The 114,831-nt window shown below is 61.2% G+C and overlaps 4 protein-coding genes, 1 long non-coding RNA gene and 1 other non-coding gene across 26 annotated transcripts; 2 read left to right on the top strand and 4 right to left on the bottom strand.

Annotated features, from left to right (window-relative positions):
• Positions 1–12,093: 12,093 nt before the first annotated feature.
• On the top strand, positions 12,094–22,496 carry TLE6 (TLE family member 6, subcortical maternal complex member). 15 transcript variants are annotated; one of them, XM_032305687.1, is made up of 19 exons: positions 12,095–12,221; positions 12,511–12,629; positions 12,831–12,923; positions 13,433–13,491; positions 13,841–13,886; positions 14,923–14,964; positions 18,301–18,363; positions 18,450–18,705; positions 18,804–18,832; positions 19,302–19,362; positions 19,458–19,573; positions 19,670–19,707; positions 20,271–20,523; positions 20,618–20,868; positions 21,121–21,262; positions 21,490–21,558; positions 21,650–21,800; positions 22,028–22,104; positions 22,264–22,496. In XM_032305687.1, exons 2-19 carry the CDS (start codon positions 12,561–12,563, stop codon positions 22,366–22,368), a joined length of 1,920 nt encoding a protein of 639 aa, XP_032161578.1. In that variant the 5' UTR covers positions 12,095–12,221; positions 12,511–12,560; the 3' UTR covers positions 22,369–22,496. The 15 variants fall into 15 exon arrangements, 14 of the variants coding, with proteins under 14 accessions (XP_032161557.1, XP_032161659.1, XP_032161578.1 ...); XM_032305666.1 differs by having other exon boundaries at positions 12,094–12,221; positions 20,271–20,868; positions 21,464–21,558; XM_032305696.1 differs by lacking the exon at positions 21,490–21,558 and having other exon boundaries at positions 12,096–12,221.
• Positions 22,497–24,048: 1,552 nt separating this feature from the next.
• Positions 24,049–44,421, bottom strand: TLE2 (TLE family member 2, transcriptional corepressor). 4 transcript variants are annotated; one of them, XM_032305653.1, is made up of 20 exons: positions 44,219–44,421; positions 44,047–44,144; positions 43,546–43,609; positions 43,086–43,130; positions 40,950–41,012; positions 38,759–38,833; positions 38,352–38,535; positions 37,978–37,997; positions 35,271–35,378; positions 34,112–34,156; positions 33,431–33,580; positions 31,863–32,001; positions 30,418–30,578; positions 29,818–29,894; positions 28,864–29,113; positions 28,378–28,625; positions 28,113–28,260; positions 26,240–26,390; positions 25,641–25,717; positions 24,049–24,359 (listed from the first exon to the last, which is right to left on the bottom strand). In XM_032305653.1, the coding sequence occupies exons 1-20, from the start codon at positions 44,240–44,242 to the stop codon at positions 24,252–24,254; spliced, it is 2,235 nt and encodes a 744-aa protein (XP_032161544.1). In that variant the 5' UTR covers positions 44,243–44,421; the 3' UTR covers positions 24,049–24,251. The 4 variants fall into 4 exon arrangements, with proteins under 4 accessions (XP_032161544.1, XP_032161517.1, XP_032161528.1 ...); XM_032305626.1 differs by having other exon boundaries at positions 38,352–38,532; positions 44,219–44,326; XM_032305637.1 differs by having other exon boundaries at positions 30,454–30,578; positions 44,219–44,326.
• Positions 44,422–57,261: 12,840 nt separating this feature from the next.
• On the bottom strand, positions 57,262–65,678 carry TLE5 (TLE family member 5, transcriptional modulator). 2 transcript variants are annotated; one of them, XM_032305787.1, is made up of 7 exons: positions 65,499–65,678; positions 64,315–64,412; positions 61,721–61,784; positions 60,394–60,438; positions 59,821–59,883; positions 58,482–58,556; positions 57,262–58,394 (listed from the first exon to the last, which is right to left on the bottom strand). In XM_032305787.1, exons 1-7 carry the CDS (start codon positions 65,523–65,525, stop codon positions 58,176–58,178), a joined length of 591 nt encoding a protein of 196 aa, XP_032161678.1. In that variant the 5' UTR covers positions 65,526–65,678; the 3' UTR covers positions 57,262–58,175. The 2 variants fall into 2 exon arrangements, with proteins under 2 accessions (XP_032161678.1, XP_032161671.1); XM_032305780.1 differs by having other exon boundaries at positions 57,262–58,397; positions 65,499–65,676.
• Positions 65,679–72,232: 6,554 nt separating this feature from the next.
• LOC116581671 lies at positions 72,233–72,339 on the bottom strand. The gene has a single exon (XR_004282158.1). It is a non-coding gene; the product is annotated as a U6 spliceosomal RNA (small nuclear RNA).
• A 15,559-nt stretch (positions 72,340–87,898) lies between these two features.
• On the top strand, positions 87,899–109,249 carry GNA11 (G protein subunit alpha 11). Of its 3 annotated transcripts, none has more exons than XM_032305792.1 (7): positions 87,902–88,100; positions 99,239–99,423; positions 101,464–101,618; positions 102,055–102,183; positions 104,918–105,074; positions 105,117–105,327; positions 106,386–106,823. In XM_032305792.1, exons 1-7 carry the CDS (start codon positions 87,965–87,967, stop codon positions 106,574–106,576), a joined length of 1,164 nt encoding a protein of 387 aa, XP_032161683.1. In that variant the 5' UTR covers positions 87,902–87,964; the 3' UTR covers positions 106,577–106,823. The 3 variants fall into 3 exon arrangements, with proteins under 3 accessions (XP_032161688.1, XP_032161683.1, XP_032161684.1); XM_032305793.1 differs by having other exon boundaries at positions 87,908–88,100; positions 104,918–105,047; positions 105,174–105,327; XM_032305797.1 differs by lacking the exons at positions 105,117–105,327; positions 106,386–106,823 and adding an exon at positions 109,124–109,249 and having other exon boundaries at positions 87,899–88,100; positions 104,918–105,080.
• On the bottom strand, positions 107,096–111,824 carry LOC116569510. Its single transcript, XR_004277063.1, has 2 exons — positions 111,706–111,824; positions 107,096–109,538 (listed from the first exon to the last, which is right to left on the bottom strand). It is a non-coding gene; the product is annotated as an uncharacterized LOC116569510 (long non-coding RNA).
• Between the last annotated feature and the right edge of the window lie 3,007 nt (positions 111,825–114,831).

The following is a 114,831-nucleotide window of genomic DNA, read 5'->3' on the forward strand; positions in this document are numbered from 1 at the left end:
GTCCCGGGCGAAGGGCAACAGCCTCCCCTTCCCGCGGCCCGGTCGACGCTTCCGCTACCGCTTCCGGGGCTGCTGGGAGCGGAAAAGGAAGCAAGCGGGTATCGGGATTGGTGGAGCCTCAGTGATGGGCGGGGAGAGATGCGTCCTCCAATCGGCGAGCAGAGAGATGCTAGTTCCCCACGCCCTCTGGAACGCGACTGGGTCCAGTCCCTGGATCCGCCCCCTTCGGGCCGGTCTGAAGCCAGAATAACACTTGGGGCGTGGTTAAGACTGGGCCCGCCTCCCTCCCCGGGAACCCGGCCCAGGGGCGTGGTCGGGGCGTGGCCACTGAGCCCTCCCGCAGTATGGTGAACGCTCATTTCCCCGCACTTTCGGCTCCGGCGCGCGGCTGTGAGGGTGCGTCCGCGCCGCTGCGCCTTTTCTCCGGGAGCGCCTCCGGTTTCCCCCAGAGCTGCGTTTTGCTCTGTGCATTTCTCTGCGCGCCGATTTCTTCCCGGCGGGTGCGGCCTCGTCCCGCATGCGCCGCGGGTGTCGGGTCGTCGGGGCGGCCTCGGGGACCGCTCGCGGCTGCCCCAGCGGGTGCCCGGAGGCGTCCGTCCCTCCCCCGCGCCGGGGCAAGTGCAGAGCGGACACGACGATCCCTGCCCGCGCCCGTCTGAGGTCGCCGCTGGGGGACAGACACGGTGACCCCGTCTGAGGTCGCCGCGGGGGGAGCGGGGAGAGATACAGTGACCGCGTCTGAGGTCGCCACTGAGGGGAGAGACACGGTAACCCCATCTGAGGTCACTGCTGGGGGACAGACACGGTAACCGCATCTGAGGTCGCTGCTGGGGGACAGACACGGTGACCCCCGACTGAGGTCACCGCTGCGGGGACAGACACAGTAACCGCGTGCATGAAGGGCGCGGGTAATAAACACGAGAACACGTGGGAGGGAGTGCAGCGCCCACACCTTCTGCTGCGCCTGGGCCCTGCGCCACTCTCCGGCTCCCACTGGGGCGGGAAACAAAGGCAGAACAACAATGACCAGATTCCTTGCTCTCTAAGCCCCTTGCCAAGCCCTTGAAACAGTGACACCCCTCCAGGGACACGACTGCCTCAACCTTGACACTCCGCTAAGAGCAGGCGGTAGTCCTAGCCTGACCCCAGGATCCCGCAAGTCTGCTTCCTCAGGGGCACAGGAGGGGCTGCCTTCAGCTCAGGTGATGATCCCAGGACAACGGAACCCACACAGGGCTCCGTGCTGGGCAGAGAGCCTGCTTCTCCCTTTCCCTCTCCTGCTCCCCCTGCTTGTGCTCTCTCGCTCGCTCTCTCTCTCTCTGTCAAATAAATAAATGTTTTTAAAATTTTTCCTTTGGAAACTTCCTTTATCTTTAAATCCCCCATACGTTTTGGCAATCACCCCCCAAGCGTATGGCTCACCGATAGGCATCTGAAGGGTCTCATGACTAAGGTCTCACTAGACAGTAAATGACCCTTTCCCAACAACAGCCCCCTCAGGGTCCTGGAAACCTGGCTTCCAAAATTCCTTAGAGACTGATGCTCTCCTGAACCCCCTCTCATGGGCCCCTCCTCATGACCCCAGTGCTGTGCTTTTTGCCCTCGGGTCGTGTCCTGTGCTTTAATAAAACCACCTTTTTACACCCCAAAGTCTTAAGAATTCTTTCGAGGCCCTTGGCTTCGAACCCTAACGTTGTTCCTACATCACCATCTCTCCCAGGGAAGCCCCCATCCTCCCCACACCCTCCCCACATTCCCAGCTCCCCCTTTTGGGGACCAGCCCCCCTTTTCCAGATTCCAGGCTGGATACTTCTGCTGAGGATTGGGGGCTGGCCTAGGGTGCCTGAGGGGGGGCTGGGGCAGTCCTGGGGACTCTGTGGGCAGCTCCTGGCTGTGAGCCGCCATCTCAGGGACCAGAGAAGCTCCAATGGGCTACACATGGCAGCTGAGATGTGCGGGGTGGGGGGGGTGCAGCTGGTTACAACTGCGTTAAATTAACAGGCTCCATTTAAGGCGACTTGAAAATTCTTCCAGGGCTTCCTTTTAAGAACCGGCCTGTCTGGGGCACCTGGTGGCTCAGTGGGTTAAGCCTCTGCCTTCAGCTCAGGTCATGGTCTCAGGGTCCTGGGATCAAGCCCCACATCAGGCTCTCTGCTCAGTGGGGAGCCTGCTTCCCCCTCTCTGTCTGCCTCTCTGCCTACTTGTGACCTCTCTCTCTTTCTGTAAAATTAATTAATTAATTAATTAAAAAAAAAAGAACGGGCCTGTCTACTCACAATCGGTGAGTTCGCGGTAACACAGTGTGTGCAATCGCTTCTCAGCCAAGCGTAGACCTAAGAGCAGGAGTGGAAACTCAGAAACTCGAAACATCACCAAGAAAACCCAGGAGGGAAATCTTCGTGATCTGGGGCCAGGCCGATACCTCTTAGGTAGTCCCCAAAATGTGACAAACACACACAAAGAAAAGATCAAGGAGGTTGTTAGCATTTTAAGTATTTGCGCTTTGAACGCCGCTCCGAAGCAAACGAGGAGGCAAGCGGCAACAAGGAGAAAATACTGGCAAAACACAGACCGACAAAGAATCCAGAAGTCTTTCTTTCTGCGGAGAAAAAGTGTGACCACAAGAGGGCGCCCCTCACCCTCAAAACTTACCGCAGAAGCATTTCAGGATAAAGGGGCACAGGTTGCAATGTACCCGCAGAGTTAAGAGGGGGGCTGCCCGTAGTTTGTGTGTGTGTATACACACGCACGTGCACACACACATGCACACACGCACAAGCATGGAGCTAGCCAGCGAACGGTCAGAGGAAAAGGGAGGAGCGACTCTAATTGTTTGCAACCGTTTTCTTCCATTCCTTTGCCTGTCCTCGGCTTTGCTGCTGGTTTTCAAGAAAAGAAAAGGTTTTCAAGTAAGATCGTTCCTTCCAGGAATTTCAGAATGGCTTCTCTGCCGCTGAAAACCGCAGGTCCCGAAGAAAGCCATTTCCCTGAGTCACCTGGACCCACTCCTTTTTCTTTTTCATCCCGAATGCTAGCCTCGCCTTTTTTTCTGTAGGGCTGGTAGGATGAGAGCAGGGAAAGTCATTCATTTCACTGCACAAGGTCACTGCTCCGAAGCTGCAGCCCACAGGTCCAGCCTCTCCGGGGGTATGGGCACGCCCACGGCGGCACCATGGATCCCGGTAGCGTGTCTCTTTTTGACTGAAGGTTTTACGGGGAGGATGGCGATCCACCTGCAGTTGTACGAAAGCGTGTTCACTTTCTCTCTAGTGGTCACATTTTGCAAAAGTAGAGTTCAGCGTCCCAACCAGGGTATTGACATGGATGCGACCCTTCCAGTGTGCGTGTGAGTGTGCATGTGTGTGTGTAAGCTCCATACACTTTCCGAACCAGGTAGCTTCATGCAGCCACAGCCAAGATCCAGAACACTCGGGACACCACAAGCATCTCCCAGAACACCCTTTATATTCACTCACCCCCCCTCCGGGCTCTCAGGCCACCCTCTCCCAGCAGGAAGCTTTCCAAAAAGACCCTCACTCTCTGAAGAATCCCTAATTTCCCCTGCTCCCCCACCTGCTAGGCGGGGGCTCAGAAATCTGCATGTTTACAGAGAGGATCCCAGGGCTGGGGTGACAGAGGAACAGGAGCCTGGACCCTCCGGTCCTGCCTGCCAGCCGGCAGGTGCCGGAAGAATGCTGGGGTGTCGGAAAAGCAGAGAAACCCGCTTGAAATCCGGGCAACCCTTAGACCATGGGACCATCCACAAAATGAAGAAGGATGAATTAGAAGCCATTATAAAAATGGGGGACACCTGGGTGGCTCAGTGGGTTAAGCCTCTGCCTTTGGCTCAGGTCATGATCCCAGGGTCCTGGGATCGAGCCCCACATCGGGCTCTCTGCTCTGCAGGGGGCCTGCTTCCTCCTCTCTCTCTGCCTGCCTCTCTGCCTACTTGTGATCTCTGTCTGTCAAATAAATAAATAAAATAAAATAAAATAAGGGGGGGGACTCTGTGTGTCCACACCAATAATAACTAGATTCACGGCAGGGCGGGGAAGGCTCTCGCTTACAGCTGGTCACAGGGCCCACTGGCGAATGTGGGGAGCACTCGGGGTACAAAGCCTGCTTCAGGCAAGAAGCGGCCACTGTAATAGCTTCTGGAATGGTTTCCAATGACTCTTGCCTCCGAGTGTCCAAATTAATACACTGTTGCCCAACGTTGAAATTGGTGTGAGAGCAAGATGAGGGGACCGGAAGGAGACTCCTCGGGCAGAGGTAGGGTGCAGGTCTGTAGGGGGCGGTCAGGGAAGGCCACTCTGAGGAGGTGACAGAGCTAAAACAGGAAGTACCTGAGGGAGCGAGTCACAGTGCAGTCAAGGATAAGAGGGTTCCAGCTGAGCAGACAGCCTGTGCAAAGGTCCTGTGCCAGCCTGTGAGCAAGAGCAGGAAGGTCTGTGTGGCTGGAGGGAGCGGACTGTAACCCGGGATTAATCAGAAGGTGATAAAGACCCTGCAGGGCTTTCAAAAGCCCTCTGAGGACTTGGGCTCTGAGTCCGAGGGAGAGCTTTGGGAGGAGAATGGGGCAGGGGACGGACAGGGTTCCACTCAACGTTTAAATGGCTGTTTCTTGAGGCGCCTGGGTGGCTCAGTGGGTTAAAGCCTCTGCCTTTGACTCAGGTCATGATCCCAGGGTGCTGGGATCGAGCCCCACATCCGGCTCTCTGCTCAGCGGGGAGCCTGCTTCCTCCTCTCTCTCTGCCTGCCTCTCTGCCTGCTTGTGATCTCTGTCAAATAAAAAAGTAAAATCTTTAAAAAAATGGCTATTTCTTAAGAATATATTGTAAGGACGGGCGCCTGGGGGGCTCAGATGGCTAAGCCTCTGCCTTCAGCTCAGGTCAAGATCCAGGGATCCTGGGATCGAGCCCCGCATCGGGCTCTCTGCTCGGTGGATCTGCTTCTCCCCCTACCACTCCCCCTGCCTGTGTTCTCTCTCTCTCTCTCTCTCTCTCTCGCTGTCTCTCTCTGTCAAATAAATAAATAAAATATTTTTTAAAAAGGATTATATTGTAAGGAGAAGGAAAAAGGAAGAAAAAGGAGTCGATTGTGGTATGGTGTGTTGCATAACCCTGCGAATGTATTTAAAATATACTGAATTTTACGCTAACTAGGTCAACTGCACGGTGTGGGAATTACAGCTCAATGAGTTTCTTGTGAAACAGACCATGAGCAAAACAGAGGAAGAGGAGGCTGGAAATCCGGCCCCTGGAGCAGAGGCGCCCCAGGAAAGTGCGCTGTGAGCTTCACATGCAACGTAAAATCCCCTTGGGGCGCCTGGCTGGCTCTGGGTTCAGCATGTGGCTCTCGGCTTCAGCTCAGGTCAGGATCTCGGGGTCCCAGGATCGAGCCCATTATGGGGCTCTGTGCTCAGTGCAGAGACTGCCTGTCTCTCTCCCCGCTCGTCCCCTGCTCGTGCCCTCGCTCTCTCTCCGTCTACCTCTAATATGAATAAGGAAAATCTTTCAAAATTTTTTTCTAGACACACTTTTTAAAAAGAAAAAAGTAGAGGTGCCTGGGTGGCTCGGTGGGTTAAAGCCCCTGCCTTCGGCTCAGGTCACGATCCCAGAGTCCTGGGATCGAGCCCCGCATCAGGCTCTCTGCTAGGCAAGGAGCCTGCTTACCCCCCACACCCCGCCTGCCTCTCTGCCTGCTTGTGATCTCTGTCTGTCAAATAAATAAATAAATAAAAATCTTTAAAATAAAAAAAATTTTTTAACAAAAAAAAGAAAAAAGTAAAATTAACTTTAGCAGTATATTTCACCCAATTGGTCTGAAATAGTTTCCTTTCAAACATAATCAGTATGAAAAATATTCATGAGTATTTTACCCTTTTTTTTGTACAAAGTCTTCGAAATCCCCAGTGCATCACACACTCGATTCAGACACTTAATCGTCTCTGCAAATCCTTGATCTGCGTTCAGATGTCACGAAACCTACCGGCAGACAGTTAGATTTGCATACCCAAACTGTTCCAAACAGAAACATTTTCCTATATGTTTGGGGTGACCGCCTGGTCCTGGTTGGCCTCGTACACCCTGCCGGGCATGCCAGGACCCTGAGCCACCCTAATTCAGGGTCGTTTTTAAAATCTAAGCTTTTGGAGCACCAGGGTGGCTCAGTGGATTAAGCCTCTGCCTTCGGCTCAGGTCATGATCTCAGGGTCCTGGGATTGAGCCCCGCGGGTCCTGGGATTGAGCCCCGCATCGGGCTCTCTGCTCAGCGGGGAGCCTGCTTCCTCCTCTCTCTCTCTGCCTGCCCCTCTGCCTACTTGTGATCTCTCTCTGTCAAGTAAATAAATAAAACCTTTAAAAAAAGTAAAATCTAAACTTTTTAAATTAATTTGTTTATTTCTTTATTTTAGATTTTCTTTATTTGACAGACAGAGACAGTGAGAGAGGGAACACAAGCAGGGGGAGTGGGAGAGGGAGAAGCAGGTTTCCTGCTGAGCAGGGAGCCCCTTGCGGGGCTCCATCCCAGGATCCTGAGATCATGACCTGAGGTGAAGGCAGACGCTTAAGGACTGAGCCACCCAGGCGCCCCTAAACTTTAATTAATTTAACTCAAAGAAAATGAGACGCCTATGTCCCTGGTTCCGTCAGCACATCGCTACAGCCCCCTGGACCGTAGAGCCCAAAACACGGCGGTGTTTACGGGTCACGGTGTTTATGGTCACGGGAACATCAGTGCCCACGGTCCACGGCCCACGTAACTAAACTCGATGGTAAGGGAAGGAGGCGGTCGGGGAGACAGGCTTCGGCGTGACAGAGCAAAGCCATCACCACGTGGAGCTCCTCGGCCCCTCGTGGCCAAGCCGCGGAGAGCGGGGCTTTCCACAGGTCTCTGCACCTGCCGCTCGGCGTCTCCAAGGAGCGTCCTAAAAATGTGGATTCCTGGCCCTATGGCAGACCCCCTGTGTCAGGAGCTCTGGGGGCTGGAGCGCAGTGGTCTGTGCTTCAACAACCCCCCAGGCCATCGTGGTGCCCGCCAGCTGGAGGACCACGACTGCGGCATGAGCGGCGGAGGCCAGGGAGCCCCCCGAGGACGCAGCGGCCGGGAGGGTCATTTTCCGTTTGAAATCTTCGGGTCTGTTTTGTGCTTAGAAGCGATGCATCCATGCAGTTCTTTGGAGGGACGTTTTAAAAAAAGTATCAGTAGACAGTGACACCGGAAAGATGGATAGACAGAGGGAGCCCCGGGAAGGAGAGGTCCTCACCCACCGCAGGGACGCAGGCCGGGACATCCCCAACCCACCGGCGTCCAGTCTCAGCGGCCGGGCGGAAGCGAAGCTCCGGCTTGCAGCAGGGAGCCCGGGGCCCGGTGAGGACCAGCTGGCCACCGGGAGACCCTTCTGAGAAGGACGAGCGTCCTGCCACGGGGAATCCCCTCATTCAGAAGTTTCCCCACTGAGAGCCGTGGAGCAAGTCAGGTCTCATACACAGCCGGTGGGACGGCAACACGGTGCCGCCACTTTGGGGAAAAGCCTGGAAGCCCCAGAAGACGGTGGACAGACCCGCTGCCACACCACACCTCGCGGCTCCACGGCGAGGCCTCGACCCCAGGGACACACAGGCATCCACCCCTTCCCACACACAGACCTGCGTGGACGTCCGCCACGGCTGTGTCCGCTGCCGCCCAAACTGCAAACAGGCAAACCTCCACCCAGGGGAAGCCGGACACAAAAGACTCACACTTAGAAGCCCATGTGTGCGACGTTTCTAGAAAAGGAGATTCTCCAGGGAGAGGAAGCTGGGGGGTGATTCATAACGGACGGGAGGGACACCCCCGAGGTGATGGGGATGTTCCTAGATTCGGCTGTGGTGATGGTTGTGCCACCGGACAAATTTACTAAAGATCCTGCGACAGCGCCCTGCAGGGCGCGGGGTGAAACAGGTGACCCCGACGGTCAGGAAAGGACGCGGCGGCGGCGCTGTAATTCACGATGTTGCCAGCAGAGGGCGCCCGAGACCACAGGTTCGACCCCGAAGGGGCCTGGGCGCAGGTCGAGCGGGGGATCCGCCCTCCCCGCCGCCCACCTCCGGAGGCGATGCGCTGGACCCTCAGGATAGGCTGCGGCCTCTCCCTGCCTTGGGGGCTCCCTTGGGGTCAAGGCCACTGCCTGCCTTGGGATGACATCGCTGGGATGAACACGGGCCGCTGGGACGCCAGCCGCAGCCCGGGGCGCCGTGGTCACTCCTGGTCCCGACCGGACCCGAGCTGGCTGGATGGGCGAGGGTCGGAAGCCGCGACGCTGGCGCCTCATCCAGGGCACCTGTCTCGGCCCCGGGTCCCAGGGGAAGGCTTCCTTCGAGGCAAAGTGTAAATTGGGACAAACGCATAATTTGGGACGGATAGGACAAAGGGCTACGCACTCGCCGGTCAGAGGACACCCTGGTCACCACCCCCTGCCCAGCCCCGACGGGGAAGCGTGTCAGAAGTGTGCCGGTTCTGGGGAGTGGGGAGGCGAAAGCCGCGTTGGACCCCACAACTGACACACAGACATTTGGGGAAAATAAGCAGGAGAAAGGCCCCTGAACAGGTGCGTGTGTCACCCACCCAGCCACCCTCTCAGCGACACGCACACGCGTGCGCGCGCACACACACACACACGAGAAAGAAGAATCAAGTACAACAACAAAGCACCGGCTGGTGAGAAAAACAAGAACCCACTGGGTGGTGAGTACGGTCAGAGACGCCCCGGGAGACAGAGTGACGCTGGACGGGGTCTCACCGAGATTTTCAAATCCGCTTCTGGCTGGCAGAACGCATTCCCCGGGAAGGGGGACAGAGCAGCTGACATGCGGACAGCAGCTGGTCAGCGCCCCCAGAAGTGACCCCGGATTCCTGACCACCGGAACCCCTGGGAGACCATCAGGGCTTTTCCTTGAAGCCACTAACTTTGGGGACACTTTGTGATGCCGCGGTGGCTACCTAATACATCTGGGCGTCTCCAGAAGTGACAGCCAGTCCGGGGATCCAAAAGGCCGCTTGCGGGACGGATGCACCTTCCTCCGAGCTTGGGTCCCCCGGGGTGGCGGTCCCCCACCTCGTGCTGCGACGTGGGCCGTTCGATGGTAGGAACCTAACTTAGATCTGGGCATTATGGCGTCAGGGTTTCGAGGGTACATCCCACAGCCAGATGACCCAGGTTCAAATCCTAGCTTAGCCTCCTAGTCGCTCTGTGACCCGGGGAGGTGAGAGTTAAGCTGTCCAGATTCATGGCAGATGGGGGGGGGCATCTATTCCATTTTTCTTCTGAGCCTGTCGAGAGTAGAATGGTGCCCTTCAAAAAGGTGTGCTTGGGTCCTAATTTCCCAGTACGTGGGAATGTGACCTTACTTGGAAATAGGATGATTTCAGGTGAAATTGCTAGGGTTGAGGTCGTACTGGATGGAGCAAGGCGGCCCGAAGTCCGGGGACTGGTGTCCTACAAGCAGAGGGGACTTGGGACACCAGACACCCACCGGGGGAAGACCTGAGACTGGAGGGATGTGTCTAGAGGCCGAGGGACACCAGGGATTGGTGCCCCCACCCCTCAACCGGAGGAGTCCTCCCGGAAGCCTGCGGAGGGAGCAGAGCCCTTCGACGCCTGGGGCTTGGGCTTCTGGCCTCCGGATCACAGCAGAATAGATTTCCGCCGTTTGAAGCCACCGGCATGCGGTCATTTGTCAAAGCAGCCCCGGAAATGAACGCGAGCCTCTCTCCACCAGATGGCAGAAGGCAAACTTCGATCAATTCTGGGTAATTCAATAAATTCACTTTTCCTGGGGCCAAGTCTAAGTTCAAGGGCATTCCAGCGGCCGCTGAGGGCGGGGCAGCTGAGGGTCACCCCACCACCCAGTATCCATCACCCGGCGCGGCCATGGTCTTTCCTCTCGGTCATTCACTCACTGACTGGACACCAGGGTCCTTCTGCCTACAGGCTTTCTGCACCTGCTGCTTCCCCTCCGTCATTTGTCTACGGGGGGCCGGGGGCCACTGGCATGTCCTGGGGATGGGGGAGAGAACAGGGGTGTCAGGGGACGGAAAGTGGTCACCCCTTCCCTGCTGCCACCACCACCCTGTGGTCACAGCATGGCCCCTTCTGTACCCCGGGGCTTTCCCTTGAGCCTTCTGCCTGGCCTGCACCCAACCCAAGTAACCCTGGGCCTCCGGGGGCCTGGTCTGAGGTCGCCAGGGCCTGCCAGGGAATTCCACAGCTTTGGAAATGCAAACCCTTCTCTCCAGACCTGGGGCTTCCAAGGCCACAACTCAAAAGCCAAGAAGGAAATCTTTGCTGCCTGCCCTCCTTTGGGCTGTGCCCTCAGCCCTTCCAGAGGGCTCAGGAAAACGCTTCTGACTTGTGCGCACACCTAGACCTCAGACCTGTCCCGTCCGCTGGAACTTTCTGCCAGGGTGGGAATGTTCTAGATCTGCACTCTCCCGTGGGGATGGTCATCCCCAGCCCCGTGGGGCTGCTGAGCAAATGACATGCGGACACTGAGTCCAAGGACCTGAGTTTTTAATTCTGTTTCCTTTTCATTTGTTTTAATTTCAATAGCCACAGGTACCCGGCGGATACTGGGTGAGTCCGCTGTGGATAAGCTGGTGTACCCAGCAACCACGGAAGGAAGAGAACCAAGTGCACAGAGGGAGGCAATTAGCAGACCGTCTCATAAATAAAATACGCTTCAGTTAAGGGCCAGTGGAGGGATCGTGGGTGAAAACCTTTCTTTCTTTCTTTCTTTCTTTCTTTTTTTTTTGTGGCTCACACACGGCAGCCCTCACTTTGCCCTGGATAGACCGGCCGCAAAACCCCAGTTGTGTGTTTACATGATAACCTCCGGGGACTGCATCCCGAGACCTGAACCTGCCGTGTGCCCCTCCCCAGACAAAGCACAGAAGAGGGGCAAGCAGAGCATCCTCTTCCTCCTGTGGCTCTCACCCCAGTCTCCCTCCCCAGGTGAATTCTGAACACAGCAGGACTTACAGCTACTAAGATTACAACAAGATTAGGGCTACCTCAAACCATGTTTGGAGAAAAATTAAGTAAGGGAGAGGCGGGGTAGTGGAATTTCATTTTTAAAAGGGATGTGGGGAGGCCTTCAGAAGTGGTGACCTCTGAGCAGGGGGGAGCAAGCCAGTGGCTGTCAGGGGGAGACTATTCCTGGTAGAGGAGGGAATGGTTAGTGCAAAGGCCCTGCGGTGGGCAGGTAGGCATTGCAAGCGGGGGCAGAGCACAAGTCTAGAATGCCAGGACACCCTCCTACAACCCCAGCCCCTTCTCTTTCTATAGTCCCCAGGCCTGGAATACCCACCGCCCCTTCCTACCCTGGCCTTGAGCCTGGACGAACTGTGCCAGTTTCAAGGCCTCTGCAGTCCCTGCGTTTGGTTCTCAGAGCCTGGGCTTGGGGGACAGCTGGGAGAATTCATGGACAGAAATCCAGAGCCCCAGGCTTGTTGCCGATGAAAGGGAGACGCTAAGTTTTCCCCACTACAGGGGCTTGAAGCTTCCTTTGAGCTGCGTTACTAATATTGAGGAAAACGTTGTCAGCCCCTGTGGAAGCACCAGAATGAGGGCTAAGGTTTCTGCCCAGAGGCCCAGCCCCACCCCTAGCCCTAAGCTGCTCCCGCAACGTTAAAAAACGGTCCAGCTTTTCACTACACAATGCAACTACACGCCGCCCAGCCACTTCCCAGGTTGCACCCTCTGACCCCAAGCCCCAAGCCCTTCTCCGTATCCTCGCCTCAGTCTGGACCCCAAAGTGCCTTTGGCTCTGCACGCTGCTCTTCCCCACAGCGGTACCGCGAGGGTTAAGCGCGGGCGCCGGGCGCCCTGATTGACAGCCCGGCCGGCGGCTGGGGAGAGCCGACCAATCAGCGAAAGCGCCCGCGGCCCACGTGGGTAAGCGGCCTCGCGATTGGCCGGTGTCTGCAGCGGCCGCCCGCGGTGTCCGAGCCCACGTGCAGCTGCTGCTCTTTCATTGATCGTCCTCGTGGTGCAGGTGGCGGCGGGGCGGGGCGGGGCCGGGGCGGGCGGGGGCGGGGCCGGGGCTGGCCGGGGCGGGGCCCGACGGGTCAAAGGGTCCCCGGGAGGAGGGGAGGTGTGGAGGGGCGTTCGTTCTGGGCCTGAACTGCGTTGACCCTTCGCGGTTTCCTCCTCGCTGTCCTGGGCCTCCATCCTAAGGGAGGTGAGTAGGCAGGCGGGTCTCCTGGAGGACCCCAGCGTCCCCCCAGGCCGGGGACGAGGCTGGAAGGCCGTGGAGGGGAGAAGCGAAGCAAAGAAGGGGCTTAGCGCAGGAGTGACGGGTGGAGAGAGGTCTCTTTCCTCCTGTCTGGAAATTCCAACTAAGTCACCTGGCCAACTCTTACTCATCCTTCAAAACCCTCCCCAATGATCTTCATCCACGCTTTAAGAAGTTGTCTCAAAACCAAGGTTGAGTTTTGGGGTCCTAACCTGGGGTCCCCCAGCGGTGACAGTTCCTGGCAGGGAGTGTGAGTCTTGTCACCGTCTCCTTGCACATCACAGAATGACTTTCCTGGAGCCCACTGCTAGCTGGGGCAGCCAGAGGCACCAGAGTTTGACAAAGGAACAGAGGGTATATAGGGCACCCAGTGGGGTGCTAGAAGTCAGGGAGGGGGTGGGGATCCGGGACTGGGTCCTGGAGGGGGTGCTGGGGGAGATTGGGGGGTGGGGGGATTGGAGGGGTGGGGTGGGAGGCGTGGGGGGTGGGATTGATTCTGTCCCTGGCTGCCCAGACTTCTGCTCTCAGGACCTGCGTGTCTCCTTGTTATTTTAGAGTCCTTGGGCCCCCTGCCTGAAAATGACCTCTTGGGGCCATCCTAGCCCCCAGAAGCACCCTCCAGGGATGATGGGGCCCCCAGGAACTCTGGTGAGGCGGTCATTAACCCCTGTGGTGGGGGGTAGGGGCCTGGAAGCTGGGCTCAAACCTCGCTCTCCTGCTGATGGAGGGACGCAGGCAGGTGGCCAGGCCTTTTGGCTGCAGGGCTCTAACCCACCACACCTACTGACAGGTGCCAGGGCACTTTCTTTTTAAATTAAACCTGCCTCTCATCACCCAGGTGTTAAAACACATGACCACATTGTCCTTGCTAGTATTTTGCAAGCAGAAGCCCCTCTCCTGCCCAGATGACCCTTTTCAATAGTTGGGGCTGGGCGGGCCAGCTTCTTTCTCTCAAGGGCTCTCCAGAGAGTCCGGATTTGAGACTTGAGGCCAAGGGGCAAAACAGAGGCTACTCCTTGGGGACTTAAGTCCCTTCAGGTTTCAGGAGGTCCCAGCGCACCCCCTGGGGGGGCTGGTTGGAGGTGTGGCCGGAGGGTGGGAGGAGGGAGGTGGGGGGGGGGTTGCGGATCGGATGGACTCCCTCGTCACCTTCCCAGGCTCCTTCTGAACTGAGCTGTCCGGCCGTCCTGGATCAACTCCGGCACGAGTTCCCCAGGTGAGGGCGACTCTCGGGGACTGGAGGTCCCCCTGTGGCCCAGGGAGGGAGGGAGAGCCTCCCCTCTGGTCCCTCGGGGTGGGGTGGGGGGTGGCCAGAAGCCCCTGGCCCGGAAGACAGAACTAGGAATGGGGGAGCCCAAAGCGAAAGGAAAGCCACCAGTACCCATCCTGGCCTTCATTTAAATTTCCGAGTTGTCCTTGTTTAGCGTGAATTTACTTGCACTGATTATATGTTTAAAAACACTGCACTTGCCTAATTGTGAAGCGGGGGCTGTCCGGGCCGGGCGGGGGCGGGGCTGGCTCCCAGGAGGCCTCCTGAGAGCTCTGCTGGGTTCTCTTGCCCCCAGGTTCCCCCCTCACCTGGCGGCGCAGGTGGAGAGCGTGAACTTGACGGTGAGCAGCCCCCAGACAGCCTGGAGGGGCTGCTTCCTCAGGCCTTGGGAGCGGGGTTTGGGGACACCCTTTCCTCGACTCGGTTCTGCTTCCTCCGGGCACGCGAGGTCACCCACACAGTCCAGCTTCTTCAAGAGCCTTTTTCCTCTTGAGTGCTAACCTTGCTGCAAAAGTTAGAAATTCTGTATTTACAGGAAGCATTTCTGTGCCGGACGGGCTCATCACAGAACCATAGGTAGCGGGGGTCCCTGCTCGGGAGGAGCGTAGGTGCCCATATGGGGCTGTCTTCTAGAACTTTCTGCAGTGATGAGAATGTTCTAGATCAACTGTGCCCCAAAATATGGCACCGGCCGGCCCATGTGGCTACTGAGAACTTGCAGGGGACTAAATTTTTAACTCGATTAAATTTAAATAGCCACACTTGACTAGGGGCCAGCCTCATAGACAGGGCACCGCTAGGGGGAAGAGAGAGACAAGTAAGTGGACAAAGGGTTCACAAAGTGGAACCACTGGGACGAAGACAGAAGATGGGGAGACGGACAGGAGTCTAGGAAGGGCTTCCTGGAGGAGGTGATGTGGACGGGGAGATAGGGAAGGTGAGGAGGTTCTACCATCTCTGAGAGAGCTAGGAAGGGAGGGGCTTCCAGGCCGCGGGCACAGCCTGTGCAAAGGCCCTGGGGCAGGACTGGGCCTGGGTGTGTTGGAGAACTGAGCAAGGAGGCCCCTGTGGCCGGAGCAGAGGAAGGAGGGGAGGGCAGGGAGAGGACAGGGCAGGGGTGCAGGGCCCTGGTGGTTATGGGGAGCCTTTGGACTTCACATTGAGAATTGAATTGAAACCAAGGGTCTCTCTGATTAGCTTTCACTCTGTGTGGTAGGGGATATTCCAGCTGATGAGCGTAGTGACCAGAGAGGGCGAGTGGCTTGCCCACGGTCACACAGTTGGGGAGAAGCATGGCCGGCATGCGACTCCTTCCCCTTGTCCCCCTCCATCGCCCCCCCCCCAGCCCCCGGTGCCATCCCTGCTGTTCCCTTGCAGCCCCAGAAGATCCGGCAGGGTCTCCAGGAGCATCACAAGCAGGTAAGTGGGTCTTCAGGACCCAAGGAGGGATACGGCTCCCCTTCCTTGAAAGGCAGGGAAAAATCGGGCGAGAGGTCATGACCAGGCCTGGTTGTGGGGACCCTTGCGGGGACACTGGGGAGGCCTTTATAGCCCTAAGGAAGTGGGAGCCCTGGAGGGCTGCGGGCCGAGGGGGGCAGGACCTGACCTGGGATGCCCCAGGGATCCCGGGATCGCCCGTCCCCGTCCCCCCCAACCCCGGGAGTGTCTTCCTTCCTGGCCCGCTCCCAGCTCCCCCTGTGGCTCAGCTGAAGCCAGGGCCCTTTGCAGCACTTTTTCGCGTCCGTTGCTGCCGCCGGGAGGGCCTGTCATGTGCCAGGCGCACCCGGATGACGGCCTTCCGGGCAACCGAGTGTTCTCGAGGGCGTCTCCCACATGAGCGGGGGTTGGTGGGGAGGCAGGTCTGCACGGGCCCGGGGAGGGGGGAGGCCGTCTCCCGGCACGGGGCGCCTTGCCCACGCTGAAGCCCGTCTTGCAGTCCTGCCTGTCCTCCTGCCACCTGGCCCCTTTCTCCTGGGTGCTGGCAGGACTCTCTGTCTGTGCCAGATGTGACTGGCGGAAGGCCAGGGCCGTGTCTGCAGCTCAGCAGGGCCCGGGGTGGGCAGCGCGGGGAGCCGAGAGAGACGGATCCAGAGTGAGGGGGGCCAGGAAGCCACCAGAACACGGTTATCCATTCAGCAGTCTCCTAGCCCTTCCCTCCTTGCCAAGTGCCGTTGAAGGCGCCAGGGAAACCGCGGAGAAGGACACGGGCAAACCTCTGCCCTTGGGGTGACAGGAGCTTGGTAAACAAAAGTGTCAGATGGTGAGGGCCAGACAAGGTGTGGGGATGGATTCTGGCAGCCCCGGGGGACACGGGGGGAAGGGGTGGGAGTGCAAGCCCTGCCGAGAAGGTGACATCTGAGCAAACTCTTGAAGGATCACAGAGGACGTGCAGCTTCCTGGCATGGGAGGCGCAGAATGGACAGAGGGCACAGCCTGTGCAACAGTCCTGGGGCACGACAGCACCTGCTGTGCTGGAGGGACAGAGAGGAGGCCCCTGTGGTGGGAGCAGTGAGGAGGGGACAGGGCAGGTGCCCTGGCATCATGGGGGCCCTGGAGCGGACTTGGGCTTTTCCACCAGGGAGCTAGGAGTCCTGAGGGCTAGGGCTGGGGGGGAGGGGGAACCTGACTTGTGTTCCTGGGCGCCCTCTGGAGGAGAGAGTCTGGGCAGGGCAGGAGAACAGGACCATCTAGGTGAGGAGCTGGTGGTGAGAACAGAGGAGATTGGGGGCTCAGGGGTGTGCGGAGGGGTGGGTCTTGCCCCAGATAGCCGCTGTTCAACCCAGGGGCCTGGCTGGCCCCGCCGTCCTGCCGAGACTCCCCTCTGTCCTCTCCCCTCGGTCTCAGCTCCTTGTTTTCCCAGCCTCCCTGCCGTGCATTTAAAATCCCAGCAGCCTTCCGTGGCCCTGCCTGCTCTGCGCGCTCCCCGCTCCCCGGGGAGGGCCAGCCAGCCGGCAGGCAGGAGGGAGCAGCGCTTTTCATGCTGAGTGCGTTCAAGTGCTAGTAAATTGCGCATTAACGAGCCAGGGCGGGTCGGGGAAGGCTCCCCTGGGTCTGTGCTGCTGGGAGGCCCAGCTGGGGAACCCATCACCGGCTGCCCCAGGAGGCTGCCCCCCCAGCCGTGGGCTCAGAGTGGGGCGGGGTGGGGGGGGTGGTGTCCCGCAGCCCGGCCCCTCTTCCCTCGCCATTCTGCCTGCCTGCCCAGGCTGCAGGAAACACGGCCTGGCCCCTGGTCCTCCTGACTTGGGGAAATTGGCTTTGCTACCGTGGGCCTCTGTTTTCTCCTCTGCAAAATGGGAATGCCAGGAGTTCCCGGGAGCTGGGACGGACCGCAGCTGGCGCTCAGGCTGCATTGCTTCCTTCCTTCTTTCTTGTGAATTGTGAATCGGGATGTTCTCCCCAGGCCTGGGGAGATGGCCTTGGGTGGGACCACTCTGGGGAGCTTCCGGGGGTCCACCACCGAGGGGCGTGCTTCCTTGAGGCCCAAGGGCGATGCTTGGGGCGCGTAGATCTCCGGTGGCCATGGGACACGTGTGTTATTTAAACTGAAGTTGACCTTCAAACCAGCACGTTTGGCGTGCTCCCCAGCCACACGAAACCAAGCAGCTACCGCGTTAGGCCTAGAACGTTCCGTGCTCACTAAGTAGAGCTGCGCACGCGCGTCCCCACACGGCTGCTCATCAGACCCAGAAGAAGCTTGGTCTCTCTGTTCTGGATTTCTGGGGACACTGGCCAGGAGGCTCCCACATCACCGACACTACCCTCCGCCCGGCCGCCAGGCACGCTCTGGGCACCTGTGCTCTTGGCGCCTGTGTCGTCCATGTGGGCGGCCACTGGGCCGACGTGGCCGTTGAGCACTTGAGTGGGGCTGGAGATGCTGCATTTTTAACCGGACTTCGCTGTATATCCAATAACCATCTGTGGCTGGTTGCTGCGTCTCGAGGGAGGAGCGTGTCTTCTAAAGGCACAGGTCAATGCCTGCGGGTCAGGTTGGGGGGGAACTTAGAGCCCTCAAGCCCTTCGAGGCCCATGGAAACTCTTCACTTAGATTTGGAATTGCCGCTAGTCACGTGGCCTGATTTTTAAGTATAAAATAAAGGGCTGTGACCCTCCCACGGGGTCCCCTATTGGCCTGCTACTGGCCCTCCTCCCCGAGAAGTGATCGCTGGTTTCTGAGTGTGCTCCCCACACTTAAGCAAGTTCAGACGTCCGCACACAGAGCAACACAGGTACCGACGACTTTGCTTCTCGAAGCCATTTTAAGCAGAGGGGTGTTGAAGCTTTTGCTTGATTCCTTTCTTTTTAACAATTTTGTTTATTTATCTGAGAGACAGAACATGAGTGGGGGGAGGGGCAGAGGGAGCAGCAGGCCCCCCGTTGAGCAGGGAGCCAGACATGAGGCTCATCCCAGGACCCCAGGATCGTGACCTGAGCCCAAGGCAGAGGCTCCATCGACTGAGCCACCAGGCGCTCCAAGGCTTTAGCCTTCAAACCCCCTAAGAAAAGCAACTGGAAGGGAACCCAGATGGGACCCCGCTTTCTACCCCTTGAGGGTGATGGCCGGCCTTCAGGGTTCGGCTGGGGAGTTCTGAGTATGAAGAGCTAACTGGCTGTAGGCTCCGCATCATCGTGAACCCACCCCCAGAACCTTCAAGGCAGGCTGTGTGGCACTGGGAGGCCTACTTGCTGGTCGAGGAGCGCTCAGGCCTCGTAACAAAGGCTTAGATGGGATGTGTCCCCCTCCCCTTCCCCATCCAGATGGAGAGCTTCCTGCGGACAGTGGAGACCGGGAGCCAGGCCCTGGGCTTCCAGTCTGCGGAGGTGGGTGCCTGGGCCCTGGAGGAGGGAGGGACCGGCTCCGAGGCCCAGCATCCCGTCCCCTGGCAACCCTGCACTTTGTGGGACAGGCCAGCCCCGAGGCTTCCCTGCATCCAGAGGCCGAGACCCCACAGCCCTCCGGGCTCCAGGGGCCACCCTTCGAAGACGTCCTGGCCGCGAGGTCCTCAGACTGGCTGCGGCAGCCCTCCAGAGCAGGCACCGGGCCCCCCATGCCGGACATGCAGTCCCCCTGGGACCCCGAGCCCCGGTTTTGGCAGGACGTTCTGACTGAGCAGCTCTGGCAGATCTTTACGGGGACCCACAAGAGGGACCAGCGCCGCAGAAGTGAGTCTCCTTGGGGATGGGGGATGGGGGCGGCCTGGGGACAGCCTGGGGACAGCACCACTCAATCATGTTGTCCTACTCTCCCCCCCGCCCCCCAGTCCCAGCGACAGAGAGGTTGCCAGGCCTGGTGAGTAACTGGTACCCCGAGGCGGGGATCCTCAGGTTGGGGTGTCCGGGTTCCTGCGAGGTCGTCCACGGCTTGGTCCTCCGTCCCGGGTGCCCTGAGAGGACTCAGGCCAGTGCCCAAGGTGGGACTTGGGGCTGTTGGCAAGTCTTAAGAGTCTTATCTACACTGCCTGGGCCTCCCCAAGGTTTTCCAGGTCTAAGACAACTGAACTGGGGTGTCTGGGTGGCTCCGTGGGTTAAGCCTCTGCCTTTGGCTCAGGTCACAATCCCAGAGTCAGGTCATGGTCTCAGGGTCCTGGGATCAAGCCCCGCATCAGGCTCTCTGCTCAGTGGGGAGCCCACTTCCCCCCTCTCCCTCTGCATGCCTCTGCCTGCTTGTGATCTCTGTCAAATAAATAAATAAAATCTTTAAAAAAAAAAAGACTGAACTGAACTTGGTCTGAACCGATCGCCCCAATTCCCGTGGGCAGGGGAGCCAGGACGCAGGACCACAGGACTCAGGACTGGAACCACGGAGCGAAGATGCTTTGGGTAACCCCAGAGCCATGAGGGGGCACGGGGGCGGGGGAGCGGAGCCTGCCCCCAGAAGCCCGCACCTGCCACTCATCTGCCTTGTCTCCACCCAGTGCCCAGCCCATCCGAGCCCTCCCCCAGCTCCCCTGAGGGCTCCGGAGAAGAAAGCGCAGAGCCAGGCCTGCCAGGCCTGGACACTGAGGGGACGCTCTCCCGCCGCGTGGCCCAGGTGAGGTCCCTTCCCCAGCTGCCGCCTCCATGAAGGCTGAGAGGGCTGGGGTGGTGGGAGCTGACACGGCTCCGCGTGATCCTGGTCCCACTGCAGGCGCCTGCTGGGAGAGCCTACCGGTTCCTGAAGCCCGTGTGAGTCTGTGTTGTCCCTCCTATCATGTACCTCGGTCCCTGGCAGAGGGGACGGGAAGAGTGTGTCTCCTCTCTACCCCACCACCCTGCTACTGTCCTCGGTACCCAGAGCTGAGGGGGCTAGTTACAGCCAGGCCAGCGTCACTGTCTCTCCCCACATGACTAGCTCTGGGTTCCAGGGATTGAGGAGAGAACCCCCACAGAAAGAGGGTGTTGAGGGAGATCCAGACCATCCCAAGCATGTGGTTGGAGGCTGGCGGAGCCCCAGGGGATGAGAAGGCTTTCCTGGAGGGAAGGGGCATAATGGTTAGGGTCTTGACAGATGAGTAGGAGTTTGCTAGGACGGGGCATAGCATTCTTGGTGGAAGGCAATGATGTTTGGTTCTAGGAGAGGGAGAATCTTCGAAGGGGCTTCCCCTGGGGGACGTTGGTGTAGTTGGGAAGCCGAGCCTGAGTGAAAACCCCACTTCTGAAGAATGAAGCTCCTCAGGCTTGGTGGAGGGGCCCCTGCGGGCAAAGAGACTCACAGGCAGGCCGGTGACCCTGAGGCCTCCCCTCCCAAGATGCTGGGACCCTGAGGATTTCGAGGACACGTGGAAGAGACCAGATGCCTTGCCCTGGCAATCCCAGAAGGCAGCCATCCCGCGCAGAGCGGAGAAGTTGCGGACGCTAAAGCACGGGGAGCCGGTGCTCGCCACGGCCGTCAGCAGCTGCACACGACACGCGTTCACCTGCGGCCGCGGCGGCGTCAAAGTGTGGAGCCTGGTGGGCGGGGGGCTGGAGGACCGGCACCCTGAGACCCACCTGCGTGTACAGGTAGGGGAGGGGCTGGCTCTGGGGCAGAGCTCGTGGGAGCCGGGAGAGCCCCGGCCACCGCAGAGGACGGTCACGTGCCCCCGTGCCGCCCCAGACCCCCCAGGCCTACCTGCGCACCTGCCTGCTGTCACCGACCAGCACGACCCTGCTGACGGGCGGCCACAACCTGGCCGGCGTGAGTGTGTGGGACCTGACCGCGCCCTCCCTGCGTGTGAGCGGCGAGCTGCCCTGCGCAGGCCTCACCTGCCAGGCCCTGGCCTCCGGCCCCGAGGCCACCCTGGCCTTCGCGGGCTTCACCGACGGCACAGTCAGGGTCTGGGACTTGCGAGACCAGAGCATTGTCAGGTGAGGCCCAGGGGTGCGTGGGCTCATCCCAAAAACCCCCTTCCGACCCCCGGCCCCAAGCAGGGATGCAGCGGTCCGAAGGCTAAAAGTCCCTGACTGCTTCGGTTTGCGTTGAGAGAGTGGGAGGCCTGAGTTCCGATTGTGGCCGCCGCTTCCCCATCGGTCACCTGGGTGTGACTGGCTGGGTGGTGCTCCCGGGGCCCAGGCTCAGAGTCTCGGCCCTGGCCCCTTGCCCGTACCCCTTCTGGCCAGGGACCTGCCGGGGCCCCCAAACGGAACCAAGAGCATTGCTGTCAAAGACCAGAACGTCTGGACAGGGGGGCTGGACACCTGCCTGCGGTGCTGGGACCTGAGGACCCCCGGGGAGCCCCTGGAATACCAATTCGAGTCTCAGGTGTGTGGGCTGGGCTGGGCCTTGGGCTAGAGACGAGGTGGGTGTTGGGAGGAGAGAGGTAGTGGGACCCCACGTCTGCTCGGTGCTGGCAGGAATGGGGCAGGAGGAACGTCCTCCCCCCGGGCCCCGATAACGTTAGATGTGTCTATGCTCTGTACTGGGTGCCCGTAGCCCCATTTAGTCTCTGCGATACCCCTTAAGGCAGAGAGGACCAACCCACTTTACAGATGAGCAGACTGAGGCCCAGAGGTGTGAAGTTGCTCATCAGGGCCAGGAAGCCAGGAAGCTGGCCGGAGGTCAGCCCCCAGGGCGGGTCCCTGTGCCCCTACCACCTCCCAGGCCCGGCCGGGACCTGACCGGCCTCTTCCCGGCTTCCCGCCCCCCCAGATAATGAGCCTGTCCCCCAGTCCCCAGGAAGACTGGGTGCTGGTGGGCACAGCCAGTGGCCAGCAGTGGCTACAGCCCACCCGAGGGGGCCAGAAGCACATGGTGGGCTGTAAGGACGGCACCATCCTGGGTCTCAAGTTTTCCCCACTCGGTGAGTGGCTGGGAGGGGCGGGGGAGTCCCCTGTGGCCCCCAGCCTCCCCGGGGTTCTGCCCCACCCTCCATAAGCCCCCCATGCCCTTCATCAGCAGAAACCGATCAGTGATGCTCTTTACGGGGGCGTGAGAGAGGTGGGGTCTCCCTCTGGGCCCCAGGTCCCCAGAGGCCCTGCCTACAGCTGCCAGGTTCCCCACGACCCTGTCCCCTCCTCCCCCTCCCAGGCCAGTGGTGGGTGAGCGTTGGGACGGATGACCTGGTCAGCATCTACGGCATGCCCGGGGGGACCGTGGTGTTCCAGGTACCACCGCGGGCCAGACGCGGGGCAGGGGGGCAGTGCTCAGCTCCGGGTGCTGGGTGCAGGGCTCCTGCGACGGACCAGGCTTGAGCTGCGGGGCCGAGGGTAGGGGCAGGGGTGGGTGAGCTCCCCTCAGCTCATCCTGGCCCTCCACCTTCCCAGGTGCCCGAGACCTCCTCCATCCTGTGCTGTGATGTGTCCCCCAACAACCGCCTGGTCGTCACGGGGTCGGAGGACCACGCCTTGGTGTACCAGATCACCTACTGAGGGGCCTGGCCCTGTCGTCCTGACTCAGGACCCTTTTTTTTTTTTTTGTCCTTTTCCCCCAACAAGGTGGAGGGGTGGGGGGGGCGGGTCTCTTCCCCACTGCACGGGTAGTAAAGCAATTGGAAGAAGCAGAGTGGGTCTGGGTGCGTCCTTTCCTGCCTCCCGCCCGTCCTGTAGCGGTTTGCAGCCCAGCCCGGAGCCCACAGGCGCGGAGACTCTCCTCAAGCCGCGGACCCCTGTTGGGAGTGGGGGTGCACGCGCACCGATTTCCCTGTCCCACTTCCCAGAGAGGGGGTTTCCGATCCAGGGATGGGGTCCCCCCTTCCCAAGATATCCCAGTGCATCTCACCTGGGGGTGAACCCATCCCTCAGGGGGGACATGTGGCAACATCTGTGGACACTGGTCGTCATGACTTTAGGGGGTGCTGCTTGGCCCCCCAGTGCCTGGGACGGCCCCCCCCAGTGAGTGATGGGTCCTTGTTGGCAGTGCCCTGCGGGAGAGGGTCACCGACAGCTTCTCATCCAGCCTCTCCGCGCCGGCGGCTCTCACACCTTTGCTTACCTGTCCCTCCAGGAGAGGCGTCCCAGAAAGGTGCCCACCACTCTGCTTTCCTTACCCAGAGAACTACCCTCTCCCCAGAGTGTCTCCAAACCTCCACCCGGGTGCGACTTGTTTCCCCTGGGGTCCCCACCATCTCCCATCTCCGTCCGGGAGGTTCCCAGCAGCATCCTGGCTTCACACCCAGCCCCTCCACGGCGGCCCAGGCTCACGGGAGCTTCCAGAATACAGAGTATATGGCTCTGCCCTGCACCCCGACCCCGCCCCCTGCCCCACCCCCACTGCCCCCCCCCACCCCTGTCTGCCGCTGCTGGCTCCTGGCCTCCCGCTGATGCTGACCGTGCCCCCAGGCTGGCCACGTCCTGTAGGCTGCTTCAGCCTGGGCTGGAGGCCTCTTTCCAGGAGGAGGAGTACTCGGCCCGCCTGGTTTCCACCCGGCCGCACTCCTCTCCAAGCCTTTGCACATGCCGCTCCCTGTTCCTACACAGACCTGCATGACCCCCACAAATGGCCGTTCTCCGGGTCAGCTCTCACTTACCATCCCCTCCTCTGGGACCGTGGGCTTCACTCAGACCCTCAGGGTGGGCCTGGAATCATCCGGGGGTCTCCAAGGCAAGCACCCCAAGAGCCATGTGGTTCCCTATGTTCTGCAGCCCCTTGTACGTGTGCAGCATCTTGGGAGGACTCTGTCCAGAGAGCGGCCGGTAAGAGACGCAGGCAGCTCTCTCTGGGGCCAGAGCCCCGAGTGCCCGTGTGACTTCCTCTCCCTGTGACACTGGACCCCCAAGCTGTATGTCATGACGGCAGGAAGTCCACCATCCCGGAGCCCCAGGTGTCTACTGGGAGCCGAGCCCCACCAGCCCGGGGACAAGAGTGAGTGATCAGGGTCCGTGGTGTTCAGCCACGGAGGTCCGCGGGTATCCCTTAAGCCGTGCCGCCCTGCGCCACGCCGGCTGCTCACGGCGCAGCCCGCGCTGTCTGAGGCAGGACCGGCTCCATCATCCAGGGATGGACCGGGAGGCGGAGAGGAGGGAGCCACTCGCCCGCAGCCACTCACCCCTCCCCAGTAACAGTGCGCGAGAAAAGCCACAGTCGCTGGCTCAGCCCAAGACAGAAAGGCAGTTGTGATAAATACATTTATTTCCCCAAAGTCCACCTGCCCGTCCAGCCCCACGTCCAGCCAGGGAAGGTGGGAAGGAGTCGGCCAGAAGGCAGACGGGACTTAGCACTCACAGGTATGAATGGAGAGGGGGTGTCGGGGTCTCTGTCCGGGATGCCCCTTCCCCAGGAGCCGGGCCAGGGGTGCCGGGAGATGGCGGGGGTCTCAGTAGACCACCTCATACACGGTGGCCTTCTTGTCCCCTGAGCCTGTCACAATGTACTTGTTATTTCCGGAGATGTCACAGCTCAGCACGGAGGATGATTCCTTGGACTGTGGGCAGGGACGGGGAGAGGGCGAGAAGGGGGAGGTGAGACGGGGCCCTGCACGATGTGCAGAGGGAAGAGGCAGGGCGACTGGGTAAGGGCCTGCCCGCAAGGATGAGCCGGGGCCAAGACGGGACACGGGACACGGGTGCCCACGGTGGGGCGCCAGGACTCTCCCAGTTAGGGGAAGGGAGGGTGACACATGTTTCCAGAAGAAGGTCCACTAGAATTGAGCCTCTGGACAGGTGACCGTGCTCCTGGGAAGGGCAGGACCTCTGTGTTCTTGACCCCGAGAGGGAGGGAACTGCAGCCCTGCCCCTTTGGAGGAAGCTCAGAGAGCGTGTGCCCCGGGCTTGAGGCCACACAGCACTGCAGAGGGCCAGCTAAAGCTCACGGCACAATGACCAGCAGCACCAAACCTTCCCTGTAAAGGGCCCAGCATGAAGTTCTCAGGCTGGTCCAGATCCATCTCTAGCCAGCAAGTCCAGAGGCCAAATCTGTGTCACATGATTCCCCTTTTGTTTTCCTGCCCTTAAAAAATGTAGAAGTCCCCCCCGTACCCACTAGGATGGCTGGGACCAAAAAAGACTCACTAACAAGTGTCGGTGAGGATGTGGACAGGTTTGAGCCCGCAAGTGCTACGTTTCCATCGACAGGTAGACAGATAAACACCGCTAGGTCCGTCCCCACGCGGGAACACGGTCCAGCCTCAGGAAGGGAAGGACCCTGACCCCTGCCATCACGCGGAGGGACCCCAAGGACACGGGGCTCAGTGAGAGGAGCCAGACCCAGAAGGACCCGTCCCACAGGACCCCACTCCCAGGAGGGCCCCAGAGGAGTCCCGTCCACACAGACCAGAGAGGAAAGGGTGGGAGCCGGGGCTGGGGCGGGGTGGGGAGTCGGAGCTTAGTCGGGACAGAGGCTCCGTGTGGTGGGATGGAAAGTTCTGGAAACGGGCAGTGGGGGAGGCTGCAGGACGGTGCTTATGCACTTAGTGCCACTCAACAGTACACTTGAAATGGCTAAGATGACAAATTCTACGTCTTAAAAAATTAAGTACACAAATAATTAAAAAAAAAAAAAAGAACCCGGGCTGCAGGCAGATACGGCCCGCGGGCCAGTGTGCAGACCCTGCTTAGTGCCTGCTGGCCGGGGTTTGGGGGGGGGGGGGGGATGGGAGGACCCGGGGAAGTTCTCGGTTTGCTCCCGCCAGCGAGGCCACCCTGGGGCCCCAGGCCCGTGGCGACCTGCCCGGCGCTGCCCGCCCACCTGCCCGGCGCTGCGCTACCTGGAAAATGCTGGCCCCGTACGGCGTCCTCCAGGCGTTCAGCAGGTTGTCCTTCCCCGTGCTCACAAACCAGCGCCCTGGGGAGGGGAGGCGGGCATGTTGAAGACAACCGCGGGCTGGCCGCTGGGCTCGTTTCTGGCAGGGGAACGCTGGGCCCGCCCCCGGGGCTCCACCTGGCCTTTGAGAAGGGGGAGCCCCCAGGAGAGGGTGGCCGGATAAAATCTGGGATGTCCGGTTACGCTTAAATCTCCGAAAAAAAAATCATAAATCGCTTTCGGTACAGATGCACCGTATCTTACGATTTATTATTTATTTTTAGCGTATGTGTGTGTCCAGGGCAATCCTCGGGACATACTTACACTAAAAATCGTTTGGCTTTTTTTTTTTTCCAAGTGTAAGTATATCTCACGCACCGTTTAGGATCTATTTGTGCGAACAAACAAGTGCAATACTTGGGAAAAACTTACACTAACAAATGATCTGCTAAGACTCAAATCCCACCGGCATCCTGCGTTTGGCCGTGTGGGCTGTCTGTGGTGTGCTGGCGTTGGCAAGCCCGCCCCAGCGCCCTGGAGCCCTGCCCAAGCCCGAAGACCCACCGCAGGAGGCAAATTTGAGGGCGAGCACGCAGCTCTCGTGGAGGTGCAGCTGGTACTTCTCGGGCTTGCGGACGTGCAAAACCTCCACGTTGCTGCTCTCCATGCCCACGGCCAGCCAGTCCTGGTTGGGGCAGTGGCCCAGGGAGAAGATCTGGGGGGTGCAGAGGGAAGAGGGGAGATCAGAACCCCCTTCAGATGGTGGAGGACGCCCAGGAGAGGAGGGGAGAGGTCCAGCGCTCTCCCGCCGCAGCCCCGCACGGAGAGGCAGCTGGCCCAGGGCCTGGAACGCAGCAGGCAACTGCATGTCGAATCATTAATATTAATCAGAATTACACGGAACCCTGGGGCCTCACATCCATTATCCGCTCCGAACGCACAACAGCTCCGGGAGGGAGGGAAGCGGGGAGAGCACGAAGCCGGGCGAGGACAGTCGTCGTGTCCCCCCCCCGCCCCCCGCGCCCCCGTGAGCAGATGGTGGAAGCAAGCTGAGACCCCGGCAAGCTCAAGGTCATGGATCCGTGAAGGATCCGGGCCTTCGGACTCCCAGCTTCGAGCTCTCCCCGCCTGCCAACGCTTCCTCTGACTTTGATCTGAAAGGGCTCAGTGGCCTCACCCTGCCGTGCCCGAGGCCGAGTGAGGCACAGGGAGGTATAAGGCCCTGTTCCCCCCAGAAACTTCTCAAAGTCTTACTGAGAGGACCCTTGTGGGAAGAACCCTAAACTGAGAGCGGAGAGAAGACGGGCGCGCTTACAAGTTCTCTCCTGGCCACACAGACGTGTTCCTGCATAAAGACAGGGGGCGGGGCGCCTGGGGGGCTCAGTGGGTTAAGCCTCTGCCTTCAGCTCAGGTCATCTCAGGGTCTTGGGATCAAGTCCCACATCAGGCTCTCTGCTCAGCAGGGAGCCTGCTTCCCCCCACCAACCCCACCGCCTCTCTGCCTACTAGTGATCTCTCTCTCTCTGTCAAAAAAAAAAAAAAAAGACAGGGGACCCCACGGGATGGGAGACACTCACCATGGGATCACCAGAGAACCACCCATCTAACTCTCAGGGACAAGGGACAGACATGTCCCCCTGCACCCCAACTTCCTTATCAAAGCAACTTTCAAGCTGAAGAGAAGAGAAGGTAGAACCAAAGGAGTTTGGGAGTTAGCTACCCCCAGTCTTCAAGGAAGGGGGCAAAATGGAGATGGGTTTTGAAGGATGAGTAGGAGCTCACCCATTTGGCAAAAGGAACAGGAACGCATATCAGCTAGAAGGAACCAGCTGTCAGAGGAGAGGTCGAGGTGTGGCAGGGCATGCTGTGGCTGAGACCAGAGCGTGGAGGCCTTAAATGTCAAGCCAACAAGCTCACGCCCTGCCCCCAAGGCAGGGGGAGAGAGGATCTGGGTGACTCTGCTCAGCCCTGAGGAGCCCCCTGGTTCTGTTTGGCCCCTTCACCACATCGTTCAGCCTGGACTCCCACGATGCCCTCAACAGAGACCTCTCTGCCCAACTACCATGTCAACCTCTACCTGTCCCCCCAATCAGTGGCTTCCCTATGGTGAGCCCCAGGAGTGGTCAGACACTCTTGGTAGGGCCAAGAGATTGAAGGCCAGGAGGAGAAAGGAAGGAATGGGGGAGTAGCTTGGCACAAGCATCTGGGAAAGCGATCTGAGGGTCTTAGTAGGCCCACAGCTTAAAAATCAATCAGTTCTTTTGTGCTTCCCTCTGTCCCTGGATAATTTAGGAGGAAGGCCTGTGGATCTGTCCGAAGGACAGACAGCAGGCCTTTGGTCCCACTCGGCCTGTGGAAGTGAGTGCCTTGGGTGGGGAGGAGGGGTCTCCCGATTCCTGAAACTTCTATGGCCCTCCCAGTCAACCCACTGCAGCACCTGGGAGCTGAAGTCGTGCTGCTGCAGCTGGCGGCCCTCCCGCAGGTCCCAGCAGCGCACCGTGTTGTCCAGACCCCCGGTCCAGAGCCGAGTGCCATAGTCGGAAATATCGATGCAGCTGGCGCCGTCGGTGTGGCCCTGGAACTGCCTGCAGGGAGAAGGGCCAGGGTCTTTCGAGGTCTTTCCCAGGCCACTCGTCTGCCCCCCACAGCGTACAAGCCAAGGCCGGTATGTGTGTGTGTGGGGGGGGGGTCACGACGCCCACCTGACCATGGTCTGGTTCTGCAGGTCCCAGACCACGATGTTGCCGTCGCTGCAGCAGGAAAAGCAGACCTTGGCGTCGGGGCTGACCGCCAGGGCGTAGCAGGCCGGAGCCGAGGAAGTCAGCTCTGCCTTGATGCGCGGAGTGGGCGCTGCCAGGTCCCAGATGGACAAGGTGCTGGCCTCGCCGCCCACGATCAGACTCCGGCCGTCGGGCAGCAGCTTGCAGGAGCGAATGTAGTTGTCCCGGTTCTGGGACGGAAGACAGCCGAGGGTGTAGGCCTGGCCCTCCCGCGCGGCCTCCTGGCGGCCCGCGCCAGGTAGGTTCTCAGAGGCTGCGAGTCCCGCCCCCCGTCTGGCCCGCGAGCCCCGCCTCCGCCGGATGAGCCACGCCCCCGTCCCAGCAGACTCCCGGGCTCCGCCCCCATCGGACAAGCCCCGCCCCACCGGCGGACAAGCCCCGCCCCCAGGCGGCGGGCCCGGCCCTCACCAGGCAGTCGAGCTGCGCCACCGGGGTCTTGGCGCCCGGCTGCCCCACGTCCCACACTTTGACGCAGCCCTTGCCGCCCGTGTACACGTGCTGCGTGGAGCCGCTGATGGTGACGGCGCAGACCACCTCGCCGTGCGCCAGCGTGTGCAGCTGCCGCGCGTGCCGCGGGATGCCCGCGCCCACCAGCGCGTCCGAGGGGAAGGGCACCGGCTGCATCTGCCCGTCGGCGGACACATGGAAGGAGTAGGCCCTGCGCCCCAGGAGCAGGAGGACGGCCGTGACGCGGGGGAGCGGCCCGCCCGCCGCGCCCTCGCCCCCCCTCCCCCTGCCCGGTGCCTCGGTGCGTTTGGGGAAGGAGCCCGGTGATCACCGGTGACCCGACAGTGCCCTACAAGGGAGGGGGCGGTCCTAGCCCTCGCCCTGCGTCCCACCCAGTGCAGAGTAAGCGCTGCGTAGAGGGGACCCAGGGAGATGCCCGGAGAGCTCCAGGGAATGGGACCCAGGGGTAGCCACCAGCCACAGGGGCCAATCAGATGTCAGTACATTTACAACTTCAGTTCCTCCATGGCAAGAGCCACAGGTGGCCAGCAGCGATGGCGATCACTGGACAGCTGTACGTCCAGAGCATTCCCACCGCGGCAGAAAGTTCTGGGCACCCAGGGCTGGGTCCATCCCTAGGTCCACGCACTGCAGGGTGGGCAGCCGGACCCTCGGCCTCCACCCACTAGGGGTCAGTCGTGGGTGTGGCAACCACAAATATCACCAGAAGTGCCAAATGTCCTGGGCTGGGGCGGGGGCGCAAAATCCTTTCCCTCCAGTTAAGAAAGAGTGGTCTCCATTTTGCTTGTTACACACCTCTCTCTCTCCAGGGAGCTGCTCAAAGAGACCTTCCGGAAAGGCCACCGGGGAACCCCAGCCCCCACCCCGCAATGGGGGCCCAGAGCCAATACTCACGGCTTTCCACCAGGGATAGTGGGCAGGGAGGAGGAGACAGAGGACCCTCGGAGATGCGGGTGACACTCAAATGCCATCTGCCAAAATGCCAGAGGGGGTGTCACGGGTCAGGGGACTCCAGCCCACCTGTGCCTTTCCCCAAGCTCACCTGCCATACTTCTCCATTTATCAGAGGATCCCCAATCTGTTCACCGGCCCCTCCCCAAGAGGCCAGAGATGCCCTGTCCTCCACCCACACTGCAGCTAGGAGAGCGGAGGCTTTCACTTGCGGGAACCCCAAAGTCTCTGCCCAGGGAATCCTAGAACCGCAGAGTCATAAGGACCCAGAATGGGACCCTCAGCCCTGTGGCTGGGGCTCTCTGCTCCTTACAAGGCAGCATACTCACTGTTGCCTCTGCCGGTTATAGGTGCGTCTCTGTATTAAGCTTGTGGGCTACTGAGACCCTCAGATCACCTCCCCACATGCACATGGACTTGCTAAGCCAGACTCCCATCCCTTCCCTATCCCCTTGTCTCTCCTTACGTAAGTGGTTTCTCGTCCTGGCCCCCAGCCCCTGCACCCTGCTGGTACCTCCTGGTGCCCCCACGCCAAGGACTCACCATGGGAGACCGTCCATACACTACAGAGCCGCTGACCTGGGGGGACAGGTGGAGGCTGACGTAGGAGCTGGGCACAGAGAGGTCCCCGTTAAGGGCGCTGTGGGAGCTCAGGATGAAGGACGTGCTGAAGGGACTGGACAGCGTGAGGGGGCTCCGCAGGGCTGAGTGAGAGACAGAAAGGTCTTCAGACACCTCCGGCCCAGATCCCGCCTTCCACAGCCTTGGCTGGTCATTTGGGGCTGCCGTGCTCTGGTCTGGCATCCACCACAGCCTCTCCTGTTGCCAGATGTTTGGGAATATATTGTTCCCTCTGGCTGACATGCTGTCCCCTTTCCTTCCTCAGCGGCTAAACTCCTACTCACCCTTCAAAACCGAGACCCAGGGGTGCCTGGGTGGCTCAGTTGTTAGGCGTCTGCCTTTGGCTTAGGTCACGATCTCAGGATCGAGCCCGGCGTCGGGCTCCCTGCTCAGCAGGAAGCTTGCTTCTCCCTCTCCCACTCCCCCTGCTTGTGTGCCCTCTCTCACTGTCTCTCTCTCTCTCTGTCAAATAAATAAATAGAATCTTTAAAAAAAATTTAAAAAAACGCAACAACCTAGACCCAATGTCCAACCATATCTCAAGAACATCACTGAGCCTCCTCCCCTCACCCCTCCCCTCTAACCTTGCCCATGCTGGTTCCCTCCCTCTACACTAGCCACCATCACACAGGACGGCCAGTTTTGGGGTCTGGGTCTCCTTCCCCACCATCTGGGAGCATCTCGAGGGCAGGCTCCAGGGCTGATTTTTTGGGGGACCCCTGGACCAGCACAGGGCCTAGCCATAAGACAGAAAAGGGGAACACTGTCGTCCCAACATTAACAACGGGGAACCTGAAGCTCAGAAAGGTTGAGCCAGGGGCACCTGGGTGGCTCAGTGGGTTAAGCCTCTGCCTTCGGCTCGGGTCATGATCCCAGGGTCCTGGGATCGAGCCCCACATCGGACTCTCTGCTCGGCGGGGAGCCTGCTTCCTCCTCTCTCTCTGCCTGCCTCTCTGCCTACTTGTGATCTCTCTCTGTCAAATAGATAAATAAAATCTTTAAAAAAAAAAAAAAAAAAGAAAGGTTGAGCCACTTGCCCACGGTCACACAGCTGCTGAGTAGCCAAGGCTGGCCTCAACCCCAAGGCTGCCCGACTCCAAAGCCCGTCTTGCCAGGGCTCACTAGGCTAAAGCTCTTGAGTAAATCCCTTCCCCTCTAGGCCTCAGTTTCCCCCCGTTAACCCAAGACCGTAAGGAGAAAGAGGTCCAGAGGGAGTCAGTGTTGGGCTCAGAGGCATGGAACGGGCCGAGGCCAGGCCCGAGCTGGATTCAAACCTCCTGCTTCCCTCACTCCCTACCATTTTCGAGAACCACCCCTCCACCCCCGCCAGAAGAGACCCGTTCTGACAGGCCCCAGCAGAGGCTCACCAACACTGTCCGTGCAAGGCGCTGGCTTGGCAGCGAGCTGGCGGAGGTGCCCGGCTGAGCTGGGCCCGGGGGTGGATGCATCCTGGGGCGGGGAGGAGTCGCAGGACTTGGGGGCAGGAGTGCTGGCAGGAAGGTCGTTCTGGGGAGAAAGGTCAGGACCGATCACCCCCTGGCACCCGGCACCCGGCAGCCCACGAGGGGGTGGGAAACTAGGCGAGAGGAGAGAGCGGGGGTATCCGCACTAGGCCAGGGCGCCAAGCAGCGCCCCTCTGCGGTTCCAGGGGCGCGGGCCCCTCGGCTGGTCCCCTGAACACGGGGACATGTGAGGGTCTGCACACAGGAGCACCAGGAGCACGTGTGAGCGGAAGCGGCGGGCATCTGCCCACAGGGCTGCGCACAGGCGGGGGAGGGGAGGCGGCACCTGCGGCCAGGCTGTGCTCCTGTATAATAAGATACCCGGTTAGGAGTGCGGGTGTAGACTGGCCTTGAGCAGGGGCACGCCTGCAGGGAGAGGGGGACAGGAAGTCAGGAGGCTGTCCCGTCCTCTGGGGACAGGGAATGGGAAACTCCCGGGGGCAGATGAGCTCCCGGATGAAGGACCAGCACCCAGTACAGGTGCCCGGCCCCTCACCTGCTCCCAAGGGTCCGAGGGTCGGGGTGTGCCTCCTCCCACCCCTTCCCACCCCCCGCAGCTGTGGCTCTGGAGGGGAAGCCGGCCTTCAGGGACCAGCACCCCCCCTTTCTGCTGCACCTCCTTGGCCTTTCAAGAACTTCCCATTCTTGTCCCCTCTTTCCACTAGACAATCCCACATTTTGTACCCACCACAGGCGCACGCCCACGATGGGGTGTGGGTGGCGACCACGTGGGACAGGGAGGCCTTGGGGGGGGCGCTTCTCCGGGAGAAGAGAGCTGCCCCTCCCCCTCTGGTCTCCTGGAGTGGAGGAGGTCACCGAAGATGCCTCGGGAGCCCCAGCCTCTGCGGTTGCCATAGCAACCTGCTGGGAGGGGAGGCCTAGAAACCGACACACTGTCTGGGTAAGTGCAGGGCAGGGGTCTGGGGAAGATTTGGGGGAGGGAGGGGGTGGGACAAACGGACCCCGACTGTGAACGTGGCGGGGGGAGCTCTTTGTGGGGGGGGGCGCGCGTCCTACAGCTGGCACGGACAAGATTGTTCCCATAGTGATCCTCTTGCCTCTGGGGACAGGGACGACAGCTCAGGTGGGGCTGGTGTGTCTCCAGCACCTGGCAAAGACTTTAACACTTGGGGGGCTGGAGTGGCCCTCGCGAGAGCCTCCCTCCTCCAGGTCGCTGTGTTCATCTCCAGGGGGCGTCCTAGTTCTTGCGAGAGATGCCTGGCTTCTCTACAAGGCGGTGAGTGGTCTCTTCCTACCCACAGAGCCAGTCCACTTGGGAAATACACTCAGATAGAGGAGAAGCGGTGTTTCAGAAGGTGGCAAAGAACCTGAGCCGGGCTGCCTTCTGTCCACTCCGTATCCTGCGTGGTGGCATCTGTTTCTAGGTCCCCAGGATGAACAAAGTGAGTTTCAAGGCCTCCCCTGCTCCTTACCAGGACAAGCTCCTTGGCTCTGGGGAGTGGGGAGCCGAGGCTGGAGGCCAAGGACGCCGGACTGTCCACAAGGTCCCGACGGGCAGGGACACAGAGGGGTGCCTTTCCACATGGGGTGGTAGCTGGGCTGGGGGGCTCCGAGGGCTGGTCCTGGGTTCGACGAGGTGACGTTAAGTGGAGATGAAGTGGGTGGAGGAGGAAAGCCCCTCTCTAGACCCCTCCCAAACCCCATCCCACGCTCCAGACTGGGCACCTACGGTCCACCTTGAGAGGATTATGATTCCCCTGGCTCCGTGCCTTACTTTACTCATCTGTAAAATGGGACTGATCGTTCCCAGCCCATAAGCACACAGTCACGGCTACGTCAAGACTCGAACAGATGGGGAAAAGTGAGACCATAGCAGGGGGCACACTCCCCCAGCCACACAGTGAGCCAGGGCTTAAAGTCACTTCTGCTGCCCATCCCCAGGGTCCTCTGGGCCTCAGTTTCCCCACCTGCACTATGGCGAGGAGGTCGGCCTGAGGTGTCCCCCATCTCCTACTCCCCTTCTCCCGTGCCACCCTCATCCCAGCCATGCACGGCGGGAGGGGGGCAGGACCCCTCCTTCCCCCAGGCCCCCCAGCCCTCAGGAAAACCGGCCGCTCACTGTCCCGGAAGTCAGAGGTCGGACCCCGACTCACCTCGTCCACCACCAGGTTGTAGTCACTCTTGTCTTCGTCGCTCTCCTGGAGGGGTACGGGGAGGAGGGAGCTTACCCTGGCCGTGCCCCTGCCTGCCCTGCCTCCCGGCCTCTGACTCATTCTCAGGGGCGGGGGTGTACACAGGGCCAGCCCCCGTCTGACCAGGCGTCCGGGGCTTCAGAGGCCCATGGGCTTGGTTCAGGAAGAAGGCTGCCATTAGCTCAGGTGCGGCGGGGAGGTGGGGGGGGGGGTGAGGGGATGGAGCTGCGCACCCAAGACTTGCTGCGGGGCCCTGAGCGCCCCCAGCCCTCCCTGGATCTCAGTTTCCTGCTCGTGCAGGGAGGGGAAAGCCAGAGGCCAGGACTCATCCAGACCTGTCAGGGTGGTCTGTCTCGTCTACCCATCTGCCAGAGACCTCACCCCTCCTTTCTCCCGGCCTTCAGCCTTGCCCTCTCCAGGAAGCCCTCCAAGCTTGCCCTGGAGGGATTTTCTTAACACCTGTCCCCACATCTATTCTACCTCCTTCTGCCGCTGCTCCCTACCGCCCCTGGGAGAAACAGTGCTGTCTGGGGCCGCCCATCTTCCCAGCAGGGGGGTGTTTAACGGCCCCCCAACCATCCCCAGTTCTCTTCTCTAAGACAGAATGAGTTGCTGACACGTAGAACAAGCTGTTATGATGGTTGAAGACCAAAGGCAGCTCTGGCCGAGACGGCCTGACAGGCGGCGGGGACCAGGGTGAGGCTGTCCCTACCGATGGGATAAGTGTCTCCTCGCCAGCCGCAGTCCCGGCCCCCACATTTCCGCGGGGGCCCTGGGTGCTAGAGGCAGAAACTACAGGTGCAGTGCTCCTCCAGTGAGGGAGGGGGTCCGGCCCGGGACAGCCGCCTGCAGCAGAGAGCACTGTGGGCCTCACAGAGAGGCAGGGGGAGGGGAATTGTAGACAGGCTGAGCCAAAGCCCGGAGGGGGGAAGACGGACGCCCGGTCCCGATGCCCGGTCCTGGGGCTCCAGAGACACAGCACCCAGAGCTGGGCCCGGCCCCACAGGGCTTCCCCGGGCAATGGGGCGCTATGGAAGGCTGCAGAGTGAGCTGGGCTCTGGGAGGCTCTGAGGAGCCAGACTGGGGGCCCACCCCAGTCTTCTGCTTGCCCCCCACTTACGTAAGGTCCCGAGAGATCCTTGTCCTCAGGTCGCTGCTTCCCACTGCCCCCTGGGCCGCCCGGTCTTTCCTCTTCCTCCACACTCCCAGGGGGTGAGGGGGATGCGCTCTGCAGAGACACGAGAGCTGGGTGGGGCGAAGGGTCAGGCTCCCGGGGCCCCAGACTCCATCCTGGCTCAGCCAAGACTGGGGGTCCCCAACACTGTTACGAGGATCTGTGCCTCAAGCTTCCCCATCTGGGAAATGGGACCTTCCGAGGCTGGACTCCGTGCTAAGCCCTTGACTTAGAGAAAGGCCAAGGCCGCGGCCACGCGCCGTGCTTGCTTTAGTTCAGTGATACACGTGGCCAGCTTTCCACGTTGCCACGTCTCAACTTTCTTTCTTCTTTTTAAGATTTTATTTATTTATTTGACAGAGACAGAGAGATAGTGAGAGAGGGAACACAAGCAGGGGGAGTGGGAGAGGGAGAAGCAGGCTTCCCCACAGCAAGCTTGTGGGCAAGTGATGGTTAATGGCATAGTACAGACAGGGAAACTCAGCCTAAGGGAAGACAGGGCTGTACAGTGACTTAGGGGCCGAGACAGGACTCAAAGCCAGCCCACACACGCCAGCAATACGATCTCTGATAATAAAGAAATAAATCTCAAATAAATAAAATGTTGAAAAGAAAGAAAGAAAGAAAGAAAGAAAGGCAGGCGCCTGGGTGGCTCAGGCATTGAGGGTCCGCCTGGGGCTCAAGTCATGATCCCAGGGTCCTGGGATCCAGCCCCGCATCAGGCTCCCTGCTCGGCGGGAAGCCTGCTTCTCCCTCTCCCACTCCCCCTGCTTGTGTTCCCTCTCTCCTCTCTCTCTCTGTCAAATGAATAAATAAAATCTTTTTAAAAAGAAAGAAAGTTGAGATGTGGCAACGTGGCAACGTGGAAAGCTGGCCACACGTATCACTGAAATAAAGCAAGCACGGCGCGTGGCCGCGGCCTTGGCCTTTCTCTGAGACCCGCGCGAGCGCCCGCACCGGTCTGCATCTGTGTCTTCAGCTGTGAAATGCGGATGGGAGCCGCGCCTGCTTCAGGGCTGCTGGGAAGAGCCAGCGAGCCGCGGACCTAAGCCAGCGCCGGGCCACCGCGAGTGCCCCCCGGGCTCTCTGGAGGACCAGCCCGTGTGTGTGCGGACACAGCAACCCACATCGCACACCAGGGTCTCTCGCCTCGGCCTTGTGGGGCCACCACCGGCACGCTGGGGGGCTGAGCAGCATCTCGCCCCCCGCCATCCCCTCGATGTCCGGTGCTCCCCGAGTTGCAAGAGCCACAGATGTCCTCATACAGGGCCTGGTGTCCCTGGGGGCATAATGTCTCATTTGACATCCCCTCTTTCCTGTGGGGCACACCTGACAGCGGGGAGAAGCAGCCCTTCACATTGAGGACAGGAGTGGTTTTAGGAAAGGGGACTTGGATGGGGGTGGGGGGCGCCACGGTCCCTTTCCTGCGCTGGGCAGCATCCCCCACAGTTACGTGTCCAGCCAGAAGCTCTAGATGGGGCCTTATCTGAAAACAGGGTCTTTGCAGAAGTGATTGGTTCCTGCCTGGGATGTCCACCGCCCGCTATCGCCGTGAGAGGGGGAGGCCTGGTCTCTGGCACAGTCTGACAAACGAGCAGGACCCCCGGGGCACCTGCTACCTCCTATCTTGGACTTGAACATGTGCGAACACGCGTTTTACATGTAACAGAGAGAGGGACAGACGCCCATCCCCGGGCGCAGCCCAGACGGAGCGTCCCCACCGCGGTTCTCCAGATCTGGGCCTCCAGCTCCGCATCTGCGAAATGGGACCGTCGGAGGGCGGACTCACGGCCGTCCCGGGCACCACGGATGGCGGCGCAGGCCGGGCGCGGGCTCAGGCTGGGACGAGCTCTGCGCGCAAAATGCGTTCAGATCTTGGAGCTTCGGCACCACGAAAAGAGCGTGACCCGCGCGGGCAAGAACCGGTGCGCGCCGACGGCGACGGCGGGGACAGCCTGGACACGTGCTGTGTTAACAGACCCAGAACAGACTCCGAGTCCACAGCCTCTGCCTTTTTTAAACCGGGTTCCTGGAAAACCCGCAGGCGCAAACTCGGTTGTCACGCAACTGCGTAGACCCGCCCGGCGCACGCGCACCAGAACAGCTGCGGCCGCAGGACGCGGGAAGCGCAGTCGGTTGCGGGGCCTGCACCGCGTGCGGTTTCCTGCACCGGATGCTGCGTTTTATAGGAGACTGCACCGCGGGGGCGCTGGGCCAAGGGACTTTTCTTTGCAACCTCCTGTGCATTTATAATTGTTCCAAAATTAAACAGTTCTTTAAAAAATGACACACGGGGCTCACTGGCTCTACCGGGCAGCAGTCCGGCAGATACTCCCGGAGGGAGGACGGACACACTCCCGGACGGACGGCTGCGCGGATGCCACCACCGCCCGCATTCGATTCTTCATTGCAAGAAAAGACTCGAGCTGGAAAACTCGTGGTTGTGGGAGGGGCCCCTCGGGCCAGAGTGTTACGGATCCGTAACACTCTGGCCCGAGGGGCCCCTCCCACAACCACGAGGCTCCGGCGGCCCAGCTGAGAGACCCGGCGCGGGTCTGCTGCCCAGCCCCCGCATCAGCTCAGAACCACCGGCTTCAGCCACGTGCCCGTACAAGGCGAAGATCCCCCAAGTTCCCTGCCGCCCTCAACTTACCCTGCTCGGGGCTCTCTCCACTGGCAGGTCGCAAGGGAGGCAGAGAGAGAGAAGACAAGACGAGGGTTTCATAGCCCGTGGTGCCACAGGGTGCACCCCTCCAGAGCTTCTAGAGCCTTCTCCCCCGCTCAGAACCTCCCTTCTCTTTCCAACACCCTGGCAAAGCAGTGGGTTGTTCCTCGCCCCCAACCATCCAGATAGATGCCCAGAGACGGGCAGTAACTGGCCCGAGAACACACAGCCGCTGGGGGTCGCAGGCCCTATCATTCACTCCCTCACGCTTCGGTGCGTCTGGTGCTCTGGACGGGGTGGCCTGCCAGTCCCCCTCGCCACCCTTGTCCCCCAGCCCCTGCCACTCTGTGCTGCCCGCTTACCTCTGGGTCCCTCGGCCTCCCCACCTGCCCGGTCCTCCTTGGCAGCCGCAGCCAGCTGAGCCTGGGCGGCTAGTGCTCCGGACAGGGCCAGCAGCCCCGTGGCGCTGCTGCCCACCAGGCCAGCAGGGCGAGGGGTGAGGGGCACCGGGGGAGCATGGTGGGACAGCGGCTGGAGCTGCTGCTGCTGGAGAGGGGAGGGGTGGGCCAGGGCCAGGCCGCAGCCCAGCAGCGCCCCTGGCCTCGGGGGCAGCCCAGAGCCCGCACAGAGTCTGCGCCCCAGAGTCTCCGGGGAGGCCAGAGCCCAGGCCGGCTGCCCACCCGGCACCCCCAGCTTGAGCACCCACTGGGTGCCAGGGCCCTGGGGGTGGGGTGTCCCGAGGGCAGGGGAAGGGCAGGGGGGGACTCACCCCGATGAGGCTGTTCAGCTCCCCCACAGTCACCTGCTTGGCCCGCTCCACGGCCTGTAGCACCTGCTGCTGATGCTGGGGGGGGTACCGGGAAGGGGGTGCTCGGGCTCCCCGTCTGCTGACCGGCCTCCCAGGCAGAGCCCCTGACCCCCAGCTCGCCCGCCTGCCCCCATCCTTGTCCCCAGCGCTCGGTGTCTCTCTCCCTCTCTCCCCTTTTCCATTTTCAGTCGTGAGTCAAACACAGAGACAAAGAAAGCATGTACGGGGCAGCGAAAACCAGTCAGTGTTAAGTCAGGGCCGAAGGATCAGGCCGTCCCTGGGCACGGTGGACGCGGGGTCATTCTCTGGGGGGGGGGGGAGTCCCGGGAGCTGCGGGGGGCCGAGCAGCATCCCCAGCCCCCACCCACTCCATACCCTCGTCTCGGACACTGCCCAGCGCGCCCGGGGGCAGCCGCGTCCCCGGCAAAGAACCGCGGTCTAAATCAGCACCAGCTAAAGGACTGGGTCGAAGAGAAGAAACAGGCAGCCCGAGAGCCCCGGTGCCTCTGCCATCCTGCCGCCCTTCCTCCTGCCTCTCCCTACCTGGAGCAGTGACAGGCGGTGCCCGACCTGCGTTGCTGGGTAAGGGAGCCGCCGGCCACACGTGGCCACTGAGCACTGGAAATGTGGCCAGTGCAAGTGAAGAACGAAACGTTTCACTTAATTTAATACAAATGTCCGCAGAAACTTAATATATGGAAATCGAAATACAGACGAACGTATAGCGAGGGCCCACACGTGGCTCGCAGCTCCCGTGGGAACACACGACCTACGGCTGTTCACGCACACTCCCGAGGCCGGGGATTTGGGTTGTCCCCACCGAGGACCTGTCAGAGGCTACCAGGAAGCTGCTGTGTGTGGCACACCCGTGTGTGCGTGTGTCTAGGCTGAGGGTTGGTCAACTTTCTCTGAAGGGCCCCAGACTAGGTACTTTCAGCATTGCAAGCCTGTCGCAGATTTTCTATCTGCCATTTGATGGGGAACGCTGCTCCAGAGATCACGCACATGAGTGGGCATGATGGTGTACCAATAAAACTTTATTTACAAAACAGAGGGTGGGACTTGGCCCTCAGACTACGGTTTGCTGACTCCTGGTCTAGAATGGAGTCGCCAGAGCACACGTGTGTGTCTTCATTCACTTCCGAGTCTTTTCAACCTCCCATGTTGCTGTTCTCACACAGCCACCCTGTCCCTACCCTTGGCCTCAGACATCGTCTCTACAGTCTCAGTCTAGCCGGGATATCCCTCCATCCCAAGCTTCCGGAAAAATCTCAGATTCAGTGGGGTCCAAAGCGAGATAAGCATCTGTTTCCCATCACAACGAAGCCACCCCCCCAGTTATCCCTCCTGCAGTAGAACCTGCCCTCACACCTCTTACGGAGAGAATGCTCCAGACAGAAGCAGGGACAGCTGGTGCAAAGGTCCTGAGGCTGGCAGGTACTTGAATTCTTACAAGGACGAACATTTTTTTTAAGATTCAGGGAGGTGTTCATACTGCCACCTGCCATGGCTCTATCTTTTTAAAATTATTATTGTGGTTATGGCTATTTAAGAGTCGTCACTGTCACTGTCACCGTCTCTAAGGCCACAGCTCAGCAGCATGAAGCAGACTCACTGTCCTGTGACCACCCCAACCCTCCATCTCCAGAACTTTCCACCTCCCCAAATGGAGACTCTGTCCCCCCAAAACACTGACTCCCCGTCTCCTCCCTCAGTTCCGGCTCCCACCATCTCCTCTCTGTCTCTATGGACCATGGGTCTCCTCCAGGGACTTCCTGGGGGAGGAAGTGGACAGTACTTGTCCTCTGGTGACGAGCTGCTTTCACTGAGCACACAGAAGGGCTAACTTTTTACCGGGTGCTTACTTAGCTATCACCCTGCGTGTTCATTTGTCTAAACATCTCCACAAAGGCACAGACAAGGCAAGCAGCCAAGGGCACACAGCCAGGACTGGGACCCAGGAGGCCTGGCGGCAGGGCTGGACCCCCACTCCTCACCCTCAGCCACCAGCCCCCTCGGTCCCTGAAGCCCCCTGCTCCAGCCCAGTGCCCCCCTCCCCCAGGCCACCCAGCGGAACCAGTGCCCACCACTCTGAGCCGGCCGCCCTCCTCCAAGCCTCCAGCTCCCCTCTGCCCCAGCAGGGCCCACTCACCTCCTGGGTCAGGAAGGGGATAATCTGAGCACAGATACCACTGAGGCGTTTCACGATCTCGGCCTGGCAGGAAACAGTGGGGAGCAAGCTTGGAGGGGGGACCCGCGGTCCAGACCCTCCACTCCAGACATAAGAAGTCTTGGTAAAGCCAGGAGGTAGGGGGCCGTCACCAGCAGGTGCAAACGGGGGACGCGGCAGCTGAAGAGGCAGAGACTCGGGCAGACCAAGGGGCTGCCGAGGAAGCAAGCGGTCTACTGAGCAGATGCCCAAGGCAGCCGTGAGCCGGAAGGCGGGGACAGATCCACCAGCCGCCAGACTCAATCAACAGATTCCCGGGAAGCAGCCACACAGCCGCCCCACTCAGAGGGGCCTGGGGGTCATCATGAACAAAGGAGTGGCCCTCCCAGGCCGTCTCTCCTGGGCACAGGCTCTCTCTGGGTCTCTTCTGCAACCTGGGGCCACAACCAGGCAGAGACCCCCCCAGCACACCACCCTCAGGGAGGGGCTTTGTGGTGGTGGGTTCATAAGAAGAAATCCGTCTTTCGCTCTTTGTCCCCAGTTCCCGGCGAAGAGCCCCTAAAACTCTTGGGATTTCTGAGATGGGTAAGGGACCTGGTGGGGGGAGGGCGTCATTTGCTGCTCTCAGTAACCCCCTTTCAGCCATACCTGCTTACTAGAGGGATGGAGTTAATCACCAGTGGCCGAGGATTTCAGGCCTATGCAGTGAGACCACCATAAAAACCCCTAACAGAGTTGGTGGAGAGCTTTGGGCCGATCCAAGTATGGAGGTGCTGGGAGGGGGACACCCCCAGGGAGGCCACAGACGCTGTGCGACCCATGCCTGGCCTCTGCCCTCTTCCGTCTGGCTGAGCTCCGTCCTGTCTAATAAGCGGGTAACCTAGTAAGTCAACTGCTTTCCTGAGTTCTGGGGACTGTTTGGGCAAATGACTGAGCCCAAGATGGGGATTATGGGAACCCTCAATTTACACAGAGTTGGGTGGTCAGAAGTTTGGGCCGGAGACCCAGACTTTTGCTTGGTATCTGAAACAGGCCAGGCCAGTGGGACTGAGCCCTGAAGCTGGGGTCTGTGCTGACCAGGCACACAGGGTCCCAATCAGGCTGGACATCTGCTGGTGTGGGAGCTGGAGAACTGGTCGGTGTGCAGAAACCCACGTGTGTGATGTCAGAGTAGGGAGCGGAGTGGAGACAATGCGGTTTTACTTGTAGGTTTCACCGGGGCCTGGGTCTGGGCCAGGGGTACCGAACAGAGAGAAGTGGGGTGGGGAAGGGGACAGGTATGGCCTATTGAGCTGTGTGCGGGGTCAGCTTTGCTTGTGCTTGGGTTGGAGGGGTGCTGGACGGGGTTTGAGTTCCCACTGGGAGGGTGGAGACTGGGCCCTAGCACCTGACCACCACTCGGGGCCCTATAAGGAGGTCTATTTCATGGACCCATGAGACCACACCCTACTCCTGCCAGATCACCCCTCTCCGGCCCATACTAGGGCCAACAGAGCCCACATGTACCCAGAAAGGCACCCCCCAGGCAGCCCACACTCTCAGCCCACCCACTACCCCTTCCCACCCACCTGGAAGCCACCTTGTTTAAGGCTCTACCCACCATTCTGATATCCTAAGGGACAGAATCTAAGAGTCCATCAACCTCCCAATCTTTCAGGGCTCCTCTATCAGAGAAACTTGAGGTCAATGTCAGGTTCTTGGGGTTAATCTTTTTTTTTTTTTTTAAGGAGGCTCTGTGCTGGGTGTGGAGCGCAATGTGGGTCTTGAGTTCAAGGCCCAAGACCAAGGTTAAGGTCTGAGCTGAGAATCAAAGAGTCGGATGCTTAACCGGCTGAACCATCCAGGCGCCCCATCTCAGGGTTGATCTTGAACAGCTGGAGTCCACTTCAGGACCTCCTGGTCTAACTTAGAACCTTGAATCCCACACAGAAACTGACAAGAATCTCAGAACCTCAGAGCGTTTGGGCCCATGTCACATCCTTCAAAGCACCAACAGAAGCTTGAATTCCACCTCAGACCATCAGGATCTATCTCCAAACATCAGACTCCCTGAGCTGAAAGGGACCTCCAAGACCCTCGCCCTTCCTACTGGACACTCTGACCCCCTAACACAGTTACCTGTTTGTGCATTTCAATGTTGAGCCCGTAGGACATCTCATAGTACTGCAAAGGAAAAGCCAATTGGGAATGTCTACAGGGCCAGTCCAACGCTGGGTCTTCCGGGAGTCCCCAGGCTCGGGGGAATCACAGAAGGGCACAGAACCTCCCAGCCCCATGGGAGCCCAGAGCGGAAGACCAGGGGAGGAAGCAGGGAGGGGACAGGAGGAGGTGCCCAGAGACCCTGGGCCCTCAAAGATGCCCACGGAGAGAGAGGACATCCTTGTGTCATCGTTTGTACGAGTTGGGAAGGCCGGCATAAAGGCAGCCTGGAATCCCAACCAGCCCCATTCACAGACACGCAAAATGAGGCCGGGAGTGGCAGTGTGAGCCGGATTCACACCCCTCCCGCTTTTACTCACAGCTGAGCCCCCCCCCCCCCCGCCCCCCTGCCCAGTCCTGGCAATGATGAACCCCTCACCATGACATAATGTCGCTGCATTTCTGTCTTCTCACTGGCCAGCTTCTCGCATTCCAGCTTGAGGCTGGAAAGGAGATGGGGCATGGGGTCCCGCTCGGCCCTGCCTCTATGGCCACCCTGCCCCCACCACACCCCACCCTGTGAAGGACACGGGGACACCCCCTCCGGGCCACTTTCCAAAGTGACGGGTTTGGCTCTTTCCCCTCTCCCCACTTCCCTAGCGTCGCCCCACCTCCTGCTCCCAGGCCCTTCCCGCCCCTTCTCAGGCTCAAAGTGTCCCAGTACTGAGTGTCCCCATGCACCTCACCTGCCTTCCACCTGGAAGCCGTCCCTCCCTCCTGGGGGGGGGGGTCCCTCCTCCCCGCTCCCTGGAGGCCCCGCCCCCGCCTGGCTGCGCCCCCGGGGGCCCCCAGAGGCCGGCCCCTCTCCCCCGGGCTCCCAGGTGAGCTCCCAGGTGAGCTCCCGGGCCCCCCGGGGCGGGGCGCCCCCGCCCCCCCTCACCTGTGGTACTGAGCCTGAAGAAACTGAAATTCCTCTTTGATGCGGTCGCAGATCTCCAAGATCGAGAACTTGAAGGGCTGGCCGGACTGAAGCGGGGTCTGGGGGGCACGTTGGGGTCTGAGTTCCCGGGCGCCCGCGCCCCCGCCCGGCGCAGCCCGGGCCCCCCACTCACCGGGTGCCTCCCCTGGGGGTACATCCTGCCGATCCGGAGGCCCCCCGCGCCGCCGGGGCCCGACGATCCCGAGGGGGGGTGGTGGGGGGTGACGAGGAGGTGGCGGGGCTGCGGGGGGAGAGCCGGGGGGCCGTTCGGAGAAAGGAGGGGGCGCGGCGGCGCGGGGCCGGGACCCCGGAGCGCCCGCGCCCCCCCGAGCGCGCGCGGGGGGCGGGGACGCGAGGGGCGCGAGCCGGGCGGGGGGCGCACGGGGCCGCCGCGGAAGGTCGCGCGAGCCGCGGCCGGGTGTCGGCGGAGGCGCGGGCGGCGGGCCCCGCGCGGAGCCGCCTCCCTCCGGCGGGGCTCGGCCGGGAGCCGCGGGCAGAGCCGCCTTAAGGTGGCGCCGCCGCCCCCGGCCCGCCCACCCGGCCCGCCCGCTGCGCCCCCGCCGCCTCCGGCTGGCGCCCCCGGGAACCCGTCCCGCCCCTCCACCCCGGCCGGCGCCCGGTGGGGAAACTGAGGCTCGCGCCCGGCTCTCCACCCCCACCCCCGTCGCCGCCCCCTCCCTCCCGAAAAGGGCCCCAAAGAGAGAACCGAGAAAGCGTAGAAATACCTGGGGCCCGCTGTGGGGAGCAGCGTGATGGGGTGGGGGCAGCTGGGGTCAGAATGGCCTTTCTGAGGGAGCGGGCTAAGCCCTGAAGATCCGGAGGAGGCCCGGAAACCCGCCTCCCAGGTGCGGACACCTGAGGAGGCTCCGGAGCCCTAGCCTCCTGGGGGTCTCAGTATTCCCATCTGTACAATGGCAGAGACGGGGCCATTTCTAAATGCGGGGGTACCTGAGCAGCGCTCGGCCTGGCCCCGCACAGAGCAAACTCCCAGAGACTGGACTTGGGGCTCCCCTTGCCACCGCCAGCGGACTGGGCTGTCTCCCCTCTTGGACTGTGAGCGCCTAGAAAGCAGAATTCCCGTTGACAACGGCCAACTGAACGCCTGCCATCAGACTGCGGTCTCCGTGCGAGGCCGCGGCTCTGCTCCCACCGGAGACCACTGAGGTCCAGGGAGCGTTGTTTACACTCAGCTTGCCGGTGGGGCGTTCTCCTTCCCATCTTGCTCATGAAAAACCGCAGGTCCATTGTTAAGTCAATCAACAAGCATGTATTGAGCACCTCTTAGGGACCAGCTAGAGCTCTAGACAGCCCTGGCGCAGCAGAGAACACAGCAGAGAGAACCCCTGCCTTGAGCATTAATGCCCGCATCTGGGTCCATAGGGTGAGGGTGCAAAAGTGTACGAAACCCTACCGGGCTGAACAGCATCGCCTTCCAGCCACTGGATGTTTATGGAACATCTATTATACGCCAGGCATCCTTCCAGGTACCAGGAATATTAAGGTGCGCGAAGAACCCATTCCTGCCTCCTCCGCGCTCTGGGGACCAGACAAGATCAGGACCTGCTCATCAGGCAACTCTGAGCCTGTACGAAAGAAGAGTTTGGGGGTAGGACAGGAGCTGCTTATCTGGGGTGTCTGGGAGCCGCCCCCTGGGAGAGACCTGAAGGATGCCAGGGCAGGGAGAGAGAAGAGGCATCCTGAGGACAAGGATGTGATAGTGTGTGTGTGCATGCGTGTGTGTGTGTGAGTGTGTGTGTGTGTGTACTGGAGTATTCAGAGGCTCCCTATGGCCATCAAACTAAAATCCAGATTCTTCCCTTTTCCCTGGGCAAACCCCCTCCCTGTCCTTCCCTCCCCGGTTGCAACAGCCTTCACCTTTGCCCGCCTCCCTTCTGCTTCAAATACTCTGGCCTCTTCACCGTTTTCCCAACCGCCGGATAGGAGTCTGCCTCAGGATCTTTGCATTGACTGTTCTCTCTGCCTCACATCCTTCAAGTCTCAGCTCAAATGTCACCTCCTAAGAAAGCCCCCTCTTGGACGCCCGTTTAAGGGGGGCTCCCTCATCCCACCTACTGCTTCTCAAAACACTGCATCCTGTTTTCTCTCCTTCTAGGTCCCACCAGAGTTTTCCTTTCCTTTTGGCATGATCCCGTTTCTCTGTGGGTTGACCTATTTGATATTTGTCTCCCTTGCTAGGCTGTGTGCAGGCAGAACCGGTCTCTTGCAGAGCCTTGCATACAGTAAGTGCTCAATAAACGAACAAGCCATGCGTGCCAGGGGAGAAGCAGCAGCTGATCCAGATAAAGCCGGGAATCACTGGCCACACTCCTGCTGGGAACGTCTAAAAAATGAGAGTGTCGAGGCTCTATAATGCCAGGAAGTCCAGGTTCCGGTGGTGGGGGGGGTCTGTGAAGTCCTAATTCCAAAACTTTTCCACGAAGTGCCATACCTCCCCAGGATGTCCCCCAGGTCGCTGCATGGAGCACCTCCTCTCAGACCTGTTCCTCACCCCATCCATCCTGCTACCCCAAGACCTCCATCAACCTAGCCTCTTCTGGCCTCCTCACCCGCCCTGCACCCCTGCTCCCTATCCGCACAGTGCCCCCCTCTGGGCCGTGCCAGCTCTCCTGGGTCTCCCCTCTGAGCTCAAGCTACCCAGCATCCGCATCCACACAGCTTTGACTTTTGCCATCTTTTGTGAGTCTGGCCCTCCCCCACCTAAAACCTTCCCATGGCTCCCTATGGCCCCTTGGGACAAACCCTCAGACCCCCGGGCTAGCATCAGTTGCCCTGCACCGCCTGGCCTGGCCTGGCCTGGCCTCCTGCACCTGCTCCCATACTGTCCCTGCTCCCGCTGCACGAGTCCCACCACCTGCTCCGTGTTCTTTCCCGCTTCTGGGCTTCTGCTTGCACGTTACCTCTTCCTGGGGTTCCCTCCTGCTCCTCTCTGCCTGGAGAAAAGCCATTTCTTCAAGGCCCAGCCCCGAAGCCTCTCCCGCAGGCATCTCCTCCAGGAGTCTCTCCCTCTCCATGCAAGGAGCAAGGCTGTTCCAGCAGGAAGTTACTCTCCAACCCACCTCCTGCTGATAGACTCTGGGCTCCTAGACAGGGCCCACCCCGAGGCTGGGGGCCTGGGGGCAGGGTTTCGGACTCAGGCCCAGGCCCAGGCCCAGGGCGCTGGGCAGTCAGCTCCAGGACAGAGCGAGCACCTGGAGGTGGACAGGGACTCTGCCTGGTGAGTCCAGAGAAGGCTTCCTGGAGGAGGCGACCTTTACCCAACAGGCTTTAGATGTTTCCACCAGGCATATACCCCCCCCCCCCCGCCTCCGGGAGGCATGGGGGGGCAGTAAATACAGATTTGTGGATTGCCTGAGAAGCCACAAGACACACACACACACACACACACACACACACACACAGAGGATCGTTTCTGTGTGTGTGTGTGTGTGTGTGTGTGTGTGTGAGAGAGAGAGAGAGAGAGAGATGACGGGAAGGAGCACACGCTTTGCTCTGAGCACCGGCTTTGGGAGCAGCTTTGAGAATTTGGGGAGACTCAGCGGAGGGAGGCCCTGAGAAGAGAGACGCCGCCGAAATGCCCCACACAGCCAGACGGAGGCGATGAACCACCCGCCGGGGCGAGTCACAGCCCAGGCAGGCGAGCACAACCTTCTCATGACCCCCGAGAAGGCCTCGCCCAGCTAACTTGGCTGCCCGCCAGGACTTCGCGCCCCACATCTCTCGGCCTCAGTTTCCCCACCTGCCCCATCCAGGAGGAAGCCGCAACGTGGGGGAAGGGGCTTAGCTTCTGATCTCTCTCCTCCCACTGTACAGAAAGGCTCAGCCCTGGTTCCTGGCTGGGTTTTTATGATGTGGGTTTTTTTTTTTTTTTTTTGGTTTTTGGGTTTTTTTTTAAAGGAAAAATCTGAGAAGCAGCGCTGGGACCCCGGATTGCTCAGACCACCTTAAATCAGCCTCGCCGCCTCGGCTACTGTGGAAATTCCTTTCTCCGCGGTGGTTGGCTGGGTGCGCCAGCCAATCCTCCCGCGGCGCACCCACATGGGTCTGTGACGTCACGGAGGCCGATGACCAATGGGAAGCAAGAAACCCGCAACCAATGGCAGGAGGCGCTAGGATGGGCTAGGCCAATCAGAAGGCGGCCAGCGCGGTCTGGAGAGTGTGCCCCCCCCCCCAGCTCCGAGACGCGGAGAGCCTCGTGGACGCCAGAACTCTGTCTTGTTGGCTGGGGGTGGGAGGGGGTCCAGTCCGATTAGAATCCGAAAACCCCGAGAAACGAGCCACCCCCTGAGCCGGGCGGGTCTCTCTTTAAATGCAAGAGCCCCTGGTCCGCCGCGCCACTTTGCGAAAGCTCGGCCAGCCGGCGGGGCCGACCGGGCGCCCTTCGCCCCATTTCACAGATAGGTAAACCGAGGCAGCCTTAAATCACGCTGGACAATCCCACCCCCCGGGAGGGGCGGAGACTCGCACCCGGGACTGGCGGCCCCCAGCACGCGTCAGTTTTCGTCCCCGGGTCGGAGCGGGGAGGGACGAGCCGACGTGTAGGCGGAAGGGAGGGAGGCGCGGGTTCCTGTGCCTCAGTTTCCCCGAGCGCAGACGGGAGAAGAGGCGGGAGCGGGGTTCTCGGAAAGACTACGAGCCCCAGAAGCTCCCGCGCTGCGTCCGCCGGGGCTGTCAATCAAAGTAACGTGGGTCCCTCTCCCGGCCCGCGCTCCCCCGCCCGCCGCCTCTCGCCTGCCAGCTCCCGCTCCCTCCCCGCCGGCTCCGGGCCCGGCGCGGTATAATTACAGCCCATTGATCCGACCCGGGCCGGGAAAGCGGCTCCCTCGGGGAGGCCAAGCCTTTGGCTTCCGACTTCGCCAACCTCTGCCTACCGCTCCCCCCGCCCCGGCCCCCCGGCCCCAGCCGAGCTGCTGGGCCACCAGCCAGGCCTGTCCCCTCCTGCTGGCCAGGGCTCTCAGGTGACCTCTGAGCCTCTGTTCCTGCCAAGGTTGGCGGCGAGCCCCCGTCAGAAGAGTCACACACGTTTCCTTCCACCTGGGAACATGGGGAGCCCTCCCCGGGCTTCTAGCGCCCCCCACCGTGACCTTAAGACCCTTGCGGGCTTCTCTCTGGGCCTCAGTTTACTCATCAGTGTGGGGAGATGGTTGGACAAGCCTTGTTCGCGAAACCCATGCTCTCGGCTGTCCCCTGCTTGCGCAGTCTGGCTAGGCCATGCTGGGGATTCAAGGAGGGGTTCCCCAAGTTTGGAAAAGCAGGGGAGACCAGGCAGCACCCTCTCTGCCCCCTGTAGTCAGGGCTGAGGTCGAGGGAGGGCCAGGACTGCTGGCAGGGGCAGACAGAGCAGAAGTGAGGTCCCTGCTCGGGAGGTTGGGAAGGCTTCCTGGATGGCCAATGGAGGTGTGGAGGCTGGGGTTCTGCAGAGCACATAGGAGTTGCCTCCTTTGAGCGGTTCATTTACACCTTCCTAACCCAAAGGAGACTCAACGTAAATTCCTCCCCTGGGATGGAGGAGTCCTGGAGGCTCCCCCTTGCCTTTCAGGGGGGACCTCTGACCAGGCCAGGCTGTGAAGTTGGGGGAGGTGGACACGTCCATGACCGGAGAGGCCCTTTCTCCTACTTGGCAAGGGTGGCTCTCAGGAGAGAAAAGAAGGGGTCACAGGAATCCACCGGGGCCCCTACTGGGCAGAACAATAGTTGACGACAGAATCTTGAAGAAGTGAAGACTGAGCAAGTATTTAAAGACTCCTAATAAACGCTCCACGGGGGGTAGCCACTGTCCCACTGTCAGGCCATTATGGCCCAAAGGCCCTCTCTCCCAGCCCAGCTTCACACCTCACAGGAGGACTCTGCTCCCCACACTCCTGTCCTCCCACAACTCTGACCACTCACTAAAATGGCTCAGTAGAGTCGAGTATGTGACTCTTCTTAATCTCAGGGTCCTGAGTTCAAGCCCCATGTTGGGCATACAGATTTACTTTAAAAAAAGTAAATACACACAGACATTTATATTTCTTTATTTCAAAATAAATATATACGATCAGACCCCATCCTTCCTCTGCTCAAGAATCTTCCAGAGCTCCCAGTCACCCAAACTCCCCACTCCGTCCGCATGATCGGGCCCCAGTCCGCTGCCTCACGCCCCCTCAGCCGATCCGGCCTCTCACTCGTTCCTCTAACACACCAGGCAGGGGCTTGCCCCAGGACCTTAGTATGGACTGTTTCCTCTGCCTGGACCATGGCTGACTCTTCCCCCCCTCTTCCAGCCCTGGCTCGAACGTCACGTCCTAGTGAGGCCTGGTCTGGCTGGCCGTACAGCAGCCCTCAACCTTCCTACTTGGTCAGCCTCTTTCATTTGATTTCCTTCGGCAAAGCCTCGTCCCCCTCCGGACATTTACTGCTGATTTCATGGTCGGCCCAGGCCCAGCACAGGGCCTGCCCCCCTCTGTATTTGTGGGGAGGACGAAGAGGCAAGCTTAGGGAGGGGCTCCACTGCTAACCTAGCTTGCAGGGACCCTTGGCCACCTGTATGCCGGTGAGCCCTGCCTCCTTCCCTACTCTGGCGCTGTGGGGGGGGCCTCCTGGCTGGACCCCAGATCCGCCCAGTCCTCAGTAGGCCTTGCACAGTTGTGCGCGTGTGGAACAGACTGTGTGGGCATTTTGGATCTTGCTTTTCCAGTCGCTGGTTTGCTGTGAGACCTTTCATGGGCCTCAGTGTTCTCATCTTGCAAAGGGGCTAACTGCAGGGCCTCCTGAGGCCATGATCGCTGGGCCGCCAGGGTTATTCCCTTGACTTAGTGTCTGACGCTCACAACAGGACTGCAAAGTAGGGGATGCGAACCTGCCAGCTGCCTCGGGGCTCTTGCCCTCACCCTCCTCCGTGCCGGAAGTACCCCCCCCCCGCCCCCTACCAGTCTTCCCGGGCGGGTTCCTGTCATCTGGGTCTCAGCTCCGCGGAGAGGCCCCTGCCATTCTCTTGTCTCCTGCCCCCGCTGGATTTTTCTTTGTAGCGTTTGACTCTGCTTTGAAATTTTCTTATTTGCCGGTTTGTTATCTGCCTTCCCTAGACGCTGTGGGTTCCATGAGGGTCAAGAGGACCTCTGTTCTGGGTCCCTGCGCAGCCACCGCAGGGCCTGGTACACAGCAGGCCTCCAATAAAGGCCGGTGGCCAGTCGGTCTGGCTTGAGAGCCAGTAGAGTAGAGGCAGCCGAGCCCAGAGACGCTTAAGGGCCTGCCCAAGGTCACACAGCACCGGTGCTTGGGGTGCGCTCCCCGCGGCTGCTGTTCGGGAGCCCCGAGGCCATCCCCTTCCCCGCCGCCGGGGTTGGCCAGACCTAGCGCCTGGCGGCCCGCCCCCGAGGCCGGGAAACCCAGCGGGAACCGGGCGGGCCGCGTCCTCTCCTAACCCGACAGGCCCAGTCCGGCCCGGCAGGGCAGAGGGAGCGCGGGCCCCGCCCCTCCCCGGGGCCCGGATCGGGAGGCGGGGAGGGGAGGGGAGGAGGGGAGAGAGGGGTGCGGGGAGGAGGCAGCGCTGGGGACAAGGGGAGGAGGGGGAGGAAGGAGAGGAGGCGGAGGGTGGGTAGGAGGGAGGGGAAGGGTGAAGGGGGCGGAGAAGGAAGGGGCGGGCGGGCGGACTGGTGGAGGGGCGGACGGGCGGGGGAGAAGGGGTGGGAGGGGGGCGGAGGGTCAAGGGCGGGGGAGGGGCGGGCTTCCAGGTCTGGCTGGCGCCCAGCTCCTTGGCCCAGGGGCAGGGGTGGGTGGGAGAGGCCCGGCGGAGAGGCGGGGGGTGTGGGGGGGGAGTCAAGGGCAGGGGGCGGCTTCCAGGCGGGGATGGCGGGGAGGGGGCACAGAGCGGGGGGCACACGGGGAGAGTAGGAGGGAGAGATAGGGAGGAGAGAGAGATCTGGAAAGACCTCGAGGACGGTGGGGGAGGCGGGGCGGGTGAGAGAGAGAGAGAGACGGGGAGACAGAGACTCTGGGACACCGAGAGCCAAGGGCGGAGACACACCGAAGGGCGAAGATACTGGGAGGGACCCTGGCGGGGACCGGGGGCGGGGGGGGGCAGCGGGAGGGCGTCCCTGGCGGGCAGGGCTGGGTGCGTGGGCTCTCCGGCAGCTCCTGCTGTCAGAAAGCGGCTAAATGCACAAGGCGTCCTCCTCAGCCACTGCCTCGGTCTCCCCTCCACGCCCCTCCGTGTCCCTGGGTGTGCCCCTCTTCCCTTCAACACCTGCCATGGCTCCCAGGGGCCTTTTCCTCTGCCATCTTGTCTCTTGCTCCCTAAATCCTCACTGAACACCTACTGCGTGCGGGTGGGGTGCTAAACCTGGAGATTTCCCTAATGACCAAATCAGACCAAATCCCTTTTGTCATGGAACTCAGATGGGGGGCGTGGAGAGAACAAGGGACTCTGTGTTGACTTAAGTCGTGTGCAGTGGTTGATGCTGGGAATACAGAGCGGACAGCAGGGTGTGCTGGTGATGGTCATGGCAACGAGTGTCCGGCGCTGGGAACAGTGTGTTCCAGGCAGAGGGAAAGGCCCTGAGGTCCTATCAGGCTTGGTCACCTCCAGGCACAGGAAAGAAGCCAAGAATGGTTAGGATGAAGGCCTCCATAAAGGGGGGGGCAGTTCCTCAAGGAGCACCCCGTCTACCTCCCACACCCTCCTCAGCCCTGCCCCCGCCTGCTGTACCCTCACCGGCCTGCCACCTCTAGCCTTGAAGCCCTCTCCTCCAGCACTGGCTCCAGAAGCTTCCTCTTTCTCTTGACCCGCCAAGATCCTGGACCCTGTCGTTCGGGCCTCCCTACATCGGGACCCAGGCTCCTGGTTGTGTGCTCTTGGCAAGTCATTACCTGCCTCAAGCCTCAGTTTCTTCGTCTGTAAAACGGTCCTTCCTTCACAGCTATTTTCAAGAAGTAATTGAGGGATGGGGCACCTGGCTGGCACGTGACTCTTGCTCTCTGGGGTGGTGGGTTCATGCCCGACATTGGGCGTAGGTTTGAATAACAATAAATACATAAATGTCCAAAAAATAATAATAAAGGAATTAACAGAGACTACTCCAAGCCCTTAGCCAAGGCCAGTGCGGAACAGAGGTTCAAAGCATAGCTGTTGATGATTTCTGTTACCCTTAGGACCCGCCTGGCCTTCCTGACTATTTCTGGTTGCTCCTCAGTAGGGCCAGGAGCGCCTTCAGTGGTGGCCAGGGGACCTGCCGTGGCTCTGCCCTGTTTTGTGGCCTTGGCAATTTGCCGCAGTTTTGTTGTCTGCAAAATGGGCAGAGTGACGTCATCTCCAGGTCCCAGACTCCACCATCGGTGGCCGCCGGGTTCCTTTCTGCTTCTCCCTCGACTGTGTCCAAGCTGCCCAGAGAACTCAGGAAGGAGGAAGGCAGCAGGTGTCCCCGGCCAGCCTGGACTGTGGCCATTCCGTGCGTCATGCGGGGAGTTCCAGCTCAAACCAGAAGGAGGAGGAGGAGGAGGAAGAGGGCTGGCTCTCTGGGGCTGGGGTGCTCAGATCTCGGGGTCTGTGGACATGCCCAGGGGTGTACGGGGCCAGGGGCTGGGTCCAGCTCAGACCACTGGGGACTGTGGGACACTGAGGATGTTAGGACCATTGTATGGACAGGAAATGGGGGGACTCACACCCCTGAGGCGCCCAGATCCCCCTGCTAGAAAGACTCTCCAAAGGGGAGTGGGAGGAGAAGGGGAGGAGCTTTTGAGAAGCCGGGACCCCCCGAAGGGGTGGTGCCAGAGTGGGGCTGAGATAGTCAGAATGGGGGTTCGTCCATCCCCACGGCGCCCCTCTCCGCAGGTCCTAGGCCCAAAGACCTGGGGGCTTCGCCCCGCCCCCCTCTCCTCCCTGGGCCCCTCCTCCAGCGTCTCGGCCCCTCCCCCCTCCCCCCCCCCCACCGTCTCTCCCGCGCACCACCTTCCCTCCTCCGGTCCTCACCCTCCTCCCGGGCCCTCTTATCTCCTTTCCCCTCCTCTGGCTTCTTCCCCGAACCCCCTCCCGCGCCTTCCCTCCCTTCTCTCCCCCTCCTATTCTCCCCTCCCCCCGCCCAACCTCCACCGCCCTCCGTTCTCTCCTCCCCCCACCCTCTCACCCCTCCCTCTCCTCCTCCTCCCGCTCCCCCTCCTCCCCGCCTCGCCCCCCACCCCTCCCTCCTCGCCCCACTCCCCCTGCATTCTTTCCCGCCGCCCCCTCCTCCTCTCGGCACTGCTCCCCCGAACCCCCTCCCCTGCGCTCTCCCCATCGCCCCCTCCGCCCCCTCCGCCCCCTCCGCCCCCTCCGCCCCCTCCGCCCCCTCCGCCCCCTCCGCCCCCTCCTCCCGCCTCATTAGGCGCGGCCGCGGCGCGGGGCCCATTAGCGGATCAATTAGCCGAGGTCGCCGGCGGCGCGGTCGTTAAGCGCGGGAGGCCGCGGCGGGGAGGGGGCTCCGGAGGCAGCGCCTCCGCCCGCCCCGGCTCCGCCGCCGCGATCGCGCGCCCCCAGGACCTTCTGGTCCCCATGTCCCACCGGGGGCTCCTGGACCCTCGGGGGAGCCAGCCCGACCCTGCAGGCGGGATTAGGGGAGGGGCTCCGAGGCCCACAGGAAGACCCCTCAGGTCACACACCCTTCGCGGCTGGGCAGGGCGCCCTTTCACCTTGGTTTAGGGGTGTCGGTTTTGTGACCCCCACCCACCCACCCACGGCGCCCTTCCTCTCCCAGCAACATCAGTAATAACATCAGCTGACAGCTTGTGAGCCCTCGCACGCTTCCTGCTAATTCCCGGGAACAATTTCCCAGAAACAGATCAGACAAGTGACTTCACTTGCCTCAAATCACTAGTTAGGGTCTGAGACGGGTACAAACTCAGGTCTGCCCTCAATAAATTTGCTAACATTTATTGAGTTGCTTCTATGAGGAAATTAAAAAAAAAAAATGCAGCCAACACTCCCCATCCCTTCTCTGCCTTGCTGTCTATCAACACGAGTGCTGACACATTCTGGATTTTCCTAGTTATCTGTCTATTCCAGCCAGAGGGCAGGAATTTCTGTCTTCTGAGTCACTGGGGCTCAGAGGTGGTCCCAGTCAATGAATGAAGGAGCATTTCCCTGGTCTTCATAACAATGGTTTGGTCTTCATAACAATGGTTTGTTCTGAGATCATACCCATTTTACAGATCGGGAATCCAAGATCCGGAGAGGTCAAGAGCCAGAATTTAAATCGAGGCTGGAGAGGCGGCTGGGTGGCTCAGTCGTTGGGCACCATCCTTGGGTTCAGGTCATGATCCCAGGGTCCTGGGTTGGAGCGCTGCATCTGTCCCGCGTGGGCCCCGCATGGGCCCACATCAGGCTCTCTGCTTTGCCCGGGAGCCTGCTTCCCGCCTGCCCCCTGCCTGCCTCTCTGCCTGCTTGTGATCTGTCAAATAAATAAATAGAGTCTCTTAAAAAAATAAATCGAGTTTGGAGGCCCGGTGCCCGCAGCCATCATGTGACATACGGGACCCGGGTGGAGGGATCAGGGACCCCTGCTTTGGGGTAGGGTCTGGGGAGGAGTTGAGGGAAGTGACATCTGGAAGTCTTGGAAGCTTACTACCCTGGGGAGGGGGAAAGAGAGAGAGAGAGAGAGAGAACACTGTTCCAGATAGAGGGAACAGCATACGCAACACTCTCCAAGCAAGGAACGGCAAGAGGTTCCGGCCTGGAGTCACTGGAGGAGTGAGAAGCAGGACCACGGCCGCGGACACCCCCAAACCCACTTTGTAGGATTTTTAAAATTGTGAAATGTAACACACCAAAGAGGGCGCACATTGCAAGTGAACCACCAGATGATTAAAGACTGAACAACACACTCACCGGCCCCGAGTTAGGGAACAGCCGGGTGTGAAGCCCCCTCTGCCCCTCCCCCTCCCTCTCCAAGGGTGACCCCATGACACCTGACACTATAGGGCTCTTGGGCTTGATCTTGTTCCTTATATAAATGGAATCACTCAGCAGGTGCACTTTCGTCCCTGGCTTCTCTGGGTCAGCGAGCCGTGGGCAGGATGGCGAGCCCTGGGTGTTGAGCAGAGCGGTGCCTCCCTCTTTTTCGTGGCTGCGTAGTGTTTTCCAGGCCTGCCATTCTGCTGTTGATGGGTGGGGGGTGGTTTCCGGTGGGCGGAAGTCAGGAGGGACAGCAGCTCTGAGGACCCTTGTCCCATGCCTTTGTGGAGGACCGGCACGGTGGCTCTGGGGGGTAGACCCAGAGGGGAAGCGCTGGGTGCCAAACAGCCTTCCAAGAGGGTGTGACAGTTGGCGGTGTGAGTTTTTACTCCGTGTGTCCTGGGTGAGTTCTGGTTTTTGGCCCAAGGATAAGGGCTAGGCAGGGAGGGACCCCATCACACGGGCCTTTTTAGAGCTCGGGTTGCCGTGGAGCTGCGGTGGGACTGGGACGCGGTGGGAGGCTGGTGGGACCCGCCCAGTCGTGCTCCCCCTCCTCTTCCCCTGTGAGCCATTTCCCCAGAGGGAAGCACTCCATCCCCACACCCCTGTGCCCTGGGTCCACCTTGAGAAGCCACTAGATGGGGGGGGGGGGCAGGTGAGAATTTCTTGACTTTAGCAGAAGTCCGCAGGTGCCCAGGTCCTTGGCGTAAGGAATCCCAGACTGTTGGGCCTTATTCTCAGCCTGGCCCCCTGTCCTGGTGGGCAGCCTGAGGCATCTTGGCCCAGTGCCAAGCTCACTGGGGGACTCTCCTTTCCTTCTGGCTCCCCCAGGTGGCCCAGCTGGGCTGTGGCAGGGAGACCACCAAGAGGTCCTCCGAGGGTCAGGTTCAGCTGGGGGTGGGGGTGGGGGTGTCTGTGTTCTCAGATTTGGATGGATTCTGCAGTGTTGAAACCTTCTAAGGAAAGAGAAGACCACTTGGGAGCCCTCTGGCCTGGCGATCAGAGATCAGCTCTGCTCAGCTGCACGCACCTGGCCCTGGCTGGCTGTGTGACCTGGAGCCTCCAGGAGACCCTCTCTGGTCTGCGCATCAAGTTGGGGAGAGAGACCACGCTGGCAAGGCGGACTCCGGGGGCGGGGAGGGTCTCACTATCCAGTCCTGTGAGGAGGAGCTCAGACATGAGGGAAGCCCCCTCCTCCCCTGGGAAGGGGGCACCGCGGCGGCAGCCCGCAACACAGAGGCAGGAACAAGGCAAACCAACCTTCTCACATCTTTATTTGAAAGGCACAGCTAAGCCCACCCTCCATACAGCATTCTCCCTTCTCTCCGCAGCGATCAAACGACTGAACACAACAAAAGCTGACAGTCTAAGAGGCTATATACAGACACAGGTGTGGGTGTTGCTTGTTTTTTTTTTTAAACATTTTTCTGTCTTTTTTTCTTTTTTTTTAATATCCCTTTTCTTAAAAGACAAGCTAGTATACTGGAAAAAGGGAAAAAAAAAATAAAAACCAAGACAACTTGAGTACCCTCATCTTTATTCGGGGAGGGGAGAAAGGGAATTCTGGGACGCCCGCCTGCCCGCCACCCCCACCCCTGCTCCTGGCTAGGCTCACTGTCTCCGCCCCCTCTCCGGGAGAGGACAGGTGGGCGTGGGCTCTGGAACTAGCGGAGGAGGTGAGTGGGGAGGGGCGTGGGGTGCGGGGCGGGAGGGGGCAGCTAGCAGTGGTGTTTGCATGCAGTGCCAGGGTGGGAGGCTGGGGGGCGTGTGCCCTGAGGGGCCTGGCGGCCCTGCGGTCAGGTGCACGTTTGCGGAACAGGGCTGTGCAGAGGTGCTGGGCTTCTTGAGGCTTTGCTGTCTTCTGACCTGGCCTCCCATTTGTGCCTCCAGGCCTCAGCTGGCCTCCTGCGTGGAATGAGCGGGCATTGGCCCACTCAGGCTGCAGGGGAGGAGGATGAGAGGGGCGGAGACGAGAAAGGAGTCGGGGAGGCCGGGAGCTGTGGGTGTGAGCGAAGCTAGGGGTGGCGCGGGCAGGGCGAGGACCCCAGCAGGCGGCTACCATAAATACTACCACGTTCGGCCGAACCCGGGCTACACTGTGTCTTGCACTAAACATTCCTCTCTCTCCGTGTCTGTCTCCCCTCTGTCCCCCCCACCCTCCCTGTCCCCGCTAATCCGACTTCTCGCCGTCATCCTCCTGGTGGGTGTCCCCATCATGCCCATTCTTGTCTTCCTTGGAGAGGTGGGCCTGGGAGCCCAGCGCGGACAGCGAGAGGAGGCCGGTGCCAGCGCTGACCGCGGGCAGCGAGGGCGGCTGCAGCCCCACGGGCAGTGGGGTCAGGGGCAAGGCCAGAGCCTGAAGCTGGGACAGCTGATGGGCTTGGAGCTGCTGCTGCAGGGCAGACGGGAGGGAAGCATGAGCTGCCTGGACCTCCCACCCAAGACCCAAGACCCAAGACCCAAGACGCAGACATACCCGGATGATGGAGTTCAGCTCAGGAGCGGTGACCTGCTTAGCCCTCTCGATGGCTCCCAAGACCTGCTGCTGGTGCTGGAGGGGAGATGGGGTAAAGAGAGGAGCCAGGAGCTATATGCCCTGATCTCTGTGAGGGTTTGAAGCACAGAGCCCAGGGGAAGGCACCCCCCCCACTGTGGCTTTCCATCCCACCAGAAAACCCCTCCCTCCAGCCACTTCTGTTCACCAAGCCAGATTCACAGAAGACTCAGAGGGACTGGTGCCAGATACTTAAGAAAACGCCATTGTGCGAGTCTGAGAGAAACCCTGGACCATGACCTATCCAATGCCAAGTACAAAGAAGTAAATGTACAGTGCACAACCTGGCCAACTGTACAGGGAAGTCTTGATCCTAAGAACTTACACATTGTGCTGAGATTTGCTAATCTAAGCTCTTCTCCTACTACAACTGGGGAAGGCCCAGTGGATTCTGGCAGTACAGGGTAAGAGTCTAGGTTCAGGACAGTCCCTCCTGGAGCAATCTGCCGCCCACACCCCAGCCCTCCCTATGAGTCCATCTCTCCTGCCCTCAGATGCCGGACTCTGCCAATCTCCCCTTTCGCCTTGCCTTCCAGGAAGCCCCTGTCATGAAAGGAAAGCACAAGTCTAGGTCTTCAGGGCCTCAAGAACCTCCTCCTCTAGGGTTTTCATAGTGTCTTCTGGGCATGCAGGTCACCCGCAAGGACCCCAAGATAAAGTCAGGGATTAAAGAGGAAACAATGAATAACAGACAGGAAACCTGGCGGAGGGCAGGAATGGCAGAGCGGGGAATGCAGAGTGGACCTCACACCAAGACTCAAAATCCCAAAAAAACAAAAGTAAAGCTCGGCACGTGGTTCCCCAGGGCACACATGTCCCCGCGGTCTATGTTGCACCTGCACGTGTCTGTCTGTCTGTCTGCAGACACGAGCTGAGCGCCCTCTCAACACACCTGGCCTCTGGGTTTCTGGCCTAAGGCGGCTCACAGAGCCTGGCAGGCAAACCTCGGGAGGGTAAAAGGCAGAATCCAGAAGGGGAAAAAAAAAATCTCAGTACTGTCTTGGGCATATCCGACATTTTTACCCATGGAATGACTCACTCAGGCCGGGAACTCTACAGCAGAGTGAGGCCCCTCCCTCCAGCGCCCTGAACCCTGGGGTTTCTCCAGCCTGGGGATTCTTCTGTGTCTGGAAGGTCCACAGAGTGGAGGTGTGTGCCCCACAAGCTGCTGGGGGGGGGCGGAGGAGGGGGAAGACAGGCCCTGGGGCAAGTTCATGGTCCAACTACCTCCTCTTCCCGGCAGCCCCAGGGCACCACTCACCTCTTGGGAAAGGTAGGGTAGGACCTGGGCACAAATCCCATTCAGCCTCTTGACGATTTCAGCCTGTAACACACACACACACACACACACACACACACACACACACACACACACGGGCCTCAGCGGGGGGCAGGTGCAGACCCGTCCAGAGAGGCCTGTGAGGTGCTCCCTCTGAGGAGGCCAACTCAGCCCAGGGTCAGACCAACACCCGGAGCCCACGGGCACTGGGTCAGCAGCCAAGGTGGGGTCCGAGGCCAGCTCTCAGCCCCACAGCTAAGAGGGCAGCTTGCGGGCGGGGCGGGGGGGTGGCAGGCAAAGGAAGGCCAGAGGGAGCGAAGCAATCCGGGAGCTGGCATGCCCCCCCCCCCACTGCCAGCAAGGGGAGTAAGTGGGTAGGAAAGGTCTGGGCCCCCCACCTCAGGGAGGGAGAAACCTCCCAGGGAGGCCTGAGAAGGAACAGGGGGAGGGGCTGGGAAGGTCACAGGATCAGGTGTGGAGGCCTGACTGGACTTGGGGCACAGCCAAGGGGCCGGGCCCACCTGTCTGGGGTTGCAGGGGGTGGGGGGAGCGTACCTGCTTGTGCATCTCAATGTTCAAGCCGTAGGACATCTCATAGTACTGCGTGGTGGAGAGACAGAGAAAGAGAAATGGGGGTGGGGCGAAGACTGGGCTGTGTGACAGAGGGACAGAGACACACATGCCCGGGGGGCGGGAGCAGGAGGGCAAGCGGGAGTCCCCCACACCTGGAGCAGGAGCCCGGGCACCTGGCGGGGCTGCATGTGGGGGGCTTCGGGGCCCCAGCCAGGCCTGGTTCCCTGGTTTCTGGAATAACTATCCAGCCCCCTCTCCAACACACATACATTCCAGGACTCCTAATCTTTTATCTTTATGTGTCTTGTCTGCGGGTGGCCCCAGACTCCGGGGAAGTTTGCCTTCCTGGATATAAATAACCAGGATAAACGAAGCCTGCGGGGCCTGGCTCTGGGGTCAGCAGCCCCCCCCTCACGCCCTAGATCTGACCCTGCCTCCTCCCCTCCTCGAAAGCCCCTCGTGGCTCCCCATCAACCCTGGGGGTGGGGCTGGGGAAGCCAAGTTCATTCCCAGGACTTTCTATGGTTTCTTCTCCTCTGCCCAGCAAGCTCCTACTCATTCTTCAAGACCCTAGCCTCAATGCCCCATCCTCCATGCAGCCTCCTGGGCAGGGTGCCCCCCTCCCCCCGCCCCGCCGAACACTCCCATCCTGGGTTGCTCTCTGTCCTAGCCCCAGCCCTCCAGAGCTAGGAGGGTCAGCGTCTGGCTCTGCCTCCCCCGCAGCCTGGGAGAGCTGGGCTCTGGGCTGGACTGAGGCAGGGGCTTTTTGCTGTAGAACTGCCACTGGTGGGTAGAAATCCCAGCAGGGGATTCTGGTATGGCTCACAGGCAGGGTCTCAGATGTCAAGCAAAGAATGCGGGTGTCACCCCTTCCCTCCCTCCAACCTCAAAGGATGTCAGCTTTCTGCCCGATGCCCCCCCAACCCCCAGAAGTCCTCGTTCTGAAGCTCGGGCAAGGAGGGGTTAAGGGATGGGATGCCCGAACTGTGGGGGCAGGGAAGGATCCGGCTGCTCCCCCAGTCAGTTCCTGGCTTTGGCTTACACAGCGGCTGCCTCCTCTGCTGCCAAGGACAGCCGGGGGACCTGGCAGGCCCGGGCTGCAACCCGGTGGTTTGGCACCTGGGCCACTGCCTGGGCCGGCGGCCAGGCCAGCAAGGCGGCCTCGGCCAAGCCCCAGGGGCCCAGCTGAATGGAGAGCAGACCCCGCAGCCTTGTCCATCCCACAGGAGGTGGCCAGGGTTCAGGCAGCTGCCAGGGCTGCAGGAGTGTCAGGGGTCTCCCCTCCCCTCCCCACGGGAGCCCAGCTTACCATCACATAATGACGCTGCATCTCTGACTTCTCGCTGGCCAGCTTGTCACATTCCAGCTTGAGGCTGAAAAAGAACAAGGGGAGAGGGACCAGGGGCCCGTTGTGCGGAGCGGGGGCACAGAGCTTTGGCGATGCGAGGGGGCTGGGGGGCGCGGCTCAGGCTTCCTAGAACAGGCAGACTCCGGTTCAGCCAGGGACTCAAAGAAAACTCTTCCCTGTCCAGAGACTCGATGAGATCAGTCCTATTGGTGTCACCCTCATTTCCCGATGATGCAATGGATGCCCAGAGAGGCTGAGTAATTAGCTCAAGGTCACACAGCCAGAAAGCTGGCTTCCGAGGCCACAGTCCCAATCCCTGGGGAAAACTACCCAGCCAGGGAGGAAGGAACGGAAACCACAGAAGTGGGGAGAGGGTGGAGGGTGGAAGGCTGGGCTCTGGGTCGGATTCACCAAGGAATCTCCAAGGGGGTCTGGTCCGTCTCGTAAGCCTTGATTGCACTAGGGGATAAAAGTTCCCACTGTTGGGAGCCGCAGGCCTCTCTCAGGCAGGGATGAGCTTAGGCCATTTCTCAAAGCCTACCCACCCCTGTCCCCAAGGAGAAGGGCAGAGAAAGACCTAGAAAGCTGACAGCACGGACTCAAGCCAGGCGCACTGGATTCAAAGGTCAGCCCAGACCCCTTGATGCTGTGTGGCTCTAAGAAAACCCCTCTACCTCTCTGTGCCCTGGTCTCTGCATCGCCAAGTACCAACCTCCCAGGGTGGGGTGGTGAGAAGGAAATGGATTAAGACAAGAAAATCTGGGGATGCCTGGGCAGATCAGTTGTTAAGCCTCTGCCTCTGGCTCAGGTCATGATTCCAGGGTACTGGGATCCAGCCCCGCGTTGGGCTCCCTGCTCAGCAGGAAGCCTTCTTCTCTCTCTCTCACTCCCCCTGCTTGTGTTCCCTCTCTGTCAAATAATAAAATCTTAAAAAAAAAAAAAAAAGATGAAAAAATCTTCTGGAACGATGCCTGGTATACAGTAAGCACCCAATAAATGCTTGGTCTTAAAGTCCTCCTAGGGGCCTGGCGCTTCACTCCACCAAGCTGACTTGTACGCCCAGAGTCAGAGATGAGCCATAGCTTCTGTTGCTGTGGATCCCCCCACCGTGAGTTTATTTTCTTTAAAAAACGCTATTTGTTGACACCATTAGCAAAAAACAAAAACAAAAACAAAAACAACAAAACCCCAATCAGGCAATTTCAGCCCAAACTCTGAATTTCTGGCGCTTCTTGAGGGTCTGGCAAATCTTGGGTGTGCCCCCAACGCGGCAGGACCCCTCACTGTCCCAGAGAAACCCAGGCCCAGTGGATGGAGACCCCAAAGTTCAGAGAGGGTGTCTGGCTTCCCCAAAGTCACCCAGCACAGGACAGCACTCTGACCCGGAGCTACGGGACTGGGCCAGCGCCAGTGCTCACTGAGATGGGCCTGGGCCAGGCTGGGAGCGAAGCATCCCCTGAAGGGGCTCAGAAGAGCCAAGTTCGCCAAGCCAAGTCCCTAACCAACCAGGGGCCCAGAACAAAGTTCATGGGGCCTTTCAACTGCCTGTGCCTCAGTTTCCCTGTCTGAAGAACGGGCACATTAACAGGACAACGAGGAAGACTGAACAAGAGGATGTCGGTTCAGTATTTAGGGCGTGGGGAGCACAGCCAGTACCGCCCAAAAGGTGGGGTTTTTGAAAATTTATCTATAAATCTGTATCTTGTTATTTCTCTTTCTTCTCAGGAGAAAACCCAGGATCCTTCTTGGAACACTCTGGTGTTGGCAAACTGAGGTCCCGAGAGGGCCCAAGGCCCGGTGGGGAATGGTGACCGTGACCAAGGACTCCCTTCTGATTCCCAGGCACAGCCCCCCGACTCTGTAACAGAGCCTTGAGAATCTGCATCCTTCAACCCAGAGATTGGCTGCAAACCTGAGCCTGCCCCTGCTCTGCTGTGCAGCCCCCAGAAAATCTCTAACCTCTCTGGGCTTAAATTTCTTTAACGGTGAGATGAAAATAATGCCAGGCCCTTCCCCTCAGCTCTGGCACGTGGCAAGCCCTTTACAACGCGAGAACCTTAAATTATGGAGGAAGAGCCGCCTCTGAGAATCTGTTAGGACTTTGAGAATCTGTTAGGACTTTGAGGATCTGTTAGGACGCCAGGAACTCCTTCTCCAAAACTAAGCAGATAGATTTTAACAGGCTACAAAGGGTTTTCTTTTGGGGGTGGGACGTGGCAAGGTCCATCCATTCCCCAACTTCTTGGGAGGTCTTTTAACCAAGGGGGACTGGGGGGGGGGTGGGCTGGGGAGATGAACTCTGAAGCCACACAGACAGCGGAGTCTCTGGGCAAATAATTGTAACTTTTTGCGCCTCAGTGTTCTTACCTGTCAAATGGGCTGCCTTGAGGTCTGTGCGAGTTTAATATTAGAACGTGCTCACGGCAGGGCCTACCACATAATAGGATGCTCTCTACCTACATTTTTTTCAGATGTGAGTATGTAGCTGTGGCCACAACCTCCCCTCCAGGCTGGGGGTGGGCGGCCCACCATGCCCGCTGGGGGCTCCTGCTCACCTGTGGTACTGAGCCTGCAGCAGCTGAAACTCGTCTTTGATGCGGTCGCAGGAGTCCGAGGTGGTGAATTTGAGTTGCTGGGGTAGGTGAGACGAGCCCTGCGGGGCGGGGGAGCGGCCCCGGTCAGGGCCAGGCGGGGCGGGGCGACCCCCAAGGCAGCGGCCAGTCGGCGCAGCTGCAGCGCGGCCCCCCCTCTCGCCCCACTTCCCGGGCCCGTGTTTACAGCCCCTGGCGCGGCCCCCGCCCTCGCTTCCTGCCCCCGCCTCTCCCGGGGGAAGGCGAGGGGGTGGGTGCGCCCGGAGCCGCCTCGTTCCCCGCCACCCCCAGGCTGTGGGGGTGCGTTTTAAGGTCCGCCCTTGGTGGGGGGCAGCGTGCGCCCTCTACCGCCCCTCCAGAGCGCGGGGGGGGGGGGGTGCACATCCGAGAAGCCCAAGTGCTTCTGCGAGGGGGGAGAAGGCGTCCTAGAGTCCCCCTCCCCAAGTTGGTGGGGTCGCAAGGCCTCCCCGCAAAGTCGCCTTGGGGAAGGATCCTCTCCCAGCGCCCCAAATTACCCGGGGGGGCCTCCACCCCAGATTCCCAGCACCCTTCTTCCCGGCCGCGCTCTTCCGGGAGGGGTGCGCCTCGGATCTCCCCCCACTCCCAGGCCCCAAAACCAGCTGCGGTGCTCGAGGTGCCCGGTGGGGCTCCCCGGGTGCCCCAGGCCCGAGGCCAAGGCCGCCCGAGGCCCGGCCTGGCTGGGGTGGGGGGGGTAAGCATGCCCCAGGGGCTGGGGGAGGGGGAATCCGGGCCCGGAGCTGGAGGGGACCAGGCCTGGGAACTAGGGGGCGAATCCGGGTCGCGAGCTGGGAGAGGGACCGGGACCTACCGGGCGTCGGTGGGGGAGAGCCCGGGTGGTGGGGGCGGGGGAGTAGCGCTGGGCCGGGAGCTGGAGGGGACCCGGCCCAGGAGTTGGGGGAGGCGCCGAGTAGGGAGCCGGCGGGTGTGGGGGGGGGCGGATGGCCCGGCTGGGAACTGGGGTGCCAGGCGCCGACCTGGGGGAGGTGCGCGGGGCCCGGACCCGGGCGGGGGGCGGGGAGGAATGGCCCGCACGAGAACTGGGGGTGCCAGGCGCGGACCTAAGGGGGATGCCGGGCCCGGACCTGGGGGTGGGGGGTGGGGGCGCCGGGCCGGCGGGCCCCGCTTACCGAATGCCTGCTTTGTGGAAACATCATGTCAGTCGCGGCGGGGGGCGCGGGCTGCGCCCCGGCTGTGCGCCCCGGCTCGGGAGGCTCGGGGCGCCGGGCGGCCGCGCCTTTGTCCCGGCGCCGATCGGCAGCTCCCGGGGCCGCCGCCGCCGCCTCCCGCGCCCGGCCTCGCCCGCTTCCTGCGCCCCCTCCCCGCGCGCCCGGCCCCGGCGCGCCCCGGGCCCCGCTTCCTGCGCGCCCGGCGCCCCTCCCCGCCCCTCCCCGCCGCCCGCCTCCCCGCACGCCCGGCCGCCGCTCCTATTGTCTAATGGCGGCGACGCCGGCAGTGGCCGCGGCCTCGGCTGCGCGGAGGCTCCGGCTCCACCTGCTGCCGCCGCCGCCGCCGCCGCCGCCGCTGCTGCTTCCCGGGCCCCGTGCGCGCCGCCGAGGGGGGCGCGCGCCCGGGGAGGCCTGCGGATCCCCACCCAGCCCGCCTCCCCCGCCGGCCGGCGCGGTGACCTTGGGCACGGCGCGCCCCGCCCCGGGGCCGCGGCCCCTCCCGGCGGGGTGGGCCCGGGCCGCCGCCGGGCCTCGGTTTCCCCATCGGGCAGAGAAAGGGCCCGGCCGCCCCCATCGAAACCGCCGACTCAGTCATGGCGCGACCTGGACGCGTGCCAGGGACATGCTCTGTAACCTTGGCTCGCCGGCTGTTTTCTCTCCGAGCCTCGGTTTCCTCTCCTGCAGAAAGGCCGCGGTAACCCCGCCGACCTCGTGGGCGCCGGCCCTTCGACACGCATGGATTGAGCGCCTACTGTGTGCCAGGCCCTGCCCCGAGACCTGGGGGTGGCAGGGGGTGGGGGGTATAAAGTCCCAGCGCCCCCGGGGGCCGAGATGACAGGAGACACACAAATGCACAGGCCAAAATCCCTGGCAGGTCAGCGGGTGGTAACGGCTCTGGGGCAAATGAGGCAGCGCCGAGGTCAAGAGGCCAAGAGGCCTCCTGGACCTGAAGGTGAGAGAGAGCCCCGCCAGGGGTGGGGGCAGGGGAGGCTTAGTCAAGGAGGCAGGCATAGCAAGTGCAAGGGCCCTGAGGCAGCTAGGGGAGCCAGGGCCAGCAGCTTCATGCCTTGGCCCAGGGGGCCTGCACTCAGAAGGGTCTGTGCTTGGGTTCATGACCTGCCCTTGTGGGCTGGAAATTCCTTAGTTTTTGAACAAGGGGTCTGGCGGTTTTGTCCTCCATTGGGCCCAGCGAATTCTGTGGCTGGTGCCAGGGGCATGAGCAATGATGTAGGGCTTTGGGGAGTGGGGGGAGACTTGGGCTTTTACTCCAAGAGAGGCAGGGAAGCGGAAGCCCTGGACAGGCCCGGCCCAGCCGGGATTTTGATAGACTCTGTCTTGCTGCCATGTGGAGCGCAGGCCCCAAAGAAGCTGGTGAAGGAATGTGCAGTTAACCCAGCAAAGGCTAAAGGCAATCTCTTAATTACCACCACCATCGCCATCATTATCAGTTCCAGCCCATGCCTCCCCCTCCTCGCCGTGCGTATGACTTCTCTGGGCCTTGGGTTTTCCGGAACTGTGAAACAGAGAGTTAGGACCCCAGACACCCTTCCTGGGCAGATGAAAGGCTGCACAGGAATGAGATGAATATGCAAAATTTTAAGGTTCCTCCTATCCCCCCGCCCCCCCCCAAAACAAAACCCTTCCAGATAAATGCTACTTGGATGTTTTTTAAAATAAAAATTCCTACAAAAAGATAAAAAATCACTATGAGCAGAGTATCAGTGTGTTAATTGAAGATGGCACCTGATGGGGGCAAAGATAAGAAGAAAAATGTGGGTCCCCCTCGTCCCGATGCCATAAGAAAAGAAAGGAAAACCTTTTTGGAAAGTTCTTCAGTATTCCTATTGGGTTCTGGAACACGCAGGCCCTGCAAATTGTACCAGAGTCCCTGAAGCAGATGGGCTATTAAATTTTGGGGCAAGGCAAAATGAAAATTCAGGGTCTCCTGTTGGAAAGTTATTAGGAATTTAGGAATTTTGAGATGTTGACAAGAGCATTAAACAGAGTTCAGGTCCTGTGGGACAGCATGAGTCCCCATGCCACATACCCTTTCTCCTGGGACACCCTCTTTCAGCCCGTGTCTGAGCCTGATGTAGTATTTAGCCATTTGGGGACCAAACTCTCCCATTTTTGCAGACCCCAGGCGAGGCTGGCAGAGGCTGGCAGTGGTGGAGCCTGACACAAGAGACTGCCCCCGCCCCCTGCCCCGCCTAATGTGGGGTCCGGGCTGGGCCTCTCTGCAGGCAGACAAGGCCCAGAATTGTGTCCCGGACCATGAGTAGGATTCAACCAATCAACCTCACATGACTTGACTACGTCCCAGGCTCTGCTTTAAGGATTTTAACCGTAGGTATTCGGACCGTTTGAAAGATGGGGAAAGGCAGGCGCCACAAGGTAGAGACCTGGCCAAAATCACACAGCTGGAAGGTGGCAGGGCCAGGGTGTAAAAGTCAGGTTCGGGTGACTGGGGGGCTCAGTCAGTTGGGCGGCTGCCTTCGGCTCAGGTCACGATCCCAGGGTCCTGGGACTGAGTCCCACATCGGGCTCCCTGCTCAGCTGGGGGGGAGTCTGCTTCTCCCTGTCTCCGCTGCTCCTCCTGCTTGTACTCTCTTTATGTCAAATAAATAAAATCTTAAAAAAAAAAAAAAAAAAGTCGGGTCCTTGGGTCTTTAGCCCTGGGTGACGCAGCTCCTCCAGGTAGGGCATGAAGCCGGGGCATAGTGGGGTATGTCGGTATGAGGGCCAGGCGGCTGGAGGAAGCAGGACCCTGCATTCTGGACTGAGACGTTGGCTTTTTGCGTGGAAGGCACTAGGGAGCCATGGAAGGTTTTAGAGCAGAGTGTCTCAGCCTCTGCACATCTGGCATTCTGGCCCAGCTCTTTCTCTGTGAGGGCCCATCCTGGGCACTTGGGGTGTTGAGCTGCATCCCCAGCACCCCCCCCCGCACCCCGCTCCTGGCACGGAGCCCAGTCTTGACAAGCAGAAGCGTGTGCAGACGTCGCTGAGTGTCCCTGGGGGCCAACTCACCCCCATCTGAGAAGCCCTGGCTTAGAGCAGCACCGAGGGTCTGCCAGGCAAAAGGCGCTGCTGGTTGCCAGAATGGAGGAAGGCAAGGCAGGAGGCGGGGCGATGGGGTAGGACACCCCGCACTAGGGCTCAGGAGAGGGGCCAGGCCCGGCTGGGCCACTGCGGGGAGGCACGGTGGGTGAGGGCAAGGCAGGGAGAGTGCCGCGGCCCAGGACGGAACGGTCTTGACTAGATAATTAATATGGGGGGTTTGGGGCTTCCGAGGACCTTACTGTGTCCGGCAGCATGCCCCTCGGCTCCCGCCGCCCCCGACTCCGGGCCTGCATCCTGCTTCCAGGGCCCTATCTGGGAGCAAGGCGGGGCAGGGATCTGTCTCATGGATCCAACCGTCTGAGACCAGGCTTGCAGCCTGCTTACAAATGAGCGCTGGGCCCCACAGGCTCCGGGGCAGAGCCAGGCACTGGCTGGTGCGTGATGGATGGACTGCGGCGTCATTAATCACAGGCTGGGGAGGAAACAGGTGGCCACCGGCGGCTCGGCTGGGGACCTCCCTCTGGTGGGCCTGCTGGGGCAGGGGCCTCAGCTGTCCGGGCTCTGGGTTTGAGCCTCTGGCCTGCCGCAGCCGGGCGTGGTGGCTGGGGGCGGTGTGAGTCGCCCACCCCGTGCTTCCCCCTCCCCCCCACGTCCACGTGGGGCTCTTCCTCCTTCCCTCCTCTGTAAGGATCTGCTGCACCTTCCGGGTACCAAGTAGGGTTCTAAGTGGAGGTTTAGGGCGCTGACTAGGGAGGAAGAAAATCCCTCCCCCTGCAGAGCTAACAGGCCTTAAAAACTTGACTCAAGTCCGGTCTGTCCTCGGCCTGCAGCCCTCCAGGACTCCGACCTCCCTGGGATAAAAGCCCCCAGGACCCTGCTTCAGCTGGTTCATCCTCTCCCTACGTTCCTCTCCTCTTGGTCTCCCTCACTCACTCTGCTCTAGCCGGGCCTCCTTGCTGTGCCTCCAACTCGCCAGGCCTCGTCCTGCCCCAGGGCCTTTGCGTGGGCTCCTTCCTTTGTTCCAATAGGCATCTCCAAATGTGTTTTGGCCAGTTCCTTCCGTGAGGCCTCCGTGTGACTTCCCGACTTAATTCTGGCAGGGCTGGGACTAGGGTAAGTGCCCTTCCTGGTCAGGAGCTTCCTTCAGGCATAAAGTTGAAGGGGCCACCAAAAATCTCTATCCATGAGACACGCTATTTTAGGGCAATCTATTTTTCTGGATTGTGGTAAAATATCCATAAAATTCACCATTAGAGACATTTAATCCATTCACCATGTTGTGCAGTGATCATCTCTACCTAGTTCCAGAACATTCCGTCACCCCAAAAAGAAGCTCCATCCCCATCAGCCATCCCCTCCCCAGCCCCCAGCCCCCACGAGCCCCCTTCCTGTCCGTAGAGGAGCCTGGACGTGTCACACGCGTGGACTCACACCCCGTGTGGCCTCCTGTGTCTGCTTCCCACGTCTCCCACCCACCCTGCTCCCGGCGGAGAGACCTCCTCGGCGGGGGTGCGCAGGCCGTGCTTGTCCGTCCATCCGCATCCGCCAGCTGACGGACACTGGGGCCGTTCCCACTTTGGGGTCCTGTGAATCCTGTGGCTGTTTGTTTCTGTCTTTACGGGGATGAATCATTTCATTTCTCTTGGCTATACATGCAGAAGTGGGATTGCTGGGTCGCCATGGTAATTCTGCTTTCAGTAGTGAGGACCGGCTCACCTGTTTCCCCGCGGGGTGGCCCGTCTCCAGCCCTACTCCGCCCCCCAGGCTGGCAGGCAGGTTAGATTTCTCCACATCTTTGCCAACACTTGCTGTTTCCTCTTTGTTTTTATTTATTTTTTTATTTTTAATTATTTATTTGACAGAGAGAGAGAGTAAGAGAGCCCAAGCAGGGGGAGCCGCAGAGAGAGGGAGAAGCAGGCTCCCCTCGGAGCAGGGAGCCCGATGCCGGGCTCGATCCCAGGACCCTGAAATCACGACCTGAGCAGAAGGCAGTCGCTTAACCAAGTGAGCCACCCAGGTGCCCCGTGTTTTATTTTTATTTTTTAAAAAATAAATATAAATACTTTAAAAATATATATTTAACATATATTAGGGTATATATAAAAATATATAAATAATATGTATAAAATAAAATAAATATTTTATTTACTTATTTGTGAGAGAGAGAGAGAAAAACCAAAAGCAGGGGGAGTGGGAGAGGGAGAAGCAGGCTCCCCACTAAGCAGGAAACCGGATGCGGGGCTCAATCCCAGGACCCCGGGATCATGATCTCCGCCAAAGGCAGATGCTTGACCAACTGAGCCACCCAGATGCCCTGTTGTCCTCTTTTATTTTAATTTTTTTATTTTTCTAAAGGCTTTTATTTATTTATTTGACAGACAGAGATCACAAGTAGGCAGAGAGGCAGGCAGAGAGAGAGGGGCAAGCAGGCTCCCTGCTAAGCAGAGAGCCCGATGCGGGGCTCGATCCCAGGACCCTGAGATCCTGACCTGAGCAGATGGCAGAGGCTTAACCCGCTGAGGTGCCCCTGTTGTCCTCTTAAAAAAATATATACAATAACCATTTTAGTGGGTGTAGAGTGGTATCTCATTGCGGTTTGACTTGCCTCCGGCAGTAACTGAACAATTCAAAGTTAATGAAGAAATGTCCATGATGAACAAAATTTCAAAATTTTATTTATTTTTTAAAAGATTTTATTTAGTTAGTTATTTGGCAGAGGGAGAGGGGGAAGCAGGCTCCCCGCTGAAGAGGCTTCACTGACTAAGCCACCCAGGTGCCCCTTTAACGTTCACTAAGTACCGAAAGCAGGTAAACTGTTCAGATCCATGAGCGACCCCCTGGACCCCAGTGGGTCCAGCTTCGCAAATACACCGAGAATCAAGTTGTCCCCGACTCTGTCCCCACTGGGTCATGGGATCTGGGATCCACTCTCTGGGCCCTGCTTGTGGCTCCCGCTCTGCTCCTGGCCTGGGCCCCCTCTCCAAGAGCCTGCTTCCCTTCATTGGAGAACGGTATTTGGAAACCGAGAACCAAGAACGGGGAGCTGGGTGAGCTCGGTCTTCGGGGATCGGCTGTTCCCGGACGTCTCCGGGGAGCAGAGGGGAGCTCACGGGTCCACACGCTCCTGTTCTCCCTCGACGACCTGCCTGCCAATCTGTCAGTCATCTTTTGATTTTATCTGTTGTCCATCACGTGGTTAAGGACCATCTCTGCGGCCACCGGCCACTGACCGTATTATCTGTTGCCCGCTGGCCGTCCCTCTGTCCCTCGGCTGTCTGTCTTGGGAACAGCGAGTTCCCACTGCTCACTGCAGTCCTACTGCCCGGCCCCAGGATGACTCCTACCCTCCCTTCCGTAGGCTCAGCCCTTCTCCGGCAGGGGGACGAGGCTCCGAGGGAGCATCTGGAGCACAGAGACGAGGTGGCGTCCCTCCTTGGATCCCTCCTAGGTTTCATGACTTTCTTTGCTTTTGACCAAATACCTGATTTTGCTGTGAGATTCTCACGGAGGGAAAACGAAATGAATATTTATCGCATCCATTTCATTATACCATGTACCGTAATGGGCCGTTTAGTGAAAAATAAAGAAACCTATAATTTTTGGCTTAATTTTTTTTTTTTTTTACTTAAATTTTTAAAAATGTGGAACATTTCATGCGTCTGCGTGACGTTCCTGGGTAGGAGCCCTGCTGATCTTCCCTGGATCAGTCCGGTGTTAGTGTGTGTGTTGCCGAAGAGAGCGCCCTGATGTACCTACAGCGAGACCCAGAGTTCTCCCCGCGGTCCCCAAGGCCCCTCAGCACATGGCCCGTCCCCTCTCTGCCTCGCTCACTCTGTTGCAGCCACTCGGATCCCTTCGCTGTTCCTCCAACCCACCAGGTACAGTCCTGCCCCAGGGCCTTTGCACCAGCTGTTCCTGCTACCTGGGAGCCTCTTCCTCTTGAGATCACCTAGGGCACCCACACCTCCTCACGCAGGCCGCCATGATCCTCCCTAAAATAGCCTGACTTGCATTCAGTCCCCTGTCTCTATATTTCTTGATAGGAACAGCTAGCTCTGTCTTGACATTTTCCTGTATATGTTTACTGTCTCCTCCACGAGGTCAGCTCCCCAAGCGGGGGGTTGAAGCTTTTTCATTCCCTACACAGAGCCTGTCACACAGTAGGTGCTCAGTGAGTCTTGATCGATAGAAGATCGTCTTCCTCAGGATGAGGGCTCGCAGCAAAGCGGGCTGAGTCTCGGTCAGCCTAGGCTGCCCGCCCCCTCCACCCGCCCCCCGGCTGTAACCGAGTGCCGCAGCCGGCCTGCTCGTCAACCGTAAACTGATTTCTCACCATTTGGAGCCTGGAGAGTCCATGATCAAGGGGCCTGTGGCCGGTGAGGTCGGTGGAAAACTCAGTCCCCATGGGGTTCTGCCTGCAGGACACGTTTGGCAACATCTGGGGACCTCTGTGGTTGTTCCCCTGGTCAGGGCTCCTGGCACGACAGGGGTGGGGCCCGAGACGCTGTTCGGCCCTCCCGCAGCCTGGTGTGCGCCCCAGAGAGGGATCCTGCCGGTGTCGGCGGCACTGGAGTGGGGTCCTTGTGGTTCTAGGGAGAGCCAAATGGCAACTGAGCAAAGGAGGCCGTGGGGCGGGGGGGCTTCTTTCCAGGAGAGTTTATGACAATGGAACTGACCTTGGCTGTGGGCCGGAGGTTGGTGGGGAGTGCTTCCCCCAAAATGAAGGGCGTGGGGGTTACGTAGGTGACAAGTGATGGGTTGGAAGAGACAGCTCGTGCCAAGGCCCAGGGGCAGCAGGAGGGCCTGGAGAGGAGTGGGCAGGGGGGCCAGAGAGAGGAGGAGACGGGGTTGACAGGAGAGGAGGGGACAGGCCACTCAGGAGCTTGGACACTGCATTCCTTTGGAGGCTGCTGGGGAGCCACGGAAGGTTTTCAGGTGTCAGGAGGGCAACACGGTCCCTTTGGCTTTCGAAACCTCCCTCTGGCTGCTTCCAGGAGAGCAGGACGCAGGGAGCGGGGCCATCAGGACTTCCGCGGGTCCCTGCCCCCACAAAATACATTAAAGATGGTGTTTCATGACAGCATCGGAATATACACGGAAGCAACCCAGGGCGGATGTGTGATGATAGACTCACGATTACCGTCTTCACTGTTGCCTCCGATTCTGGAGGAAATGAAAGCGTTTTCATAGGCCCCTAAATTCTCATGAGCCCCGGGCACTGCCTCGTGGACCTGCTGGGCCGGCAGGAAGAGCGCCCGGAGAGCAGAGGGGAGCGGGTTGCTGGGGGGGGGGGGGGGAACAGGGCACAGGAAGGGGCCAGGGTCATGGAGATTCAGCGCGTGCTGGGAGCCCTGAGGGGCCGGCAGGAGGCAGGTGGCTGGCAGGGACAGACAGACAGACGACAGTTGCCAGGCAGGGACAGACAGACAGACGACAGTCCTAATGTTAAGGGGGCCGCTCTCAACTTCCCCTCCGTGTGTTAATTCACCCACTAGTAACCCGTTTTGCGCATGAGAGCCGTAGAGGCTCAGGGAGAGTGTGGCCCAGCTGGGGGCCACCCCACCTGGTTGGGGGCGGTGGGGGGCACCGAAGCCTCTAGGGCAGCTGCCACCAGCCCGGCTGCCCTTGACAATGACTGGGCTTTGTTTTCGTGCCTCCGCCTTTCCCTGGAGCTTCTGGGGGCACCCTCGGGAGCCAGGCGTAGGCAGGGCCGGGAGCTGCTCTTGGGGTGCTTAAGAGCCTTTAAAAGGTGTTCCCAGCATTTCCCCGGGGCTGTGGGGTAATTAGGCACAGCGATTAGGAGGCTGCTGCCAGGGGCCCGGTCTCTGGGGACCTGTGGGGACATGCGGGGATTGCGGGGAGCAGGAGGCGTGGCTGCCCACCTGCCCTGCCCTCCAAAGGGCCTTGCTGCCTCCCCAAAGACACCACGGGCAAGAGCCACCTGCAGCTTTGCGACTGGTGGGCTGTGTGGCTCTGGATAAGGGTCTGTCCCTCTCTGGGCGTCTTTCACAGCTACCTAGTGGGTGAGAAGCCAGTGCTTCTCCCACAGGACCCAGTGCCCCAGTCCTGGCTCCCCGGTGCCCAGATGCCCTCCACCCGCCCCCAGCCCGTGAACACCCCCTCCATCGTAAGTGCCCACATAAGTGCCCGCAGTGTTGTTGCAAGTGCTCGAGGTGGGCACAGTCTTCTCTCCCATTCTGCAGCTGAGGAAACCGAGACCCAGAAGCCCAGAGAATTTGAGCCACGGGCCGGGCCGCAGAGCACACGACTGGTAAATGGAAGAGCCGGATTAGAACCTCAGTTACCGTGCCAGGCCCACCAGCCTGTGATGCCTAAGGAACGTGGTCAGCCGTACACGCACTGTGTCGTGAATTGTGTCCCCCACCATGGGCTTGTGTGGAAGCCCTGCCCCCAGGGGGCTGGTACTTGGAGGTCGCGCCTTTGAAAGGTGCTGAGGTTCAGATGAGGGCATGAGGCCGGGGACCGGTGGTGATTAGCGCCCTGGGAAGGGGATGAGGGACCCCTCCATGTGAGCACACAGCGAAAAGGCAACGGCCCTCTGGGCTCCTTGACCTCCAGAACCAAGAGGAAACAGATGTTGGTTGTTTAAACCACCCAGCCTGGTATGCTGGCCTGCAAACTAAGACAACGAGTTATCTGATTTAATCCCCAGAATAGCCCCAGGAGCGCATGGTTAAAGTTGAGGAGGCCCAGCGGCTCAGAGAGGGCAAGACGCCTCCGTAAGGTCACACAGCTAGGAATTGACAGAGGCGAGGTTCCAACGCCAGTCGGCCTCATTCTCGGTCCCACGTCTGTACCCCCCCCACCCCCACCCCGCGACCTTCCCCAGGGCCCTGCAGACCACTCCAGGGAGGCAGGCAGCGCTGTGGTTAATAGACTCGTGAGTAATCCTCCCTCTGGCACTGTTTTTTCTTTCTTTTCTTTAAAAAAAAAAAAAATTATTTTTAAGTCACTTCTACCCTTAACATGGGGGTCCAACTCACAGCCCCGAGATCAAGGGTCGTACACTCTTCCGACCACGCCGCCCGGCGCCCGTCCCGCGGGCCTTCTGTCTGCCGAGCGAGTGGGCCCCAGTCTCCCCTCTGCTAAACGGGAGTCATCCCCGTAGCTCCAGAAAGTCGCGGGATGGAGCGAAATAAGCCCGAGGGTCCCTTAGCTGGGGTTAGACCCAAGGCAGGAGCACTCGGGCCGCTGTTCTCTCTGACACTCAGTTTCTCCTTCTATAAAATGGGCGCGTCGTCAGGGCTTATCTGAGTCGAGACTTGAGGTGATGGGAGTTCAGTGCTCAGAACACGGTCTGGTTCCAGGGCGCGCAAAATATAGAAGAATTCCAACACGTGGGTCCAAACGCACGCGTGTCTGCTACCCTGGGACACCACAGCCACACGCACACGTAGACCCCTGCTGCCCAGGGGCGAACGTCCGCTTTCCGTCTGCTTGGGTCCCCACGCCCCCCCCCCGGCTGTTAGCCCTTAAACGTCCATGAATGGCAATGACAAGAAATTAAGAACTCAGGGGCGCCTGCGGGGCTCCGTCGTTAAGCGTCTGCCTGCAGCTCAGGCCATGATCCCGGGGTCGTGGGATCGAGTCCCGTGTCCAGCTCCCCGCTCAGCGGAGTGTCTGCTTCTCTCTTGCTCCTCCCCCCTGCTCCTGCTCTCTGTCTCTCTGTCCCTCTGTCTCTGTCTCAAATAAATAAAATCTTAAAAAAAAAAAAAGAAAGGAAATTAAAAGCTCAGTTCCTCAGTTGCCCTGGCCACATCGCAAGGGCTTGGCGGACGCGAGAGCCCAGCATGTGGGACAGACAGCCTGGAGCTGGATTATTTCCATCCAGGGAGAAAGGTAGGGGCAGCGGGGTGGGGAGACCCTCCCCAGGTCAGGCCGCGCAGGCGGCATGTGCATGACTGTCCACACGGGGGCAGCGTGGCACAGCGACCGGAGCCTCCCCGGCTGGCGCAAGCCTGGTGGGGGCTCCATGCTGCAGGCAGTCTGGTCCCCGGTCCTCCCCTCTGCACTTGGACCCTGGGGCTGGACATCCCCTGGGGTGGGCCCTGGGGAGGACCGAGCATCATCCGCCCCCCACCGGATGCCTGGAGCACCCCAGTCGTGATGACGGTGGATGCTCCTGGACACGGTGGCCCCAGAGTCCCCGGCGGGCAGAGTCAGGAGGTCAGAAGGTCACCAACATCGCTGACTGTCTCTGCAGAGAATCACCATTTGAGTGAGTCAGCCCATCAGACGCGGGAGGATTAAGTTCTGCAAGAAGAAGCTGGGGGGTGGGGAGCCTCCAAGCTGTTCTCGGCCAGGCCCTCTCCACTCAGTTAAAAATGTGTTCACGCAGGGGCTCCGGGTGGCTCAGTTGGTTAAGCGGCTGCCTTCGGCTCTGGTCATGATCCTGGAGTCCCGGATGGAGTCCGGGATCGAGTCCCACATCGGGTCCCGCATCGGGTCCCACATCGCGTCCCACATCGGGTCCCACATCGGGTCCCACATCGGGTCACTCTCTCAAATAAACAAAATCTTTTAAAAATGTGCACACACATATATACACGCCTATGGGCACTCACGCGGGGCGTACATTTCAGCACATGGGTCACCCCAGGAAGAGTTACATGAGACGCCGCTTGCCCCGGTGATGCTCGACGCCCTGGGGTGGTTTCTCGTCTATGTCATTTCAAAGAGAAATGGTGGGTCTCGACTCACGACGTATATCCCTTGACCAGCAGATGGACAAAAACAACGGCTCGGCGTACAGGCTGGGACCCCAACGGGGAGCCCAGGCCGGAAGCTCTCTGACTGCAGGAGAGGCCGGCTTGATGGGGCGACCGCGTGGACATGTCTTGCACGCATGACGCGAAGGCACGCTGGCTGCCCCGTGACCCATTCGTGAGGTTCGAGAGCAAGTCGGGCTAACCGGTTAAAATGCACGCGAGGAACTTTCCTCCAGAGGGATTACTAAGGTCCGAGAAGCACGCGAGAAGATGTTCACTACCATGAGTCCTCACGGTAGGGATTCCACCTCGTACCCACTAGGGCAGCTAGAGAAATAGTAATAATAATAATATAATAAAAAACAGAAAGTATGAAGGGTTGGTGAGCACCCAGAGTCCCGGGGATGGAAAACCACGCAGCGCTGGGGAAAACTATCTGGTGGTGGGTCTCTCGAAAGAGTAAACAGAGTGACGGTCTGACTCGGCAGCTCCGGTCCGGGTGTCTACCCACAAGAAAGCGGGGACTTGAAGACATATTTGCACACCTGTGTTCACCGCAGCATGACTCACAACAGCCGAGAGGCGGAAGCAAGCCATGTTTCCGTCGACAGGTAGATGGATACACACGGCGCGGTGCATCCCACGCAGGTCCAGCCTCGGAAAGGAAGGGACCCTGACCCCTGCCATGACGCGGAGGGACCCCAAGGACACGGGGCTCAGCGAGACCGGCCAGGCCCAGAAAGTCTCATCCCGCAGGACCCCACTCCCGGGAGGGCCCCAGAGGAGTGTCGTCCACACAGACAGCAGAGGGTGGGAGCCAGGACTGGGGCAGGAGGTGGGGCAGTCTGTGCTTTGTGGGGACAGAGTCTCCGTGTGGGGGGGTGGAAAGTTCTGGAGACGGAGGTTAGGGGTGGTCACAGGGCAGTGTGAGGGAGCTCCTCGCCGCTGAGCTGTGCACTTAGAGATGGTTAAAGTGGTAAATTTTGGTGTTTTTTTTTTAAGATTTTATTTATTTGTCAGAGAGAGAGACAGCGAGAGCGGGAACACAGCAGGGGCAGAGAGAGGGAGAAGCAGGCCCTCTGCCGAGCAAGGAGCCCTGTGCTGGGTCGATCCCAGAATCCTGGGATCATGACCAGAGCCCAAGGCAGATGCCTAACGACTGAGCCCCCCAGGCGCCCCTAAAGTGGTAAGTTTTATGTTATGTATGCTTTACTACAACTTAACAGTATTAAGAAAAACTATCACAAAGAAGAAGCCCAAACCCTTCTTGGGTAGGGGAAAAGAGCTGTGTAGGACTCGGGCTGGTTCGAGGGAGGGGCTGGGGTTGGGGTGCGGCTGGGGCGCGGCTGGAGTGGGGTGCCGGCAGGGCAAGGACTTTGCCTGGGCTTCTGGCTGCCAGATGGACTACGGGGGACCCGGTTAAATGAGCAAGGGATGTTCTTACTCGAAAGCATTATTCACTGCTTATCTGGAGTCGCCCTGTAACTGGGCGTCCAGCAGATTTTCCGGGCTCAGTCCAGCAGTCCTCCCGAGGCTGTACTGCGCCCACCCGTGCGCCCACTCCGCGGGAGCCCCTCGCGGACCTAATTCTCGGGCCAGAAGGGAAGACCGGCCGCTGCCCGCGGCGGTCCGCAGGACGAGATGCGGTTGTGGGGAAGGCGGCCGGCGGGAGAGCTCCGGGGTAGCTTGCGACACCTGCCTGCCGGGGGCAGGGCGCAAGGCAGGGCGCAAGGGTCTGTCCTTATCTGCGCGCCGCCCCGCCCGCGCCTGAACCTCGGTGACTTGTAGGGGTCACAGATAAGGAGTCCTAAGGAAGCCCAGCACCGAACGCCTTTGCAGTCACACCCTGGAGAGCTCCCAGGCCGGCCAGCTGGCTGGGGACGGATGCCGGGCCAGGCCCAGGTCCCCCCCTCCGTGCCTCGGTTTCCCTCCCTGGAGAATGGGGCAGGGCGAGACCACTGTGCTCTGGGATGAGCGATGGTTATCCCAGAAGCGCAGTGTTGATCCTGATGCACACGGCGGTGGGAGGTCGGTGGGTGTTTAGCAATTGTCTTGGGTCGTCCCATAGCCAGACAAGATGTAAATAGGGTCCGTGCTTGTGACTGGCGGCCAAGTCCAGTCGCTGCCCACACAGAATAAGTGAGTGTGGAAGAAGGGCTCCAGAAGGAGGTTTGGGGTGTGCTTCCGATGAGCCTCTGGTCCCAACACTTCGTCAACCCACCGATATGGAACCTTGGGTCATGTGTGCGTCTGTTTAAAGAGTCCCTATTTAATGCGGGTTGTGCGTTCTTAACCCCAAACCCGCGGCCAACAGCGCAGTCGCTCTCCATGAATGGAGCTTGTCCTAGGGTGGCACTTCCTCTGTAAGACAAGTCACAACCTTCTGGAGCTTAGGGACACCAGCTAGCATGGGAGCAAAATCACCCACAAAAAGCAGAAAAATGCAAACAGTGTGGCACTCAGCACCATGACAAGGAGGCTGGTTTACCGTCTGAACTGGAAAAACAAGGAGGCAGGGGCGCCTGGGGGGCTCTGCGGGTGAAGCGCCTGCCTTCGGCTCAGGTCATGATCCTGGGGTCCTGGGACAGAGTCTGGCATCCCGCTCCCTGCTTGGCGGGGAGCCTGCTTCTCCCTCTGCCTGCTGCTCCCCCTGCTTGTGCTCTCTCTCTTTCTCTGACAAATAAATAAATAAAATCTGAAAAAAAAAAAGAAAAGAAAAGAAAAAGCAAGAAGGCAGAGTGTCACCTTTGCCCACCCCAGGTGGGCATATGCCTGTGGGGCAGCTGCTGCTCTTTGCCTCTCTGTGCACACCTGCAGGCGACTGAGAAGTGCCTTGAGTAGTGATTTTAGGGCTGCCAATGAAAGGTAGTGAGTAGGCAAATTTGCAAGCATACAATATATGAATAATGAGGACCAGCTCTGTATACATTTATTTCCAATGATGTGTTCTCCAGCTCTGTTCACTGAGACGGCCTTGGGAGAGATACCCCAGGACCGATGAACACCCTTAGTACCCAGAAGTTGGGCTCTAAATACCGCCCTCCTACAAAAGGATCCTAGATTAAATTAATCGTGTTTTTTTTTTTTTAAGATTTTACTTATTTATTTATTTGAGAATGAGTAAGCAGGAGGCAGGGAGAGGCAGAGGATCCCAAGCAGACTCCACACCAGCATGGAGCCTGACGTGCGACCCCTGAGGCTGGAGAGATTCCACGGAAAGAATGAAACAGTTGTCAGAAGGAGACTGGCAAAGGTGATGCAGAGGTGGGTCCATTCAAGTTGGGGTTTTGAAGGGTAAATAGAAGTTCGCCACTTCTAGCTATTGAGAAACCCTAGTCAGTCACAGATGCTCCCAGCTCTGCAGGGTGGGGCCTGGAGCAGAGGGTGGGACTTGGGGCTGGGATCCTCAGGAGCGGACGATTGGGTTCTGTGTGCAGGAGAAGGGAGGGAAACCTGCCTGGAGGAGAAGATGTGGAAAAGGAGCTATTGGATGTTGGCAAAGCAGGGAGGGTGAAGGGGATGTTCCCGGCAGACGGAATAGTACATGCAAATGCTCAAAGTATGAGCCTGTACTGAGAGTTTGTGGGGACTGTAGTAAGTTCAGTCTAATTGAGAGGAAAGAGGCTAGGAGGGGAGTTTCTGGGGGATGCTAAGGTGGGAACATTCTCGGGAGCTTGGTCATGCAGGACTGAGGTGGAGGGAGGGTCTGGGGTTTAGGGAGTCTGTGCGGAGGGGATACGTTTCTGCCAAGCATTTGAGCCGAGGTTTTGAAGGATGAGTAGGAGTTTGCTAGTCCTTCTGAGCAGCCTCTGAACTAGGGAGGAAGTTTGTGTGGAAAGATCCAGGATAGAAAGGGACCCAGGTGAGGTCCGGTAGGGGCAGGCAGGGCTCTGCTTGCAGGAGTCAGGGGACACCTCCCTTCCTGCCGTGCCTCCTTCCCGATACTGGCCCAGAGTTGAGAGCTGGGGACACGAAAAGGACAAAGCTCCGGTCTTTGTCCTCCAGGAATTTGCCTGGGAATGGTCTTTGAAGGTTCCCCAGGAGGCAAATTGAGGGAGGAGGGGTCAGTGTGAACCAGGTCCTGGGGTGACAGCTGTACCACTGACATTATGAGTGGTTACAATCACGATCATTATTATTATTGGAACAGAAACAACACTTGCAGCCTGTTTACTGTGGACCAGGCCTTGTTTTAAGCATTTTGCAAAATTAAATCTCCTGAGATAGGTAACTGCTCTATCTGTTTTGCCAAAAAGGAAATGGAGAGAGATTGAGGTCTCAAGGTCATGGCTCAAGGTCATGGAGCCGCGATGTGGGTCCAGAAATTGTGGGTGCAGAATCCGGGCCATTACTGACCAGTCCACTTCCGGTCGTTCCCAGGTCTCGTCCTCACCAGCCTGTAGCAGCAGCGGAGTCGCCTCTATCCTGATCCCACTCGGCGCCACCACGGTGTCCATCTTCCCTGCAGCAGCAGCAGCAGCCAGCAGAGGGCGCTTGCAGGCCTCTGAGTCCGGTTCCACCCTTCTGTGTCTACAGCCCTCCAGGGCTCCCACCCCTTTGGGTGAAAGCCAAACCCTCCCTGAGGCTCCCAAGACCCTACAGGACATACCTGGGTCCCTCCCTGCCCGCCCCTCCTACTTCTCTCCCCCTTGTTCACTGTGCTCCACCCACAGGGGCCCCCTCGCGCTTTTCCAACACTCCAGGTCCAGTCCTGCCCCAGGACCTTTGCACTGGCTCTTTCTGCTACTAGAATGCTCTTCTGCTAGATATACTCGTGCCTTGCTTGCTTCCTCAGAGAACCCTTCCCTAATCCCAAGGATAGACTGTGTCCAAGGATAGACTGTATTTTTAATTATTTATGTTTATTATCTGTGTGTCTCCACTAAGGAAGCCAGCCCCTGGGCGCCTGGGTGGCTCAGTCATTAAGCGTCTGCCTTTGGCTCGGGTCATGATCTCAGGATCCTAAGATCGAGCCCAGGATCGGGTTCCCTGCTCCGAGGGAAGCCTGCTTCTCCCTCTCCCACTCCCCCTGCTTGTGTTCCCTCTCTCGCTGTGTCTCTCTCTGTCAAATAAATAAATGAATAAAATCTTAAAAAGAGAGTGAGAGAAAGCAAGCCAGCTCCCTGAGGGCATGGATTTGTGTCCCTAGCACCCAGCTCAGCAGGTGCTTAATAAATGTTGGTTGAATTAAAAACCGGCTCCACTCTGTTCATCCAGCCCATCGTAATGGTAATCGTGAGCATTTATTGCGTGCCTTCTGTGTGTGAGGCCGTGTGGGAGGTTTTCTTTTCACCACTGATTTGTATATATATCTGTTTTTAAGCTATCGTTTAATATAGTTTACGTACCATAAAATTCACCATTTTATTTTATTTTTAAAGATTTTATTTATTTGTCAGAGAGAGAGAGAGAGAGCACGTGCCTGAACGAGCCGGGGGAGGGGCAGGCAGAGGGAGAAGCAGGCTCCCTGCTGAGCAAGGAGCCCATCTCAGGACCCCGGGATCCCGACCTGAGCTGAAGGCGGCCACTTCACCAATGGAGCCCCCCAGCTGTTCCAAAATTCACCATTTTCAATAGTACAATTCAGTGGGTTTTGGTATATTTACTATGTTGTGCAACCATTACCAATAATTCCAGCACATTCTATCGCCTGAAAAAGCAGCCCTGTCCCCATTAGCCATCCCCTCCCCAGCCCCTGGCCACCACGAACCCCCTTCCCGTCCATGGAGGAGCCTGGTCTGGGCGTGTCACGGGCGTCGTGGGCTTGGGGTCCGTCCCTGGGGCCGTGCGTGGGGGCCTCGCTCCTGCTCCCAGCAGAGGGGGCGTGCCCACGCACGGGGAACTCAGTATTGAGGTGCTCACCCTTTGATGGACACTTGGGGCCCTTATGAATCGCATTGTTGGGGACACGCGTGTGCCCAATTCTGTTTGCACGACTGCTTTCGATCCTCGCGGATAGATGCCTAGAACCGGAGTTGCTGGTGGGACGCTAATCGCACATTACTCCTTCTGAAGATCGACTGAATTGTTTCCCGCGTGAGCTCACCTTTTTCCAGCCCCACCAGCAGGTGCACAAGGACTCAGTTTCTCCACCTCCTCGTCAGCACTTTTGATTATAGCTCTCCTCGGGGGTGTGGAATGGTGTCTCAGTGCGGTCCTGATTTTTATTTCCCTGATAACAAATGATATTGGGTATCATTTTTTTTTAATCACACAAACCAGCATTTATGGGGTGTTGACAGTGGGCAGAGCTCCTTTTCACGTGCTTATCAGTAGGTGGAAATTCTTATCACCACCCCCACCCCCTGCAATGTGAACAGAAGAAGAAACAGACTCGGAGAAGGACAGCCACTTCCCGAGTGTCCCACAGCCCGCAGGGATGGACGGACAGTCTGACTCTCATTCGCTGACACTTAACGTGGGACTTCCCTGAGGATCCTTGGGCAAGTCTTTGTAGGGACAGATGTGTTGACATCTGTTGCTGGCAAATCGAGGAATGAACCAGTTCGATCCCTTGAGAGGTCAGGGGTCCACCTTTTTAGATCCTACCCAGCCGTTTCCCACGTGGCTCTACCACCTTGCACGTCTGCCCGCTGCCGATGGGATGTCCCGTTCCCTCCTATTCTTAGCAGCGCTTAGGATGGTCTCGGCCTAAAGTGCAGGGGTTTTTTCTTCTCCAGAGAAAGTGGAGAGCCTGCACTTTTCGTCTTAGCCTTTCTGGGAGGTGGCATCTCATTGTGGTTTTAATTTGCTTTTTCCTAAGTGCCCCTGGGCCCTCTGAATGTCTTTCTTTGTTAAAGAGCACAAACTCAGGTTTACGGAGCTGTGCAGGTGCCCTGCGTGCCTGGCACGGACCCGGCCGAGGGTTGGGTGCTGGGAGCACCCACAGACGCAGCGCCCCTCAGTCTTTAGTTCAGTCTTTATTTCAGGCATTATCTTTGGTGGGGGGTGGAGAGAAAGTAAACAAAGCAGTAGTCTCCATGATAGCGGGTTGGGGACGCTGCGGAGGGCACGGCAGGACAAGGATACGAGGCTCCCGCAGCCTCCTCAGATACCAGGTGTCCACGTGATCCGGATGATTTCGTTCATATAAAGTCAGCATCGAGCCCTGGAGAAGGTCAGGCACTGGGGTGCGGGAACACCTGTCGCCCAATCCCAGGGCGGGCACAGTGAGCCTGGGGGGCCCCAGCAAACTGCCTGCCCCCATCTGGGCCCCCTCACCTTTGCTCCGTGCCAGGAGACGGCCTGCTCCCCAGCCTCTGGACCCCTCATAAAACTGAACTCCTCAAGGCATGAGAGGCCAACTTCCAAGGACAGAGGAGGCCAGGAGGCTGCAGGGAGCCAGGAAGGCAGGGCCTCGCAGCCATTAGGGTGCGGCAGCCGCGGACTTTGTGTCCCTGGGCCTCTGGGTGGGGAAGCCAAAGTCAGCGTTTAGCCACTGGCTGGGCCCCGGGCCGGGTCACCATCTCTCCGCAGACCTCTTTTCCGTGTCTTACCCATCGGGGCCTTCCTGGTGCCTGCCCAGCTCCCGGCCCCGTGGTAGGCATGCAGCAAGTGGCTGAGAAGGAGGAGACACTCCCCAGCCCCTCCAGCCCCCCCAGCCCCTGTGGATCTGCTCCCTGCCGCCTCTCCCACTTCCTCCTCCCGGTGTCCAGGGCAGAGCTGAGGCGGGAGAGGGTGGCGTGAATGAAAATGCAACGGCTCTCCCTGCCCATGTTGGGCATGGGGCTGTGGCCCCACGCTCCTGCCTGCTCCTGCCTCAGGATTCTTGTAAACCCGTAAGCATCTATTAAGCACCTACTGTGTACTCTCCAGGTACCACCTCTTCGGACATTTCTTGTTTCTGCAGCGTTATAAAGGTGTAACTGACGGGCAATGATTTGCCCATGTGTAAGAGCCACCGTCAGTGGGGTTCCGCCCTGTGTTGACTCCCGTGCCACCACTGGCATAGTCAAAACGGGGAAAACACTTGCATCACCCTAGAATGTTCCCTTGTGCTCCTGCCCGTCCCCACTCCCATCCCCAGGCAACCAGAAACCTGCTTTTAGTCAGTGTGGATGTCCGTAGTGAAATCCACATTTTTCCAGAATTTTGTTTTATTTTTTTAATTTCAAGATTTTATTTTTACTTAATTATTTATTTGATAGAGGGAGACAGAGAGTGTACCAGCAGGGGGAGCGGCAGGCAGAGGGAGAAGCAGACTCCCCACTGAGCAGGAAGCCGGATGCGGGGCTCGATCCCGGGACCCTGGGATCATGACCTGAGCCAAAGGCAGACGCTTCACCGACGGAGCCCCCCAGGAGCCCCCCGGAACCCAGAAATATCTGGTCACCCAATCGTTGAAGTCCCATCTTTCATAGCTGTATCAGAAGTAAATCACTACATTCAATCCACATGCTAGCTGGGCAGGTTGCGGGGACAGGGGTTGGCCATGAATACCAGGAAGCAGGTCTCCCTGCGGTCAGTCTAGAGGTTACCTACCACCATCCCTCAGGACTGATATATTGAAGCAAACATTAAACTTCTACTCTCAAGAATCTCCTCCTCGGTTATTTACCGTAGCTCTCTCAGCAAGAGCTAATATTATGCCCCACTTGGCAGGTGGGGACACAGGCCTGGGGAGGGTGAGCCGGCCACCTACACACTGACCCAGAGTAAGCGGCAACAGGAGTCCGTGGTGAGGTTTAGGCCCTGGACGAGGAGGAGGCCGACCGCAGCAAGACCAGGAGCACAGAAGGGAAGAAAGTACAGGGATGTCTTCTTTTCCAGAGAAAGACGAGAAGCATGCAAGACAGCTGGGCTCCTTCTCTGGTTTCGGGAATGTTTACAGAGCACAAATACGGAGTATTTGCCAGGTGCCGTGTTAGGGCCGGGGACGCCGCAGAGAACGAGACGGACAAAGTCCCCTGCACGCGTGGGACTTGCACGAGGGGTGAGGGGTTCTGCTTGCCTCCCTCCATCTAGGACCTGGTGCTCAGGAGTGTCGCTGCAGAGGGGCAGAGGACCCCTCCGTGACCTGGACCCCTACAGTCGCGGCCCTCTCGGAGCTCATGGTCTGGTGGTCACTAGGAACGACCCTCAACACGTGGAGTTTCTGTTTGTGGGGGGAGGCCCACGCCCCCATCCCCTGTGCCCTGGCTGTGTGTCCAGCAAGGGGCAGATGCAAGCCCCAGAGGTGGAAGCTTCAAGGAGCGAATCTTCCCACACCCCGGCTCGACTAATAAATGGAGACTTTGACCCTCCTCTTACCTCCTATCTCAAGATAAGCAAGAACAGCAGGTGCAGCCCGGAAGGTGTGTGATGGGGTCTGGGCACGGCCAGGTGTGGGGGGCCGTCCCACCGGGTCAGGGCTGGGAGAGGGGCCATAGCAGAGAACAGTGCCCAGGGGAACCTCAGCTTCCTTGTCTGTAGAATGGGTTTGCTGTCCTAGGAACCCTGCAGGCTCTCTTATTCTCTTGCCGTCATTAAAGCGCATTGGTTGAGCACCTTCTCTGTGTCTGAACCTTGCTCCAGGTCGCTTTCTGTGCGAGGCCAGATGGCAAGTGGTTTAGGGCTGTTGAAACCGCACGACTGGGCGGGTACCGGCTGAAAGCCTCGGGCTCCGTGTGCACAGGGAAGGGCTCGGCGACGTTCCAATAAAATCAGCCGGGTAGTAGGGCTGGTTTAAAGGGCTTAAAGCGGGGCTTGGTATAAAGTAGGCACCTCATTAATGCTTGTTCCCCGCCTGGAACACAGCAGGCACTGCACTAATGCCTGGCCCAGGCAGGGTTTACAGTAGGCACTCCCTAAGGCTTTGGCCGTGTCTGGTAGTTCACTCCTTAACGCCTGGGCCACATCTGGTAAATAGCAGGTGCTGCATTAATGCTGGACTCCGGCCCGGTATACAGGAGGCGTCCCCTTAATGCTTAACGGACAAGAGGAAGGTTCATTTCCGGTCTGGCCATGCCAGGGCGCCTCCCCGGAGACCTTGAGGGCTGATGCCCCAGCGTCTCCCGGGGGAGGGAAGCGCGAGGTCCCCCAGTCCCGGTACTGCCGCGGCGGGGTCCACACCTCTCGGCCTGGGGCCGAGGAACCCGAGCGGGGCCGAGCGGAGCCGAGCGCCGCCGAGCCGGCCCGCCGAGTCCGCCACATTCCCACAATCCCGGGCGGCCCCGCCCGGCTCCCGGCTGCGCGTCCCCCTTCCCACGTCGGCGCAACCTAACCCGCGGGCGCGCCCGCCGCGCCGCGCCCCGCCCCGCCCGCGCGTCGCCCCGCCCCGCGCCGCCGCTAGTCCCGCCCCCGCCGCGGGCGCGCGGGCCGCCGGCCCCTCCCATTGGCCGCGCCGCCCGCCCGTCGGCGCTGTCCGGGCGCGGGTTAGGTTGTGCGGCGCTGTCGCTCGGTCGCGGCGGCTGCGGTTGGCGGCGGCGGCGGCGGCGGCGGCGCGGGCGCGGGCGCGGGCGCAGGGCGGCGGGGCGGGAGTGCGCGGCCAGGCGGGGACCGGCGCTCGCAGGCGGCCGAGGTGGACCGGCCGGCGCGGGGGGCCGAACGCCGAGGGCCAGGCGGGCGCGGCCGGGGCGGCTCCGGGCCAGGCCCGGGCCGGGGGGCGGCGGCGGCGGCGGCGGCGGCGGGGGCGGCCGGCGGGCGGCCGCGGCCGGGACGATGACTCTGGAGTCCATGATGGCGTGCTGCCTCAGCGACGAGGTGAAGGAGTCCAAGCGGATCAACGCCGAGATCGAGAAGCAGCTGCGGCGGGACAAGCGCGACGCCCGGCGCGAGCTGAAGCTGCTGCTGCTCGGTGAGTGCGGCCGGGCCTGCCGGGGTCCCGCGGGCCGGGCGCGGCCGCCCCCGCCGTGCTGCCCGCCGCCCGGGCCGCTCCCTGCCCGCGCCGTCCGCAGCGCGCGCCGGGCTCCGGCGGGACCGGCCCCCGCCCGCGCCGTCCACCGCCAGCCCCGGCCCCAGGGGGAGGTGTGCGGCGGGGGTCGGCCCTGCCGGTGCCGCGCGGGTCAGCCCGGGAGCCTGCAGGGTCAGCCGTGCCTGCGCTGCCCGTGCGGGGCTTCCGGAGTCCCCCGGGGCCAGCCAGCCCGGCTTCTGTGTGCACAGCAGGCGTCCAGGTCCTCGTGGGGACGGCCCTGCCCCTCTTGCCCAGATTAGGGCCCCCGCACCTTCCACCGAGGACCCCTGCCCCCACTGTCGGGGGTGGGGGCTCCCCAGAACCCTGGAGCGCGGGTCCTATGCCACTTCTCAGCCCGCAAGCCCCTTGCCCGCGCAGAGCCGGCCCTTCCTCCCTGGGCTGCGGGATGTCCCCTTCTCGCTGACCCTGCATCTGCTCAGGGCCAGACCTCTGGGCTGCAGTCCACCAGCCGTACCCCTCACCTCCCAGGATCTCGCCTTGGTTCTTCCCAGCAGGTGGAGCGCTGTTCGCAAGCAAGCGCAGGGTCTGTCCCCCCTGAGCACCCCATCCCCTCCTCCGCAGGGCACACCACCTGCGGGAGGGGACAGCCAGCCCTTCCTTCCCTCAGGGCTCCCGTTTGGGGCGGGGGTCCTCAGAGCCGGCCAGCTCATCACCCTTCCCCAAACCCATTCCTTTCGTCTTGCAGGGAGCTCCTCTCCCGGGGCCTCCCCGTCCTGGGGAAGATTCCTGTCCCGGTCACCAGGGTCCCAGTCTTCGTCTCCCCAGGGCACACCTGTTGTAGGGAGCAGGTCGGCCCAGCTGCTTGCAAAGTGCTGTCGCCCAGAGGAGGGTTGTTGAAGGACTCTACTGCCCAAGGCAGGAAGGTCGTTTACAAAACAGAAACCCTTGCCCTGCCCTTCTGAGCTCTGCTCGGTTCCCGCACTGCAGGGAAGGCTGGAAGTGCTCACACGCCCTCAGAGGAGCGTGGACGGGCCCAGGGTGGGAGGAGGCGCTGGCTCAGAGGGCTGAGCTGGGGGGGTGGGGACCGTCCAGAGGAGCCGAGTCTGCCGGTGAACAAGCCGTGTCCGTGGCCGCGTCTGCCGGGGAACGAGCCGTGTCCGTGGCCGCGTCTGCCGGGGAACGAGCTGTGGCCGTGGCCGCTGGTCTTGGCGGGAATGCCTTGCTTCTCCTGGCTGCAGTGGCCCTGCTGGGCCCTCCGTTTGATGAAATATCTTCCCTGTTTTGTGTTTTTTTTTTTTTTTTAAACAGACGCGTTGAGTTTACCCAAAGACTATAAAATACGCCAGCTTTGCAGAAAATCCAGGCAGAGAGTAAGCTCCGAGTTTGGAGGAGACTTGCAGTGGGTTCTGGGGGGCCTCTGGGGAGGCTGGCGTGGCTGTGGCTGGTTTTGCAGCATGACGCGGACTTTATTATGGGAAGGGGACCGGAGAAGTGATTGGCGTGTTAAGGATACTGCCAGAGGGCCTTTTCCTGGGGGCCTGTGAGCCTCTGGATGCCCCGCCACTCATCCTGAGCACCCGAGGTTTGGATGGACATGGGGTTCTGGGAGCAGTGCACGGCTCACGCTCCTGCAGCCTTGGTGTGTGTCTCCAGTCTCCCTGGACTGGGAGACCCAGCAGGGCCACCTGCCCAAAGGGTCCAGTGCCTGCCTGGGGGAGGGGGTGTGGACAGCTGCACCACCTGTCTCTGGTCCCGCACTGCCGCTGCCCTGTAACCCTAGAGAGGCACCTGGCCCTCTCCCTGCCAGCCTGCGCTATGGGCAGTCATGCCCCCGTTTCAGGGGATTGTTCTGATATGGGGGGGGCGGTGGGAAAAGGAGGAAGAAGTGAGCTTGCAGGTCCAAAGGGGGGGGTGCGGCAGGAAGACGGGCGTGAAGGCTGGAGTGGGGGGCTGAGCAGCATCCCTGGCCCGACCCACTGGACGCCAGGAGCACCCACGGTGGTGACAGCCACAGACATCCCCGGTACTGCCTGGAGTGCCCTGGAGACAGAATTGCCCCCATCTGGGACCTGTCCACCCCCACCCCCCCGCCAGCCGGTGCCCCGCGGGAGTACAGGATCTCAGGTGCGCTTTGTAGAGCTGGGGTGTAGACCGTGCACGTTGTCTTGTCGGCTGTTTCCTGCTTACAGAGTGGGCATGGGCGTGTGTGTGCAAAGCCGTGTGTGTGTGTGCACGGGGTTCGCACTGTGCGTGTGAACATGTAGAAGGCAGGCGTCCGGCTCTGTAGGTGCTGTTGTTCAGGCGGGGTCTTGCTCGGCTTTTGTCTGCTTGGGGACGGGAGTAGAGGGCACGGCCCGGCAGCGAGTGCGCCCTGCCAGGCCCCGGATCTGCGGTCCTGAGAACTAGCTACGGTTCCCCCCATTTTATGGAAGAGAACTCTAGATTGGGGAGCGGGGGGCCGCAGACCCGGTGAGGAGCTCCTGGACAGGGGTCCCAGGCCGGCCTGGCTGGCTTCTGCCTCCTGTGACCTCTGCTGGGCGAGGCTTTTGCTGTCGTGGGTCTGTCACTTGGTAGAAAACCACGGCGGAGGCGCCTTCTCTGTTCCTTAGGGCAGGCTTCCTGTCTGAAAACCGGTCTTCATGGGAACCGTGTTACTGCGGGGGTGCAGCGTGCTGGCCCGGCCGAGCCGGCGGCTCTGGGACTTCTAAATAAAGCAGGGCGGTCAGTTCCACAGGCTTCCTGTCGGCTGCGCCGGCCCCCAAAGCGCAGTGAAAAGGCCCGGAATCTGGCATGGGGTGTGGTGGCCGCGGTGGGAAGGGCGCGCCTCCCAGTGCTTGGAGGCTCGGAGGGCCGCGCGGCGCTGGCTCCGGGCAGGGGGGGCGGGGCTGCATCTCCTGCTGCCTGGGAGAGCGGGAAGCCCCCTCGGGGAGCCTCTCGTGCCCCCTTGGGTTACCCCTGGGCTACCCCTGGGCTGTGGTAGGACCGTGACCTCCCCCGGGATGTGCCATGTGTCCCTGAATTTAAATTTTTTTTTTTTTTTTTTTTTGTCCAAATGGTCCTCTTCCTTTGGGGACAGTGTCTGGAAGTGTCGCAGAATTGCCCTGAGGTCTCCCCTCCCTCAGTTTCCCTGCGTGAACCCGGAGGATGCCGGCGCCCGCCCACAGCTCTCTCCCCGCCTTGGCCTGGGGCCTGGTAGAGGTCAGCTAGCGTGGGGCCCCCTGGGCTCAGCTGCCGGGTGTGTCCTGCCGCTGGGGTCGCCGGGGTCGCTGGGGCTGCTGGGGCTGCTGGGGCCCGGCCCAGCCTCCGAACTCCGCTGGCACAGTCATCTCTCCCTGCTTCCCTGCTCTGCCCCCTCCCTGCGTGCCCGGGACCGCTCGTGGGCTGGTCGCTGCGGTGGGGCGGTGGGCGGTGAGGAAGCGTTCTGTCTTGGATACTCGACCGCAGAAGGTTTCACTTTCGTATTTTTGCGGTGGAGCCCTGCTCTGAGCAGCCCGGCATCGTGGCCCCGGGCATTGCGGCGGGCGGCCCCGGGTGTCTGGGGCGCAGCCGTGAAGCCAGACAGAGCTTCCAGGAGCACTCGGGGAGGAGGGTGGGTGGTGTTTGTCCCTCTCCGTCCCAGATGGCGCAGGGTGCAAAGTTCAGCCCCGGGTGGGCGGGGTGGCCAGAGCCTGATGGCCATCGGGCAGCGGGAGGAGTGGTCGCGCGCTCGTGCCCTGCTGGCTGCTGCTGTCCCGGCCGGTGGCGGTGGCCTGTCACCTGAGGACATGCGGCCTCGGTGGCCTGCTTGCCTGGGGCCCTGACAGCTGGGGGGGAGACGAGGGGCGCTCCTCGGTGGGGGGCTTGGCAGGACTCAGGCTGCTCCCAGAGGACCCCAGCCCCAGCCCCCAGGCTCGCTGGTTCGGGGAGTTTGTGGCCCCACTCACAGCGGTTTGTAGTTGCTGTGCTCCCGGGCCTCCCTGTCGTCCTGGGGGGCCCGTGTATCTGTCCTCCGGAGGGCGTCTGACTGGTCGTGGTGGTCCCCCTGCTCACCTGCTGCAGGGCTCCTGCTGGTTCCTGCCGCGGTTCCCCGCTTCCGGGTCCCCGCCAGCCTGGCCCCCAGGGCAGAGCTATCCGTGACCAGTTAGCTAGTGGGACTCGAAGCCCCCAGGGAAGTGGGGTGGGAGTGACGTGGACCGCCCCTGCCCCTGCTCCCAGCCTGCCGGGATATGCGACTCTTTGCGCGGGCGTGCCCGTTGCCACCGGGCGTGCGGCGCTCTGCTCTGATGTAAGCAGACGGGGCCGCTGGGGACACAGCTTCCAGCCACCTTCCTCGTGAGGCCCTCCTGCCGTGGGTGGGGGGCTGGCTTTGAGGGCTCCCCGTGGAGCCGGCTCGGAGCAGTTCTGGCGCACTCGCTCTGGGGTGAGGCTGTGTCTTCCAGCCTTGCTTCCCCGTCCGTCCCGTGGGATGGCGCCCTGGGCCCGAAAGACGGTCATGGGGTTAAGTGAGATGGTGCCACGGACGCCCGTGGGCCACGGCGGGCACTCAGCAGGTAGAGGGAGCTGTTTTGTCTGGTCACTGCTAGTGGCAGCCCCTTGCGAAAGCCACCACGACCGCCCTGGGAGGCGTTATGCCCCACCAGGGCTGAGCCAGAAAGTGCTGGAATGCGGTGCCTGCTCCCGTCTGACTCCCGTGACATGGAGAGAATCCCGGTGACCTTCCAGGATGATTGCGAGGGTCAGTCGGGGTAGGAGGTGCCCCCGGGATGGTCCGCCCTGGCCAGCAGAACCCTCGGTGCCTGAGCAGGGCCTCCTGTCTCGATTTGGTCGTCAGAGGTGAGGGAGTCTGGGTGTCCTTCCTCCTCACGGTTTCCAGCTGCTGCTGGCTGGTGGTGCCGAGTGTGGGGCGGGGCGGGGGGCAGCGTAAACCCCTCCAGTGGGCCGGGTGGGAGCTCGGGGCTTTGAGTCGGGAGCAGCGGGCGGGAGCTGACGGGTCAGGCCGCTCAAGGAGGCCCTTGGGGCGAGAGTGTCAGCGGGGGGCGGGCGGCCTCCTGAGGGTCTCTCCGTGGCTGTGGTCGTGCTCTCTGTCCCTCAGCCACACCTCCGAGGAGGTGTCGTGAGCTCTGTCCCCACGCCTCAGCTGGGTGGATGGGGGGCTGGGCCGGACTGGGGGGGGTCACAGTACCCCAGCTGCCTGGGTGCCCCGGGAAGGGCGGCAGTAGGAACCTGGGGACAAAAGTGGGGGCTCAGAAGACATGGGCCAAGTGAAGGACACCCACCCAAACCAGCAGGGACAGCCACTCCCACATTTGGGCCTCGGGTACAGTAGGCGTTGTGGCCTACCTGGAGGGCGGCCGCTGTCAAGGCGGAGGCCCCCCGCTGACACGGCCCTGTGTCCAGCGCCCCCCCCTCCTGGGGGGGGTTGCCCCCGGCACCTGTGCTCTCTCAGGAGCCGCTGCTGCCCGAGGGGTGCTCCGCCCAAGCACCCAGGCCAGGTGGCTCCGTGTCGAGGTCGCTGGTGGCGTGACCTCAGCCAAGCCACCCACCCTCTGCATTTCGGTTCCTGCACCTCCCTAGAGGTGGTGCCGTGACAGCTCTGTCACCGAATGAATGAGTGTGTAGGGCGTGTGACAAGGGAGGAGCCAGGAACCGCCGTTCTCAGCGTCCGAGTCCCCGGTGATCTCAGGCCTGTCCAGACAGCTCAAGGTCCCTGTTGGATTTCAGGAGTCCCAGGTCCCCGGGGGGCTCTCATTGTCTCTCTGTGGTCCTGGCGGCTACTGGCTTCACCCCACACCCCACAGTCATGGGCAGCCTGGCTGCCTGCCCCTGGGGTCCAGGGCTCCGTGGCTTACTTTGAGTCTCAGGGAGATGAGACAAGCTTCCTGCCCTAGAGGCCCCGGCCCTTGGCGTCTGGAGTCCATTCCCTGCCCGCCTGGGGCTTGGGTTCAGACTCCTTCTCCCCAGCAGCCCCCACCCTGGAGAGGGTGGGACAGTGGGTTTCTGCTTTCCTCCATCTTCGTCAGCTGGTCTCTGCTGGGCACACAGCACTCCTGAGGGGGATGTGTCAGAGCGTGCCCAGAGGGCGTCCACAGGCTCCCTGCCCCTGCTGTGTCCCACTGACCCCACGGGGCAGGCGCCAGGCTGGGCTGTATGCTAGGGCCCTGCTCTTGGAGTGACGGCCCATCGAGTCCCCTGCCCGGCGCAGGGGTGCGGAGGCCCCGTGGGTATGCTTGACGAGCCGGCACGTTGGGCTGGGACCAAGTTCATTCCACTCATTCATAAAACACTCGTGCTCTGCTCTGCCTTCCATGAGCCGGCCTGTGCTAGGGGCCAGGGGCGGGGGCTGCGAGCAGAGCCCCAGCCTAGTGTGCACACCGGGAGGGGCAGACCTCACGGAGGGGCGGCTGGGCTGGCGTCCTCTGGAGAAGGATCAGGTGCGGTGCCGGCTGCTGGGGGGCTTCTTGGAGGCGGGAGCTTGAGTTTCTATGCAGGAGGTGCCAGTCATGCTGGGAAGGCTGTTTCCGGGTCGGGTGGGGGCCGCGGATGTGTCTGTGAACGCCAGGCAGCCCGCTGGTGGGATGTGCACAGCCGGAACCTGGAGCCCCGCGGTTCCCTCCGGGGAGGGGCTGGGGTTTCACCACTCGTCCCGGTGCGTGCGTCCCCCACGGCAGGGACCCTGCTGTCATCCTTCTCTCCACACCACGCCCGTCCCGGGCCCCCAGCAGCATGTCCTCCACGCCTTCCCGCGTGGCAGAGGCCCCTGGGCCCCATCCGGCTGTCGCTTGTGTCCACGGGGCTCCTTTTCGGGGCTGAGCAGCACCCCAGGGTACGGCTGGGCCATTGCTGTGACCATCTGCCTGGACTGAAGGACCCCTGGGCCGACGCCACGTCTCGGGCTCTGGGAACGCTGCTCTGACGGTCACACGTGTGCTGGCGTGGACGTCGGTGTTGGCTGAGCGCACAGTTCGGGAGCTCGTGCGTCCGGGGCAGCTGCGCCGGCGGGTCCGGGGGCCTGTGCGCACAGTGAGGCTCGGGCTTGGGAGCCTCCCGTATCTCAGCTGGAGGGGGCTTGCTTTTCTACTTGTTGGGCAGCCGTCAAGGGCTCTGAGCTGGAAGGGCACGTGGGACCAGGTCTCTGCGGGGGAGCGTGACCGAGGGTCAGGCAGGTTGAGTTGGAGGCTAGAGGCTGGAGGCGGAGGGCCAGGGCCCCATGCGTGTCTGCAGGAGAGAGCCCAACGGGAGGCGAGGGCAGGGGTGGCCGGGCCCCAGGGGCCGGGTGAGCGGCGGCTTGCGGGGGGCCCGGCCATAAGGTCCAGGCAGGCCTTGCCCCGAGACCCTTCTGGGCAGGTGGACACTGGGTCACATGTGCGGCAGTTCCCGGGGCCAGGGATCCTGTCAGAGGCCTGAGTCCCAGCTCCCAGATGACTGATATGGCCGTGGTTCAGCTGGCCCGGGAAGCAGGGCATCTGGAAAGCTAACTGGGTTGCTCTGGCCGACTCAGCCTTGCGCCGAGCCCAGTCTCCTTGTCTCCCTCCCTCCCGGACGCTGCGATGGCCCAGCGCCTCGTGGGCAGCAGGCCTGGCCTGTGCCAGGGTGGAGGGCCCCCTTGCCCGCCACGCCCATGCACCTGGCCTTGACGGTGGTCCGGAGCGTACCCACCGGGAGATGCGCTTCTGTCCTCCCAGGGTGGCGCCTCCCTGCCTCCGCCCCCTCCACGCCCTCCCTTCTCTGTCCTTCCCCGCAGAGTGGTGGCTGCCCCGGGCGGGGTCACGGATCAGACCGCGGCGGGTGCCTGGTGTGCCCGCTAGCGTCCTCCGTCCCCTCCCGCTTGATCGACATTTGATTGACATGAGTATCGCGCGAGTTCGTGGGGTGTGATCCACGGGTTTGATACGTGGAGGTGCCGGGGGGCGGTCACCTCCGTTAGGTCAGGCCGCACACCCGTCACCTCCCACGGCCGCGCCGTGTGTCTGCGTTTTGGTTCTTCCGCAGGCCAGCCGTGGCGGTGGTCTTTGCTGTGGCCACTCTGCCGCGTGGGGGCCTTTGCAGACCAGACGCCGCGTGACCTCGGCCATGCCCCTTGTCCAGGACCCCCGACATCTCCAGCGGCTGATCCCGCATTTCAGGCTTCAGTTTTAGGGGAGTGCCCCAGACGCCCGTTTTCCTTTGACCCACTCTCTCGCCAGGCCGGGGGCCGCTTCACAGACGTGCCTCCCACACCTTCCATGGCCTCCTGGGGCCCAGGACAGGCGTCACGCTGACCGACACCACTGTGTGCGTGTGCGCGACCCCTCCGCGGGCGTGCACTGCCCCTGGAGCGGTGCAGCAGGGGCTGCTTCTGTCTCCAAGGTTTATTTTTCTGAGAGAGCAGCTCACGCATGTGGGGGCGAGGGGCGGACGGAGGGACAGAAGCCCAGGCTGACCACCCGGAGCGCAGAGCCCGACCTGGGGCTCGATCTTCGACCCTGAGATCACGACCTGAGCCGAAACCAAGAGTAGAGCTTAACCAGTGGTGCCTCCCAGTTCCTTTTTGAAAAGCAGGGGTGAGGCCAGTCCCTTTCCCACCAGACGTGCTCGCAGACCCTCTTCGGTGGGTCTTCCCCACCCACCGTGGCGAGAGCCGTGGCCTGCGTTTCCCAGTGGCGAGTGGCCTCCGCCTGGGACCTGCCTCGTCTCCCCTTCCGCCTGACCCGTGGGCTGCGTCTCGGGGTTTGGCTCGCGTGTGTGCATCTGTTCGGCCGTTGTCTGAGAGGGACGTGGCCTGACGGACCGGCGGGGCGGTTTCCTTTCTGTAACAGTTTTGTCAAAAACGAGTTCGAACCCTCGACCGTCCTGCCTCGCAGAGGACCCTGGATGGTATCTGGGAAGGTCTGTGTTTGGCACACCAGTGGTGCTCCTGGCGTCCTGGGCTGGGGCTGGGGTCGCTGCTCAGCCCCCCGCAGTACCCGGGACATTCCGCCGCACCCCCAGAAGAATGACTGTGCCTGGGGTCCACAGCGCCAAGAGGGACAGACCCAGGGGCACAGACCCGGGTCAAGAGGAAACTGCATTGGAAATTGCATTCCTGGCGTCCCCACAGTGGGTCCCTCTGGGGATATGTGGGGTCTTGTGCACGCCCCTTCCACTTCTTCTTGTCCCTGGAACTCTCAGGGGTGTCAGTCAGAGCGAGCAGGTGTCCTGTGTCACCTGGAGAGCAGAGGTGAGTCGTCTGAAGTAGGACGGACGGGATGGCGCGAAGGCAGCCACCTTCCTTGATGATGGACCCACGGTCATTGTGCTTATCCCGGGAAGGCCCCGAGGCAGTTGGTGAAAGCAGCAGAGAGGCGCGGGCGCGACAGCCCAGGCCCCTGGGGCTCAGGTCTCCCCGAGTGTGGTCGGTCCCTCGGGTGTGGACCGAGTGCCTCCCGGCTGCAGGACAGGAGGACACGGGGGGCCCACGGAACTGGTCTTTCCCGGAGGCCGTGGTCAGTCGAGCAGGCCAGCGGCAGACGCCTGCAGACGGGCTTCCCCCTCAGGCCATGGTCACGGCTCCAGGGGCCTGGGAGGGCTGCCTGCCCGCGGGGCGCTGGGGCCTTCCGGAGTGCAGTCCACGTCGCGGGTGTGGGAGCCGGCAGCGGCCGCACGGAGGATCCCGCCCAGGCCGTGCAGGGACGTGGGCAGCCACGGGGCTGATGGGGGCACGGGGTGGAAGGAAGCCTCCGCGGCAGGTGCGGTGAGGCGGGGCTTCTGAGCCTGTGAGCAGGGGGGTCCGAAAGGCCGTCGGAGGCCACGCGTGCTTGCACGTTGGACGTTGTCTCCTGCTCTGCTGTCACTTCGCTCCCCAGCTCGGCCTCCCACGGCGGACAGTCTCCGAGGGTCCGGGGTCTGGGCCACCCGGGCTCCGGGTCCCTCCCGCGGTTGGAGTAGCCGCGGCCCCCGTCCCCAGCGCTGCTGCAGTCCTCACGGCCTGGCGGCTGCCCTTTCCCATCCCCCTCTGCCCGTGGTGCCGGACCGCGTGGCGCAGGCCACCGTGCGTCTTGTGACCCAGTCTCGGAAGCGACACCCGTTGTCTGTCCGGCTCTGCCTGCTGGAAGCAAGTCGAGTCCAGCCCGCCGTCCCGCAGGGTCCGTCTCCACCTGGGCCGGCTGTGTGGCATGGAGGACCCTGTGCCGCTTGGCCCCTGGACCAGGGTGGGGAGGGGCCGCCGGGCCGCACTGTGCGGGGGCGGGGGCGGAGCAGAGCGCGCGGCTCAGGGCGCCGGCGGGGCTGGGGTGAGGGCACAGTGGATGGGTGGCCGCTTTCCGGGCCTTCCCGCCTGTCGGCCGATCCCCCGACCCCTCGAGGCTGAGGTGGGGGTCAGTGTGCGGCCTGGAAGAGCCCGGTGAGCCCCGCACCCCTCACGCCTGCAGAGGGAGGGGTCCGACACCATGTGCACCGGCGGACGGGAGGGAGCAGACGCCGGGCTCAGGGGTAGCTGGGGGCCTCCGTGCATGGACTGCGGGCCTAGGACTCGTCCGGGTGGGTGGGTCTGTGAGGTCTCAGCTAACGGGGAGGGACAACTTCTGTCCTCAGACCACCCTGGCTTCCGTGCAGACACTAAACTCTTGCCCCAAAGTGAAGGTGATCCTCGTGGGGCCCCGGATGAGGAGTGTGGTTGGGGTCCACGGAGACGTTGTCAGACTGGACGTGCCATCCACCGTGGGCGTGGGCAGGTCCTACGGGGCCGGTGGGCCTGACTGGTCAAGGAGGCCATGGCGCCTGGCGGAGACGCACGGCTGTGCCTCACGGCGGCCTCTGGGGCGCTGAGTGCGTGTGGAGGCCCGTCGTCTGCCGTGTGACCGGGCTGGACGCCTGGGGTACCCGCCTGCTCCGCACCTCAGTGCTGGGTGCCCTGCAGACACCCCCTGCCCACGCTGGGCCTCGGTTTCCCGCTGGGTCAAAGGGCTGTACGCTTTGGGGTGTGACCAGGTTGCAGTGGGGACGCCCCTTGCAGAGCGGCCGCTGCTGGCCAAGGGTGCCCCACGGCCCCCTGAGCGCCGAGTCCCCGGGCTCCGACCCGCAGTGACCCTGCTCTGTGGGGGGCGGGGGCGGGCTCCGGCCTGGCGCTCACACGGCCCTGCCCGCAGGCACCGGCGAGAGCGGGAAGAGCACGTTCATCAAGCAGATGCGGATCATCCACGGGGCGGGCTACTCGGAGGAGGACAAGCGCGGCTTCACCAAGCTCGTGTACCAGAACATCTTCACGGCCATGCAGGCCATGATCCGCGCCATGGAGACCCTGAAGATCCTGTACAAGTACGAGCAGAACAAGGTGAGGCCTGGGGCCCGCCCTGCACCCGCCGGCACCTGCCTTCCCCACCGCGCCTCGGTCCTCCCGGCCGGGAGCCCTCAGCGCCGTGCCCCGTGTGCCTCCCGGTAGGCAGGGCCTCTCCCCTCCTGTTTCCAGAGTAACGGCTCCTCGAGACCAGAGTCACTCACGGGGCAGGTCTCCCCGTAGTGTGTAGTTCACGGCTTTCTGACACACACGGCTGTGCAGCCATCACCTCTGTCTAGTTCCAGAGCATTCCATCACCACCAGGCACCCAGGTCCCCGTCACCTGTCAACGCCCCGCCCCCAGCCCCCAGCCCCCACGAGCCCCTTCCTGTCCGTGGAGGGGCCTGGTCAGGGTGTGTCGCATGCGTGGACTCACACTCCATGTGGCCTCCTGTGTCTGGTCCCCTTCCTGTGTGTCGTGGGCTCGGGGTCCGTCCTCGGGGCTGTGCGGGGGCCTCGCTGCTGCTCCGGCTGTTCTCACACGTCTGTCAGCCCGGCGCCCGAGGCTGCGTCACGCTCCGTGTGCGGGTGGACGTGCTGTGCACAGCCGCTCGCCCGCAGACGGGCGCTGGGTTTCCGCATTTGGTTCCTGGACGGCTGCGCGGTGACGTTCACGTGCCGCATCTGTGTGCACACCTGTCGCCACTGCCCCGGCCGTGTCCCCGGGAGACGGGGACTCACGGGGCAGCAGGGGGTCTGCCCTCGCGAGGAGCCGCCGGCCCCTCTGTGCAGTGTGTCCCCGGCCGGGCGGCGGTGGGCACTCGCCGGTGGCCCCTCTTGGCTTGGCTTTTGTAGGTCTGATTTTGGGGGTTTCTTGGTCAGCCCTGGAGGTTTGCCCTGGGCTGACGTGAGGCACGGGAGTCCGTACTTACACGGGGCGCGTTTAGTGAATCCGTTCGCCTTCAGGCTTAAGAAGGGCCGTCCGCCAGGCCACTGCTACATTTCCACTTGGCACCTTCCTCCCTCTGTCCCCAGGTCACAGATGACCAGGGACCCCCAGCCGGGCCCGGTGTTGGGTGGGCGGCCCTCTGGGGCGGGGTTTGGGTTGTATGCTCGGCTGGGGTCCGCTGCAGCATCTGACCGCAGGCCGGTGTGTGGACCATCCGTGTCCCTCTGTGTCTCGCAGCGGCCGCCCACGGCACCCTCTTTTGGTCCATACGGTGTTGTTGCTGCACACGGTGCCTGCTCCTTGACGTATCGTCCTGATGGCATTGGGTACAGGGACGGAGCTGGGGCCACAAAGCCGAAGGCACTGTCCTCTGGGGTGTTCGAGGCTGTCACACGTCGACAGCTGGGGGTGTCTTCCTGGGCCGGCGTCGGCCTTTGCAGGTCCAGACTGTGGGGCAGGTGAAGGCTGGAGGCCACGGCTGCAGGCACCGGTGCGGGGCATCTCTCCCGGCTTTCAGAGCGCGGGCTAGGGCTCCCCCACTCCCCATTTCGGCTTCTGCCCAGGTGTGTCTCCCCAGACCTTCTGCTGTGGCCGGCTGGGCTGCCCTGTCCCGACAGGCACGTGGACAAGCGGGGTCTCCCGAGTTTCGAGCCCCGGAGGTTCCCCGGCCAGCGCCCTGCCCGGCCCCCACTCCCTTCAGAGGTTGCTGGGGTTTGAGGAGCCGTGGGCCGGGGGTGGGGGTGCAGGCCCGACGGACATCGGAGGTGGTCCTGTTGCCTTACTGCGAAACGGGGCGGGGGGCTGCTGCAGGGGTGGGTTCATTGCGGTGCCTGTTTTGTTTTGGGTCTGACCCTCGGTCACTTTTCGCGGAGTCTGCTTCTTCGTCTACGTGGTTGCTCCCATGCCGCCTGCTGCCCCCACACTGGGGCACACGTGTGGGGCACACAGCCACGCGGCCTGGCGCCAGGAGCCCCCTCACTCCCGGGCTCTGGCACGGGGACCTCCCACTGAGGGACGGCCCCTGCGGCTCCCTCTTGCTCCGTGCCCACATGTGTCCGTGCCGCTGTGGGGCGGAGGTCCCCGCTTGGTCGGGCGCCCCGTGGGGCCCAGGCGCCGGCGAGCCCACGGCTCTCCCTCCTGCCCCGCAGGCCAACGCGCTCTTGATCCGCGAGGTGGACGTGGAGAAGGTGACGACGTTCGAGCACCGCTATGTGCACGCCATCAAGACCCTGTGGGACGACCCCGGCATCCAGGAGTGCTACGACCGCCGGCGGGAGTACCAGCTCTCCGACTCCGCCAAGTAGTGAGTAGGCCATGGGGGGCTCGGGGACGCTGCTCAGGGCCGGAGGGCCGGGCGTGCTTGACGGCGTTGGTGGGCCCCACCCTGAGCCCACACCGGGGCCGGAGCAGGGACGTTCATCTGGAGAAGCGAGGCTGCAGCCCGGCTTCCCGGCCAGTCCCCTTTCTCCCGCCGCCGCGGCTGTCCTCGGGTAGCCCCGTGGGGGTCCCCCGGAGCCAGCCTGACTTCTTGTCCCATGAGAGCCAGGGCGGGGTGGGGAGGCCTCTGCAGTGTCCTGGGTCCACCTTGTCCCGAGTGCTCCGGCTGTTCCGCCCCAGCTGGTGAGGCTCAGCGCTGGGCCCCTTCCTGCTGCTCAGGGACCACGGTGGCCGGGCTGTCCCCCCCCCAACCCCCTGCCTTGCCTGCCAGCCCGTGCAACCCGGTGCCTTCTGTGTCGCAGCTACCTGGCCGACGTGGACCGCATCGCCACCTCAGGCTACCTGCCCACCCAGCAAGACGTGCTTCGGGTCCGTGTGCCCACCACTGGCATCATCGAGTACCCTTTCGACCTGGAGAACATCATCTTCAGGTACTTGTGGCCTGGTGGCCGTGTGCGGGGGGGCCATGCGGGGGTTCCGTGCGCCGGGGCTGCTGTGGGTACCGTGCGCCATGGTGGTGGCTGTTCGCACCTGCGGTGGGGACCACGACAGGTTGGCTGGGTCTCGGTCTTTGCTCTCGGGGAGCTTCCGAACCAGGACGGGAGATAGACTCATGAATGTCGCCAGGTTTTGCAGTGAGCCATGTCCCGGAAGCAGTAAGGGCCATGGCAGTTCTGGCCAGAGCCAGCCTGGAGGGGAGGGCCTTCTGGGGCCTGTGGCTGGGGCAGGGCGCCGGGGTGTGTCGGTGGGGCAGGGGATCTGGAGTTGGGCTGGAGCTGCGGGTGCCACAGGTGGTAGAGGGGCCTGGGGACCCGTGCGGAGCCAGGTGACGGGTGGTTCCAGACTCCGGCTCCTGGGCCCATGGGGGTTCCTGGCATGTGGGCAGAATGGGGCCCCGTCCTGGCAGGGGGTGTGGCCTGGGTAGACCTGGGGCCATCCTCGAGGACACGGGCCCGCCATGCAATGAGGCCACGGAGCCGCTGGGTGGTGAGGACGAGCGTGTCGCCTGGGGCCACCGCGGATGACCACAGACGGGCGTTTTGAAGCCACAGGCATTTCTGTGGTCCCAGCGTCAGAAGCCGAGGATCAGGGCGTGGGTGGGGCCGGTTCCTTCTGAGGCGGTGAGGGGCGTCTCCTGGCTCCCCGGGGTCATCAGCCGCCCTCCGTGTCCCCTGCCCCATCCCTGCCCCTGCGGTCACACGGCCTGTTTTTGTGTGTCCGTGTCTGTAATTCCCTCTGGTGATTGCAGGGCCACCCCACTCTAGCCTGGTGTCGTTTAACTGATGGCATCCGCGGGGACTCAGCCCCGGGTTCTGGGGGCACTGAGTTTGGAGGAAAGGTTTCAGCCCGGTGCCCCGAGGCCCAGGCGGGGCGGGTCCTGTCTGCCTGCCGGGAAGGCCTCGCAGCACCCCATCATGATGCCCCCGGTTCCCTGCTTAGGCTCCCGCTGGGCAAGGAGTTGGTGCTCCTGGAGCAGGGGTCCCAGAAGGGTGGGCAGCTGTGGCAGCTGTCGCTGGCCATGGCCTTCTGCCCTGTGGCCTCGGAGCGCCAGCTCTGGAGAGCACTGAGGAGCCTTTGGCCTGAGATACCCCCCCCCACGACAGGGACCTGCCGGGAGAGAGCTGGGTGCCCCTCTGGCCCCCTGCACCCTCCCTCTCCGGCTGGGCCTCTGCCAGATCCCTGTGTGAGTCCCTGGAGCCTCGGAAGCCCTACGCCCCCGCCCTGTGCGGGTCCGATGTGCGTTTTCCTGGTGAGGGTTCGGGGTTTGGGTTTTCTTTCTTGTCTAATTGGGTCCTTGGTGGGGCTGCCACCTCTGAATTTGGAGCTGAGGCCTGTGGGGCACAGGCTGGGGCTTGGGCCGAGCACGCCCCCGGCCCCCGTGTGGGCTCTCCCCCGGGCCTCCCCCTGACTGCGGCGCCGCCTCTGCCTGCTGGTCCTCTGCCCGGAGTGCCCGGCCCCCGCCCTTCCCCTCTGTGAGCTCAGGCTGTGCGTGTCACCTCCTCCCGGCGGGATTTCCCTGCTGCCCCTCCCCGGTCTGCACTTGGCTCTGTCGTGGGTCCACACCCTCTGGCACTGCCAGCCCTTTGCCGGCCAGTCCCTTCCCTAGCTGGGTGCCCATAGGGTCCCCTGACCGGAGCGGGATTGGGTCATGGCCCAGCTGCCCTGGCCATGTGAGGAGATGAACCTGGTCCCGGACAGGGGACCTTAATTGGAGAGACATGTGGCCCAGAAAGGCTGTGGGCCCGGTGCCTGTCTGCCCCCGTGGCATGCCCCAGACCGGCCACAGCTGCTGCGGTCCTTGAGGCCTCACACGGGGCCCTTGGCCCGTCACCACCCTCTCCTGTCACCACCCTGCCGTCCCTTTGGTGTCCTGGCACGTCCACCGTCCGCCTGTGCTTGGTGGAGTCTCCTCGGGGCAAGCCCCGCCAAGCGGCCGCACTGGTGTTAGCTGTGCCCCGGGCGACCCTGATGTCCACCAACCCCCCATCCTTGGCAGGGCCTGGCTGGGGGGACCCCTGCCTTCTGTGGGCCACTCTGCTTGCCTGCTCTTGGCGTCTTTTAAAAAGTAGCGTCTTTCCACATCGTAGAAAGCCGAGGAACTCCCCCGTAGCAGGCGGCAAGCCCCTGCCCCGTCTCTGTGCGGCTCCTGTCCCCCGGCTGCCCCCTCTGCCCAGGAGCCCAGCCTCCGGACTGTCAGATGGCATGTGCTTTTCGTGCCAGCGGGAGCTGCGACCTGCTGTTGCTCCGGCAGCAGGGGAAGCGTGTCGCTCCGTGGGCCACCCCCTCGGTGGCGAGGCGGGACCAGCGTGGCGTGCGGGCGTCCTCGGTTTGTCTCGTTCTGCTGCGTTCCACGGATGGTGCTTGGCCGACGGTCGTGCATGTAGCCCAGGCGAGGGGTTGGGTCTCCAGATGTGGGACCTCGGGTCCAGGGGTTGGCCTGTATCTGGTCCCCGTAAGCGCCGGGTTCGCGGACTCCTGTCCTGTGACTCCTCCGTTAGACGCGGCTGCTGGGGGCGGCGTGTCCTCTCGGCTCTGGCACATGCGGGCGCGGGGGCTCTGCCGGCTCTCACAGACTCGGGGGCCTTCCAGGCTCTAACAGACGCCGGCCTCGTTGGTGGCAGGGGTTGGTTGGGGGGACAGCGCTGAGCCCCCCGTTTCCTGCAGGATGGTGGATGTGGGGGGTCAGCGGTCTGAGCGGAGGAAGTGGATCCACTGCTTCGAGAACGTGACGTCCATCATGTTCCTCGTGGCCCTGAGTGAATACGACCAGGTGCTGGTGGAGTCGGACAACGAGGTGAGGTCCCCGTCCCCCGTCCCCCGTCCCCCCGTCCCCCGTCCCCCCGTCCCCCGTCCCCCCCCCGTCCCCCCGCCCCCACCCCGCGGCCTGGGCGCCCGTGGTGCTCACGACTTCCTCCCGCAGAACCGCATGGAGGAGAGCAAAGCCCTGTTCCGGACCATCATCACCTACCCCTGGTTCCAGAACTCCTCGGTCATCCTGTTTCTCAACAAGAAGGACCTGCTGGAGGACAAGATCCTGCACTCCCACCTGGTCGACTACTTCCCCGAGTTCGACGGTGAGCGGCGCGCCGCGGGGGCCGGGGCGGGGCCGGGCTCGCCGCCCCCCCCCCCCCATGCTCTCTGGGCCTCGTGTGTTGGTGATTGGGGGATGCGGACCCTGGTGGAGGCTGTGGCATGGCCGGTGGGGGCTGGGGAGCCTCCGTGTTCCTCCGCACCTCAGTGCCGCCCCCACCCGGCCTCGGTGAGCGGAAGGTCTTTGCAGCTTCGTGGACACAGCCGCCGGAGGGGTGCACGGGGCCACTCTGCTCCCAGGTCCCTGCTTGCCTGGAGCCTGAGTGGGGGGGAATGAAGCCCTGGGACTGGGGGGGTGACCCAGGACCCTCTTCCCCTCCGAGTCAGCCTGAGCTCTAACAGAAGCCAGAGCAGCACGGACCATCCCCAGCCCCCTCTCCGGCACTCTCGCTGTGTGGCCTCGCCGCAGCTGCCTCCGCACACGCAGGACGGGGAAATGACACGGGACTCTAGGGCAGTCCGGGCCTGGCCAGTCCGGAGCCTCAGGGACATGCCCGTGGCCCGATGGCTGTGTGCGCAAGGCCAGGGCAGCAGGGGCACGTGGCTCCGTGTGTGCCCACGTGTGGGCACCCGTGCGTGTTTGGGTGTGGGTGTTGGGGTGGAAGCCGTGGGAGTGCAGTGGGAGGACGTGGGGCTGGGCAGGAAGCTCGCGGCAGTTTGGAGGTGGTCAGGGGTGTCTGTGGGCAGCTGCGGGCTGAGAGGCCGAGGGCCCCTGGGTGGAGGCCGGCCGGCGGTGGCCGAGCAGCGGCCTCGGGGGACAGCAGCTCCCCTATGGGCCTGGCCATCAGCCCCGGGGCTCCCACTGGGGAGGCAGGAGGTGCCACCCCTGCTTGGCCAGTGCCCTGTCCGTGCTCGGCGAGTGTCCGTCCATAGACCGCGGGTGTCAGTCCTCGCACTGCAAGTCTCTGTCCCTGTGTCTGTCCGTGCCCGGTGGGTGTCTCTGCACGCGCCCAGCTATCAGTCTGCGCCCCGTGGGTGTCTGTGACCCCCCCGGCAGGTGCAGGCCGGCCTCGCTCACCCGCCCCTGCCTCCGCCTCCCCAGGGCCACAGCGGGACGCGCAGGCCGCCCGGGAGTTCATCCTGAAGATGTTTGTGGACCTGAACCCCGACAGCGACAAGATCATCTACTCCCACTTCACCTGCGCCACCGACACGGAGAACATCCGCTTCGTGTTTGCGGCCGTCAAGGACACCATCCTGCAGCTCAACCTCAAGGAGTACAACCTGGTCTGAGCCGCTGCCGCGGGGACAGCTCGGCCGCCGCGGGGGACAGCTCGGCCGCCGGCCGCCGGCTCTGCTCGCCGAAGAGTTGATTTTGTTTGCATATTTTTAACAAAGGGTTTTTATTTCACAGTTATCAGGGGACCTACGTCTTTCTTTCTATACACCTCGTGCACCTTCTCACCTGTGTCAGCGGCGAGGCCGCCTTTTCCTGGCCTTGACTCGTGGCTCGCTTTTTTCTATTAAAAAAAAAAAAAAAGAAAAAAAGAAAAAGAAGGAAAAGAAAGACAAGACCCGCGAAGAGACCCACGAGTGCCGCGCCCCCGCCGCAGCCGCAGCCCGGGCCGGCGGCCCCCCGGCGCTCAGCGGGGACAGAGCCACCCGCCGGCCCGCGCCCCCCTCCTGGCCTTCACCCCGAGGCCCCAGGACTGTGACTTCTCTTTCTTTCGCTCCCTAAGTTATTGACGTCCTGGACTCCAAGAAGTGGGGGTGGGCGGCGCCCTCCGCTGCCCGCCCTGGGAAGTGCCTAACCTTTGCTTCTGGTGAGGAAACAAGGCAGCGCGTAGGCTCCGCGGTCAGGAGACATCGGGGCCTGGGGGCTCTCCTGGGGCCCCAAAGGCTGCTGTCCAGACACCGCCGAGGGCCGTGGGCACCCCGCTGCGCCCAGGGAGCCGGACTGGGAGTCGGTTTCGATGTGTTCTGTTTTGAAGCCAACTTGGAAGCAGTGGGGGCAGGGGGCTCTTTCAGAATATTCTCAGGTCAGTCCCCGAGCGGCAGAGAAGGGACTTGCCCGCGGCGGTTCCCAGGCGCGGTCTCTGGCGCAAACCCTTGCTCCCACTTCTGCCCCCCCCCCCAGCCCCCAGCCCCCGGCCCCCGGGAGGCGAGCACGCAGCACGACGCGCACTTTGCCTGGAGCCGTGGAGGGCCGGCGGCTGCTGGTGCCGCGGCCCCGCGTGGCTTCCAGGCCTGGCCACGGCCACGGCCACGCACTGAGCCAGAGCCATGGGCTGCCTTGCCTGGGCCCCCTCCTTCTGAGGGGCTCGGAGGGTGGGAACAAGCGGGGGCTGTGTTTGGGGGGATGCGTTTTTATCTGACGCAGACTGAGCACTACAGTGTTTTTTGTGGGTTTTGTTTTGTTTTGATTTGCACAACGTAGCGGGAACGAGCTGCCAGTGATGCCTTGCCCCCCCCCCCCCCCACCTGGTCCGGGCCGCCCGCCCACAGGAGAAGCAATTCGGACAGCAAGCCGGACACCAGGACGCCAGGCCTGGCCTCGCTCCCCGCGCTCTCCTGACGCTGTCACAGGAAGGAGGGGGCTGGCGGCGACCGCGGGCAGCTTCTGCAGGGTGGGGCGGCGACATTCCTAGTGATCCGTCCTCTCTGGGGACAGTCCTGCAAGGGAGGGGGCCTGCCAAAGTCCGCAGCGTGTGCCCTCGGTGCTGCTGGGGGGGGCCTGCCCAGGGACTTCGGGGGCCTCGCAGGGTGGGCACCTCGAGGTCTCAGCGCCTCTCGGGCCCAGATCACAAGGGAGGTGGATTGGGCCTCGGGGGCGCAGGGTGTGACTGGGCCAAAGTATTCATTCTTCCCGGAGGGAGCAGTGTGCCAAGCACCCCAGAGCCAAAGTCTGGCTGGACCGCCACGCCACCCCCGCCCGGCACTTCTGGAACCCCGAGGGCCCAGGGCCGGAGGATGGGGACACTGCTGTGTGCCATAGAGGGTCGGAGACCCACTCTGTGCCAGTGCCAGTGGGGCCTGGGTGGCCCGGGCCCCTCCCTCGCCCATTGTGTGGGATTTGTTTTTCTCATTTTCCACCTTGGGGAGCTCCATCCCCCCCCCCCACCCGACTGTGTCAGGTCCCAGCAGAGGGGCCCTGGTCCCCCATCCCCTGCTCGCCCGAGAGACAGCCTGGTGCCAGCGCCCCCGAGAGACCGCCGCTGGTCCCCTCTGGTTATACTTGTATATTATACAGTCCTGATTTCAGACGGTTTCAACCTTAACCTATTTTAAAGAAGAATATTATATAAAAATACTGTTTTTAAACCTTTTGTCATTTGAAATGCATGTATTGTTGTGCGCGCTGGCGGACAGGCCCGTTAGCTCAGTGCCAACCTCCCGGGGCCAAGGCTGCCATTTGGGGGCGGGGGCGGGGCAGCAGGCTCCGCTCCGCGCATTGGGGCCCTGACCCCTTAATCCAGAGAGAGCTGATGGAAATTGACTTTTCATATCTTTCTCCTGAAATGAATTCTGTTTTAAATTGGAATAAATTTTGTTCCTAAATGCTGTGGCCCCCTCTGGCTTATTTCCTCTCACTGGCCATAGCAGGTGGGCGGTGGGCACTGCAGGGGCGCCCGAGCTCTGGAGGGTCTTGCCTGGTCCCCGCGCGGCCGGCTGCTGTGTGAGCTCATGGGTGCGGCGGCCACAGCGGCCCTGCTCGGGCTCCATGGCCCCCTGCTCTGAGGTTCTGTGACTTGGCCCCGACTTCCGGTTCATTTGTCTAGACTGCGGGGCTGGAGCATCTGGCCAGATGTGCCTCCTGACTCGGGGTCGGGGACCCAGGAGCCTGCGTCCTGGACATTCTGTATTTACTTATGTAAACTGAGGAGGTTGGGTCCGTCTCGGCGATCTTCTCTCGGACCTTTTTCCTTCTTAAAAAATGGTGAGTACACATAACATAGAATTCACCACCTTAACCGTCTCTAAGTGCACTGCCCAGCGGTGTGAAGCACTCCCACACCCCCACCCTCCGTCTCCAGAACCTTCCATCTCCCCTCATGGAGACTCTGTCCCCACGAAGCCCGGACTCCCCACCCCTGCCTGAGTCCCGGCTCCCACCGTCTCCTCTCTGTGCGAATGGGACTCCTCTGGGGCCCTCCTAGGAGTGGGGTCCCGCGGGATGTGTCCCGTGTCTGGGTCCTCTCAACAGTGTCCTGGGGTCCCTTCGTGTCGTGGCAGGCACTTATCACCAGGGCTTAATCTATGAAGAAAAGTAGAGTAGGAGGGCAGGATGGGCAACAATAGTGACATGAGGACAGGGCATTCCAGGGAGAGGGCATAACCTATGCAAAGGTCCTGGGGCAACATTGGGCTTACACAGCCAGGGGCCCTGTGTGTCTGGAGCAGAGTGAGCGAGGGCTAGAGAGGGAGGAGGGGAGGGCGGACGGAGAGGGCAGGGTCAGGTCGTGCAGAGCCTAGGGGATCACAGGGGAAGGACTTGGGCCCCAGGAGGTGGGGAGCCTTGGGTGTGGGCAGAGCAGGGGTGCGGGAACCTGACTCGGGAGCTCGTGGGCGCCCTCTGGTGGCCGCTGCGGGGAAGCCGGACCGGGGGCGAGGGCGGGAGCCGGCGATCCAGGGCGAAGGGGACCGCTCCGGTCCTGGAGGGCGCGGTGGGGGCTGGCCCGGTGCAGGCAGAGGACGGGGCAGGATCCGGGCAGTGGGCGGCGGGGAGGCGGAGGAGGCCCTGCCCCGGCGTCCGCGCACCTGGACGTCATGCCCCCCGCGGCCGGCAGGCGCCGCTCGCCAGCCTCTGGTCTTCCCGCCCACCTGCAGCCTGACCGCGTCTTTCCGGGGAGGGCCTCTCCTCCGCTCCAGCAGGGAATCCGAGGCACGGAGGGGCCAGCCGCCTGCCCTGACGGCGGGCCCGCGGTTGCGGGACTTGCGCGCCAGACGCGGCTGTCCCGCCTGGCGCAGGTCGGGGCTCAAGGGCCGCGCGGGGCCTTTGTCGAGCCATCAGGAGAATTTCAAGGCGGGAGGCCTGCAGAGCCGCGTTCCCACGCCCCCGAAGCCTGCCCTGCCGGCCGGTGGACGGACACCTGGGCTGCTGGGAAGGATGCTTCCAGGAGCACAGGTGTGCGAGAACCTGTCTTTAAAGTGTAAAACTAGCAGTGGGGCCACTGGATGAGGACTTCTTGTCTCCTCCAAAGAAATGATTCATCCGCTGAAAACCTGGTATCCCAGGTTGCCTCTGGGCCACCTCGGCGGCGCATGACCTCAGCTGTGGCCAAGGACAGGGTCCAGGGATGGACAGCATGGCCCTCAGGGGCCATATACCCAGCATCGGAGGAGTGGGAGGTACTTGGAAATGATGTAAATATCTCATTCCTCATTAAGCGGAAAAGACTTTTTTTTTCCTTCAAAGATTTTATTTATTTATCAGAGAGAGAGAGAGAGGGAGAGAGCGAGCACAAGCAGACAGAATGGCAGGCAGAGGCAGAGGGAGAAGCAGGCTCCCTGCGGAGCAAGGAGCCTGATGTGGGACTCGATCCCAGGACGCTGGGATCATGACCTGAGCCGAAGGCAGCTGCTTAACCAACTGAGACACCCAGGCGTCCCAAGACTTTTTTTTTTTAAGATTTTATTTATTTTTTTGACATGGAATCAGAGATCACAAGTAGGCGGAGAGGCAGGCAGAGAGAGAGGGGGAAGCAGGCTCCCTGCTGAGCAGAGAGCCCCATGTGGGGCTCGATCCCAGGACCCTGAGATCATGACCTGAGCAGAAGGCAGAGGCTTAACGCACTGAGCCACCCAGGCACCCCCAGAAAAGACATTTGGAAAAGATTATTTATTTGAGAGGGAGAGGGAGCACAAGGGGGGGGAGGGGCAGAAGGAGAGGGAGAGAATCCCAAGCGGACTCTCTACTGAGTACAGAGTCCCACGTGGGCCTCGATTCCAGGACCCTGAGATCATGACCTGAGCCGAAACCAAGAGTTGGCCGCCCAACCGAGCCACCCATGTGCCCCAAGCAGAAAGGACATTTTTAATACCAGAGAAGCAGCGAGGAGTATGTTGCCTATGAATAAGAGAGAGAGGGAGTAAGTGCAGCCCAAGAAAACTCACCAGAGCCAGTGGGAGTGCAAATCGGTGCATGCACTTTGGCAAAAGATAGTATCTGGGAGGGCAGCAGGGGGCTCAGTGGGTTAAGCAGCTGCCTTTGGCTTGGGTCATGATCCCAGCGTTCTGGGATCGAGTCCCACATGGAGCTTCTTGCTCGGCAGGGAGCCTGCTTCTCCCTCGGCCTCTGCCTGCCGCTCTGCCTGTGCTCGCTCTCTATATATCTGACAAATAAATTTTTTAAAAATCTTAAAAAAAAAGATAGTATCTGGGAAATATCTCATAACCTAGCCCTGCCACACGTAGATATTTACCCCCAGAAAGTCAGATGGAGGACGGTCATCAGACGGTGTGTGCCGAGTGCCCACGGCTGGTTCCTCAGGGCAGCCCCAAGCTGGAATTTAACCAGGAGGAAGGGGAGGAGGAGGAGGAAAAGAAGAAGTGGTATAGAAAGAGGTGGGGGGGGGGGAGGAGGAAGAGGAGGAGGGGGGGGAGGGGAGGGCAGAGCAGGGACAACAGGCAGGGCAGGGAGGGGGGAGGGGGTGTGGGAGGAAGGAGAGGAGGGAAGCAGGAAGAACCTTGACCTACACAAAAATGAGCAGGAGGATCATAGATCCAAATGTCACCTGTAGGGGCACCTGGGTGGCTCAGTGGGTCAAGTGACTGCCTTCAGCTTAGGTCATGATTCCAGGGTCCTGGGGTCAAGGCCCGCACGGGGCTCCTGCACTGGGAACCTGCTTTTCCCTCTCCTCCCTGCTCAGGCTCTCCCTCTCCCTCTCTCTCAAATAAATAAAATATTAAAAATCAATTAATTAATTAATTGATTAAATTCATGTGTAAAATGGTAAAACTCCCAGAAGAAAAGAACAGAGAACATCTTCATGGCCTTGGGTTTGGGGAAGAGTTCTCAGAAAAAACACCAAAAGCATGATCCACAGAGTTTAAAAAATGGGTACCTTGAACAGCATAGACATTGAAAATTTTGCTCCACTAAAGACAGGGTTAAGAGGATGAAAAGCCCCCCCCCCCCCAGACCGGGAGGAAATATTTGCCGACGGCATACCCAATAAAGGACTTGTATCCAGACCATACAAAAACTCTCCAGACACAGTCATAAGACAACAACGCACAAAAGAATCAGTACATGACACGACTAGATCCTTCCCCGAGGAGGATGCACGGATGGGGCCTACACACCGTTAGCTGGTCCGGTAGATGAACTCCCCAAGGAGACGCCATCGCGCATGTCTTAGAAGCGCGGGAATGAAACATGCGCGCCCCACCGCGTGTTGAAGAGGACGCCGAGCAACCAGGGGTGTCCTCCTTCCCGGCGGGCCACGCGCAGCGGTGCGGCGGCTTTGGGAAGCCCTGAGCGGTGCGGGGCAGACCCTGGACCCCCACGTCCCACCTCGAGGGATTTATCCTGGAGAAACGAGCACAGTGTTGGTCGTAGCCGTCTTCATCATTCCGCACGGGAGACATTGCGCCGTCTTCTGCGCGTAAACCTCGCTGGGGGGTGCCCCACGCCCCGCTTGCAGGAGCGAGGGGTCCTAGACGCTTGGAATCTCAAACGCTAAGGGAGAGAACCCAACCTGAAGAGCTACCTAAGACTAGGCTTGCCTGGATACGACAGCCTGAAAAATATTTTAAACATCACGGCCACGAAGATCAGTGGTTTCTGGGGGCTGGGGCCCAGGGTGAGGGTCCGGAGACCCAGGAGGGGGTACCCGGAGGGAGATTTTCAGGGGCTGGAACCACATTCTGGCCACTGTGCAGGTGATAATTGCCATACTCTGACCTTAGTGGAAACTCCTAGGACGGCACACCAAGAAAGTGAAGACAGGGCCACGTCGATTTTAGAAGTGAAGGACAAGAGAAATCTTATTACCAAAAAGTCTTCCTTGGCCACAGAGCGCCATGGAAGTCGGGGCCGTGGGGGCCGTTGGGCAGAAGGAAGGAACATCCGGGCACCCTCCCGGAGCTGATGACAGCCGTCACCTTCTCCTGGGCGCCGATCACGTGGCTGTCGGTTTCCCAACAGTTTATTAGATGGTACATTCATGTTTTATGCATTGTGAGTGTCTGTGTGCGTCTTAAAAACATGTACACAATTCCCGAATGAACCAGAACGTGACAGACACCCTGAACGGCGGCCTGCGTGGGGGAAAGGAAGCAGCTCGCCTGTGTTAAGGGACCGGAAGGGAGATTTCTTTTCAAGCTGGAGAGAGTCACAGAGACCAGGCCCCTGGCCGGCAGAGGGGCTGGGGGGGTTGGAGGAGTTGGGTCGTTTCCTCCGAAGCCCCTGGGAGCCACGGAGGATGGTAAGCCAAGGCCCCACAGCCTGGTCCTGTTGTGACATGTGGGGGACTGGTGTCCCTTTGGGAAACACTCAGTGGGGGGCCAGGGGGCCCTCTGTGTCCTGCACCTGGCACTTGCCTCTGCTCCTGCTCCCGGGTCCGTGACTCAGCCGGGCCTCCCAGTTTTGCCAAGCTGGTTCTTTCTGTTCCGCGGCCCTCCCAGCGCTGCCTGGCTCAGACTTATTTCTGCTTTTCTTCATCTGCCACAAGACTGGGAAATCAGTTGCTCAGGCCTCCTGCCTCAGGGAGCACCTCTCCTCACAGCCATCCGGTTGTGGGCGGGAGGGCGGGTGAGCAGGGCAGCGCCTAGCACCCCGGTGACCCATTGGGGGCCCCTATCGAACTTCCCATCTGCCATTCGTTATGAATCAACAGCAGAGAAAACCGCATGATCTCGCCGGCCGGGCGGGGGGGGGGGGGAAGGGCTGTCAGCGGCTGCTGTGTGATCCAGGCGCTTGGCTCACCCTCTCTGAGCCTTGCTGCCGCCATCTGAGAGGTGTCCAGAGGCTCCTGATATCTCCGGGGACAGGGGTTTTCACGAACTTTCTAGAGCTTTCTAGAACTTCTCGAAGGGGATTCTGCACCCAAAGATTTCTGGGATTGGAGACAACCCAAGACCTCCCCTTTTGCTGTGAGTGTCCGTCCAGGAAGCAGCTGTGTACTCCCCCCTCCCCCTGTGTCACTGTCCTGCTCCTAGTGGCCCCGTGACCTTGTTGGGAGAATCCCTGAACTCTCCCTGCATGGCTTAGACTCCCAAGGTCGCCCTGTGCCCAGGCTGCCTGTCCAGCTCCTTCTCCTAGTGCCGCGGGTCATCCGGTCAAGGTGACCTTCCTTGACCCCCTATTTAACACCCCCAGCCCCAGCACCCCAACATCCCCTACCCCCTGCCTGCTCTGCTTTATTTCTTGTTCAGAGACTAGCACCATCCGACAGGCCAGAATACGTCTGAGAACTGGGTTGGGTTTCGTCTGGGTCTCTATCTAGAATGTTAGGCAGGGAGGCCGCAGATTTTGTCCTTTTGTTCCCTGTCGTGCATACAAGGTGCATACAACGGTGCCTGGCACACAGTCGGCGCTCAATAAA

Source organism: Mustela erminea, chromosome 1 (assembly GCF_009829155.1).
Source record: "Mustela erminea isolate mMusErm1 chromosome 1, mMusErm1.Pri, whole genome shotgun sequence".
Classification (NCBI taxonomy): Eukaryota; Metazoa; Chordata; class Mammalia; order Carnivora; family Mustelidae; genus Mustela; species Mustela erminea.

What these genes read in the sequence shown, in the direction of transcription:
- TLE6 (XM_032305666.1), top strand. Translation starts at nt 12,561, where the DNA reads ATGACTTTCCTGGAGCCCACTGCTAGCTGGGGCAGCCAGAGGCACCAG. An exon ending in CGAGACCAGAGCATTGTCAG is followed by an intron (nt 20,869 to 21,120) that starts GTGAGGCCCAGG and finishes CCTTCTGGCCAG; the next exon opens with GGACCTGCCGGGGCCCCCAA. An exon ending in AGCCAGGAAGCTGGCCGGAG is followed by an intron (nt 21,559 to 21,649) that starts GTCAGCCCCCAG and finishes CCGCCCCCCCAG; the next exon opens with ATAATGAGCCTGTCCCCCAG.
- TLE2 (XM_032305653.1), bottom strand. Translation starts at nt 44,242, where the DNA reads ATGTACCCCCAGGGGAGGCACCCG. An exon ending in ACTATCCCTGGTGGAAAGCC is followed by an intron (nt 29,114 to 29,817) that starts GTGAGTATTGGC and finishes CCTGGGGCGCAG; the next exon opens with GGCCTACTCCTTCCATGTGT. An exon ending in ACGGGGCCAGCATTTTCCAG is followed by an intron (nt 24,360 to 25,640) that starts GTAGCGCAGCGC and finishes CCCTGCCCACAG; the next exon opens with TCCAAGGAATCATCCTCCGT.
- TLE5 (XM_032305780.1), bottom strand. Translation starts at nt 65,525, where the DNA reads ATGATGTTTCCACAAAGCAGGCATTCG. An exon ending in CTGCAGGCTCAGTACCACAG is followed by an intron (nt 61,785 to 64,314) that starts GTGAGCAGGAGC and finishes GTTCTTTTTCAG; the next exon opens with CCTCAAGCTGGAATGTGACA. An exon ending in TACCCTACCTTTCCCAAGAG is followed by an intron (nt 58,557 to 59,820) that starts GTGAGTGGTGCC and finishes TCTCCCCTCCAG; the next exon opens with CACCAGCAGCAGGTCTTGGG.
- GNA11 (XM_032305792.1), top strand. Translation starts at nt 87,965, where the DNA reads ATGACTCTGGAGTCCATGATGGCGTGCTGCCTCAGCGACGAGGTGAAG. An exon ending in CTCTCCGACTCCGCCAAGTA is followed by an intron (nt 101,619 to 102,054) that starts GTGAGTAGGCCA and finishes TCTGTGTCGCAG; the next exon opens with CTACCTGGCCGACGTGGACC. An exon ending in CCCCGTCCCCCGTCCCCCGT is followed by an intron (nt 105,075 to 105,116) that starts CCCCCCGTCCCC and finishes CCCCCCCCCGTC; the next exon opens with CCCCCGCCCCCACCCCGCGG.